Genomic DNA, 144179 nt, shown 5'->3' on the forward strand with positions numbered 1-144179 from the left:
GCCTCACTATGGACTGGACTTTCACACTATTAACTAGATCCACTCGACGTCCATTGCACCGGTCGCCCAGGGGGGATCCCCCACATCTGCGGTCCCCTCCAAGGTTTCTCATTGTCATCCCATTGGGTTGAGTTTTTTCTTGCCCCTGATGTGGGATCTGAGCCGAGGATGTTGTTGTGTTTTGTGCAGCTCTTTGAGACACTTGTGATTAAGGGCTACATAAATAAACTTTGATTGGTTAATTGATCAATAAGCCACAGATACAGACTGGTACAAAACATTTTGTAAATGTATATTTACATATACACGGCAGTAAAACACCTGATCAAACAAAACAAGTCATTGTAATGGACCCACTAGCTGTGGAAGCAAGTTCTCAAATCAGACCCAGTAAGTCTACGGTAACATTTTGGTGAATTTACAAAACTGAAACAATACAAAAAGAATACCATTTTAAGTTAATTATACTTGCACAAACGCTCGTAAACAGGTTAGCATATTTGCTCATGCTAACAATGCTAGCTTGATTACATTACGATAGCACGCACAAATATGCATAACACTCCTACAGACATCACACATGGCACAGTTTAGTAAGTACGAATTGTTTTAGTTATCCTGTAAAACTTACAAAACGTTGCTTGGAGTGATGAATGAAGAATCCTTTCGAGCAGAAACGTTATGGATGGTTATACTTCTGGTTCAAGGCATGAAACAGGAAGTACATTTTCAAGCGGCAGTGAGCGAACTCGTCCAAAGATGGCACCATTGCACAAACAATAATGCACCTTTTTAGCATCTCTGTCGGTGTAATAAGAAAACTATTTTTTGAGCATAAAACATTATGGCCATTCGCAAAGAAAAATCCATAAATTAGCTGCAGGTATAACCCGCAGGGTCAAAGCTTGGGGGAAAAGTAGCGCCTTATAGTCCTGAAAATATGGCTTCATTCTGAAACTTAAATTCCAAGTTAAACTCATTCCAATTAGTGGGATACTTACACAGAATAATGTAAGAGACATTTTACTGAATCTGTGTCGTTTGCGTTTTCAGGAAATGAAAAAGTATAAATGCACGGTAACAGTAAAATACATGTATTTTTTTAAGCAATTGATTGATTGAGACTTTTATTAGTAGGTTGCACAGTGAAGTACATATTCCGTACAATTGACCACTAAATGGTAACACCCGAATACTATCATCATAATACAGTCATCACACAAGATAATCATCAGGATATATACATTGAATTATTTACATTATTTACAATCCGGGAGGTAGGGGGGGTAGGTTTGGTTGTTATCATCACTTCAGTCATCAACAATTGAGAACAGAGAAATGGACATTGAAACAGTGTAGGTCTGACTTGGTAGGATATGTACAGCAAGTAGTGGACATAGAGAGAGAGAGAGAGATCGACAGAGATCAGAAGGCATAAGAAAAAGTATCTATATTTGATTATTAACAATCCGGGGAGGGTGTTAGTTTAGGGTTGAAGTTGCCTGGAGGTGTACTTTTATTGCGGTTTTGAAGGAAGATAGGGATGCCCTTTCTTTTACACCTGTTGGGAGCGCATATTCCACATTGATGTGGCATAGAAAGAGAATGAGTTAAGACCTTTGTTAGATCGGAATCTGTGTTTAACGTGGTTAGTGGAGCTCCCCCTGGTGTTGTGGTTATGGCGGTCATTTACATTAAGGAAGTAGTTTGACATGTACTTCGGTATCAGGGAGGTGTAGCGGATTTTATAGACTAGGCTCAGTGCAAGTTGTTTTACTATGTCCTCCACCCTGACCCAGCCCACTTTGAAAAAGTGGGTAGGAGTGAGGTGTGATCTGGGGTGGAGGTCTAGAAGTAATCTGACTAGCTTGTTCTGGGATGTTTGGAGTTTAGATTTGAGGGTTTTGGAGGTGCTAGGGTACCAGGAGATGCATGCGTAATCGAAAAAGGGTTGAACGAGAGTTCCCGCTAGAATCCTTTTGGTGCTTTTGTTGACCAGAGAGGAGATTCTATAGAGAAATCTCATTCGTTGGTTGACTTTTTTGATTACCTTGGTTGCCATTTTATCACAGGAAAGATTAGCCTCTAGAATGGAACCTAGGTATGTGACCTCATCTTTCCTGGTGATAACAATGTCACCCACTTTTATAGTGATGTCATTGACTTTCTTAAGGTTGATGTGGGACCCAAACAGGATGGATTCCGTTTTACCTAAGTGTATAGATAGCTTGTTGTCAGCGAGCCAGGTGCATGTTCTACAGAGTTCAGCACTGAGGATTTTCTCCACCTGTGACTTGTCCTTGTCTGATACCAGCAGGGCCGAGTCATCCGCAAACAAGAGCAATTCACAGTCACATGCTGATGACAAGTCGTTTATGTATATTAGGAACAGTAAAGGCCCTAATATACTGTCTTGGGGGACTCCACAGCTCACTGAGAGGGGGGGAGGACATGATGCCGTTCACCTCTACCACCTGTTCCCTCCCCTCCAAGTAAGATTGCATCCAGCTCGATGAGGTTTTGTCAAATCCGATTGCTCTGAGCTTATCCAACAGTATAGCGTGATCAACGGTGTCAAAGGCCTTCTGAAGGTCCAGCATGACCATGCCGCAGTATTTGCCCGCGTCCACCTCATGTTTGATGTGGTCGGTCAGATAGAGAAGGCATGTGTCAGTGGAGTGGTTAGTTCTGAAGCCGGATTGGAATTTGTACATGAGTTTATTGGTGGCAAGGTAACTCGACCTGTTCATAAACTATTTTTTCCATTACTTTCGAAATGGAACTGAGAATAGAAACAGGTCGGTAGTTGCCAGGTTCCAATTTGCTTCCTTTTTTAAAGAGGGGAGTTACTCTTGCTATCTTAAAATCTTTTGGTACTTGGCCTTGTGAAATTGAGAGGTTTGTTATGTGCGTGATGATTGGGGCAATGATGGAGGCAGAGTCCCTGAGAAATCTGGAGGAGATATTGTCAAAGCCGGTGGCCTTGTTTGGGTGGAGCGCACTCAATTTTTTAAGCACCTCATCAGCTGAGACCATTTCTAATTTAAAATCGTTATTGGATACTCCAAGCTTTCTGTAGAAGGCTTTAATGTGTTCTACACCAAAGCGACCAGGGTGGTGGGACAGCTTGTTGACAAGAGTTGCGGCTATGCTGGTGAAAAAGGTGTTAAGTCTGCTTGCTATACCTCCATTTTGTCTGTAATGAGGGAGTCATTCACGTTGATTAGATGGGCTTTAATATAAGTCATACAAAATATGTGATGTAAAAATGTGCGAGTAAATTAACTGATGTTACATCATTTGTCCAAAGATTTGTATTTATCCACTTTTATTTATCTATGCCAGTGACAGGAAATAAAATTGTATAAATAAGTGTAAAATACATGTATTTTTTTCTTAAATTTAGAGAAAATGTAATATTATCTGAGGGGTACACCAAAACAATTTGACTTGACCTGGGGCTGCATAATTAGTTACATAGTTACACAATTAAAGACACTATAGGATAAATGTGGCACTCAATGTTGACAATGAACCTTTTCACTTAACTCATTTTTTCTTTGTTGTTTTTATTCAGTGACATTTCTCTGTATGTTTGTGATTTTTATTTTTGCTGTTACCTTTTTTTCCCCTTCTAGTCAGTTACTGTGATTCGCTTATCTGCTTGTGGTGAAGAGGAAGGCTGTGACTGAAATGTGGGAGGGGGTGTTATTATATTACTTATATGATTTGTCTGTAATTTTATTTTATTTATTTATTATTTTTTTGGGGGGGGGGTGGGGCATAAAAAAGATGTATTATGATGCCCCTATAAAATGAATAAATAAATAAATACATGTATTTTATAAGCAAAGTGTCCTTCACATTGACCAGATGAGCTTTAATATAATTAATATCAATTTGTGATCAAATAAATATGCTAGGAAATCATATAATTTTACATATCTGGTCCAAAAAAAAATGTTTTATCTACTTTTATTTATCTAGCTATGACAGTGACGTATTGAACAGTTCAACGTTTTTCCACTAGATGGCAGAAAATAAAAAAATAACCTGGTTATCTACTGTCATAGTTTCCATTAGTTCAAAAGTCATGGCACGCTTGATGCTGTTACATTTTTCTGGTTCCAAATATGCGCCTAAGCTCAATTAAGGTAGGGAAACACTGATATAAACTCGTCGAGCTTTGCTGCGTGCACTCCAATTCGCTCCAATAACTTTGTTTTGTTAACACATCCATACAACAGGGAGCGCTTAACCTGCTATTCTACATTTATTGAAAGCGAAGAAGAAACGCGCCTGCTTCCGGTTTCATTGTGGGACGTAACTTCCTTTCTGTCCGCGCTAACCTCCTAGTGAACACGCGCTCGTCTTTCTTGCTCAAGTGAGTGGCTTTTATAAACCATTTAAAATATGTATTATGTGGTTAAATAGCGGCCTGTCACTCCGTAAATATACAATTAACTAAACTATGGTCGATTAAAACCTACACAATGCCATTTTTATTGGTATAGAAGTTTTAACGTGGCTCGCTAGCGGCTACTTGATATCACGGTACAGCAGAGTCGACACATGGTAGCATACATGATTACATCACGCAATATTAAAGTGACTATGTATTAAGTTCAATTTGTTATTGTCATTATGCGAAGATAACGTTGAAAACCATGGGCGATTTATTAAATTATGGACTATCCATTTTAATGATAGTTCAAGTTACTAGTCTGATATAGTTAATCATCATATATGGGCCGATACTGCAGATTTTAACAATTATCTAGTACAGGGGTCCTCAAGTACAAATCTTGAAGGTCCACAAATGGTTTTTTTTAAACAGGCTGGGTCCGTTTATTATCGGTCAAGCTTATATAGTAGCAGGAGGTAGGTAGTTTAACATTTTCTTAAAATGAACAAAAATAAAATAAATATCCAATAAAATACATGAAATATTTTCTTTGAAACAAAAATAAATAAGAACTTTGAAAAAAGTTGTCCTCTGCATTTGACCCATCCCTTGATCACCCCCTGGGAGGTGAGGGGAGCAGTGGGCAGCAGTGGCGCTGCGCCCGGGAATAATTTTTGGTGATTTAACCCCCAATTCCAACCCTTGATGCTGAGTGCCAAGCAGGGAAGAATGCTGGTATGAGCTTTTAAACATAACCCATTAACTGCTGCCAATCAAATGGTGAATAAGATACTCTTTAGGGTTCATATGTTTGTAAATCTGACTGTGATGAAGTCAGTGCCTCACCAGCCATGAACCTCACCGCACGTTACTGCTCTGTTGCTATTTGTTGTTGTGTCATAGATTTAACAAAAATCTTGCTTGATGTTTCATATGACTTTTTCAGCCTCGTGATTTCTTTTTTTCTTAGCTCTGAATCATGAGGAAATGTCTCTTCAAATTCGCGGTGCTCTTTCAGATAGTGATGTTTCAGATTTTCACTTTTCACCAGAGCAACAGTACTGTTGCATATTCGACACATTGGTCTGGTACTTGCAGTAGGTAGGATGAAACATATTGCTCTGTCCATTCTTCCTTGAAACGTCGGTTTTCCCTGTCCACCTTTCTTTTACCAGCCTGAGCCAACTTGGAGCATGCCATTGTGATTTGATTGACATTCAGTGACTGACGAGTGAACAGTTAGCGAAGTAGCGATACGAGACAACTGTGTGCCTGCAGCGAAAGGTTCCATGCACTGCACATGTGTATGACCCAGGTGGTAACAGCCTATCAGCGCGTCGTCGTGATAGAGATGACAACCCATACCCCGGAATCAGCCAATCAGAGTGGCGTTCTCTCGCTCTCACTCCGTCTCTCTCTCTGAGAGAGAGAGAGAGAGAGACGGAGTGAGTGAGACACGAGAAGTGTAAACGAAACGTGGAGATATTTGACTAAAAACAACGAAGAATGTTGACTTGCGCTAGCGATAACTCCCAGATGAATACAATTATATTTTTTTATAATAATTATAATTATAATAATAAAAATTTTTTACTATAATTCGTGCTGGGTCCGGACATGGACCGCGGTCCGCCTGTTGAGGATCACTGATCTAGTAAATTCAAGCTGACTTAAGACAAATAATTAGATTTTCTATATATTTGTGAACAATTTATCAACAAAGAAATTCTACATCAAAATAAACTAATCAAGCCATCAGAATCAACACATTGTGATCATTTTGTAACCCCCCTCAATTACATATTTAAGAGCCAAATAGTTATGAGTGTAAAATTGAGAATGGCATAAGATAATGTATTGACTTATGTTCAAAATTTGGCTATTTTACCCCAAAAGCCCGTTTGTATTAATGAATAATTTTGAATATATTATTGATCTCAGCACACTAGTATCGATCCAATACCTATACCGCCCTTGGTATTGATGTGTCGCTATATGGCTCGATTTGCCCCTTATTAGGAGTTAATAACTAATGACTCAAACTGCCTTTTGAAATGTCTAGTCAACAACCATATTGTAGAGCCAAATAAAGTTATTAATGTAAAATTGAAAATTGCATAAGCTATTGTATTGACTTTTGGTCAAATAATTTGGCTATTTTACCCCAAAGCCTGTGTATATTAATGAACAATATATAATAACTGGGATTTATATAGCGCTTTTCTAAGTACCGTACCCAAAGTCTTTTTAAATGTAGAACCCATCATTCATTCACACCTGGTGGTGGTAAGCTACTTTCATAGCCACAGCTGCCCTGGGGTAGACTGACGGAAACGTGGCTGCAATTTGCGCCTACGGCCCCTCCGACCACCACCTATCATTCATCATTCAATTCACCGGTGTGAGTGGCACCGGGGGCAAAGGGTGAAGTGTCCTGCCCAAGGACACAACGGCAGCGATTTTTGGATGGTAAGAGGCGGGGAGCGAACCTGCAACCCTCAGGTTTCTGGCACGGTTGCTCTACCCACTACGCCATGCCGCCCCTATATATATATACATTAAGTGTATCAAAAACACCCAGAGGACATTACTAAACAATATTGATCTCATCACATTAGTATCGATCCAATACTGATACAGCCCTTGGTATTGATACTATCGCCATATGGATCGATTTGCCCCTAATTAGCAGTTAATAACTACCGGTACATGACTCACACTGCCTTTTGAAATGTCTAGTCAACAACCATTTTGTAGAGCCAAATAAAGTTATTAGTGTGACATTGAAAATGGCATAAGCTATTGTATTGACTATTGTTCAAATAATTTGGCTATTTTATCCCACAGCCTGTTATATTAATGAACACTTTATACAGTAAGTTTATCAAAAACACCCACGGGACAGTACTAAACAATAATGATCTCATCACACTAGTATCGATCCAATACTGCTACCGCCCTTGGTATTGATACTGTCGCTATATGGCTCGATTTGCTACAAACTGCCTTTTTGAAATGTCTAGTCAACAACCATATTTGACACAGCATTAAGATGATAAAGTAGTTTTAAAGAACAATAGGTCTGATGAAAACTAACTAATATGAAATGGTTTGTGGATAAACATGTGAAATACATGCAATTGGCAAAGGTATGTCAAAAATGTATCAATATGTAAAGGGGGGCATACAAAACCCGGTATACTGCTGTATATACGCTCACTGTCCAAAAGCTCTGCCTTTAGTGTCTTATGTACATTTTGTTACTTTCAGAATGCGTTACGTTGCCGAAATGTATTAATATGAAAAGGGGGACATACAAAACCTGGTATACTGCTGTATATACGCTCACTGTCCAAAAGCTCTGCTTTTAGTGTCTTATGTACATTTTGTTACTTTCAGAATGCGTTACGTTGCCGCTTACCTGCTCGCTTCCCTTGCCGGCAATGACACACCTGACGCCAAACAGATCAAGAAGATCTTGGACAGTGTTGGCATTGAGGCTGATGATACCCGTTTGGAAAAGGTCCGTGTTCTTACGTGATGATTTGGTCCTTTCTTATTTCTTCACTCCCATTTGACTTTCACAGAACTTGACCTTCACCAATGTCATTTCTGTTCCAACAGGTCCTCTCTGAGCTCAAAGGCAAAAAAGTAAATGATGTGATCGCTGCAGGTGAGTGTGCGACCGATTTATCTAAACACTTCTTATCTTTGGAAGTTTTCGCTATCTAGAAAAGGAGATGGCATGGTCTCAGCTCACAGCAGTGTGAAGCAAGATCATTTTCAAAGAGCTCATAATGTCTGTAGCTTACAATGACTAATTTAGCCCACAAGTCTATTCAGAATTTCATAATTATGTAGATAGCTAAACAGTGTACATCAACAGGCCGCAGTGACCCACCTGTTGGAGTCCCGTTACTAACGAAAATAACGTTGACTCCAACAATGGTGCCCAAAAGTATGATTTTAACAAGGTCTTACATAGCTCGTAACTTAAAACATTCGAGTCTCAAATCAATGTTCCCCTTTGAAATTAATTTAAATTCAATGAAGACTTTGTAAGCCCTCCAAAACACAATTTTAACATGTGACATGTTTTTAATAGGAAAAACAAGCTTTTATATACATAACATTGTATCAGTAACAAAACAATAGAATGTGCTAGAAACAGCTACAAATGAATTTTAACAATTACCTTTATAAATCCGTGTTAGATTAACGCACTTTGAGAAACTCAGGGTGATACTGCTCATTTCCTGAAGTAGAAGCTAGCATAACTGCAAGCTATTTTAAACGCCCGTTTTGCCTCTGTCAATAAGAAACATTTTAAAGCCTTTACAAATTAAAATGGAAGAAGATAAACACACTAGAATTACAACAGTATGGCTCTTAAGGCTGAGCGATGAAACAATATAAATATATATCGTGATAGACACGTATTATCAATAAAAATGTGTAATAAAACGTTATAAATATTTTTTGTTCATTGTACAAAACAAAGTTGTGAATCAAAGCTGGTTGCATGAACAAGGGCACTTGCTTACCACGCAACATGATCAGTGGGAGCGACGCATTAACAGCCAATCAGGTAACAGTATCAAGTTTGGTTTGCGCCTTCTTGTAGTCTAGCTGTTGATTCCTTGCATAGAGTGAGAAGAAAAAATAAAAATTGAGTGCTGCAGAGAGCAAAAAAAAATTAGATAAAACAGAAAAATCACCTCAACGGTATGGCAGTTTTTTAGATTTTTTTAAAATGGATTGTAGTCAGGCCAAGGCGCTCGTAATCAGTAATGCCACTCCACCTTAGCTATGCTCTACCAGGCCAATCAGGGGCAAGATAGGGCGGGTCATCGAACCAGGAAGAGAAATCACAGCAGACATCCCAAATGACGACAAGAGTCGGAGAAGAGAAAAGATCATTTTCAAGCGTACCGTATTTTCCGCACTATTAGCCGCACCTAAAAACCACAAATTTACTCAAAAGCTGACAGTGCTGCTTTTAACCCGGTGCGCTTTATATATGGATAAATATTAAGATTCATTTTCATAAAGTTTCGGTCTCGCAACTTCGGTAAACAGCCGCCATCTTTTTTCCCGGTAGAACAGGAAGCGCTTCTTCTTCTACGCAAGCAACCGCCAAGGTAAGCACCCGCCCCCATAGAACAGGAAGCGCTTCTTCTTCTACTGTAAGCAACCACCCGCCCGCGTAGAAGCGCGCGGATATTACCGTACGTTTCATTTCCTGTTTACATCTGTAAAGACCACAAAATGGCTCCTACTAAGCGACAAGGATCCGGTTCATGAAAAGACGCAATCTCTCCATCCACACACGGATTACTATTTCACAGCAACTGATATTCCTGTGAACCACTGTGGATACAACGGGAGCACGTACGGTGAATATTCGCACCACAGGGAATGAGAAGTCATCCTTCACTGTGGTTCTAGCTTGCCATGCTAATGGCCAGAAACTTCCACCCATGGTGATATTCAAAAGGAAGACCTTGCCAAAAGAGACCTTTCCAGCCGGCGTCATCATAAAAGCTAACTCGAAGGGATGGATGAAGAAAAGATGAGCGAGTGGTTAAGGTAAGTTTAAGTTTACGCGAAGAGGCCGGGTGGCTTTTTTCACGCAGCTCTGTCCATGTTGATATACGTATGTTTGTGATTGCACATTTGCGTACATTTTGGGAGTGAACAGAGTTGTTAGAACGCTGGTTTTTAATATATTATTAAAGTTTGACTGACCTATCTGACTGTTTTTTTGACATTCCTGTAGCGCAGTTAGATGCGGCTTACAACACCGGGCGACTTATAGGTGGACAAAGTTTTGAAATATGCCGTTCATTGAAGGCGCGGCTTTTAACCCAGGGCGCCTTATGGCGCGGAAAATACGGTAATGTACGACAAAGTGAGGAGGATCATAGCCGCACAACTACTGTATTTTCCGCACTATAAGCCGCGCCGGGTTATAAGCCGCACCTTCAATGAATGGCATATTTCAGAACTTTGTTCACCTATAAGCCGCGCCGGGTTATAAGCCGCACCTTCAATGAATGGCATATTTCAAAACTTTGTTCACCTATAAGCCGCGCCGGGTTATAAGCCGCACCTACGCTGCGCTAAAGGGAATGTCAAAAAACAGTCAGATAGGTCAGTCGAACTTTAATAATGTATTACAAACCAGCGTTCTAACAACTCTGTTCACTCCCAAAATGTAATGTGCAAATGTGCAATCACAAAAATAGTAACACTCAAAATAGTGCAGAGCAATAGCAACATCAATAACTCAACGTTGCTCGAACGTTAATTTCACACAACACACAAATTAAACATTTAAAGCTCACTTTCTGAAGTTATTCCTCATCCATAAATCCCTCGAATTCTTCTGCTTCGGTGTCTGAATTAAAAAGTTGGGCGAATACGGCATCCAAAATGGCCAGCTCTGTCTCGTCGAAGTCATCAGAGTCAGTGTCGCTGTTGTTGTCCAGCAGTTCCGTGAATCCTGCCTTCCGGAAAGCTCGGACCACAGTTGAGACCGATATATCCGCCCAGGCATTTACAATCCACTGGCAGATGTTGGCGTATGTCGTCCGGCGCTGTCTCCCTGTCTTAGTGAAGGTGTGTTCGCCTTCGGTCATCCATTGTTCCCATGCCGTTCGCAGTCGTGCTTTGAATGCCCTGTTGACACCAATATCCAGCGGTTGGAGTTCTTTGGTTAATCCACCCGGAATGACGGCGAGTGTTGTATTAGTGTGCTTCACTTGTTTTCTGACACCATCTGTGATGTGGGCGCGCATGGAGTCGTAGATCAACAGGGATGGAGCTGCGTGAAAAAAGCCACCTGGGCTCTTCGCGTAAACTTCTCTCAACCACTTGCTCATCTTTTCTTCATCCATCCATCACTTCGAGTTAGCTTTTATGATGTACGCGTGTCTCTTAGTAGGAGCCATTTTGTGGTCTTTACAGAAACACACAAATGAAATGAAACGTAATACCCGCACGCTTCTTCTTCTACGGGGGCGGGTGCTTACCTTGGCGGTTGCTTACCGTAGAAGAAGAAGCGCTTCCTCTTCTATGCGGGCGGATGCTTACCGTGGAAGAAGCGCTTCCTCTTCTACGGGGAAAAAAGATGGCGGCTGTTTACCGTAGTTGCGAGACCTAAACTTTATGAAAATGAATATTAATATTAATCCATATATAAGGCGCACCGAGTTATAAGCCGCGCTGTCAGCTTTTGAGAAAATTTGTGGTTTTTAGGTGCGGCTTATAGTGCGGAAAATACGGTAGATAAAGTCACTTACCTGGCGCGGACCACTTCTCGTAGGACCACAGAACCGTACGTGTGTGACAGTCCATTACATCGTCGACTGGGAATTAAAAAGTGCCTGCAAATGTATTTTTTATCTGAGTTTGATACATGTTGTATTATTTGCACAGCTATGTTAATTATTTTATGTAGAAAGAATATTTTTCTCTTTTATTTATGTTATGTAATTCTGTGCTGTTAATACCCATCTTGACTAACTGGGTTAATAAAAGTGCCACTGACTGTTTACAGTACAGTTGTCATTCACTTAAATTTCAGTGAATCTCGCTCAAAAATGAATATCTTTATACCGTATTTCCCGCACTATAAGGTGCACCGGATTATAAGGCGCACCTTCAATGAATGGCCTATTTTAAAACTTTGTTCATTATAAGGCGCACAGAATAGACGCTACAGTAGAGGCTGGGGTTATGTTATGCATCCGTTAGATGGAGCTGTGCTAAAGGGAATGTCAACAAAACAGTCAGATAGGTCAGTCAAACTTTATTAATAGATTACAAACCAGCGTTCTGACAACTCCGTTCACTCCCAAAATGAAGCTGCTCTATTCCCGTGTTCTACTGCGTGACTGATCGCCTTGTTTAAACTCTGCGTCGTAAGCGTGTCTCTTAACAGGAGCCATTTTGGGGTCTTTACATAAACACACAAATGGAAATGAAACGGCACGCCTCGCACAGTCATATATCCCAGCAAGCACCACGCGCTTCTTCTTCTACGGGGGAAAATGAAGTCGGCTGCTGCTTACCGTAGTTGCGAGACCTGTTGTGGCTCAATATTGGTCCATATATAAGGCGCACCGGATTATAAGTGCACTGTCAGCTTTTGAGAAAATTTGAAGTTTTTAGGTACGCCTTATAGTGCGGAAAATACAGTACCGTATTTTCCGCACTATAAGGCGCACCGGATTATTAGCCGCACCTTCAATGAATTACATATTTCATAACTTTGTCCACCAATAAGCCGCCCCGGATTATAAGCCGCGCCTACGCTGCGCTAAAGGGAATGTCAAAAAAACAGTCAGATAGTTCAGTCAAACTTTAATAATATATTGAAAACCAGCGTTCTAACAACTCTGTCCCAAAATGTACGCAAATGTGCAATCACAAACATAGTAAAATTCAAAATGGTGTAGAGCAATAGCAACATAATGTTGCTCGAACGTTAATGTCACAACACACAAAATAAACATAGCGCTCACCTTCTGAAGTTATTCTTCATTCGTAAATCCTTCGAATTCTTCGTCTTCGGTGTCCGAATTGAAAAGTTGCGCAAGCGTGGGATCCAAAATGGCCGGTTCCGTCTCGTCGAAGTCAGTGTCGCTGTTGTTGTCCAGTAGTTCTGTGAATCCTGCCTTCCGGAAAGCTCGGACCACAGTTGTGACCGAAATATCTGCCCAGGCATTTACGATCCACTGGCAAATGTTGGCGTATGTCGTCCGGCGCTGTCTGCCCGTCTTAGTGAAGGTGTGTTCGCCTTCGGAGCTGTGTGAAAAAAGCCACCCGGCCTCTTCCCTTAACCACTCGCTCATCTTTTCTTCATCCATCCATCCCTTCGAGTTAGCTTTTATGATGACGCCGGCTGGAAAGGTCTCTTTTGGCAAGGTCTTCCTTTTGAATATCACCATGGGTGGAAGTTAGCATGGCAAGCTAGAACCACAGTGAAGGATGACTTCTCATTCCCTGTGGTGCGAATATTCACCGTACGTGCTCCCGTTCCACAGTGCGGTTCACAGGAATATCAGTTGCTGTGAAATACGGTAGTAATCCGTGTGCGGATGGAGAGATTGCGTCTTTTCATGAACCGGATCCTTGTCGCTTAGTAGGAGCCATTTTGTGGTCTTTACAGATGTAAACAGGAAATGAAACGTACGGTGATATCCGCGCGTTTTTTCTTCTTCTTCCGGGGGCGGGTGGTTGCTTACAGTAGAAGAAGAAGCGCTTCCTGTTCTATGGGGGCGGGTGCTTTCCTTGGCGGTTGCTTGCGTAGAAGAAGAAGCGCTTCCTGTTCTACCGGGAAAAAAGATGGCGGCTGTTTACCGAAGTTGCGAGATCGAAACTTTATGAAAATGAATCGTAATAAAGCGATTATATACTCGGTTATAAGGCGCACTGTCAGCTTTTGAGAAAATGTGTGGTTTTTAGGTGCGCCTTATAGTGCGGAAAATACGGTATGTATACTTTCACCGAAAAATATTACAGAGTTTAAGCAAAAAAATATCGAGATATACTTTTTCATCCATATTGCCCAGCCCTATTCCTGGTCCTTATTTTCGATAAGTCATGAAATTTCATTAGTAATCGACATTGACCAATATGGTAAATGGGTTTTACTTGTATAGCGCTTTTCTACCTTCAAGGTACTCAAAGCGCTTTGACACTATTTCCACATTCACCCATCCACACACTGATGGCGGGAGCTGCCATGCAAGGCCCTAACCACGACACATCAGGAGCAAGGGTGAAGTGTCTTGCTCAAGGACAAAACGGACGTGACGAGGTTGGTAGAAGGTGGGGATTGAACCAAGAACCCTCAGGTTGCTGGCACGGCCACTCTCCCAACTGCGCCACGCCATCCCATATATATAAAACACTTATGTATATCGTGATAGTTTCTAGCCATATCGCCACGCCCTAATGGCTCTTAAGTCAGAACAATATTGGATGTTTCTCCTGCCAAGAAAAGTAAATTTTTAGTTTTTAAATAAAACTTGGTATTAGTGTGTGTGTGTATACAAGTACTTTTTGAGCACATTTAACAATACCGTAATAATAACTGATAATTTTGGCTACAATAATGGTGATTTGAAATTTTCACAGCGTTAGTTCCCTACAACTACTGTACCGTAGTTTTATGGAGTAATGTAATAATTTTGTACAGCCTTCTTGTATAGTCGTCTTCTACGGTATCTTCTACAAGCCGCTTCTCTTTCAAACATAATCAACTATTTCTCCATAGTTTCATGGATAAATGTCCTCCGTTCAGAAAATATTTTAACCTTTGGCAACGCTTGTACGGCCACGGCTGTAAGTCGGCTATACACACTAGTCGTGTTTTTTTCGATTTTATCTTTCTGTAATTCAATGAGTATAATTTCTTTCTCAACAATGTCCTTCATACTCGCTTTCTCTGAATCCATGTTTGGTTAAACTGAGTTTTGTATGTCTATTAGCTAATGCTAGTGAGTGACACAATGAATTGTGTTCACTGGCATTTTTACGCCGTCTAGCGATGTAATCTGAAGCGTGCAACCAGCTACTATTAGGAGTAAAAATATATACTTTTGAAGAGATGGGGCAGTAATATACTTTAAAAAGTGGTTTATAGGGTTTGTCAAATGAAAGTTAAAAGGATTGTGTACCTGTACCTACATTAAAATGCTTCCCATGTGCATTCCAAATGCCATCACCAAGTCTGCCGCTATCAGTAATTGATATTACCGTATTTTCCGCACTATAAGGCGCACCTAAAAACCACAAATTTTCTCAAAAGCTAACAGTGCGCCTTATAACCCGGTGCGCTTTATTACGATTCATTTTCATAAAGTTTAGGTCTCGCAACTACGGTAAACAGCCGCCATCTTTTTTCCCCGTAGAAGAAGCGCGCGGTGCATGCTGGGATATGTGACGTTTCATTTCCATTTGTGTGTTTATGTAAAGACCCCAAAATGGCTCCTATTAAGTGTGTTGTCTGTCTAATTATAAATAATGCAGACGAGGCGTGTTAACTGAGTTCTCAACGTTTTCTCACAGCGTGCTCATAACCACATTCGAACTCCCAGCATACAACATCGCTTCTCAGGGCTACTGCGCATGCTCGTAACTATCGTTGCATGCTGGGTAGTGTAGTTGTTATATTTGCTAGCTCATAACAGCACATTGAGAGACACGCTTACGCGCTTAATTCAATACTCGCCGTCATTCCGGGTGGATTGACAAAAGACCTCCAGCCGCTAGATATTGGTGTCAACAGGGCATTCGAAGCTAGACTGCTAACTGCGTGGGAACTTCTCAGGGCTACCGCGCATGCTCGTAACTATCGTTGCATGCTGGGTAGTGTAGTTGTTATATTTGCTAGCTCATAACAGCACATTGAGAGACACGCTGACACGCTTAATTCAATACTCGCCGTCATTCCGGGTGGATTGACAAAAGACCTCCAGCCGCTAGATATTGGTGTCAACAGGGCATTCGAAGCTAGACTGCTAACTGCGTGGGAACTTCTCAGGGCTACCGCGCATGCTCGTAACTATCGTTGCATGCTGGGTAGTGTAGTTGTTATATTTGCTAGCTCATAACAGCACATTGAGAGACACGCTTACGCGCTTAATTCAATACTCGCCGTCATTCCGGGTGGATTGACAAAAGACCTCCAGCCGCTAGATATTGGTGTCAACAGGGCATTCGAAGCTAGACTGCTAACTGCGTGGGAACTTCTCAGGGCTACCGCGCATGCTCGTAACTATCGTTGCATGCTGGGTAGTGTAGTTGTTATATTTGCTAGCTCATAACAGCACATTGAGAGACACGCTGACACGCTTAATTCAATACTCGCCGTCATTCCGGGTGGATTGACAAAAGACCTCCAGCCGCTAGATATTGGTGTCAACAGGGCATTCGAAGCTAGACTGCTAACTGCGTGGGAACAATGGAAGACAGAAGGCGAACACACCTTCACTAAGACGAGGAGGCAGCGCCAGACGACGCCAACATCTGCCAGTGGATCGTAAATTTGCCCAACTTTTCACTTCGGACACCGAAGACGAAGGATTTACGAATGAAGAATAACTTCAGAAAGTAAGCGCTATGTTTATTTTGTGTGTTGTGACATTAACGTTCGAGCAACATTATGTTGCTATTGCGCTGCACTATTTTGAATTTTACTATGTTTGTGATTGCACATTTGCGTACATTTTGGGAGTGAACAGAGTTGTTAGAACGCTGGTTTTTAATATATTATTAAAGTTTGACTGACCTATCTGACTGTTTTTTTGACATTCCCTTTAGCGCAGCGTAGGCGCGGCTTATAGTCCGGGGCGGCTTATTGGTGGACAAAATTATGAAATATGTAATTCATAGAAGGTGCGGCTAATAATCCGGTGCGCCTTATAGTGCGGAAAATACGGTAACTACATACCTCACTTATGTCTGTTGTTATGACCCACATGTGTCATTATCTGTGTTAGTCAATACTTTGTCTCCTTCTGACCCCAATTGTGTGTAACTTGCGTTTGACATCTGCCAACATGTCTCCTCAGGTTTCAGTAAACTGGCCAGCATGCCAGCAGGAGGTGCTGTGACTGTTGCTGTTGCCAGCTCTGCAGCTGCTGGCTCAGGAGGAGCCGCAGCCCCTGCTGCAGCAGCAGGTATGATTTACAGCCTTGTTTGTTTACTTGGCAGTCCGAGCGTCTGTCTTTGGGTGCCAGCAGTCAGATTAGACAAGCTGCCTTTATATTGAATGCCTCTCTATGATTTTTTATTCTCTTCTAGCTGTGGAAAAGAAAGAAGAGAAGAAGGAAGAGTCTGAAGAATCCGATGACGACATGGGATTCGGTCTGTTCGACTAAGCTCTTTGTATGGAATAAAATTTGTGTACAAATTTGTCTCAGTTGATGTTTTAGTTTGTTTTGTAGGAGATGAATTGCATCTAATTTATGGCTTTAAGTCGGGAAAAAATGACCTTTGTGTTTTAAAAAAAAAATACAATTAAGAGGTTCGATGTTTTTGTCAGAGTGAACCCCATTTGCTATGTAGAATGATTACACATAGACTGTAATATTTCAAGTGCATATAAAAAAAACCAAATTCAGTTTAAGAACATTTAAATATTGTAAAAAGAAGAAAGAAGCTCAATATTGGAAAACAATGGTGTCGCACTCTAATCAACTCAAAATGCTACAAAGGTTTGCCGAGCCTCCAAATGTGCTCTATCTGTGTCCGTAAGCAGTCTACTTGCCATTTGGGGGGGGGGTGGACATTTTCAAGGGCCCTAAAAAGCAGGTGCAACAGCTGTCCACAGAGGACCCAAGTGATTACTTTCATGACATGTCCGGATGACCGTCCATATCAAAGCATATACTGCACATATAAAGCTGAGATGATTTGAGCCACTACGTCAGCTGCTGGTGTTGGTCCATTGAGTATTGTGAAGTCCATCAACCAGGACATTTGTTTTCAGAACTGCATGTTTTCTTCTAACATTTTCCTGCTGGACTTGTCCCGCGCTCAAACTGCTACCAACAGCTTGTGTCAATGGAAACCTGCATTGATGCAGTATATGCAAAAGGAGGACTTGCATTGCACATACTTAAAAAGTCTGACATGGCTGTTTATAAGTATAATTCTCTTACTGATCTTAAATAATATTCACATTATCTTAGAGACTGAATGTTGGATTTTCAGCAATTGTAGCAATCTGCGAGGGCAATTAAGGCCCTGGAAATCTGTCTGCAGTGAGGGAAAAGGCCAAAAGTAACTTCACAAACGGCATTATTGTTTTAAAAATTAGAATTAGGTCACATAATAAATCATGAAAGAAAAAACAAAGTCATGAACATTTTAAAAGCTTCTTGAAATTTAAGCTAGTAAATATATAGCAGAATATAAAAATGACCTCTACATATTCGACCCGTTAGACGGTATTTTGTTTTGGAATATTTGAGCAAGAATAGGATAGATTTATTTATTCCACAATGGAGAAATTATGTGGTTGCAGTACAAAACGTCCACAGAAAATAAGGTAAAAACACAAAACTGGAGGAAACATCAAAGGACATAAAAAACAAAGAACAGAGCTGATGCAACCAGCTGCCACTTTAGCATCGCCATTTCTACGTACAGCTACAAAAGTAAAACAACAATAAACCGAAAAAAATGCAATAAACAATACATATTGCGCACATACGATTGCACTATGCCAGTGGTTCTTAACCTGGGTTTGATCGAACCCTAGGGGTTCGGCAAAGGTCAAAACACACCCGACTCATCGTGTAAATAAAAACTTCTCCCTAGCGGCGTATTACGGATACGGCAACAGCAGAAGTCAGACTGATTTGCAGGTGTGTAATTTGTTTTGAGTTTATGCACTGTGTTGGTTTTGTTCTTTGAACAAGGTGATGTTCATGCACGGTTCATTCTGTGCACCAGTAAAAAAAACATGGTAACACTTTAGTATGGGGAACATATTCACCATTAATTAGTTGCTTATTAACATGCAAATTAGTAACATATTGGCTCTTAACTAGTCATTAAGTACTTATTAATGTCTTATTCGGCATGGCCTTATTATAACCCTAACCCTCTAACCCTGGCCCTAACCCTAACCCGCACCCTTACCCTAACCAAATAACTCTAAATTAAGTCTTTGTTACTTAGAATATGTTCCCCATACTAAAGTGTTACCAAAAACATATAATAACTTTGTCTTGAATTTGAAAAAAAAGGAGGGTTTGGTGAATGCGCATATGAAACTGGTGGGGTTCGGTACCTCCAACAAGGTTAAGAACCACTGCACTATGCATAGACAAACAATAAAACAAAAACAAAACACATCGCTGGATAAGTAATGAACATTCTTTAAAAGTATATTTTAGAAGCATTTCTTGAAATGTACACTATATATTGCTAAATACTGCAGAATGTAAAATAACCTACGGTCAACCTATAGTAGAAGACATTTTGGTTTGGAATATTTGAGTTAAGTCGTGTAATATGTCACCAAATACTCTTTAAAAATATATTTTAGAAGCTTTTTGTGAAATCTAAGCTGATAAATATAGCAGAATATAAAAATGACTTATGTATTCAACCCAGCAGTGCCAGCACATGGCATTTTAGTTTGGAATAATTGAGTTACATCACTTTTTAAGTCATGAACATTCTTTTAAAGTATATTTTAGAAGCTTTTCATGACATCTAAGCTGATCAATATAAAAATGACCTAACTATTCAACCCAGCAAACAGCATTTGTGTTTGGAATATTTGAGTTGCATCACGTAACAGGTCCTAAATGCTCTTTAAAGGTATATTTTTAGAAGCTTTTGGGGAAATCTAAGCCAGTGTTTTTCAACCTTTTTTGAGACACGGCACATTTTTTTCATAAAAAAAATACGGAGGCACACCACCAGCAGAAAAGGTTAAAAAATTAAACTCCACCAGGTTGTCGTGCCTTATTTTGAGTTTGTTGTTGTTTCCTGTGTGTATTGCTTTAGTTCCTGTCTTGCGCTGTTATTTTGGTGACTCTTCCTGTTTTGTTGGTGTTCTCCTGTAGCAGCTTCACGCCTTCCTTTGAGCGCTATTGCCCACCCCTGCTTTGTTTTCGCAATCAAGACTATTTAAGTTGTGCGTACGCTATTCTTCTTTGAGGGGACATTGTTGATTGTCATGTCATGCACGGGATGTGCTTTGTGGACTGGACGCCGTCTTTGCTCCACACGCTGTAAGTTTTTGCTGTCGTCCAGCATTCTGTTTTTTTTTACTTTGTAGCCAGTTCAGTTTTACTTTTGTTTTACATAGCCATCTCTATGCTTCAGTGCCTTTTCTTAGCGGGACTTGCCTTTTGTTGATTTTTGGTTTAAGCGTTACATACCTTTTTACCTGCACGCTGTCTCCCGCTGTGCTCTGCCTATTGGGATCACGACAAACCATCCTCGACGCGTTCCGACTTCTACAAAGCAATGAACTACCTGCTGCCACCTACTGATATGGAGTATTACATGGTTACCCTGCCAAGCTCTACACAGCACAGGCACTAGACAACGGTACATTATTATGATTATTAATTTGCAAAAAATATTTTTTGAGCCAATTAGGTAAAGTTGCATAATTTCCCACGGCACACCAGACAAAATCTCACGGCACAATAGTGTGCCGCGGCACAGTGGTTGAAAATCACTGATCTAAGCTATATATGGCAGTTCTGTAAAAATAACCGACACATTCAACGGCATTTTGCTTTGGAATATTTGTGTTATGGAGGGATTGATGTAAAAAATCACAAAAACTATTTAGAAATATATTCTAGAAGCTTTTCGTCAAATCTAAGCTGATGACCATAGCACAGGGGTCGGCAACCGAAAACACAAAAAGGAATCTGTGTGGAACCCGCAAAAAATGAAAAGCCGTATATAAGTCTCATAATGAAGGCAACACGTGACGTAAGTGTTTATATTAGCTATAATTGCCTCCTATCAAAATGACTATGTGTCGCAGGCTAAAGCAAATCTTTGTTGACAGAAATGTTGAAATTTAATATTTATTCTACACATTTGTTAGAAACCATTAGTAAATCAGAGGCTACTTAGAAGGTGAGATAACTCCTGGAAATTACTGGCTTTTAATGGCCAAAGGCATAGACGTGTGTGTCCAAGTTAAAGCTGTCTTTTTTTAAATAGATTTATTACAATCGTTGCGAGCTGGGTAACGTTTGCTGTGGTCTGGAACAACATGGCACACAAACAACCATCTGAAATGCAGCCAATATTACATACAGATAATGTGTCATGAGACATGCAAAACTAAATTATATACAAAGAGGATAAAAGTAAAGGAAATTAAATGAGCTCAAATATACAAGTGAGGCATAATGATGCAATATGTACATACAGCTAGCCTAAATAGCCTGATTAGCACTCCAACAAGTCAATAACATCAACAAAGCGCACTTTTGTGCATTTACGCACAGCATGAACCTTTTGGTGGACAAAATGAGACAAAGGAGTGGAAAGATTTTACATGTAAACAAACTGTTGCGTCACAGTCCACACTATGGTGAGTTCAAGAACTGCCGAACTCAGTCGGACAAAACAATGTTCACTAAATACTCATATTAAGCAGTGGGATTTCTAACAACTGGGAAGGATTGTGTCTTGTTTGTCCTCAAACAAAAAACATACTAAAACAAAAAAAATATTTTTCACCCATCTTTTTCCATTTTCCAATCCTTTCTTTCAAAAATGCTCCATGGAGCCACTAGGGCCGCGCTAAAGAGCCGTGCGTTGCTGACCACCGCCATAGCATAATAAAAAAAAACGACCTATGTATTCAACTCGGTGGACGACATTTTGGTTTGGAATATTGGAGTGACATCACTTGACAGGTAACAAAATCTTTTTAAAAGTATATTCTAGAAGGTTTCTGTCAAATCTAAGCTGATGGATCTAGCAAATCATAAAAATAAACCACTTATTCAATAGAGTAGACAGCATTTTGTTTTGGAATACTTTATTACAAAAACTTAATGCCCTTTTTCTTCAATGTGCAGCCTTGGCTTCCTTGACAATGACCAAAATGAGCATCAAATATATATTTTTAAAGTTCGGTGTGGACCAAATGGAGTGGAAGGGCAATTCCGAAGCAATTAGTCATGTCCTGACGGTGAGTCACAAGGCTGTTTCTAAACGCCTTATTGCATATTTTGCAACATCAGAATAAACCCGACGACAAAGTGCTGAGTCAGTGGACACCGGGTCCATGTTGTGTACTTTCCATACACGTGTTGGAAGGCCTGCTGCACAAAACGTACAGTATTTGTCAGCTCTATGCTTGATACACTGCGCACATTTTCATTTACTTGCAAAATGACAAAATGTCAATTTTACAGCAGCACCAAGTGCAACATTTCAAAAGAGGAAACATTCTGCACATGAAAGTACGACACCGAAATCTATTTTATCAGTTTGTTCCCTCTTTCCTTACGGTCTGACGTCATAACCATCAATCAATCATCAATCAAAGTTTATTTATATAGCCCTAAATCACGAGTGTCTCAAAGGGCTGCACAAGCCACAATGACATCCTCGGCTCAGATCCCACATCAGGGCAAGAAAAAACTAAACCCAATGGGATGACAATGAGAAACCTTGGAGGGGACCGCAGATGTGGGGACCCCCTTCCTGGGCGACCGGTGCAATGGACGTCGAGTGTTTTAGCATAATATTGTGAGAGTCCAGTCCATAGTGAATCTAACATAATAGTGTGAGAGTCCAGTCCATAGTGGATCTAACATAATAGTGTGAAAGTCCAGTCCATAGTGGATCTAACAATAGTGTGAGAGTCCAGTCCATAGTGGATCTAACATAATAGTGTGAAAGTCCAGTCCATAGTGGATCTAACAATAGTGTGAGAGTCCAGTCCATAGTGGGGCCATCAGGAGATCATCTTGAGTGGAGACAGGTCAGCAGCGCAGAGACGTCCCCAACTGATGCACAGATGAGTGGTCCAATGTTTTTGGACCCCGACTTAAACAAGTTGAAAAGCTTATTCGGGTGTTACCATTTAGTGGTCAATTGTACGGAATATGTACTGAACTGTGCAATCTACAAACCCCTTTTCCATATGAGTTGGGAAATTGTGTTAGATGTAAATATAAACGGAATACAATGATTTGCAAATCATTTTCAACCCATATTCAGTTGAATATACTACAAAGACAACATATTTGATGTTCAAACTGATAAACTTTTTTTTTTTTGCAAATAATCATTAACTTTAGACAAAGAAGTTGGGAAAAGTGGCAATACATACTGATAAAGTTGAGGAATGCTCATCAAACACTTATTTGGAACATCCCACAGGTGAACAGGCAAATTGGGAACAGATGGGTGCCATGATTGGGTATAAAAGTAGATTCCATGAAATGCTCAGTCATTCACAAACAAGGATGGGGCGAGGGTCACCACTTTGTCAACAAATGCGTGAGCAAGTTGTTGAACAGTTTAAGAAAAACCTTTCTCAACCAGCTATTGCAAGGAATTTAGGGATTTCACCATCTACGGTCCGTAGTATCTTCAAAGGGTTCAGAGAATCTGGAGAAATCACTGCGAGTGAGCAGCTAAGCCCGTGACCTTCGATCCCTCAGGCTGGACTGCATCAACAGGTGACATCAGTGTGTAAAGGATATCACCACATGGGCTCAGAAACATTTCAGGTACCCACTGTCAGTAACTACAGTTGGTCGCTACATCTGTAAGTGCAAGTTAAAACTCTCCTATGCAAGGCGAAAACCGTTTATCAACAACACCCAGAAACGCCGTCGACTTCGCTGGGCCTGAGCTCACCTAAGATGGACTGATACAAAGTGGAAAAGTGTTCTGTGGTCTGACGAGTCCACATTTCAAATTGTTTTTGTTTTTTCTGTCATTTTGTGTACTTTTACGTGTTTATTAAATATTTGATTAATTTATGAAGGCTCAGGTGTGATTCACTACAATAGGGCCCCACAGCACACTGGATTCCAGGGCATTGAAATACCACAATACTGGATATTTTTCAGATAAGTTAAATTTAAGAACTTGCACACAAAGCAACACTGGCGGTGACGTGGGCATTTACCACGCATGCGTATTAGGTCGTGTTGCGCCGGCTGACGGAGGAGGGAGGGGGTCTTAAACGACCATTGTGTGTGTGTGGACAAGGATAAGGTTAGGTTGGATTTACCCTGGATAACCTTAGCCGGCTTAGTGTAAACGGGGCTTGAGAACCACTGCTATTGAGAAACAATTGTGTCTCAAATACTTCCGTAGTGACACTACACTTTCCCAAATTGATTAACGTCAGGTGGGCAGTTGTGCGCTTATTGAAAATAAAAATGGCCAATTTTTATTCGCTTCTTTTTCCTTTTCTCCTTTTTAATTGTAAATTGCAACCACTCGAGTAAGTCCCGCCCCTTCTGCTATATATAACAGAAAAAAATAAGGTTTTATATAACAAACATATATAGCATTAAATTGCAATGTGCTTATCAAAAAGGCTTTGAAATATATATATATATATATATATATTTTTTTTTTAAGACACGTTGGGCGACGTCAAGGCACTTTTGTCTACCCCACCCTAAACAGGAAGCTTAGTGACGTCACTACCGGCGTGTCTTATTAAAGACGAGGGCGAAAAAAAGCTCAGTCACGGCTCGGTAAGCGGACAGTGAAGGTTACCTGCTTCAACAGTGCTTGAACGGCAACCTTTCAGCTGTCTTTTACAGTCGCCATTTAGACCGTAAGAGAAGAACATTACAGCAAAAAAACCCGTCTTCATCTTAGGTCGTCTTGCCTGCTGGCCTGAAATCCCTCTTGCTCGCAAGCTAGCCGTTTGTTTTGCTAACTACGCACGTCAATAAAACGACGTCACCCCCGTGTCGCAAGAGAGACCTGCTTCTGAATTTAGGTAAGAACACTTATATTGACTTAAATGGTTAGATTTTATTTTTGTATTCGTTGCTATTTTATAATTTTTTATATCATCTACTACAATGAGGTTGTTGATGTCGTTAAATTGGCCTGTGCGCAGTAACCTTCTGCGCAGTCTCCCGCCTACATAAAATGTAGGCGGGAGACTACATGTCATAAAAACAGTGGACTGTGCGCAGTCAGTTTCTGCGCAGTATCTCCCGCCTACATCTTTTAAAATGACATGTCATAAAAACAATATACTCATGAATATTCAGCATCCATTTGTGGAATTTATCATTTAAACAAGGTATGTCTGCGTATTTTCTTGTTGATGAATAAGTAAACGGACACAAAATGGATTTAAAAGTTGAGTATGTTGAATTGATTGTGCTTATAATGGAATGATTATTGTGTCTCAGAACCATGAGTTCCCAGGTTAGACAAAACTTCCATCAGGACTGCGAGGCTGCCATCAACAGGCAGATCAACCTGGAGTTGTATGCCTCTTACGTCTACCTGTCCATGGTGAGTCTCTCTAACACGGTGTAAGTGGGTATAAAATAGGTGGGAAAAACTTCAGGCAAGTACTTTTCACTACCATTTAAACCAGTGTTTCTCAACCATAGGGCCCCGTTGTTGGACCGAGAACGCCCTCTAGAGGGCGTTATAATTTTGTCACTACTCAATCGGGACCGGAAGACACGATCGGTCCAAGCATCCGCGAAGACTACGTCACTTCCGAGACTTGCAATATTTTACGACGGAGCTTCTGCTACGCCTTGTTTTGTGATATTTAAATGTTTTGTTTTGTATAAAAACAATAACTTGCCTAGGAGTAAAACGGAACAAGAATTTAAACATGAACAATGGGTGGATTTAAAATATGTAGGAGTATAATTGCCAAATTTGCGATCACTTTTATTTTTCTGTCATTGCAATAAATGACGCATGGGGGCGCCACTGACTCCCATCGCATACTTTCTTTTTTTAAATAAATAAATGATAAATGGGTTATACTTGTATAGCGCCTTTCTACCTTCAAGGTACTCAAAGCGCTTTGACAGCAAGGTACTCAAAGCGCTTTGACAGTATTTACACATTCACACACTGATGGCGGGAGCTGCCATGCAAGGCGCTAACCAGCATCAGGAGCAAGGGGTGAAGTGTCTTGCCCAAGGACACAACGGACGTGACTAAAATACTGATTTTTTTTTTTTAACAATGCACTTTATCTGTGGTGTAACAGAAAATATTTCTAAATGATCAGTATTGAGTTAATGTAACAACGTAATAATTTTTTATTTTTTTCCTTTGCCATTTAAGGCTGCTGAGTACATTGTTCAGGTTTCAAAATAAATGCTGTATTCTTAAGTAACATTAGTTTTGCATGTAATCTTTTTTTAAGATATTGATATTCAATTAAAGATTACAAAAGAGAAAACAATGTTAGCTGGGATGACGAAGTGACGCGTGGACAGTTGGTGTCTTATGTTACTTTTAAACTTTATAACATATATTATAAATTACCGGTAGTTAGATTTTATCTTAGCACTGCATAATTTAATATGTAGATTTATTTTGCATCAGTTTTTGAGTCCGTTCTATTGCAAATAGTATTTATTTTTGTAATCAGCCTGACTGAAACCTTGATGATAATATTTGAGTAGCACATGGTTTCATATAATTTGAAAAGGTTTATCCTATTAAACTGTAAATCGGTTAAAGATAATTATTGAATACGATTAAAGTTAAGATTACTAGTTCAGTTGTAATATTTGAGTGGGTCACTCAGTTGTGGAAAAGATGGGCTTGAGGTCAAAAATGTTAAGAGCCCCTGGTTTATACTAACTATAAGCTAATAACTGAGTAACAAGGATGGCCTCATTTAGTTTGAACAGAAAGTGTATTCTGCAGGTGGAATGGATGCAGTTTGGGGTTTTACCCTCAAGCCACCCAATGGGGGTAGTACATTATCGATTGGATCAATGACCAGTTTAAACCGAGTAATTTAACAAAGTCTGAAGTTCATTTGAGATAGGATTTACAGGTGGAGGAAGGTTGAATAGTTTATTGCCGAAGAGTTTAAACACCTGGAAGCCGTAAACCGCTTGTACAGAATTGTCATTTAATCATGGTTTGAAGTTAATTTTTGTAATACACCAGGGGTGTCTGACATTTTCCCACTTCGGGCCACGTACAGAACAATTAAAGGCTACGGTGGCCAATTTAATACATTTTCGTGATAAAAGATGCCAAAAGCAGTTAGATTTAGGTCGATATTTGCCAAGACGTCAAAACAAAACACCCTCGCTTTGTTATTCAATTTAATGTTTTTATGCAATACTCGTTTATACAATTTAATGAATCCAGCTATTGTAAAAAAATGTGATTTTGACTTACTGTATTTGTATTGTGGTTAATATATAGAGCATACTTATACAATTCCTATTTCACCTTTTTACAGGCATACTACTTTGACCGGGATGACCAAGCTTTGCACAATTTTGCTAAGTTCTTCCGTGGCCAGTCACACGAGGAGCGCGAGCACGCAGAGAAGCTCATGAAACTTCAGAACGAGCGGGGAGGCAGGATCTTTCTTCAAGACGTCAGGGTATCTGCTCTTTTTTGTTTGTGTGTGTTTGCAAAGAAATATTAGTTATTTTGGTTAAATGTGGTACATACACTTCTCCTCGGGGGTTATCATGAGGCCCAAGGTGGGAGGGCAGCAAAGAGCAAATACTGATAACAAGGGTGTGGGTGTTTTTTTCTTCTTTTTTTTGCAGCTTATCTTTTCTACACCCACAAATGTTAAACCGTTAACGTCTGATGAAATAGAATTTGATTGAATGCTTTTGTGTACATAAAATTTGAGATCCCAAAGGGGTCGCTTGTATAAAAGATCAGTCAGTTTACGTCAACGTAGGTTGTCCATGTTTCTCACATGGCTGCAGTTTGTGGTATGGTTGGTTGTCTGGGTAATTATGTAAACCTAAAATGTGCATAATTGGCTAAGGGGCACCAAAACGTGAGTAAAAAAACATGTAACTCAAAACATATGTGTAGAATGACAAACTTGTTTATTTTTCTCATAACAAAACCGCCCCCGATTGCTTTTAGATGGGAGGTTGATGTTGACAAGAGCAAAGTATGCTATCATGTCAGACACTCCAAAATATAACAAATCCAAACAAAACAAGACTATTACAAATTAATCAAAGTGCAATTCACTAGATTTGTCAGTTTTTTTTAATAAAATATTATTTTGAGCATTGTGATAATTGGCTAAATAAAGAGACAATACCCAAATAAACACCTAAAGTCTTAATCTGATAAGAGACTGATATAATACCACCCGAATGCAGCTGAGATAGGCTCCAGCACCCCCCGCAACCCCAAAAGGGACAAGCGGTAGAAAACTAGATGGATGGATAATAATTTACTAAATTCCTAACATGATTTTATCCAGCCAAATGTCGGTTTTTAAAAAAATTTTTTTTAGAAATAACATTTTCCCTGTGTGGCTACACAGTGGAAAAACATGCCTCCTAAATTACAGTGCTATGTCCATCCCATCCATCAATTTTCTACCGCTTATTCCCTTTGGGGTCGCGGGGGGCGCTGAAGCCTATCTCAGCTACAATCGGGCGGAAGGCGGGGTACACCCTGGACAAGTCGCCACCTCATCGCAGGGCCAACACAGATAGACAACATTCACACTCACATTCACACACTAGGGCCAATTTAGTGTTGCCAATCAACCTATCCCCAGGTGCATGTCTTTGGAGGTCGGAGGAAGCCGGAGTACCCGGAGGGAACCCACGCAGTCACAAACTCCACACAGAAAGATCCCGAGCCCGGGATTGAACCCAAGACTACTCAGGACCTTCGTATTGTGAGGCAGATGCACTAACCCCTCTTCCACTGTGCTGCCCAGTGCTATGTCATTCAGTCAAATATGTAGCAAAATCAACAGTGCTTTAATAACCACAAAACTGCATGCAAACATAACTAAATTAATCTGTTGATACATTTGCAAATGAGACCTTGGGTATGTCATAATGTAGTTAATAAACATTTTTACACATTAGGATGGGCACACACTGACTTTCTGTTCAATGCAAAGTAAGCTTTAAAATAAAAGCATGCTGGTATAAACCTGGTTTACCACAGCAATGAACAAAACACATCTTGTTTTGGTTGTTAGCCACCGCAAGAAAACAATGCGCATGGAGGACAGCTTTATTGCTGTAGTAAGGACATACAAGCTCAGCAGCTCTGTTAGATAAAGGTTTATCCTTAATGGAATGAAAACAATCCAGACAAACTATGTTTAAAATACTTTTAAATCACCTATTCTACTTATATCTCTGGCCAAAGTCACATGGCTGGTCTGTTTTTGTTTGTCGACATGAACGGGTTCCACTGTACTAAAACTTATGAGAAGTCTACCTCTGATCAAAGGCAGCATGTCTAATAAAAGTATGTGTTTTTGTGTTCTAGAAGCCTGAGCGGGATGAGTGGGGCAGTGGTGTTGAGGCTCTTGAATGCGCCCTGCAGCTTGAAAAAAGTGTCAACCAGTCCCTTCTGGACTTGCACAAACTCTGCTCTGAGCACACCGACCCACATGTGAGTGTCAAACACTGTCAATGCAACCATCCAACCTAAAACATCCATGAGTTTTCACTCAAGGCAATTTCTAGTTCATATTTTGAGGTGTCAACATATTCCGGATATACAGTTTAGTGCAATGAAGGTATTTTATTTTTTAAATAAAAAATAAAGCATGCTATTTCAATGTCTTTCAGTTGTGCGACTTCATTGAGACCCACTTCCTGGACGAGCAGGTGAAGTCCATTAAAGAGCTGGCGGACTGGGTGACCAACCTGCGTCGCATGGGCGCACCTCAGAATGGCATGGCAGAGTACCTATTTGACAAACATACTCTGGGCAAAGAAAGCAGCTAAATCCATCCCGATTCTCTTATTTGCATTCTGCTTTCTGTGTAGCCAAAATAGGAAGCCACCTGCATGCTACGGGCCAGTATGTTATTTTAATAACTTCTGTTGCATTACACTTCAGTCAACTTGAGCTTTGCAGTATCCTGCATCCCATACCTGTAATGTTCTTACTGCTGTTTTACACCAAATGTCAAGCAGAAAAAAATAAATGAAATTAACTTTAGTAGTTCTTGTTTTCTAAGGTTTAAAATGTGCTGAATGAAACTTCAGATGGGCACAGAAGCGAAACCTCAAGTGTTTTACTTCCTTTTATCAAATCCAAGCTTGTTCGCTTATGTAGAACTAATTTTACAGATGCAGCACTCTTATTTTTTTAAATATTTTTCATGATCAGAACAAATGATCCTTTTCACGAATATTGATATGTCTCTTAAGGAGCATTTGCCAAATTTGTCCATCCACCAGGTGTGTTATATCAAAGTGCTGATTTAGACACAGGTGTGCCTTACGCTGACCACTGCAATATGTCATTACAAAATATAGTTTTACTGTGGGGCTGGGAGGTGACCACTATATGGCAGCCGGTAATGATATCGTGTGGGTTACTGGTTTGCTGATGTCGAACATTGTGACCGTGGAATACCCTCATGGGCATATGTACTGTGGACTACTAACACAGATGCCACACCTGTGAAGTGGATTAACTCAGCAAAGGAGAAGTAGTCTACAGTATTCAGTATGTTTACATGCACTCAAATATCCAGTGATTCTTGAACTGTGATACACTGGCTCCATCTAGTGGTACACCAAAATAATCACTGTAGTGATTTAGTTTTTTATTTTCCTATTTTCAAAGTGTTACTGTTCAAACTGTGTGTAACCTTATAGTGGCCAAAAAAATGTTGTATACGGTACTTGTTAAATAAAACCTGAATATTTAGGCCTACTACGCTACTATATGTTAATGTTGGTCGTTATGGGGGTACTTGACCAAGAAGAGTTTTCCAAGGTTGTACTTGGTGAAATAAGCTTGAGAACCACTTCCTTAATCAGATCTTGACTTTTTAAAAATCAGATTAGCACATCCATATAATGCAAAAGGAAACCGATTCTCTCGCAGATTTCGATTTGTCAACAAAAGGCTATTGGAGAGAAATAGGCCTTTTGTGTACATTTGAAATTTAGCTCATAAAATGGGAGCAAAAATAATTGTTGCATTCTCATTTTTAGTCAGTGTATTGTGCTGGTCAAAATTGCCAGGATTCAGACAGATTTAAGGGAAATTATTTGTATTTATTTTGAACATGCATACAGTTAGTGTGTAGATCTCACATTTGCATTCCAACTATCCAAAAAGGAGACAAAAGAAGCAGATATTTAATTCGATCCCTGTGCTATTTCGAACACATTTGTTCACTTCATGTCTCAATCTGTAACACATCAAAAGTTACCAGGAATAGATTATCCATAAATTGTGGTTCACATAGTTTGCTTAATATATGATATATAATATCTCATTTATCAACAAGGGTCAAGATGTTTATCAGGATTCTTTTTTCTTTGTGGGTTGAAACAGTTTCTTATACTGGATCACATTGTTTGACTTATTTACTTAATTCATCCAATAACTGTACAGTCTTGGGTAGCAAGTTTTAGAGATATTGTCTTTAAGAATCAAATTTTTTGAGGGAAATTACCTTTCAAGCAACATGGGAACTTCCAAATAAACCACTTATAAACACTTGAGACTTAAGAGACTTCCAGTATTGGCGTCTTTTTCTTCTTTTTTGAACGATACAAAAGCCTCCAGCTGGGTGGCAGCACTGCTCAAGTTATTCAACAGGCTCAAACAGGAAATATGACCAAGTATATTGGTTGCGCTAAAACGGGGGTGTCAAACTCATTTTAGATCGGGGTCCACATGGAGAAAAATCTACTCCCAAGGGAGCCGGACTGGTAAAATCACGACACGATTACTTAAAAAAAACAACTTCAGATTGTTTTCTTTGTTTAAAAATAAAACAAGCACATTCTGAAAATGTACAAATCATGTTGTTGTGTTTTTTACACTTACATGTTGCGGTTAATAGTATTTCATCTTTTTTTGTCGTTAATTATATTTTCTGAATAAATTATGTGATAATGTTCATTGGTGTTGATTTTCAATCAAGATAAAAAAAATATATCAAAATCAAATTACAGGATGTTATTTATGTAGTTGAATCTTTTTCCTCGACTGATGTACTAACGTGGTTTATTTTGTACATATGTAGCATCATCTACAAAGATACAAAGAATTGCTATTGCGACATCCAGTGGACACATTTAGAACAGCTGTTTCTTTCATCGAAACATTTCAGGTTCATTTTTATACTTAGCAAACTCATCCCGCGGGCCGAATAAAACCTGTTCGCGGACCTGATCTGGCCCTTGGCTTGCATACATAAAATACACACATCCTTTAAAAAGTTAAAATCAATAGACCAGTACTTCTTATATAGTGGGAAAGGCATGAGAAGGTGTCAGACATGTATTCAGCTGGGTGGCATGTCGGTGCTGGTGCCAGCAACTGATACAGGTTGTGAATTTTATTTCAATTTAAGGGGGGCGTGAAGAAAATGATGTCCCCTAGGGCGGCGAGCATGACAAAAAATTATTAAAAAGCACTGCTCTCGTGGTTAATGGGTATTCACCACACAGGCTAAGATTCGAATCTCCAGACTGTGAGCCTGACATCCCTAACTCTAGGCCAGGGCGGACTTGATTGGCACACAAAAATGACTTAATTCATAACTCTATGGAAAACTGCCAAAACAATATATTAAAAAAGCAAGTACTTTCATCTGCTTCATGCCTCCTCCAACTCTACCAGCACGCCGTCACAGTCTTTGGGATGAAGAAACATCACCGGTTTTCCATGAGCTCCTATTCGCGGCTCTGCTGACAGAGTTCGGATGTTCCTGGCTTTCAGGTCTTTGATCGCAGCACTGATGTCGTCAACCTGCAGAAGACGTATGAAAGTTCAATAATGCATTAGCCGTTTTCCACCAGTAAATATGTTTTCAAAGGCACCAGAAGTGGTTGCATTCAGGAGGCAGATGTGTTAACCACAACTACTCCATACTACCCTTGAACAAATAATGATAATCCTCATAGAAATACTGTGTTGTTGTGTTCAACAATCTGTTATTTGTATACTGAAAACATTTCAACAAAAACGGGTACAAAAATGAAAGTTATACAGTTAGTTGGATGAGCTGGCCTTTATATTACTACAAACCGTGCATACTTACAGTGTTTCCCATACATGTTTGATGCTACCTTTTCACCCTAGCTTAGATCATAAACACATTATAATAGGACTGTCTGGAATGTAGGTTGCCGTTACAACGCCGTACAGTAGATAGCTGCCGTATTCCCCTTTTCACGGCAGAGTTGCCATGTGTCAAGACTGGCGTTAACGTGGAAATGTGCGCTGCCTCACAGAAACTCCATACAGTAGCTGCTGTACACACCAGTGATGTGCAGTCAGGGGAGGCAGGTGAGGCCCCGCCTCACCTGCCATCATGGAATGAAAAAAAAAAAAATTAAATTGCTATATGTATCCAGTGATTATACTATAAAGTTATTTTCCATTTAACTTCACCAGTTTTAGATTATTTTTATTCAAAATTGCTGAATTTTCACATTTGCCGTTCAAATAATGAGAAGAGACTTGCGGTGAGTCAGCAGCTAGTTGAGGCACGTCACTGAGTTGAGCCTCACCATGGATTGCGCAGTGACTCGGCTAACTGCTGGCCTGCTGTGCAGTGAGACCGTATTGCTATATGAATTATATTATACATTTCCATAGTTTAGTTAGCTGAGGTGTATAATGTACAGTGTATTTTGTCAACAACTGTATGTGTGTAACGTATTTCTTGTGCTGAGCAATCATAAAACGGCTGCGAAGACGCACTGGCTGAGGCTCGCAGTAATCCCGCCTCCTGGTGGTAGAGGGCGCTAGTGAGCCCAGAGATCATTCTTGCGACTACCTGGCTGCAGAAGAAGTGACAACAAGCAGCAACAATTAGCAGCGATCGTTTATTTTTCCTCTTGCCTGGACTATTAACATGGAGGATTACATATCTAAAATAAAACAGTTTTCTAAACTGGACTTTCAATCGAAGCAGGAGGTAATAATTAAAGGAAGATCTCCATCGAGACAGAGACACTTTTAAAACTGAAGAAAGATAAGGAAGACTTCTATAAACAAGTTATCGATGCTTTTATTCAAAAGGAGCTGCGCATGGACTTCATTTATAAGTAAAGGTAAGACCATAATAACGTTGTTTTTTTTAATTAAATGTGCTTTTTTGTGTGCTACAGTTTGTATGTGTAAAGTTAAAGTTAAGTTAAAGTACCAATGATTGTCACACACACTAGGTGTGGTGAAATTTGTCCTCTGCATTTGACCCATCCCCTTGATCACCCCCTGGGAGGTGAGGGGAGCAGTGGGCAGCAGCTGTGCCGCGCCCGGGAATCATTTTTGGTGATTTAACCCCCAATTCCAACCCTTGATGCTGAGTGCCAAGCAGGGAAGAATGCTGCTATGAGCTTTTAAACATAACCCGTTAACTGCTGCCAATCAAATGGTGAATAAGATACTCTTTAGGGTTCTTATGTTTGTAAATCTGACTGTGATGAAGTCAGTGCCTCACCAGCCATGAACCTCACCGCACGTCACTGGTACACACATTTCTACAGGCTGTGGTTATGTTAGCGCAGGGGTCGCAACCCAAAATGTTGAAAGAGCCATATTGGACCAAAAATACAACAACAAAAAATTTGTCTGGAGCCGCAAAAAATTAAAAGCCTTATACAGTATACGTGTTATAATGAAGACAACACATGATGTAAGTGTCTATATTAGCCTACTATCAAAGGCTGACGCAAACCTTCATTGACAGAAATGTTGTATTTTAATTTTTATTCTACACATTTTTGCAGCATTGGAATTTAGTAAAACGGAGGCTTCTCACGGGATAAGATAACTTCTGGAAATTACTGGCTCAGAATGGCCAAAGGTATAGATGTGTGTGTCCAAATTTAAGGAAGCGGCAGGCTGTCTTCTTTTAACAGATTTATTACAATCTTTGCAAGCTTGGTAACGTTTGCTGTGGTCTGGAACAACATGGCACACAAACAACTATCAGAAATGCAGCCAATATTACGTACAGATAATGTGTCATGAGACATGCAAATCTAAATTAAATACACAGAGGACATAAGTAAAGGAAATTAAGTGAGCTCAAATATACCTACAAACGAAGCTTAATGATGCAATATGTACATACAGCTAGCCTAAATGGCATGTTAGCATCGATTAGCTTGCAGTCATGGATTGACCAAATATGCCTGATAAGCACTTGAGCAAATCAAAAAAATCAACAAAGCTCACCTTTGTGCATTCATGCACAGTATAAAACGTTTGGTGGACAAAATGAGACAACGAAGGAGTGTCATAAAACACGTCTTTCTGTGGCAGCATCGGACAAAGTGGTACATGTAAACAAACTACAATGAGTTCAGGAATCGCCAAATTAGTAGGACAAAATGGTGCTTCATCAGTGAAGCCTGTATAACATAAACAGTGGAATTTCTAACCATTAGGAAGGTTTGTGTCAGGTTTGTTCTATATTATTCTTCATCTTTTTCCATTTTCACACATCTCTGAAAGAGGTCCAGGGAGCCACAAGGGCGGCGCTAAAGAGCTGCATGTGGCTTTATAGTCGCGGGTTGCTGACCCCCGCGTTAGCGACACACATATGTGAAGCTGGGTAACATTTCACATAAAAATGATGTCTACAGGTAAAGTCTCCTCAAAATAGACACAGTCGTGATTATAGGCTTGTTTTCAAACAAGTTTTAGCACATTTGGAAACGTTCATTTTTAGCTCCAAAATGTGGGCAGGCCTTCATCAGCTTGCTGACGTCACCAATAAAGACTGGAGGCAATTTAATATTGCATAGTATGTGGTTTGGTGGCATCTTTATCCCAAATTATGTTATTTCCACGCAGAATTTGAAGGAATTATCAAATATGACTGCCAGATGCATAGTTGTAGAATTACAACACTTCCAAATGATGGGAATATGTGGAAAGTATGGACCTCTTCAGGCGAATTGACTCGCACAAAATGGGACGGACCAAGCGAGAGGAGTGTACTTTGCTGCAATCATTCTAATGATTCTGACTTTGAAAAAGAAGGGTTTTGGTCTGAGTTGTGATGGAAAACAATTTAAAATACTTAAGCAAAACGTGAAAATCAGGTGTGCCCTCGAGGGGAAAAAACGGCGTCAGAGCCTGCGAAAAAAACAGAGAAAAAAGGAGTAGACCTGCCGCTCAAAAACGAGAGAGATCAATTAAATGATAAATAAATGGGTTATACTTGTATGGCGCTTTTCTACCTTCAAGGTACTTAAAGCGCTTTGACAGTATTTCCACATTTACCCATTCACACACACATTCACACACTGATGGCGGGAGCTGCCATGCAAGGCGCTAACCACCAGCCATCAGGAGCAAGGGTGAAATGTCTTGCCCAAGGACACAACGGACGTGACTAGGATGGTAGAAGGTGGGGATTGAACCCCAGTAACCAGCAACCCTCCGATTGCTGGCACAGCCACTCTACCAACTTCGCCAGGAAAATAATATTTTGATATGCCTTTATCCACAATGTACAAAACCCAAAACCAGTGAAGTTGGTACATTGTGTAAAACATAAATACAAACAGAATACAATGATTTGCAAATCCTTTTCAACCTATATTCAATTGAATATACTGCAAATACAAGATAGTTAACATTCGAACGGGTAAACTTTGTTATTTTTTGCTAATATTAGCTCATTTGGAATTTGATTCCTGCAACATGCATCAAAAAAGCTGGCACAAATGGCAAAAAAGACTGAGAAAGTTGAGGAATGCTCATCAAACACTTATTTGGAACAGCCCAATGGTGAACAGGCTTATTGGGAACAGGTGGGTGCCATGATTGGGTATAAAAGCAGCTTCCATGAAATGCTCAGTCATTCACAAACAAGGATGGGGCGAGGGTCACCACTTTGTGAACAAAGGCGTGAGCAAATTGTCCAACAGTTTAAGAACATAATTTCTCAACGAGCTATTGCAAGGATTTTAGGGATTTCACCATCTACGGTCCGTAATATCATCAAAAGCTTCAGAGAATCCAGAGTAATCACTGCATCAAAAACAGACATCAGTGTGTAAAGGATATCACCACATGGGCTCAGGAACACATCAGAAAACCACTGTCAGTAACTACAGTCTGTCGCTACATCTGTAAGTGCAAGTTAAAACTGTACTATGCAAACCGAAAGCCATTTATCAACAACACCCAAAAACGCCGCCGGCTTTGCTGCGCCCGAGCTTATCTAAGATGGACTGGAGCAAAGAGGAAAAGTGTCCACATTTCAAATTGTTTTTGGAAACTGTGGATGTTGTGTCCTACGCCAACTTTTTTGCAATGTGTTGCTGCCATTAAATTCTATGTTAATGATTTTTTGCAAAACAAAAAATTGTTTCTCAGTTCCAACATTAAATATCTTGCCTTTGCAATCTATTAAATTTAATATACGTTGAAAATGATTTTCAAATCATTGTATTCTGTTTTTATTTACAATTTACACAATGTGCCAACTTCACTGGTTTTGGGTTTTGTCTATGCAGGGAAATGGGCTCCAGTTCTGTAGATGACGTCACACCAAGAAGGGCGGCATATCGAGCTTGGCATTGGAAAGGGGCGTTCCAAGAGTATTTAGTTATCTACCGATAAAAACTATTTTATATTATGAAAAATGACTGCCAGAATAATTTTTAGGAGAAAAAAAATACATTAAGAGAACCTGTTAGTGAAATGTTAGCTGTAGAAAAACATGGTTTACCAAGACTTGATGAATTGGTGTACATAAGGGAGCTTTCACTGTACCGTGCTTGTGCTTACCTCGATGCAAATGTGGTGCATTCCACCCGCCTTGTTCTTCTGTAAAAATCCAGCAATGGGGCTCTTCTCCCCGAGAGGATGGAGAAGCTCCAGCTTGGTGTTGCCGAGCTCCACGAACACGGTGTAGACACCATGCTCGGGCAGAGGCACCCGTTCACTTACTGTGGCCCCCAGGACATCCCGATACAAAGCGGTGGCCTTGTCCATGTCTGGCACGGCAATGGCGATATGGTTGAGCTTGCCCAGGTTCCACAGCGACCTTGGGGTGTTCTGATGAAGGGATGCTGTGGTCGAATGTGCTCGCAGGAAAATGAGCGGAGCACATCTGGATAGACTGGAAACTAAAAGGAATACAGGAACATTTTATACGTGAAGCATTGTCATAAATGATAAATAGAGAGATTAAGGCAGTTATCGAGTAAGCCAATTATAAATGTATGGTTTGTGGTCCAAATACATACACTCATACTAGTACAAATACAAACCCCGTTTCCATATGAGTTGGGAAATTGTGTTAGATGTAAATAAAAACGGAATACAATGATTTTCAAATCCTTTTCAACCCATATTCAGTTGAATATGGTACAAAGACAACATATTTGATGTTCAAACTCATAAACTTTTTTTTTTTTTGCAAATAATAATTAACTTAGAATTTCATGGCTGCAACACGTGCCAAAGTAGTTGGGAAAGGGCATGCTCACCACTGTGTTACATGGCCTTTCCTTTTAACAACACTCAGTAAACGTTTGGGAACTGAAGAGACACATTTTTAAAGCTTCTCAGGTGGAATTCTTTCCCATTCTTGCTTGATGTACAGCTTAAGTTGTTCAACAGTCCGGGGGTCTCCGTTGTGGTATTTTAGGCTTGATAATGTGCCACACATTTTCAATGGGAGACAGGTCTGGACTACAGGCAGGCCAGTCTAGTACCCGCACTCTTTTACTATGAAGCCACGTTGATGTAACACGTGGCTTGGCATTGTCTTGCTGAAATAAGCAGGGGCGTCCATGGTAACGTTGCTTGGATGGCAACATATGTTGCTCCAAAACCTGTATGTACCTTTCAGCATTAATTGCGCCTTCACAGATGTGTAAATTACCCATGTCTTGGGCACTAATACACCCCCATACCATCACAGATGCTGGCTTTTCAACTTTGCGCCTATAACAATCCGGATCGTTCTTTTCCTCTTTGGTCCGCAGGACACGACGTCCACAGTTTCCAAAAACAATTTGAAATGTGGACTCGTCAGACCACAAAACACTTTTCCACTTTGTATCAGTCCATCTTAGATGAGCTCCAGCCCAGCGAAGCCGACGGCGTTTCTGGGTGTTGTTGATAAATGGTTTTCGCCTTGCATAGGAGAGTTTTAACTTGCACTTACAGATGTAGCGACCAACTGTAGTTACTGACAGTGGGTTCCTGAGCCCATGTGGTGATATCCTTTACACACTGATGTCGCTTGTTGATGCAGTCCAGCCTTAGGAATCGAATGTCACGGGCTTAGCTGCTTACTCGCAGTGATTTCTCCAGATTCTCTGAACCCTTTGATGATATTACGGACCGTAGATGGTGAAATCCCCAAATTCCTTGCAATAGCTGGTTGAGAAAGGCTTTTCTTAAACTGTTCAACACTTTGCTCACGCATTTGTTGACAAAGTGGTGACCCTCGCCCCATCCTTGTTTGTGAATGACTGAGCATTTCATGGAATCTACTTTTATACCCAATCATGGCACCCACCTGTTCCCAATTTGCCTGTTCACCTGTGGGATGTCAGTATTTATTGCCACCTTTCCCAACTTCTTTGTCACGTGTTGCTGGCATCAAATTCTAAAGTTAATGATTTTTTGCAAAAAAAAAAGTTTATCAGTTCAAACATCAAATATGTTGTCTTTGTAGAATATTCAACTGAATATGGGTTGAAAATGATTTGCTAATCATTGTATTCCGTTTATATTTACATCTAACACAATTTCCCAACTTATATGGAAACGGGGTTTGTAACATAATCATGACCAATTGAACGCATTAACTAAATGTTTGTACTTTTAACACTGCATGTATCAATTCAATAGGCTTTACAAAAATATACAAAAGAAAAGTCAGATAGTAATTTAAAAAAAGCTCATCTAGCTAAATATCCAAGCACAGTGTTCCTTATGTTTACAGTAAGCACCAAGCATGTGCATCTTACTCCATCAATAATACAACAAACACTACATATTGCTTCAACATTTTGTGCAAACAAGTTAGCGGTTTAACGTGGCTCTTATAGAATTGCGCAGAGGCTGAAAAGAAGAATAGTTTAGAAGTATTAAACAACACCAACCAGCAACCTTCAGAACCGCGGACGCCATGTTTAAGCGGAACAAAATACGCGGAAAATTTTGCGCAGGGGGGGAACCTTTTTGTGCAGCACACATTTCCCTCACATGTGTGGCTAACGATGGCTACCACAGACATGGGGGTCACGTTGGAGGAGAGTTTAAACAAACTTGACGTCACCACTCAGCATCCAGAGGACTTTTTGAGGCAAGTGTTACGTCCCCGAAATGGTTGTAGGTTCATTATAATTATTGTTTAACGTTGCGTGTGCTAATTCGTGGTCTAACTAGCTAAGCTAACTTACTATGCAGTCACTTTACACTCACAACGGCAATGCCCTGTATATCCATGCATGTCGTATTATCAATTGTAACTTTAATATATTACTGAATTCAATCAATCATCAAAGTTTATTTATATAGCCCTAAATCACGAGTGTCTCAAAGGGCTGCACAAGCCCCAACGACATCCTCGGCTCAGATCCAACGTCAGGGCAAGGAAAAACTCAACCCAATGGGATACAATGAGAAACCTTGGAGGGGACCGCAGACGTGAATTGTACCGTTACACCAAAGCTTGCAAGCCACACTAGTAATTGACGGCACAAAACCATAACAGTGTTGAACTCTTAACTGTACACAAGTTCCATCTACTGCAGTCTACTGTACTTTTGCAAATAATAATCAATCAATCAATCAATCAATGTTTATTTATATAGCCCTAAATCACAAGTGTCTCAAAGGGCTGCACAAGCCACAACGACATCCTCGGTATAGCCCACATAAGGGCAAGGAAAAACTCACCCCAGTGGGACGTCGATGTGAATGACTATGAGAAACCTTGGAGAGGACCGCATATGTGGGTAACCCCCCCCCCCCTCTAGGGAGACCGAATGCAATGGATGTCGAGTGGGTCTAACATAATATTGTGAGAGTCCAGTCCATAGTGGATCCAGCATAATAATAAGGTTCACTTTGACAATTGTAGCTAAGTAACAGTAAGTTACTGTTATTGTTACGCTAGTTTCTCTATTGCAAATTAAGTTGTTTGGCTAGATCAGTGTTTTTCAACCTTTTTTGAGCCAAGGCACATTTTTTGCGTTGAAAAAATCCGGAGGCACACCACCAGCAGAAATCATAAAAATACGGAACTCAGTAAAAAGTCGTTGTCACAATTGTTGGATATGACTCTAAATAAGGGGTCACCAACCTTTTTGAAACCAAGAGCTACTTCTTGGGTACTGATTAATGCAAAGGGCTACCAGTTTGATACACACTTACCGGTAAATAAATTGCCAAAATAGCCAATTTGCTCAATTTACCTTTAACTCTATGTTATTGTTAATAATTATGATATTTATCTTTGTGGAAACACTGATCATCTTAATGATTTCTCACAATAAATATATATAGAAACAGATAAAAATCAATATGCAACACTTTATTGTTATATTTTCTCTATGTGCACATTTTTCAAATTGAACATTTTCAAATGATCACTTCTAAGACAGTCTTGTGAAATCACAATATCCCATTTTAACTACGGTAGCTAGCCACTAGCATTTTTTAACAAATTATGAATTACTTTGCACCATGTTTGTACAAATAATAACTCATGTAAAATACAAAAGTCAACTCTCAAATGTTTAAATAAATCATGTCACACTTTGAATTGGACACAAATCTGTTATCTGTTTCTTTGTCAGTAAATGAAGACCAAGTCTTTAAAATATTTTCTTGGATTTTCAAATTCTATTTGAGTTTTGTCTCTCTTAGAATTAAAAATGTGAAGCAAAGCGAGACCAGCTTGCTAGTAAATAAATAAAGTTTAAAAAATAGAGGCAGCTCACTGGTAAGTGCTGCTATTTGAGCCATTTTTAGAACAGGCCAGCGGGCTACTCATCTGGTCCTTACGGGCTACCTGGTGCCCGCGGGCACCGAGTTGGTGACCCCTGCTCTAAACCATAACCAACCATGCATCAATGTAGCTCTAGTCTCAAAGTAGGTGTACTGTCACGACCTGTCACATCACACCTTGACTTATTTTGAGTTTTTTGCTGTTTTCCTGTGTGTAGTGTTTTAGTTCTTGTCTCGCGCTCCTATTTTAGTTGCTTTTTCTCTTTTTTTGGTATTTTCCTGTAGCAGTTTCATGTCTTCCTTTTGAACAATATTTCCCGCATCTACTTTGTTTTAGCAATCAAGAATATTTCAGTTGTTTTTATCCTTCTTTGTGGGGACATTGTTGATTGTCATGTCATGTTCGGATTTCCATTGTGGACGCCGTCTTTGCTCCACAGTAAGTCTTTGCTGTCGTCCAGCACACTGTTTTTGTTTGCTTTGTAGTAGGGCTGGGCGATGTGTCCTTTTCTTAATATCTCAATATTTTTAGGCCATGTCACGATACACGATATATATCTCGATATTTTGCCCTAGCCTTGAAATAACACTTGATGCATATAATCACAGCAGTATGATGATTCTATGTGTCTACATTAAAACATTCTTGTTCATACTGCATTCATATATGCACATTAACTTTCATGCAGAGAGGGAAACAACAACTAAGTCAATTTACCAAAACTGTATTTATTAAACAGTTACTAAGCAGTGGCACAAACATTAATGTCATTTCAAAACAGAAAGTGCAAAATTGTCAGAGACATTTTAAAACAAGCTGTGAGTGCACTTTTGTGCATGATATCACTAAGATGACATATCAAAACAACACTAAATTAAAGTGCACTTTTTGCACAGAACACCACTACAATAGTTTAAAACAAATAAAGTGCACTTTTGTGCATGATGTCACGCAAGATATTTCAATAACTGTCAAATAAAAATGAGCTGCATAATAGGAAATCAAATGGTGTATGTCCTTCGCTATGCCCGCAGCTAAAAGCAACTGCGTGAGAACGTATACTTGAATATCACGATACAGTCATTTTCTATATCGCACAGAGACAAACCCGCGATATATCGATTATATTCGATATATCGCCCAGCCCTACTTTGTAGCCAGTTCAGTTTTTGTTTTGTTCTGCATAGGCTTCCCTAAGCTTCACTGCCTTTTCTTAGGGGCACTCACCTTTTGTTTATTTTTGGTTAAAGCATTAGACACCTTTTTACCTTCACGCTGCCTCCTGCTGTTCCCGACATCTACAAAGCAATTAGCTACCGGCTGCCATCTACTGATATGGAAGAGTATTACACGGTTACTCTGCCGAGCTCTAGACAGCACCGACCACTCAACAACAACACATAATTTGCAGACTATAATTACTGGTTTGCAAAAAATATATTTAACCCAAATAGGTGAAATTAGATCATCTCCCACGGCACACCAGTCTGTATCTCACGGCACACTAGTGTGCCACGGCACAGTGGTTGAAAAACACTGGGCTAGATGACAAAAATACAACTTGAAATTGCACAAATTTGACTGATACACAGAACATTTTAATTTTATTATATGTTATTTACCACACTAACATAAGTCAGATGATCGTGTATTCCTAATCTAAAGCAGGGGTGTCAAACTCGCAATTATGGCTGCCCACAGAGGACCGCTTGTAACACTTGGATCCATCCATCCATTTTCTACCGCTTGTCCCTCTTGGGGTCGCAGGGGGTGCTGGAGCCTATCTCAGCTGCATTCGGGCGGAAGGCAGTGTACACCCTGGACAAGTCGCCACCTCATCGCAGGGCCAACACAGATAGACAGACAACATTCACACTCACATTCACACACTAGGGCCAATTTAGTGTTGCCAATCAACCTATCCCCAGGTGCATGTCTTTGGAGGTGGGAGGAATATATAAATATAAATGTATAGTAGCCTTGTTAGACAATTTGCAAAGGCAACTGTTTTTGATTATTATAGGTCCATCAGACTGATGGAAAAGTTGTTTTTGAATTGTAAGCCAATGTGACAATATATTATTTTTGATAACCAAAAGAAAAAAATGCTTAATGATGAATATCTAATTACACACGCCATAATGGTTCTGTGTTTCTATCGTAGCCTTCAAGATGCTGTGGCAACAGACTATACATCTCTCACTAAGACCCTTTATGACCTCCTCAAAGCCCAGGAGCCAAAAGTTTATAATGGCAGCCCACTAGTTCAGCTGGTGGTGAAAAACTTTGACGAAGAGCAAATCTGGCAGGAGCTTGAGCTGCAGAACTCTGCTGTGCTAAAACACTTTGGAAATGCAGTTGACGATGTTTTGTCTGATGAGACAGTTTCAGTACTACTGGAGGAGTACATTGAAGAAGAGTCAGGGGACAAGGAAGAAGGAGAGCCCGTTGAAAGTATGGATGAGGAAGCAGAAGAGGAGCCACGGAGTAGGTTAAAAAAATTGTCGGACTGTGCAGCAGAAGATTACACAGACGATGACTCCGATTTAGATTTTGATGTGGATGCCCTGGAGAAGCGGGAGAAGAAAAAGAGAGAACCTGCAGGGAAACATTCCGAAATGAAGAGCCGTCCCTCAGAAGTTGATGATATGTTCTTTAAGCTGTCAGAGATGGAGTCGTTTCTTGATGACATGGACAAGCAAGAAGGGAAGGAACACAGAGATCAAAACGAAGTAAATTACTTTCAGGACCTGCCCTCTGATGAGGATGATGATCTCGACCTTGAAAAGATTTCTCTGAAAAAGGAGACGAAAAGCACTGTATGTATTCTGCTACTTATAAAAAAAATGTTACCTCATGAAATGTGTATGTAATGTATTCAATTACTATTGACTTTAGCAGGCGAGGAGCTCCAGGGATCTGAAGTACAAGGAGTATTTTGATGCTGTCGACGGGGCTGTGGTGGAAGCAGATGAGAAGTCAGATAGTGAGGATGAAGATGGTAAAGAAGAAATGGATGAGGAAGAAATGGATGATGAAGATGACGATGGTGACCTTGACGAAGACCTCGACGAGTAAGTGATTTTTATTTTTCACTCTTTCACTCTCTCCGACAAAGAGAGTAGATCACAATATATTTGCTATTTTCCTTCTTTTTTTCTTTTTCTTTTTTAACCAGGAACAAGAACATGAACCGAGAGTCTCTTAAAAAAGTGACCTTTAACCTCTCTGGAGATGAGGGTAGTGACGGGGAGGACCTTCAGGACATTTTTGGAGGAAAAAAAACAAGTCCAGCAAAATCCGAATCCAAGTCATCATATGAGAAGTGTCAAGAAAAGGTAACTGCAAATAAAGCACAAAAAAGAGTGTTGTGTGTAAATGATGACAAGTAAAAGACAATGCTGTACTTGTGCTGTATTTTTGTTAATGCAGGGATATCACTATTGTCTTTAAACGGAGGCATGAAATGGGAGAATATGTCTTGATCAGATCAAATGCTTCGGGGGATCTAGATTAGTTTATAATGTGCTACCCCAGATTTACGGCAGGGCTGCAAAAATTTGCATGAGTAAATCAGGAGATTACAATCACAATTTTGTATACATACGCACACACACACACCATCTATAGGGCCATGGAACTTAAAATAAATCCATTTTTTTTAAATTGTTTGAGCAATTTGATAAATATTGGGGATATTAACAACTAAGACATCACACCGATAAATCCAATACGATTGGAAAAATAGCTCCAATAACTGATAATGAAAAAAGACACTCTAATGAGGTGAGATTACCCTCTAGTGTGGTGTAGGTGAGTTAGGGTGAGCAAATCAAGTGTTCCTTTTCTCCTACATAGGGTCTATTAGCCCGTCGTAAACTTCTCCTGATCTTATTGTAAACAACTCGTGTCTGACTCTTTCCAGAGGAATATTTTCCGTGTGCTATTTTCACCAATGTTCCGCAACCATTACAAAAGGAGGGAATAGACATCGGGCTTCACAACATCAAACCTTATCAGCCACCTGAAACACCGGCATCACCACAACAGTGTTTTTTTTTGTGTTAAATAAGCTGCCCCAAAGCCAGCCGCAATGCAAGACCCGTAGTCTTCATGTCTTGTGAGTCGACATAGCAAAATGTTAAAGTTATCGATCCATTATAAGTACAACCAATTATTTTACCCACCCCTAAATATAAAAAAGTTATCGGTGTTGGTCTTGAGAAGCAGGAAGTTATTGCTATCAACTTAAAAATATATTGTGCGCCCCTATAAAATATTATCATGATTGTTAGACCCCTTTAAAACATTTTTTTTTCCAATAGTCTTTGTGCCCGTCTTCATAGGATGAAAGACATTCTTGATTAGAAATAAATAAAAAGACTGAAAATAATCCATCAAGTTAGAAACATTGCTCACTCACTCACTCGATAGTATATTCATGCAAGCAATTAAGGCAAGTCAAAAGAAAAAGTCATTTGAATAAAACAATTGTGCCTTGTGACTAATGAACTGATAAAAGATAGACCGTGGCGTTAATTCAACTGCTCTGGCCACTGAGGTGCACTGGGGAACGAGAGAGTGAGGAGGGTATGTTGACTATCATGCCAAAGACGTACATCGTGAGTACTTGAGGAAAATGGCAAGCTTTGTTTGTGATGTGAGAATTTAAATTACCTGTTAGTTTATGGGAATCCCTCTAAAACGCATGCATGCGCGCCGTACCGCATACTGCATTGCAATTGCTCTTCCACAGTTTTATTTCGCAAGTGTTCATAATAGAAAGCAAAATAAATATTCCAAATGAGTCTAGTTTAATGGAAACTTCGCATTGGCCTTGGTCCCAGCCGCCAGCTGACTCAGGACTGATCATTTCATACTTTAGATATATTTTTGGACAGAAATGACTTTCCTGCTCACTTTTGCACCTGCTGTGCGCAGATGTCGCAAAAGATCGATGAGTTGGAAAAGGCCGCCCTTGGACAGAAGTCATGGCAGCTGTCTGGAGAGGTGACGGCGCGAAAGCGCCCGGAGAACAGCATGCTTGAAGAAGATTTGGACTTTGAGCATGCATCCAGAAAGGGTAGGTCATTTTGGTCAGAGGGTGTCCAAAGTGTGGCCTGTAAGCCATATTCAACGTACGTACGTATTTGCATATTCCTTTTTTTTTTTTCTTCTTCTTTTTTTTAACATTTGTTTATTGAGTTTTAAGGCAGATACAAGTTCCAGAAATACAATCACATATCAAATGTTCCCTGCATAAATTAAAATTACAATAATTAAAATACATCAGTCAAATAGTTCCAGGTGAATATTGACACAAAGCCACAGACAACTGTATTCAGGGCAAATGTATAACAATAAAAATTAAATTTAAAAAAACAAACAACAACGTATTATCTATGTACATGGCATTTTAGTTGGCGTTAAATTGAAGATCAGTTTCTTTTACATACTAAGGAAAACACCAATTTGCATATTCAAAAAAATGTTTGATATATTAGTAGACATTACACTAACTCTTACACCTACAGTATAACAAAAAGCTAAGATGTTTTGTCCACATAGTTCAGCGCATATTTACATACATTGGTGTCTGTCTGTCTATCTGTGTTGGCCCTGCGATGAGGTGGTGACTTGTCCAGGGTGTACACGCCATCTGCCCAAATGCTGCTGGGATAGGCTCCAGCACCCCGCGACCCCAAAAGGGACAAGTGGTAGACAAAGGATGGATGTTTTAACATCTTTAGTGTACAAAAAGTATCAAAGTGGGCCCTGCATCCTTTAATCTTTTTCTTTTTGGTCGCCCGTAGAAAAGGTTTGGACACCCCTGGTTTCCGTTTGTTTAAAACCCCCTGAGCAGTACAGTTGGGAACAATTTGGAACAGCAAGCTGACATGTAGTGAAATCAAGGGAAAAGCGGTAGAAAATGGATGGATGAAGGAGTTCAACTGGCTAGTTGAACAAAGAATGAACAATGACACAGTAAACATCAGGTAGATAGTTTTCCTTTTTTTGCATGTAGCTGTGTAGTGTTTCCTACATGACTGCAATCTATCCATAGGGATGATGCTCGAAACCGATTTTCCCGGTTGTTCGATAAGAAAAGAACCGAGTCCTCGGACTCGAATCCCTTTTTGAGAATCGGTACCCGTTATCGACACCACTATAGTAAAGAAAAAGAGTTGGTTCTTTATTCGAATCCCTGGGAACGAATCCCGTCCCGACAAGAAATGCCCCGTAGGACATCACAAGAAATGACGTCACGTAGCTCAGTCATTTGTCACGGTGGGGTGCAGCGGGCTGCGGTTCATTCTCCCGGGGCGCAAAACTGACGGCTCCGGACGAAAGCGTGCAGGTAGGAGATGATTTATTTCTCATAAATCATAGACATTACAACAGACAGGAACGAAACAAAAGGAAGGTGTGCCGTTCGCACGAGAAGCTAAAGCAAAAACTTACTTAGCACAGGAATACTAGAAGCTAAGGTAACTTAGCACAGGAATCATGAGCTCGAAAACCAGAATGCCAACGTAACTGATGCAAATGCAAACAATGAAGCCACGACGAGTGACCGGAAAAGGCAGGCTTAAATAGAGTCTCTGATGAGCAACAGGTGCACGTACAAGGCAGGTGAAAATCATAAGTAACCATGGTGACTAAAACAAACCCCCGAAGTGCACAAAACAACTAAGGAAGTCCAAAACTAACATAACATAACATAACTAAACAAAACATGATCTGACCACGGATCATGACATCATTAGGCATCACGAGTGCTTTCTTTATTTCTTTAGTTTATTTGGAACATGAACACACTTACAGTATAATACATCACAGTTTCATATCATTTCACTTTACAGGAGTAGGAAGAAGTAAAGCTTATTTAATCCTAACCCTTTCCCACTTCATAGCGTTTACAAATATATACATCATTTACTGACCTTTTTATAATAAAATATCTGTGAATTAGTATATACAACAGTTTTATAATATGCAATTAATTAATTCAGTCATTATTAATATAGTGATCATATCAGTACAATGTTTAACTTCTTTACTTAATCCATTCCATCATTTAATTCCACATAATTTTAGCTGTTTGCAATTTTACCAAATCATCGAACTTTTGTATTTTTGACTCAATAAATAAATTTGTATGTTCTCTATATCCAACATTATGTATCAGCCTAATTGATCTTTTTTGTAACACGGTTAACAAATGTAGCGCACATTTGTAGTTATAACCCCACATTTCTGCACAATAACTCAGATATGGTAATACTATAGTAGCGAGCAGTAGAGAATGTGAAGTGATTTGTTAAACCAACTATTGTGTGTTTTTTTTCCATATACCCTACAACAACCTATCTGGACTCGATATGAGAATCGATAAGGAATCGGTTGGATAAGAGGATTCGATAATAGGCTCGAACTCGATAATTTCTTATCAAACATCATCCCTATCTATCCATCCATCAATTTTCTACCGCTTGTCCCTTTCAGGGTCGCGGGGGGTGCTGGAGCTTATCTCAGCTGCATTCGGGCGGTAGGCGGGGTATACCCTGGAAGAGTCGCCACCTCATCATAGGGCCAACACAGATAGACAGACAACATTCACACTCACGTTCACACACTAGGGCCAATTTAGTGTTGCCAATCAACCTAGTTAAATTGAAGTGTATTTATCACACGTACAATGGGGGGAGCATAATGATGTAATAATGATTATGATATAAAGTACAAAAAAACATGGAAAAAAAAGCAACACAAAATTGTTTAGATCAGGGGTGTTCAAACTTTTTCTATGGAAGGCAGCACTGAAATTTAAAGGATGCGTGAGCCACTTTGATACATCTTGTACAATAAAGATGTTAAAACCCACCCAATGTATGTCAATACACTGGTGTATGAATGTGAATTAGTGTTTGGTGGTAGTCTGAGCAGCCAGTGGTGCAAATTGCAGCCACACTTCCGGGGCAGCTGTGGCTATTCATGAAGCTTACCGCCACCATGTGTGTATGTGGGGTGAATGAATGATGGGCTCTCAGTTCACTGTGAAGCGCTTTGAGCATCTAGAAAAGTACTATACAAATCTGATTCATCATCATCAATATAGGTGAAGCTATCTGAACAAAACAATCCACATCTTAGCTTTGTATTTCGGTAATTAAGCAAATTAGTGTACCGGTAATACATCTAATGATAAAGCTCATTAATAATGAATTAATTTCACCTTAACAATATGCAGCGGGCCGATTTGCAAAAAGAGCTGTCGGCCAAAAATGGCCCACGGGCTGGAGTTTGAACACCCCTGTTTTAGATCTACAAACTAATTTTCTTCTCAAGATTCTTTTTGTTGCTGTTTTATTTAATGTCACCACGACCCCGAACGGGACAAGCGGTAGAAAATGGATGGATGGACAAGACAAAGCCTTCTGTGATTGCTTTTATATGGCGGAGGACCCTCACAGACACTCGCAGACCGTTCTTTCATGTCAGAGTCTACAAACGTCTCCTTGGTTTGGAGCTAGTCTCTTTGAAAAACAAGTATACTCATTACTTGCTAAATATAGCAATATAATTGCTGATTTGACAACACTGATTCCTCCTCTTCCGTGGTCTTATTCTCTGGCAGACAAAGTGCCATTATAATGTGTTCTTGAGCAAATATTGTATTTTGCTCATTTCTGCTGGATATGTTTTTTTTGTTCCTAATAATTCCTTCCTAGTTGTCACGTGATGATTCTCAGTTGACCATTTGTTAAATCAATGTTTTTGCTGTCTTCCTGGTGTAATACCAGCTGCAGTGGTGTGGTTTGGATCTGATTTCAGATGAATATATGAAAACTGAATCTGTACTGCTAGGTGGAAACCATTTTACTTTTTTTTCTCTGACACAAATATTTGATATGTGCTTTTTTAGCTCCTGCAATCACAGCAGAAACTACTCTACAGCTTGAAGACATCATTAAACAACGAATTAAAGACCAGGTTTGTGTATAGGCTACAAGAATGTGTCTCATGGTATTTATACGATTGTTTGTGCTGACTACACAGTATTACCTTTTTGTCTCCAAGGCATTTGATGATGTGGTCCGCAAGGAGAAACCTAAAGAAGCAGTGTTTGAATACAAGAAGAGGCTAACGTTAGATCACGAGAAGAGCAAGCAAAGTCTAGCAGAAATTTATGAGCAGGAATATCTCAAGCAGACACAGGTTGCAACTTTGTTCTCATTTTTCATGTTTGCAAACTTGTTTGCAACTTATTTGATGATGTCTTTAATAATGATTTCAGCAAAAGGCAGAGGAGGAGGAAAACCCAGCTCATGTAGAAATACAAAAACTGATGGACACGCTCTTCTTAAAGTTGGATGCCCTCTCCAACTTCCACTTCACACCCAAACCTGTAAGTTTAATTTTAAGAGAGCAGATAAAGGTCAAGGTAAAACTAAAAGACTGGCTTTAAGCAAACCAAACATGTAAACATGTTTTTTTTACCTATTTCATTACAACTGTTGGGGCGGCGTGGCTCGGTTAGTAGAGCGGCCGTGCCAGCAACTTGAGGGTTCCAGGTTCGATCCCCGTTTCCGCCATTTTAGTCACTGCCGTTGTGTCCTTGTGCAAGACACTTTACCCACCTGCTCCCAGTGCCACCCACACTGGTTTGAATGTAGCTTAAAAATGTAGATAATGGGCTTCACTATGTAAAGTGCTTTGAGTCTCTTGAGAAAAGCACTATGTAAATATAATCACTTCACATAACTACATGCTTGTTATTTGTTTTTATTGTATTGTGCTGTTTTGTTAATCTTTTTTTATGTTGCGTGACTGCGATTGGAAATTGGTATCCTTGCTATAATCGTCATATTTTAAATATATTTACACAACACCCTATGTGTTATTGTGCTTATCCATGTGCATTGTCTCTTAAATAAATAGCAACAAAAACAAACAAAAGGTTTATTGTAGGTAAAAAATGCCACTGCAATGGTAAATACTGAGACAGAACGTTTACAGTATGTAAAACGTACATACAATTGAAGTATAGCACGGTACCTCAGTTTTTGTTAGTTATCCGTTTTAAAAGGTCTGACGAAGATCGAATCATACAAAAACCAAAACAATTTTCCCAAATGATACGCGTACAAACAACTAGTTTGTTATACTCATCAGAGAGGGAAAACAATGTCCAAGTCCGAATCCTACAAAAAGGGGGGTGACAAAAAACGATTTACCACTGTATATTAGGGCTGCACGATTAATCGACATCGACAATTTGATTAGTGCGGTATCCTAACCGTTACAGGCGGAGTTTTTGTTTTCTCTGTCGCCACCGGCATTTGAATGACAGACATGTTTGTCAATCAGAAATGTTTAGCCTCGCGTCCTTTGCTTCCTGGCCGATCAAAAGTGTTTTTCTCTTCAAATAGGGAGAAAGATTTCTCACTCTGCGCATTGCTCTCAGCACCTGAGCGCATTTTTTTAACTGTAGAATTCACTGAACGCAGTGAGCCCTCTGTTCAGTCATTGACAATCTTTTTTTTTCTGTCGTTGGAGAGGGGGGCGTCAGCTTGCAAACACACACACAGGAGGCACGTACAGAGAGCCTCATGACTTGCTGATGAGAAGTTCCGCAAAGTAACAAAAATTAGGAGGAAAAAATATGATTACGAAACCCAATATCCCTTTGTGGGAATACTTCAGCTTCAAACCGAATGGCCAACGTGAGCCCATCAACACGGAAGAACGAGCAAGAATGTCTTAATGGCAAAAAAAAAAGACAACCCGACCTATGACTTTTCTAATGGGGAAAAATAAATAACTTGAAGATGTTCAATATTTATTTAAGATACATTTTTGCTTACAGAAAGGAGAGTCTTATTTTATTGTTTTTGTTTGTTGATTTATCAGAATCAGAATCATCTTTATTGGCCAAGTATGTAACACAAAAGGAAATTGACATGGTGCTGTGCTCTTTTTTATTATTTAGGATAACAAATAGTTATTTACCTTTCAAGTACAGTACAATGGTAAAACAATTCTACAGTAATGAGAAATAAAAGCATATATCCTTTTAAATGGTTACTTGCATTATTATGATATATCACGATTACATTACATTAAACTCTGCATATTCTTTATCGGTTATTTCTTTAGTTTAAGAGCATGATGTAGGCAAAAGCTCTGAATCTGCATAAAGCAAGATATTTTTAAAAGTAGGTTATTGCATATTGTTTTAATGTGTGGCACTTTGAGACAAGAATATGTAGATTCATAGTTGAAAAGTAACATGTCTTTCTTCACTCGTTATTTTCGCAGTTTTATGCATTCTTATGTGTAGAATATAAAAGTTGCAAATCAAATCGCAATTTTGGAGATAAAAATCACAATTAGTTGTTTCTCAAAATTGTGCAGCCCTATTGTATAGGTAAAAAACAAAACACATTTCTGCTTGGTCACACGTTAAGGTTTTCTTTTGTGCCCCCAGTCTGTGCCTGAGGTGAAGGTGGTGTCTAACCTGCCAGCTGTCACAATGGAAGAAGTTGCTCCGGTCAGTGCAAGTGATGGCACACTTCTTGCACCAGAGGAAATTAAGGTTTGGAATACATATTTCTTATTTGCTACTGGCTGCATATAAAACTCTAAAAGTATGTTTTGTCCACTCAAAAGGAGAAAAACAAAGCAGGTGATGTTGTAGGGGTAACGGAGAAAACATCAACCGACAAGAAGCGCGAGAGACGACACAAGAAGAAGGTGAAACATTTCAAAATCAAGGAAAAAGAAAAGAAACTGAAGCTTAAAGAAGCCAGTGAAGCTGGAAACAACCAAAGGCTGTCAAAGGCCCAAGTCAAGGAAAACCTGAAGAAAGTCACCAAAGGAGGCAAAGCTACCATACTAAAGGTAACCTGTTTATTTACCCTAGTTAAAGCAAATTATGAACTAGCCGTGAGGATCTTAACCCCATACAGCCACATGTAATTTAGTGGTAACCATTATGGTCGATAGAGACGACTAGTTAGCCTTACAGACATGTCATCAATGGTTGTGTGAGCTTGGAAGAGGTCAGTGCAAATATTATATTGGAAAGCCACCCTTTAGCATGCCATACTTGGCCAACGGGCCCCACTTTGGGCACCGCTGCTCTAAGCCCCATAATATGATGCTCACGGTTATTGAATGCATTGGTTTGTTTTGTAGCACTTTTAAGACGTATTTAAATAAAAAGTGCGTAACAATAAAATCTATTATTAGTAGTTATAAATTATTTCTAGCAGAGGTTTTGGCGTCCTACTCTGTTCAGTGGTCCTTGAACGCAACGTAAAAACACTTGCGTCTGTTTTCCTATGACTATAGAAGGATCACACTGTTATAAGAGAGCACTGCTTGTAGGTTCATTGAATATCTTAGTCACTTAGACAACAATGTGTTTATAAAAGTTTTGATTGTAGTATGTCGTTTCTCAAAAGGGAAAGACGTTAATGTCTTGTTTTAATGTTAGCATTTAAGGTAGCGAGCTGGTGCCAGTCGGTCCGTGAGTTATCAATCACGGTTTTTCAATAATTTTAATTTAAAACAGTAAAACTAACCATTGGGAGTTTTACCGTGGTCGTTATTATTATTATTAGTGTTTATCGTTACATCCCTACATGTAATATAGACTTTCTTAAGATTATATAATCATTATACATTATATATGGGCTGAATATACAAAACCAGTGAAGTTGGCACATTGTGTAAATTGTAAAAAAAAAAAAAAAACAGAATACAATGATTTGCAAATCTGTTTCAACCTATATTCAATTGAATAGACTGCAAAGACAAGATACTTAACGTTCGAACTGGTAAACTTTATTTTTTGCAAATATTAGCTCATTTGGAATTAGATGCCTGCAACATGTTTCAAAAAAGCCGGCAGAAGTGGCAAAAAAGACTGAGAAAGTTGAGGAATGCTCATCAAACACTTATTTGGAGTGAACCAGGTGAACATGCTAATTGGTGGGTACCATGATTAGCTATAAAAGCAGCTTTCATGAAATGCTCAGTCATTCACAAACAACGATGGGTGCGAGGGTCACCACTTTGTCAACAAATGTGTGAGCAAATTGTCGAACAGTATAAGAACAACATTTCTCAACGAGCTGTTGCAAGGGATTTAGGGATTTCACCATCTACGGTCCGTAATATCATTAAAAGGTTCAGAGAATCTGGAAAAATCAGTGCACCTATGCGGCAAAGCCGAAAACCAACATTGAATGCCCGTGACTTTCGATCCCTCAGGCGGTACTGCATCAAAACCGACATCAGTGTGTAAAGGATATCACCACATGGGCTCAGGAACACTTCAGAAAACCACTATCAGTAACTACAGTTTGTCGCTACATCTGTAAGTGCAAGTTGAAACTACTATGCGAAGCGAAAGCCATTTATCAACACACAAAAACACCACTGGCTTCACTGGGCTTGAGCTCATCTAAGATGGACTGATGCAAAGTGGAAAAGTGTTCTGTGGTCTGACGAGTCCACATTTCAAATTGTTTTTGGAAACTGTGGACGTCGTGTCCTCCGGCCCAAAGAGGAAAAGAACCATCTGGACTTGTTATATGTGCAAAGTTCAAAAGCCAGCATCTGTGATGGTATGGGGGTGTATTAGTGCCCATAGCATGGATAACTTACACATCTGTGAAGGCACCATTAATGCTGAAAGGTGCATACAGGTTTTGGAGCAACATATGTTGCCATCCAAGCAACGTCTTTTTCATGGACGCCCCTGCTTATTTCAGCAAGACAATGCCAAGCCACATTCTGCACGTGTTACAACAGTGTTCTTCGTAGAAAAAGAGTGCGGGTACGAGACTGGCCTGCCTGTAGTCCAGACCTGTAAAATACGACAACGGAGACCCCAACTTAAGCTGTACATCAAGCAAGAATGCGAAATAATTCCACCTAAAAAGCTTGAAAAATTGGTCTCCTCAGTTCCCAAACGTTTACGGAGTGTTGTTAACAGGAAAGGCCATGTAACACAGTGGTAAAAATGCCCCTGTGTCAACTTTTTTGCAATGTGTTGCTGCTACTAAATTCTAAGTTAATGATTATTTGCAACAAAAAGTTAAGTTTCTCAGTTTGAACATTAAATATCTTGTCTTTGCAGTCTACTCAATTGAATATAAGTTGAAAAGGATTTGCAAATCATTGTACTCTGTTTTTATTTACGATTTACACAAAGTGCCAACTTCACTAGTTTTGGATTTTGTAAATTTATCATAACTAATAGATATTTTTGCTATATATTATTAGTTGTGAAGTTCTACAAAGATGTTATTCTTAATGGCGGTCATGTTTTTTAACAAATGTTTCTCAAATTTTGAAATTTAAAAGTGTTAAATTTGAAATCAAACTGTGGTGTTTAAAAATTGTGCTACCATGTGGTGCCAGTAAAATAAAAGCTTTCTGTGCAAGAGTTACACAATAGGTTGTCCCCAATTCTTGCTATTCTTTTGATGCACAATATTTAACATGTTTATTGTTCAATGACCGAGGCAAGTGAAAGTGAGTGTGAGAGTCCAGTTTGAGATATTGCTTGTCTGAGACTGTTGAATCATTTTGATTATTTGTTTTAGGATGAGGGAAAGGACAAGGCACTGCGGTCTTCTCAAGCCTTCTTCTCACAGCTTCAGGATCAAGTGAAAAGTCAAATTAAAAGCGCAAAAGGCCAGCCTCCAAAAAAGAAACGGAAGGAAGTTTCTGCCAGCAAACTCAAGTTATAATGACTGACTGTTATGACAGATTGTTTTGTTGTACATATTATTACTTCTTTTACAAACAGCTATCTTTGAATTATTTACTTCTGTGTAATTACTTTGAACTTACATGACATCTATTCAAATGCATTTGTCTTCCTATGGCGACATGGCGAATTTAGTATGTTTGCGCAGGGTTTTTAAGTAAGACCGTGGCATCACTGCAAGCATGATTATTACCTTTGCGTACTATCATGATGCTGTAATTTTCTAACAGAAATTACATTAAAGCAAGATTTAAATACAGATTTTGACTTTTCTTTACCTTTGATCATTTGTTGAACAGCTTGGTTGAGTTTAAATGCTGTTTTAAATTAATTGACCACTCAGTTTTTGGCGTCTTCCTCCAGTTTTCTCGTTGCTTTTTAATGCTCCATTTACAAACTGGTTACAATCCACCTGCGTAACATTTGGATGAATTATGTCTGTGATAGGCTCCATCCCCCCGTGGCTCCGAAAGGGACAGGCGGTAGAAAAATGGATGGATGTGAACATATATTAAAAACATATTTGTAAATATCTCACACAATTTGCACTGGAAGGGTAGAGAGACGTCAGTGGGTAAAATATACTACATAAAACATCCATCCATCCATTTTCTACCGCTTGTCCCTCTCGGGGTGGGTAGAGTACACAATACTTAAAAAATAAAAAAGTTAAAATTAAAGTGCCAATGATAGTCACACACACACTAGGTGCGGTGAAATTATCCTCTGCATTTGACCCATCCCCACAGGGGAGCAGTGAGCAGCACTGGGAATCATTTTGTGATTTAGCCCTCAATTCCTTAGTGCATCTGCCTCACAATACGAAGGTCCTGAGTAGTCTTGGGTTCAATCCCGGGCTCGGGATGTTTCTGTCTGGAGTTTGCATGTCCTTCCCGTGACTGCGTGGGTTCCCTCCGGGTACTCCGGCTTCCTCCCACCTCCAAAGACATGCACCTGGGGATAGGTTGATTGGCAACACTAAATTGGCCCTAGTGTGTGGATGTGAATGTTGTCTGTCTATCTGTGTTGGCCCTGCGATGAGGTGGCGACTTGTCCAGGGTGTACCCTGCCTTCCGTCCGATTGTAGCTGAGATAGGCTCCAGCGCCCCCCGCAACCCTAAAAGGGAATAAGCGGTAGAAAATGGATGGATGGAACCCTCAATTCCAACCCTTGATGCTGAGTGCCAAGCAGGGAGGTAACGGTTCCCATTTTTATAGTCTTTGGTATGACTCGGCCAGGGTTTGAACTCACAACCTACCGGTCTCAGGGCGGACACTCTTAACCACTAGGCATCAGGGATGTCAAACTCATTCTTATTGAGGGCCACATCGCAGTAATGGCTGCTTTCAGAGGGCCGCGTTTTAAAAATGTATTTACATAATGCATGCGGGTATTAACCTGTGATTAATCATGATTAATCGAAATGCGTATGCTTTTGATTATTAGATGTTTTTATGTATAACTTGCTTTAAAGTCATAAATAAAGGTGACAAGCAGATATTTAACTATTACTTTTTTATCTCACAAAAATTGTTTTGCAATACAGGATATTATTTTAATTGGCATGATCAGATATTAAAGTTTAAAATATGCATTTTTTTCTGTCAAAATTGAAAGAAAGAATGCATTTAGTACAAAAAATACAAATATTTTGTTGAAACCTATTTTTTCCAGGCTTTCGCGGGTCACATTGAATGATGTGGCGGGCAGAACTGGGCCCCAGGCCTTGAATTTGATAGCTGTGCTTTACATCATGGTGTCATGTTACATACCCCAACAGGGGGGGAAAACGCATGACGTCACATAAATAAACGCGGAAGTGGCAATTGAGTTACTGTGAAGCTACTGACAGGTAAATCGTCGAATTCTACTTATTTGTGATCAAGCAAATTGTTTGTGGGTGCTTATTAGTGTTATTTTAACCTCTTAAAATAACCAGTGGATCGCACTTCTCTAGGATCGAGCGAGCGCTATGTAGCTTGGCCATCTTAGTAGCTCGCTGTCAAGAGAAAATTAGCAACGGCAATTGTTTATTTTCGTCAAAATCGAACGCACCCTCGCGTGTTTTTACTTTACGTGCTTATAAAACGTGGGTCTATGGAGAAAATAATAACCTCGGTTTGTAATAACACCACGTAAACTCCCTGGTTAAAACGCCGTGCGGGGCTTATGTTGTTGCTAGCATAACTGAGCTAGGCTAGGCCTAGCCAACAAGCTACTGTAGTTTACCAAGGTTAGTCTTAGTGTCGGTTCAAAAGCAAGCGTTTTTTTGTACAAACCCTTCAGTTTTTTGCTGTGTTGATATATATATATATATATATATGTATATGTGTATATATATATATGTATGTGTATATGTGTGTGTGTGATTTGTAAAACACAGGTGGGCTTTAATTGGGGACAAAAGCCAACGTTTTTAAATGTCAGCCAAGAGTAGTTATTGCTGTTGTGTACTTATTATTCCCTGCTAACTTTATTTTGCGCGAACAAGTGCAAGTAATAATAGGGAATAAGGACATATTTCCCCCCCCCCCCCCCCCATACATCAATTTATGGTAAAACATAAACACATCAAAGCTGGAAATGTAGCGCGTCATTATAAACCCGTCCAGTAGATCAGTGTTTTTCAACCTTTTTTGAGCCGCGGCACATTTTTGTCATTGAAAAAATGCGGAGGCACACCACCAGCAGAAAACATAAAAACATTCAACTCAGCAGTTGATATTGACAATTAAAAAGTTGTTCTCGCGAGTTTTGGATAAGAATTCAAACCATTACCAACCATGCACGACTATAGCTCTTGTCTCAAAGTACTGTCACATCATGCTGTGACTTATTTTGGGTTTTTGGTGTCTTCCTGTGTGTAGTGTTTAGTTCTTGTCTTGCACTCTTATTTTGGTGGTTTTTCCTGTTTTGTTGGTATTTTCCTGTAGAAGTTTCATGTCTTCTGTATGTTTTCTTTTAGCAAACAAGGCTATTTAAGTTGTCGCTATCCTTCTTTGCGGGGACATTGTTGATTGTCATGTCATGTTCGGATGTACTTTGTGGACGCTGTCTTTGCTCCACAGTAAGTCTTTGCTGTCGTCCAGCATTCTGTTTTTGTTTACTTTGCAACCAGTTCAGTTTTAGTTTCGTTTTGCATAGCCTTCCCTAAGCTTCAACGCCTTTTCTTAGCGGCACTCGCATTTTGTTTATTTTTGGTTTAAGCATTAGATACCTTTTTACCTGCACGCTGTCGTCTGCATATTGTGATCACAACAAACCATGTTTCCGACATCTACAAAGCAATTAGCTACCGGCTGCCACCTACTGATATGGAAGAGTACAACATGGTTACTCTGCCGCATTCTAGATAGCACCGACACTCAACAACGGCACATTTGCAGATTATTATTATTGGTTTGCAAAAAATATTTTTAACCCAAATAGGCAAAATTACATATTCTCCCACGGCACACCAGCCTGTATCTCACGACACACTAGTGTGCCGCGGCACAGTGGTTGAAAAACACTGCAGTAGATGTATGTGAATGTTCCTATTTAGTAGACTTGTACAGTAGATGACATCATCCACAGCACCTCGTCTGAGAAAAATATAAATTCTTTAAAATACGTTATGAGTTTTGCCAATTTGGCAACAAAGATTTTTAGCAAGCGTTCAGAACCCTCTCGATCAGAGTTTTTCAACACACTAGTGTACCGTAAGATATTGTTTGGTGTGCCGTGGGAAATTATGCAATTTCATCTAATTGGTCGGAAAACTATTTTTTGCAAACCAATAATTATAATTCGCAAACAATGTGCCGTGGTAGAGTGTCTGTGCTGTCTGGAGATCAGCAGAGTAACCATTAGGGGTGTAACGGTACGTGTATTTGTATTGAACCGTTTTGGTACGGGGGTTTCGGTTCGGTTCGGAGGTGTACCGAACGAGTTCCCACACGAACATATTAAGTAGCAGCCTAAGCTAAAGTCTTAACAAGCTGCTCTGCTTCCTTCTGCCTTTGTTTCTGTCAGTACTCTACACAGCACCCAGCATTGTACCACCCACACAACCATCTGATTGGTTACACACATAGCGGTAACAGCCAATCAGCAGTGCGTATTCAGAGCGATAACAGCCAATCAGCAGTGCGTATTCTGAGCGCATGTAGTCAGTGCTTAGCGTTTAGCAGGTAAGCATCAGGCAGCAGACTCTCCCCAAATTATAATAAACACCTCCCAGTCAACTACTAGTAACATCACTATGAGCCCGTTGACCTTCGAGAAATATAAAAGGCAGCTCAGCTCGCTCGCTCGCAGTCCTGGCTTGAGGTGAAGGCTAATTCGCCTTTAGCGTAACGTTAGCTCATTGTGTGTGTGTGTGTGTGTGTGTGTGTGTTACGGACAGCAAAGCCCTGTCTGTCTGTTATTTCACTTTTATCTTTTTCGGTTGATTGAGCTGTGTTGAAGCAGCATAAAAGGATATGTTAAATGAAGAGTTTCTGTCTCTGATAGTTGATATGATAATGTAACTGCATCATTAAGCCTACATGAACTCCATGGTGTTCAGGGATGAATAGTCTCTCCTATTGCTATTGTACTATTTTTTTCAGCTATAGTTACATTAATCATTAGTAATGTAGCAGCCTAGTTTTGAATGGCAGGGTCCCTGCTATCACATGTTGATAAAAATATAACATTTACATAATAAAAATCAACTACAGGCTTCCCAAATGCTGTAATAAACTAAGCATGATGAGTTGACTTGAAACTGTTTAATGTTGCACTTTTTATATGTAGAAGAAAAGTTTTGTCATTTTATTTAATCTGAGCAACAACTTGAGGCAGTTTAATGTTAATTATCGTGGGCAGAATTATTATAGTGTTCCTAATGTTAAAAGGATAAAGCCATTGTTTACAAATTTGGTAAATAAATAACCAAAACATTTATATTTTGTTGTTTTCTTACTGTACCGAAAATGAACCGAACCGTGACCTCTAAACCGAGGTATAAATAAATATACATTTTTGTGTACCGTTACATATAGTAACCATGTAATCCTCCAGTAGGTGGCAGCTGGTAGGTCATTGCTTTGTAAGCCTACTTTGAGACGAGAGAATTAATGATGGTTATGGTTGGAACTTGGAAGTTATATCGAACAATTGCGTCAGGTATTTGATAAGAACAACTTTATATTGTCAATATAGGCTATTGAGTTTCGTTTTTTAACATTTTCTGCTGGTGGTGTCTGTCATGCATTGGTTACTTGGGTCACAGGACCATTGACATCTTATAAGTAGACGCAGCATTGGCTACAGTGACGCGAGAAATTGGGCCGCCATCTTGAAGTGGTGATGAGGAGCCGGCGAGCAGCCTAAACTGACAGTTGACAGGTAGAAAACAAAGATGCCGGGCTGGTGTTCAGCGTTTTCCTGCTCAAATGAGCGGACTGTTGAAAATGGGAATCGGGGGATTACTTTTCACAAGTAAGATTTAACATTAACGTACTATTGGTTGTATTTTGTGAAAAGAATATTACCACAGGGCAGCACGGTGGCAGAGGGGTTAGTGCGTCTGCCTCACAATATGAAGGTCCTGAGCAGTCTTGGGTTCAATCCCGGGCACAGGATCTTTCTGTGTGGAGTTTGCATGTTCATCCCCGTGACTGCGTGGGTTACCTCCGGGTACTCCGGCTTCCTCCCACCTCCAAAGACATGCACCTGGGGATAGGTTGATTGGCAACACTAAATTGGCCCTAGTGTGTGAATGTGAGTGTGAATGTTGTCTGTCTATCTGTGTTGGCCCTGCGATGAGGTGGCGACTTGTCCAGGGTGTACCCCGCCTTCCGCCTGATTGTAGCTGAGATAGGCTCCAGCACCCCCCGCGACCCCGAAGGGATTAAGCGATAGAAAATGGATGAATATTACCACAGAGTTGAGAAGGAGCAAAGATCTTCAATAGTACTGAAATCATAGCCGCTAGCAAACAAGAGTATGTTCATAATAGAATTGCTTGTCAATGAAATTAATTACATTTAAAAATGTCATACTTGAATAACATAAAATTGAAATAAATGATGAAGATAAAGATTGTAAAAGCCAACAGGGGTAATATATGTTAGCTAACTAGACAGACGCTTTTATCCAAAGCGACATACATAAAAAAATACATATAAAACAATCACTGTAAACATTATCTTTTAAGGGAAGAATGTAATAGAAAATATCAATACAAAGTGTCAAGACAGAATAAACTCTCTGCTGCTGCAGCAACAGAGATACAGTCTATAGGTCCCTAAGATATATAGATATCATTGTATCTAATGTATGTATCATACATTAGATGTATAGATATCTAATGTAGTCATACATTGTTTATGTAGGATATATGCATGTGTATATATAACCTAATCATATTGTTTCTTGAACTTGAAAATAGCTGACCGTTTTCCCCCCCCCCTTCTCTGGGTTTATATTTCCAGTTTTGATCTCGGACGTTTGGTCACTTAAAATTAAAGTTAAAGTACCAATGATTGTCACACACTCTAGGTGTGGCGAAATTATTCTCTGCATTTGACCCATCACCCTTGATCACCCCCTGGGAGGTGAGGGGAGCAGTGGGCAGCAGCGGTGGCCGCGCCCGGGAATCATTTTTGGTTATTTAACCCCCAATTCCAACCCTTAATGCTGAGTGCCAAGCAGGGAGGTAATGGGTCCCATTTTTATAGTCTTCGGTATGACTCGGCCGGGGTTTGAACTCACAACCTACCGATATCAGGGCGGACACTCTAACCACTAGGCCACTGAGTAGGTGTACACTTATAGCATATAAGAATATTCTATTACTGTTAAGCAAACTATGAATAAGAAAACACGCCAAAACATGTGTCCTTTATCATAGCTACACGTATGACAAAAAAACGTGTGAAAATGAGTGGTATTAAGTGAGGTAAGATGAATTAAATGCGCTTGACAGTTCATTGCTCCTGCCAAATGAATTGCACTGAATGGAGCGGATCACCACTCCAAGATGGCGTCTCGTCAGCGCCAGTAGGCAGTAGCGGTCGATGCTGCGTCTACTTATAAGATGTCTATGCACAGGACAATACCGGAACCATTGTAAGGGGAAGTTAAGGGCAGGGGCAGGGGACACAGGATATGATGACATGTGTTGTGTGTTGGACACCTAGAAGTGGGAAAAGTAAGAGCGGGAATAAAAGGCAGAGAAAGACAATAAGCTTTATTTTGGTGTATTATTAAGCTTAGATTGCTAATAAGTGAACTATTAAATTATAAACACTGCTATAGATCAGGGGTGTCAAACGTACGGCCCGTAGGCTGGATCAGGCCCGGGGGCCGGATCAGGTTTTGCCCGGCCCGCGGGATGAGTTTGCTCAGTATAGCATTTTTGAATGATAGAAACTACTGTTCTAAATGTGTCCACTAGATGTCGCAATAACGATTCTTTGTATCATTGTAGATGATGCTACATATGGAAAAAAATAAATAAACCACATGTTAGTACATCAGTCGAGGAAAATGATCAAACTACATAAATAACATCCTGTAATTTGATTTTAATATTTTTTTTATCTTGATGGATTGAAAATTAACACCAATGAGTTGATTGATGAACATTATCACATAATTTAATCAGAAAGTATACATAACGACAAATGAAGATAGAATACTATTAACCGCAACATGTAAGTGTAAAAAAACCCCAACAACATTATGATTTGTACATTTTCTGAATGTGCTTGTTCTATTTTTAAATAAAGAAAACAATCTGAATTTGTCTTTATTTTTAAGTTAATGTACCATGATTTTGCCAGTCCGGCCCACTCGGGAGTAGATTTTTGTCCATGTGGCCCCCGATCTAAAATGAGTTTGACACCGCTGCTCTAGATTGTCTTTATTTTAAAAAGCGACTAACAACCTTTTTCTGACCTTATTGGAGAATAATGGGGACTATAAAACATTAGCCGATATGACTAGACAAGGTTAGGTTGAATAGACTCAACACGTTTTACTCTTGTCCACAGATCAGAGCCACCAGTGATGCTCGGCGGAGGCTTCAAATCGGAGAGGTTAAGAGTCAACCTCCGGCTTGTCATCAACCGACTCAAACATCTTGAGAACAAGAAAAGTGAGTGTTGGGATAATAAGAGCAACAATACAAAAATAAAAAATGGGGTGGTTTCATGTTTCCCTGTTTTTCCTCCTATCATTTTACAATGTAGCTGAGCTTGCTCAGAAGGCTCGCAAGGAGATTGCAGATTACCTGTCATCGGGAAAAGATGAGCGGGCGCGGATCCGTGTGGAGCACATCATCAGGGAGGACTATTTGGTTGAAGCCATGGAGATTCTGGAGCTTTACTGTGACTTGCTGCTGACACGCTTTGGCCTCATTCAATCAATGAAGTAAGTGGTTGTCTTTGCGATCTTTAGTTATAAATATCCATCTGTCCAGTTAAATAATTGTGTGGTTATAATCAGGGAGCTGGATCCGGGCTTGCAGGAGGCGGTGTCCACCCTTATCTGGGCAGCTCATCGCCTCCAGTCAGAGGTAGCAGAATTAAAGATTGTAAGTAATCCTTTAAAAAAAAAAAAAAGCACATACCAACATGTTCACATGTATTTGTTTGTGCAAGCTAAATCTTCTACTCCAGAACTGCATGCACACAAAATGTTGAAAGTTACTCAATACGTGCACTAGGGCTGGACGATATGGACGAAAAAGTATATCTCGATATATTTTTACTGAAACTCAATATATAACTCGATATATTTTCCGGTGAAAGTATACATATAAAGATATTCATTTTTGAGCGAGATTCACTGAAATTGAACTGAATGACAACTGTACTGTAAACAGTCAGTGGCACTTTTATTAACCCAGTAAGTCAAGATGGGTATTAACAGCACAGAAAATAAACAGTTTAAGTAGCACAGAATTACATAACATAAATAAGATACTACGTAAAATCAATAACATGAGTGTGCATGTAATACAAAATGTATCAAACTCGGATAAAAAATAAATTTGCGGGCAGGCACTTTTTAATTACCAGTCGACAATGTAATGGACTGTCACACACGTACACGGTTGTGATCAGCGCCAAGTAAGTGGCTTTACTTAATTGTGCAGCTATGATCTTCCTCACTTCGGCATACATTTTTCGTGCGAAATATGCCCGGCCTGGCAACTCGAGAACAGTTTTGATTTGGGCTTACATGGTAAACAACTTAAATGAAGTGAAGTGAATTATATTTATATAGCGCTTTTCTCTAGTGACTCAAAGCACTTTACATCGTGAAACCCAATATCTAAGTTACATTTAAATCGGTGTGGGTGGCACTGGGAGCAGGTGGGTAAAGTGTCTTGCCCAAGGACACAACGGCAGTGACTAGGATGGCGGAAGCGGGGATCGAACCTGGAACCATCAAGTTGCTGGCACGGCTGCTCTACCAGCCGAGCTATACCGGTAGAGCTCGGTTGAATGTTTTATCCAAACGCATACATTTGTCCAAATGTAGCCAAGTAGACGCATTGTGGGTTTCCTGGACGTCGTCTACATCCCTAAAAGAAAAATCTAAGGAAGAGAATTCCTCTGCCATCTTCCACTAGTTTATTTAATATATTAATCGCCCGCTTGAATATTCCCTCTTCTCTTCTACGACTCTCGTCGTCATTTGGGATGTCTGTCGTGATTTCCCTTCCTGGTTCGATGACCCGCCCTATCTTGCCTCTAATTGGCCTGTATCTAATGTTTTGCCCTAATCTCAACCAATCGTGACTTATCATAGTAAACAACCAACCAATCAACCAATCATGTCTTGGAAGGAGGAAGGGGAGTGGTTTAATAGCCCAACGGAGTGTTGAGAGGGAGTGGGAAGCGGGGGAGAATCAAGGAACACAACAAATAAGCGGTGTTTGGTCATTTTAATGTGAAATAAATTATATCGATATTACGAAATTTTCTTAATTCATATCTTGTTTAAAAATATATCGATATATCTTACAAACTCGATATATCGCCCAGCTCTAACATGCACCAATACTGTGTTCGCGCTACTTTGTTTTAAATGTTGCAAAAAATGCATGTTAAGTTAATTGAAGAGTCGGAATTGCAGATAGGTTTGAATCTGAGTTGAATGGTTTTGTCTTTGTATGCCCTGCGATTCCCAGGACATGCATTTTTGGTAGTAATACTGATTGATATCAGTCTGTCTATTTGAATTTAGATTTTCTATTTCTTCTTGTAGGTATCAGACCAGTTATGTGCAAAATATAGCAAGGAGTATGGCAAGCTGTGCAGGTCAAACCAGATTGGAACAGTTAATGAAAGAGTAAGCATCTTTTTCCAGAGTATGTAGCCAATATAATAATAAATTCCATCTAATCTGATACAACATTTTATATGTTTTCAGCTGATGCACAAGCTGAGTGTGGAGGCCCCTCCCAAGATCTTGGTAGAGCGCTACCTGATTGAGATAGCCAAGAACTATAATGTGCCGTATGAACCCGATGCCCTGGTCCGGGTAGGCATTAAAAAATTTGCTAGTCAGGATGATGTAATTTGTTGTGTATGCTTACTGTTGTGTCACTTTTTCCCTGACAGCCTGAGGTGAATCATGGGGAAGAAGCTGACCTGATTGATGTGAACAATTACAAGAAGTCTGGAGGAGGAGGAGGAGGAGGTTTTACTGCTCCTGCCATGCCCATGCCTATGTCTGCACCTTTCAACTACCCACCTCCCAAAGGAGCAGTAAGATATATCTTAAATTGCTTTGCACTTTTAATTTAAAACCTCAATTTAATAACGTAATTTGTTCATGGACAGGTTTCATAAATAGAAAAGTTTATAAATTAAAGCAATATTCTCCATAAGAAACAATGTAAACATGAATAATGTGTTCCAGCCTTGACAAAAGTTCTCATTTTAGTAAAAGTTTGTAAACTTTAAGTATAATATAAAGTAGTTAATTACACATTTGGCTCAGCCCACAGACTGGTAACCGGGCTGTAGTTTGGTGATTTTTTTAAATTAACGTCAAATCAATTATTGCACTATTGCTGTAATACAAACAATATCCTGAATGTCCCCACTGCGTTTCATACAGCCTGAGCAAGCATGTTTGTGTTCAGGAATCAGAACAATACATTCACTGCGTTTGCGTCGTGTTTTTGTTTACCTCCAGGAACCACCCAATCCACCCATTGGATTCAGCTTAACGCAACCCATGGGAGGAGGGCAGCCCCCTCAGCTGCCCACTTCTCCCCCCACATACGAGTCTGTAAGTGAATAAATTCTTCCCATTCATGACCCCTTTCAGTGCCCGCAGAGTGACAAGACGGACAAAACATCACTCAGGGAAGAGCAGTTCACTTAGCTTGCGCCTCTGCTTCTGCATTTCTTCCGGGGCAGGCTTGCTTTCTCTTCTTTATGCACATAAATGGTCAGCATGCATCTGAAGAAGGCAGCATAAATTGTTTGTATTCTAACTACTAACAAAAAGGAGTCGAAGACCTGGGATTTTATTGGACAGTACTGGAGTTAAAATAAATTAAAAAAACAGTCTCATGCTCACTCAGGTGATGGTTTCCCAGGAGCATTTGCCTTTTGCTTATATTCTTACTTTAAGCACTAGCATAACATAACATTACCTACACTGTGTATAAGGCAATGGACACTGTCACACAAACAAACCTCTTCTGTTTTAGATTGATGACCTGACACACAGAAACGTTCTTCCTTTCCAGGCCACAGGTGAGTCCAACCAACAATTGTAGCTATGGAATATAATTTACAATAGATTATAACTTTATTGTCATTGCCACTTAACTCAACTCAACTCAACTGCCCAAGAGCAGACATACGGAACAATAAACACTTACAGGGGTATACAGGGCCGAAAGACTGATGGATCGCCACCTATGGGAAGCACCCCGTAAAATAGGTAGGAAAGGTAAACATGGTGGTGAGGGGGAGAAGCAGATCCCAAACTAGCCCCCCTGGGGGGGCTCAGTTTGAGATCATAAAGAAACCTCCTGTACTCTGGAAGCGGTGGGGTTCTTGGTTTAAGATCATAAAAAACCTGGGGAGGGTAGTGTGTGCGTGATTGTAGTAGTGGTTCATGGGTGCACGTTTTATCTATAAGCCTGCAGGTCACTCCGCTCGGTGTCCACAAACAGTGACAACATCACAGGTGTTCTTGAAGAATGGGGGAGGGTTTCAGAGCATCTTTCACTGCACTGGTCTAACTGGGATGTTTACAGCACAACCTTGCCTAGGTCATTTACAGAGGGAGCCAAATTGTAGATAAGGATTGTTATTGGTTTCGGGCGAGCAAACGCATTACAATGGACTTGTCTGATGTAATTGTCCATTCTGGTTCTCAAATTGATCATAATTTTGCGTGCAAATCTCCGAGATGTTATCCAATTTGCGATTAAATTCTGAGCTGGCCAAAGTCTGAGTGCCCACAGCTCTACCAATACCATCCATCGCGATGGGCAGCCTTTGGGCTCCTTGAACGGCTGCCATCGTCTTCTGAATTTGTTGGTACACCAGAGCGTTGCTCAATGCAATCAGCAGATGCCCTGTTATCACAGTTCCAAATAGATACAGTAGATATCTTTCACGTTCTCAACAGAAAGAACTGACAGCCACAGGACTCAACACTTCTCCCAAGAGTCCCTCATCTATCCAGCAGCAAATGTCCCATCAAGACAGGCAGATTCCCCTGAACCTGTGTTTGTCGTCAAGAAGATCTTATCAATTGAGTTGAGCCTCAAGTTAATCAAGTCCATTTTTGGATTTTCGGACAACAGTGCAAAAGAGAGGCTCTTAGAAAGTTAAGACACGACAATAAGCAAAGCAAAAGTGATAACAGAGAGATGAGGGAAATACAACCGCCTTCAATGAGAGCTAGACAGGGAAAAAAGGGTAGTAATACTATGTAAAATGCAAATTTTGGAGGTCCACAGACATTTAGTGGTCAACAATTAGTGGAAATATAGAGACACCATGGAGAGAAAGGTGTTCTAAGGGAACTCTGAATACTTGCTAAATATAGGGACAAAGTTGCTAAGTTGGCAACACTGATATGTCATTTTATTTCCAGACAGATGTTTCAAAAACATTTAAAGTTATGCTGACATTAACACCATGTAAATATTAGTAAGTAAATGCTGATTATAACTATTATCACATATGTTTGACAAAACAGTGTGTCGGGTAATGCAATGATTGAATAAGCATTTCAAAACCTAAAGTAGATAAATGTAGGACATCAGTGTTTTTCTTTGATAAATCTTTATTCACTTCCATTGCATGTAGGATCAAAATCTAGTACTTCACCGCATAACATTTGTGCCATAACTCCAGTAAGTGCGTACACCAGGTACAAAGTGTTCTCACGCTAGGTTTGTGTTTTTATTAGAAATGATCGGGATCAAATTGGGGCAGATATTTTCTTCTTTTTAACTGATCGGTGATTGGCTGATGAGCTGCTTAGCCAAGCCAATCTTTAGCACAGCTGTGTCGCAGTTAGGGCTGCAATGGTTCATCGAGTAAATTGATTAATTCAATTAGAAAAAAGCATTGATTTGTATTGTGTTGCTTCGATAATGTGTTGAATGAGTAAAATAGGAACAAGACTGCTCCAATAGAGAGCAGCACCGGTGATGTGGCCTGTGTGTGCATGTGGGGGGAGGGTACAACGAAGGGATGATAAAGAGAGATTACTCAAAGGAAAATGACGAGAGAAAAGCTGTCAAAGGTTTCACGATCATTTATTTTTCTTGTTTGTGTTACAAAATAAGTTTTGGGGTCGTTTTTGTTATTGTTTACAAACTCGGGGAGTAATTCTCTGCTGTGAAGACGTCTCTGTCTCGGGTTCTTCTGGGACCACAGGAAAGGGCACAACACTTTGGGTCAGCGTTTTACAATTCTTTTAATTATATTCTCACACAAGTCTCTGTCGGCTTTTCAGCTCTCCTCCTCCTCACAATGTCTCTCTTTTCGGGCTTTTCAGCACTCTTCCGTGGCTTTTCATCTGCTTTCCAGGTCCCTCTCCACATGCCTCCACCGCCAGATTTGAGGCCGGGCAGCCGTCCGGCCGCGCTCACTCCCCCCCACCCCTTATAGCGGGCCGAGAGAGAAAATCGGCCACGGCTATCTGCGCGCCCGGCCTGTGGACCACCCGGAAGTTATAGGGCTGTAATGCCAGTGTAATGTTGGCGGTGAGCCCTGCCCGCCTCAGGGACTCGAGCACCGCCCCCACCCGCCGCACGTGTTGTTCCCAGCTGCTACTCTGGATGATGACATCATCCAGGTAGGCAGCCGCGTATGCAGCGTGGGGGCGCAGCACTCGGTCCATGAGACGCTGGAACGTGGCGGGCGCACCGAACAAGCCAAACGGAAGTGTCACAAATTGGTACAAACCGTCCGGAGTGCAAAAGGCCGTTTTTTCTCGGGACTCTGGTGACAAGGGAATATGCCAGTAGCCCTTGGTCAAATCCAGTGTCGTGAAAAATTGAGCAGTGCCTAGCCGATCCAGGAGCTCGTCGACCCGAGGCATTGGGTACGCGTCAAACCGTGATTGTTCATTCACCCTGCGGTAATCCACACAGAACCGCACAGTCCCATCCTTCTTCCCAACCAGAACAATGGGACTGCACCACGCGCTGTGGGATTCTTCTATCACCCCTAACTCAAGCATAGTTTTTAATTCCTCCCGAACTACTTTGCGCTTGTGTTCGGGACGCCGATATGGCCGAGACCGCACCGTAACCCCCGGGCTGGTCTCAATATGATGTCGGATGAGATCCGTGCGACCGGGCCGCGAGGAGAACACATCAGAGAAGCGCCGCTGTAACTCAGCCACATCCGCCCTCTGCGCTGATGTGAGCTGGTCGTCACAGGACAGCCGGGGGGCCCGGTCAGAGCGCGGGATCTCCGGCCCCAACTCCTTCTCCTCCCCCACTACTGTCACCATGGAAACAGGCTCCGCCTCTTTCCATGCCTTCAGCAGGTTCAAATGGTAGATCTGAGTGTCTCCGCGTCGGTCCGAGCGCCGAACCTCATAATCGACATCACCCACTTGCCGTGCGACCTCAAAGGGTCCCTGCCACTTTGCAAGTAATTTGGAGTTTGAGGTTGGAAGCAATACAAGTACTTTTTCTCCCGGTGTGAATTTGTGTAGTTGGGTCCCCCTGTTATACGTGCGCCGCTGACGTTCTTGGGCACGGAGCAAATTCTCACGTGACAAGTGCCCCACCTTGTGGAGTTTTGCTCGCATGTCCATGACGTATTGAATTTAATTTTTGCTGGAGCTTGGACCCTCCTCCCAGCTTTCTTTAATGACGTCCAGCACTCCGCGAGGCCTCCGGCCGTACAACAACTCAAAAGGTGCAAAACCAACGGAGGCCTGGGGTACCTCCCGCATCGCAAACATTAGGGGGTCCAACCATTTATCCCAATTCTGTTTTTCCTCGTGCATAAACTTACGGATCATGGTTTTCAGCGTTTTATTTAATCTCTCCACCAGCCCATCCGTTTGCGGATGGTATACACTGGTGCGGATCGCTTTAATTCCCAGTAACCCGTAGAGTTCCTTTATCGTGCGCGACATAAAGGATGTGCCTTGGTCAGTCAGAATCTCTTTCGGGATTCCAACTCGGGAGATGACGTGAAACAGCGCTTGCGCAACACTCTTGGCAGAGATGGAGCGCAAAGGTACTGCTTCGGGATAACGCGTTGCGTAATCCACCAGGACTAACACAAAGCGGTATCCCTGTGTGCTCGGGTGAAATGGTCCGATGAGGTCCATCCCAATTCTTTCGAACGGGACCTCCATGAGCGGGAATGGGCGCAAGGGCGCCTTTGGGGTGGCCGCTGGGTTCACCAGCTGGCAGTCCGGGCAGTCAGCGCACCAACGGCGCACGTCTGCCCGGAGGCCTGGCCAATAGAATCGGACCATTACCCGATTAAGTGTTTTATCATACCCTAAGTGGCCAGACATAGGATTAAAATGCGCCGCCTGGAAAACCATTTCCCGGCGGTGTTTTGGCACCAACAACTGGGTGTGTTCCTCCCCGGTTTGAGTGTCACGGTCCACTCTGTATAATCTATCCCTAATAATTGAAAAATGGGAGTATACCCGCGCTTTCCCTGGGCGCACCAGCTGACCGTCAATATAATCCACCTGGTCCCAGGCCTCACGCAAGGTTTCATCACGGGACTGCTCGAGGGGAAAGTCCTCAGTAGGTTGCCATCGGGGGGTCCGGGGGGGCCTCCTGCGAAACTCCCACCGGTTCCCGCTCGGCAGCCCCGGATGAAGCCGCGTCGCCGCTGAGAACCGCGCGGATACTACCCTCGCCGACTGTCCGTGAACACAACCCCACACATTGTGTCACCAAATGGTTAAATCCCGGCCAATTCGTCCCTAGAATTACGGGGTGCGTAAGTTGCGCGCTTACGGCAACCTTAACCTTATGCTTTTGTTCCTTGTATATAATTTCCACTGGCACCATAGGGTACTCGTGCACATCCCCATGAATACACCTAATTTTCACCCGTGTCGCCTGCCTCAACGCCCCGGGCCAAACCAGGTTTTGGTGGATCATGGACTGTTTGCAGCCCGAATCCACCATCGCCCGATATGTACCCCCTTGTACCCTTACCGGGACACAATACGTCTCCCCCCGATCGGGGGCGGGTGCTGGAGGCCCGACAACCCGCAACACCTGCCCCACCTCCATCAGGGAGCACTCCCGGCGCACGTTCCCGGGCCGTCCGCACCTCCAGCACACCGGCCCTGGGGTTTGAGGTGCCCTCTGCGAGGGAAGCCCTCTCCCCGCAGCGTCGATACCCTGAAATGCACAAACCATAGACATATTATGACCCCGTGTTCCCCCCCTTGTCGTCTGTCTCTGGGTGTGTGTGGGTGCGTATTCTTTTTTCTTTATGTCCGTGTTGTGAACCTGTTCGGTGATTCCGGGGGGCTCAGGCTGGCTTGGTTGCCACTGCGGAGACTCTCCCTCCACCCCCCCCCCAGAGAGGGGCGAGTCGTCGGCGGGGTGCTGGGGTGGGTCCCTTGGTCGTTTTGGTTGTTGTCTCCCTCTGTACCGCCAGGTGTTCCTCCGCCAGTTTCACCGCAACTTTGACGTCCGGGGGGCTGTGGTACCGTACCCACGCGGAGGTCCTGGCCGGGATTGCCTCCACGAATCGCTCCAGGACGATGGCCTCCAGCATTTTTGGGTCCAGTCCGTTTGGTTGGAGCCAACGGGTTGCTGCGTCTCGAAGTTGAAATGCCAGTACGAAGGGCCGGTCCCCTGGCCCCAACATCATGGCCCGGAACTTCCGGCGATGGTCTTCGGGGCTGCTGCCGACCCGATCCAGTATGGCGCAGCGCAAGTTTGCATACTGCATGCAAGCGGACGCCGGGAGACTCACCGCCGCCCGCTGCGCCTCCCCCACCAGGAGTGGCAGCAGCTTCGCGCCCCATTCCTCCTCCGGCCACCTGCACGATGTCGCCGTGGCCTCAAAGACATCAAGGAATGTCTGGGGGTCCTCCCCCTCCACCATGCGTTTCATGGCGGACATTCCTCCCGCCGCCTCTGCTCTGTCCATTAATGCCTGCAGCACCTGTGTCTGCTGCCGGCTTGCCGTTGACACCTCGGCCAACACTTGGCCCAGCGCCTCCAGCGGGGATGTTGTCGACATTTCTGTGGTTCGCCCCACGTTGGGTGACACTGTGAAGACGTCTCTGTCTCGGGTTCTTCTGGGACCACAGGAAAGGGCACAACACTTTGGGTCGGCGTTTTACAATTCTTTTAATTATATTCTCACACAAGTCTCTGTCGGCTTTTCAGCTCTCCTCCTCCTCACAATGTCTCTCTTTTCGGGCTTTTCAGCACTCTTCCGTGGCTTTTCATCTGCTTTCCAGGTCCCTCTCCACATCTGCATACAGCGTTAATGTTGCATTTAATTAAAGTAGTGGCATTAAACGTAATTTGTGTTCAAGCATTATTGACAAACCTAAAATGTTGTAGTTGATAGTGGATTTGTATTGCTGTACTTTACTTTTTTGATAAAGTTTATTAAGTATTTAGGCAATAGGATTCAGTGTTGAGTTAGTTACTGAAAACCAGTAACTAGTTACAGTTACTAGTTACTCAGTTGCTAACTCAGTTACTTACACCAAAAAGTAATGCGTTACTGTGAAAAGTAACTATTTAGTTACTTCTTTTTTTTATTTTTTTATTTAAGGCTCCATTAATGCCCTTTTAGCCTTAATTTCAGTACTGTTATTGCACTGGAGAATAATACAATCTGTTGATCAACTTGACATGCATTTGCATCACTGAACTCTGCTAAGCAATGTGGTCTACATACAACACACAAAGACAAACATATGTTTCAAAGGGCCAATTTATTTTGGGCCAGAACAAATTGACAAAACTATTTTAAATAGCTGCAACATAACATACATAAGTAACAAACCGCATAATAACCACATGTCACAACATAGCTGTAAACCTTTCTTCACCCAAGGAAGGCACACATGACATGATTATGTCATGTCACTATATACAGCACACATACTGCTATACACACGCCTAACCATGCTTTTTTCTCTCTCAAGGAATTGTGAAATAAAATCGGGTCTTCCTGAGATCAACACTGTACTGAAGCCCAGAACACTCTACGCATTTCCCCAGTTTTAGTTTAGAGAAAAGGAAAGATTGGCCTGGCCCACTAGGACCCCTCTTTATGTTTTATAGTCTATACATTTAGAGTGATGTGATAATCAAACACTCTAGAAGTCTAGAATGAAAGAGTACATAAGATAATTGACAGAGTGTGTGTACCTTCAGTGATGAATGATGAGCAGAGGCAGAGTTTTGAGTGTTTTCTTTAGCTTGCTTTCCATGTTTATGTACTCACTGTCCACAGTGTCCAGCTGCCTGAAAGCGGGTGATTCCACTGTAGAAATAGCCTGCATGTCTTCTAGCACACATGATGCAATGGCTCTATCAATGTTGTCCTGGCTAGCAGTCCCTCTGTTAACATACAGCCGCTGTATGTCTCTCTTTACTAGCTTTGTCAAAGCATGTTGCTTTTGTAGGTGTTTCAGCAGATTTGAATTCCTGTTTTGGGCAGTAGATAGGATTTTTGATCCAAGACACAACTTACATTTAACTAAAATGTTATTTTCTTCGTGCTCGACAAAAGAAAAGTAGTGAGAATATCTCCATGTTAAGGAACTCGGCTTCGGCTCCGCTATGTCTTGTTAGTAAACACAGACACGTCCCCCCGCCCCACACACACACCCACACAGAGCGCGTGGCGCGCCTCTTCCTTGTGACACAGGAACATTCAGAAAGACGACACCGCAGCAATAAAACACACTCAGATCTTCTCAGTTTCTAGCCGACACTATATAAAAAATAACGTAAAATAACGCAGTAACGCATCATGTAGTAACGGTAACTGAGTTACTGAATATAAAAAATAACGCGTTAGAATACTAGTTACCGCCGAAAATAAAGGCGTTACAGTAACGCGTTACTTTGTAAAGCGTTAGTCCCAACACTGATAGGATTTAAGTCCCGGCGATGCTTACAGCCACTCTGTATTTTGCTGCAGGTCCTTCACCACAAATATTTGACAACAACGCTCTCCCAGAGCTTCCTTCTGTGCCCGACACGCTCCCGTCATCCTCCTTGGGCGGGAAAACCACAACTTCGGACGACATCGACTTTGATGATCTGACAAGACGCTTTGAAGAGCTGAAGAAGAAGACCTAAGAGTTATGTTTTTTATTATTGACATCAGAAGGAAAACATGCTCAAAGCTCAAAATTGACTAAATATACATACTGTATAACATGATACATTTAATCTTAGCTCATATAGAATATTTTGCTCTGAGTTTATGATAGCGCACTCAAGTTTCTAATCAGCTATTTCCTGTCAGGTAGACCAGTATACATTTTACTTCCTAGAGTTATTTACATATAATTATTCCTGTTTCATATTGCCTTGCCTCACTATTTTAACATCCACCTTTTGATGGTTTGACTTATGTATTTATGTTTCAAATAACAGACAAGCCTTGGTTATTTGCACGGGATGTTACTGTCAATGGACCACGTTTGCCTAGTTGTTCATCTCTCACCAGAGGCCTTGCCAGTCTGTAAATGGATAGCGCGTCATGCATTTGCTGGCCATCAAGACTGAATACAAGTCCAATTTTCTACAGTTTATGCGTCACTTTATTTACTGTACCCGTGAACAATTTGGTGATGTTTATGTTTGCTTGTGAGAATGTATCAATGTTGCTGTCATGTACAGTACATGCCATGTGTCCTCTAGCCCAATGTTACCCAACCTTGATGGATCCAAGGCACATAATTTGCATTAGAAATCTCATGCACACTCCCAAACAAAAATATCACAAAAAGTAATAGGTACCTTCTGCCATCTAATGGAAGAGCATAATTGTTTTGCCTGTCACTACATGTTGCTAGTATAGATAGATGGAAACAATAATTTGAGATGTTTGGACAAATGAAAGTTAATTTGGGTCATTTTTAATTTCAAGGCACACAAATGTGCCACAATACAGTGGTTGAGATTCACTTCTTGAACTAAGCCGCGCTCATTTCAGCTTGTACGGCTAAGCCTTGGAAAAAATGTCACAATGTTAATGACCCTAGCGAAAATGCTTCCCTCACTTGCTTTCTGTATTGGACTATTGAATGTTTTCCCTACTTAATTAAAGTCTATTTGGAATGGCAAAAGTATTGTGCTGTTTTTTATAGGCAATAATCTCCCCACATTATTATGATACACATATACATTGTGTTGGTAAGTTTGGTAGCTAGTTTTGTATTAAGTTGACAAATAAAAATACTCCCAAGTTCATAAACCAGTGGAAATGGTTTTATAGGCCACAGTTACAAATAGCATTAAAAATCATATTACCTGCTACAGTTTTGAAGGTTTGGAAAAATAGTTTGGTTACGTTTGGCTGGCTGGATTAAAAAGTTTTAACAGACCGTGTGTGTGGTTTATGTCAGGGGTTCTTAACCTTTCTGACCTTAGGGCCCACTCAAATGTCAACACTGAATTCGTAATCTTACTGATGATTTTAATCATATTCAATAATTACTTACAGTTTAACGGGATAAACTATCAAATTATATGAAACCATGTGTTAATTGCCAAGATTATTACCAAGACTTAGGTCAGGGTGATCACAAAATTAAATAGTAACGAAACATACTGCAAAAGAAAGGACTCAGAAAAAGGAAAAAATTAATTTGCAATTAAAATAATTACATTCTAACTAACCCGCGACCCCGAAGGGAATAAGCGGTAGAAAATGGATGGATGGACATTCTAACTAAATTATTAATGAATAATATTTTAATGATATATATGTGTTGTTAAATATAATGTCAATAAAATTTAAGTGCAAATGAAAAAAAAAATTCTAACTGAATAAATAATATTTTAATAACATTCAAACTTAGTTCTGTGAGGTGGAAGCGATTTTCAGCGGTGAGCTCATAACGAGTGTTAGATGAACCATGTGATTTTGAATCTCTGGGCATTCGATCGACTGTTTGGTTTAGACTTACAATCTAAGTCTATGAGCGCGAACTGATGAAGCCTACTTGGATGAGAGGCGAAACGTCTTTCAAGACAAACCAAACAGTCCAGTTGTGATCGATTGAATGCCCTGAGATCACAATGACCTGGATGAATGAGAACATTCATAGACATGTGATTTTGAAGCACTCCATCATCCAGCACCATCCAGTTCTGAAGAGTCGGACAGCTTTCGTGAACAAAAGACTTGTACTCAAAGAGTAGTTGGGGACAGGTGGAGTACTTTTCTTAGCTGTTTTTGAAGTGTAGGATTATATTTAACTTACTTATGAGACACAAGTGAGCAATAAAATTAGCCTGAAACAAGGGGATTACTTTTTCATAATTGATGATAGTGCACTGAAAGGAAAGAACTGATAGAAATGCTTTATTTCAACTTTTAAATTATGCGGCTTCTGCTTATTGACTTAAAGGCCTACTGAAACCCACTGCTACCTACCACGCAGTCTGATAGTTTATATATCAATGATGAAATCTTAACATTGCAACACATGCCAATACGGCCGGGTTAGCTTACTAAAGTGCAATTTTAAATTTCGTGCGAAATATCCTGCTGAAAACGTCTCGGTATGATGACGCCTGCGTGTGACGTCACGGATTGTGGAGGACATTTTGGGACAGCATGGTGGCCAGCTATTAAGTCGTCTGTTTTCATCGCAAAATTCCACAGTCTTCTGGATATCTGTGTTGGTGAATCTTTTGCAATTTTTTCAATGAACAATCGAGACAGCAAAGAAGAAAGCTGTAGGTGGGAAGCGGTGTATTGCGGCCGGAATGCAGTAACACAAACACAGCCGGTGTTTCATTGTTTACATTCCCGAAAGATGACAGTCAAGCTTTACCATTAGTCTGTGGAGAACTGGGACAACAGAGACTCTTACCAGGAGGACTTTGAGTTGGATACGCTGACGCGGTACCGTGAGTACGCATGCAGCTCCGGCTTCCAAACATTTGATCGCTTGCCCGTATGTGCGTGCCGCTATGTGCATGTCACGTACGTAACTTTGGGGAAATGTATGTGCTGTATGAACTTTGGAGAGGTGAACGGTACTTTGGGCTGTGGGATTGAGTGTGTTGTGCAGGTGTTTGAGTTGTATTGGCGGGATATATGGACGGGAGGGGGGAGGTGTTTGTTATGCGGGATTAGTTTGTGGAATATTAAATATAAGCCTGGTTGTGTTGTGGCTAATAGAGTATATATATATGTCTTGTTTTTATTTACTGTTTTAGTCATTCCCAGCTGAATATCAGGTCCCACCCGCCTCTCACAGCATCTTCCCTATCTGAATCGCTCCCACTGCCCTCTAGTCCTTCACTCTCTCTTTCCTCATCCACAAATCTTTCATCCTCGCTCAAATTAATGGGGAAATCGTCGCTTTCTCGGTCCGAATCGCTCTCGCTGCTGGTGGCCATGATGTGCGGATGTGAGGAGCTCCACAACCTGTGACGCCACGCGCACATAGTCTGCTACTTCCGGTACAGGCAAGACTTTTTTATCAGCGACCAAACGTTGCGAACTTTATCGTCGATGTTCTCTACTAAATCCTTTCAGCAAAAATATGGCAATATCGCGAAATAATCAAGTATGACACATAGAATGGACCTGCTATCCCCGTTTAAATAAGAAAATCGCATTTCAGTAGGCCTTTAAAGTGCCAGTAGAGTGGAAAAACAAGTTGCCTCTATGTGGAAATTATTATCATATGTAACGGATGTATATGACACCAAAAGACTTTCAAAGTTTGCGGATAAATGGATATGATGAAAATAGTATCAATCTCACAGAAATTTTTTAGCCATTTTGAGAGATAATGAGGAAGTCACGTGATTACGTGGCGTCGCGCTACGAACAACAGAGCCCTTCCCCATCAACAACAATGCTAATCAACTAAACTTTGTGAAAGCCAACAACGATTACTTTTGGAAAAATTATCATCCAAGACCTCATATTTTTGAGCCCGAACATAAAGAGGACGAGCAATACATTTTAGAAGCCGCGTGATGGATGCAGTTTCATTGTGACGCAATAAAATCCGCAGCATTGCTAGGTGCTAAACATAACATAACAAACCAAAATAAAACAAACACTTACTGTAATATTTCCACTCTCGCTGGGATGCCGACTGATGGGACACTCACATAATCCAGTTTAGATAAAGAATTAATCACAATCCTCATAAAGGGTTAAAAAAAAGTTTCTGCAGAAGCGTCTTTTGGGGCCATCTCAGGGACGTGAAAGTCGACCAGCCTGTCGGTCCATGGCCACATTGGTCTACTATTGGTTGAGAGATCGATTAATTATCATCTAGAATGTACTTTTAGCAAGTTTGAGACAAAGCAGAAGCATCCGTCAGCTCAGTGTGTCAACAATAACGGCGTGAACTAGCATTAGCTCACTGCTATCAATGCGCCGCTAAAATAGTCCGTCTGCATTTGCGCTTATAATAACAATATCGCTCATATTTGGTTAATTTGCAGGTGACGACATGTAAATGGAGTTATGTTAGCACTTTCTAGATGTTTTTAGAAAGAGTATAATGAGCGCAACAGAGGACCCTCCATCTGTTGACTCAATTATCAGCTATTTATTTCAAATGCAAAAAAAAGCCAAGCATATGTGTTTTTGTCTTACAAAAGGATTGTGAATGATGAACACCACATCTCTTTCCAATTTTTGCGTATTTCCAGTATGACTGATCTGAAAAGATGGTCAGAGTGCAGAAGCGTCACTATCGTGATATCAATCTCCTAAAATAGTCGAAGGTATTTGGAGCGGAATATTCAATATGGCTGTCAGGTTCAAACACTGATGACATCTATTAACAGACAAGAAGCAAGGAATCATGCAGAGACAGAGTTCAATTTGGCTCAATGAGGAGAGGCGTATTGGGCTGTACTCTTAGTTACAAATACAACCTACGCTCTAAGGTCCAGACCCACGTGCTCCTCTATTTATTTGGGAGGTCCCTGGTTACATCACTGAGGCTGCTTCTGAGGGAAAGGGGGGGGGGGGGTAATTTAAGCAGCCCCAGTTGGACACAACATATGATTATTCATGAAATGGAAGTGTGCTGACACTCGTGATATCGCCCTGTCTCTGCTTTGTCTGCGTCACGGTACTCGATGTTCTGGACACAAACACTGATACGAGACGACTCGCAATCTTGGATTTGCAAGTTGTCCCTTTGCACAGATAGAAAAGTACAACTTCAGCACAATTGATGATAACTATAGCAACGGCCTTTAAGTATAAGAGTTGTGTGATAACTTACACAAAATTATTATAACAATGACTGACTGAATTTGTGGCATTTTGAGATGTTTGAACAGTGTTTTCACATACTATTTCTGTAGAGCCCATTCCTGTTTTTCCAAAAATACTACTAATTTATGTAAAAAATAAGTGATGTTGCAAATATGTTACATTGTTCAGGACTTATTTATTGTGTAAAACTAAACTAAACTAACTCAACTTGACACTTTTTACAAATTTACTTTGAATCGGACAAAATAAAAATATGAGTTGAAAACAGTGAAATGTATTGAGTGGCTTATTAGCATTTAAGCTAATTTGACAAATATGTCACGTCAGGCTTTCCATAGCAATTAAGGGCGAAAACCCTGGCAATTTAAATAATATACAATAATAATAATAATATGTGAAATATAGTACAGTATATTAAATTGTAATAAGCTGGTTTACATGACACATTTTGGGGAATAAACCTGGGATTTTTTTTTCTTTTTTCCCCATATCGCGGTGTAGAATTTACATACAACTTGAAACAGGACAACAGTAAACAGGACAAAAAGTAAACGTATCTACATAAAAAATACAGTTTTACTATTAATTAATTATACTAATAATAAATTAAAATTTTAAGCACCATTTTATACGAGCTGTTTTATTTGTTTTTTTTAATTAATGTCTTTTTTTTATTTTCAAAAACTTTATTTATAATATTCAACATTTACATACACTCCTCTCTGAGCTGCCACCTTACCGTGGTAGAGGAGTTTGCGTGTCCCAATGATCCTAGGAGCTATGTTGTCCGGGGGTTTCTATGCCCCCTGGTAGGGTCTCCCAAGGCAAACTGGTCCTAGGTGAGGGATCAGACAAAGAGCAGCTCGAAGACCTCGATGAAGAACACAAACAAAGGACCCAGATTTCCCTCGCCCGGACGTGGGTCACCGGGGCCCCCCTCTGGAGCCAGGCCCGGAGGTGGGGCACGATGGCGAGCGCCTGTTGGCCGGGCCTGTCCCCATGGGGGACAGGCCCGAAGAGGCAACGTGGGTCCCCCCTCCAATGGGCTCACCACCCATAGCAGGGGCCATAGAGGTCGGGTGCAGTGTGAGCTGGGCGGAAGCCGAAGGCAGGGCACTTGGCGGTCCGATCCTCGGCTACATAAGCTGGCTCTTGGGACGTGGAACGTCACTTCGCTGGGGGGGAAGGAGCCTGAGCTAGTGCGTGAGGTGGAGAAGTTCCGGCTAGATATAGTCGGACTCACTTCGACGCACAGCAAGGGCTCTGGAACCACTTCTCTTGAGAGGGGCTGGACTCTCTTCCACTCTGGCGTTGCCGGCAGTGAGAGGCGACGGGCTGGGGTGGCAATTCTTGTTGCCCCTCGGCTCAAAGCCTGCACGTTGGAGTTCAACCCGGTGGACGAGAGGGTAGCTTCCCTCCGCCTTCGGGTGGGGGGACGGGTCCTGACTGTTGTTTGCGTTTACGCGCCAAACGGCAGCTCAGAGTACCCACCCTTTTTGGATTCACTTGAGGGAGTACTGGAGAGTGCTCCCCCGGGTGATTCCCTCGTTCTACTGGGGGACTTCAACGCTCATGTTGGCAGCGACAGTGAAACCTGGAGAGGTGTGATTGGGAAGAATGGCCGCCCGGATCTGAACCCGAGTGGTGTTCTGTTATTGGACTTTTGTGCTCGTCACAGATTGTCGATAACAAACACCATGTTCAAACATAAGGGTGTTCATATGTGCACTTGGCACCAGGACACCCTAGGCCGCAGTTCCATGATCGACTTTGTAGTTGTGTCATCGGATTTGCGGTCTCATGTTTTGGACACTCGGGTGAAGAGAGGGGCGGAGCTTTCTACCGATCACCACCTGGTGGTGAGTTGGCTGCGATGGTGGGGGAGGATGCCGGACAGACCTGGCAGGCCCAAACGCATTGTGAGGGTTTGCTGGGAACGCTTGGCAGAGTCTCCTGTCAGAGAGAGTTTCAATTCCCACCTCTGGAAGAACTTTGAACATGTCCCGAGGGAGGTGCTGGACATTGAGTCCGAGTGGACGATGTTCCGTACCTCTGTTGTCGAGGCGGCCGATTGGAGCTGTGGCCGCAAGGTAGTTGGTGCCTGTCGTGGCGGTAATCCTAGAACCCGTTGGTGGACGCCGGCGGTGAGGGATACCGTCAGGCTGAAGAAGGAGACCTATCGGGTTCTTTTGGCTCATGGGACTCCTGAGGCAGCAGACAGGTACCGACAGGCCAAGCGGTGTGCGGCTTCAGCGGTCGCGGAGGCAAAAACTCGGACATGGGAGGAGTTCGGGGAGGCCATGGAAAAAGACTTCCGGACGGCTTCGAAGCAATTCTGGACCACCATCCGCCGCCTCAGGAAGGGGAAGCAGTGCAGTGTCAACACCGTGTATGGTGGGGATGGTGCTCTGCTGACCTCGACTGCGGATGTTGTGGGTCGGTGGAGGGAATACTTCGAAGACCTCCTCAATCCTACCAGCACGTCTTCCTATGAGGAAGCAGGGCCTGGGGAATCTGTGGTGGGCTCTCCTATTTCTGGGGCTGAGGTTGCCGAGGTAGTTAAAAAGCTCCTCGGTGGCAAGGCCCCGGGGGTGGGTGAGAGCCGCCCGGAGTTCCTTAAGGCTCTGGATGTTGTGGGGCTGTCTTGGTTGACAAGACTCTGCAACATCGCGTGGACATCGGGGGCGGTACCTCTGGATTGGCAGACCGGGGTGGTGGTTCCTCTCTTTAAGAAGGGGAACCGGAGGGTGTGTTCCAACTATCGTGGGATCACACTCCTCAGCCTTCCCGGTAAGGTCTATTCAGGTGTACTGGAGAGGAGGCTACGCCGGATAGTCGAACCTCGGATTCAGGAGGAACAGTGTGGTTTTCGTCCTGGTCGTGGAACTGTGGACCAGCTCTATACTCTCGGCAGGGTCCTTGAGGGTGCATGGGAGTTTGCCCAACCAGTCTACATGTGCTTTGTGGACTTGGAGAAGGCATTCGACCGTGTACCCCGGGAAGTCCTGTGGGGAGTGCTCAGAGAGTATGGGGTTACGGACTGTCTTATTGTGGCAGTTCGCTCCCTGTATAATCAGTGTCAGAGCTTGGTCCGCATTGCCGGCAGTAAGTCGGACACGTTTCCAGTGAGGGTTGGACTCCGCCAAGGCTGCCCTTTGTCACCGATTCTGTTCATAACCTTTATGGACAGAATTTCTAGGCGCAGTCAGGGCGTTGAGGGGATCTGGTTTGGTGGCTGCAGGATTAGGTCTCTGCTATTTGCAGATGATGTGGTCCTGATGGCTTCCTCCGGCCAAGATCTTCAGCTCTCACTGGATCAGTTCGCAGCAGAGTGTGAAGCGACTGGGATGGGAATCAGCACCTCCAAGTCCGAGTCCATGGTTCTCTTCCGGAAAAGGGTGGAGTGCCATCTCCGGGTTGGGGAGGAGATCTTGCCCCAAGTGGAGGAGTTCAAGTACCTCGGAGTCTTGTTCACGAGTGGGGGAAGAGTGGATCGTGAGATCGACAGGCGGATCGGTGCGGCGTCTTCAGTAATGCGGACGCTGTATCGATCCGTTGTGGTGAAGAAGGAGCTGAGCCGGAAGGCAAAGCTCTCGATTTACCGGTCGATCTACGTTCCCATCCTCACCTATGGTCATGAGCTTTGGGTACGGGTACAAGCGGCCGAAATGAGTTTCCTCCGCCGAGTGGCGGGGCTCTCCCTTAGAGATAGGGTGAGAAGCTCTGTCATTCGGGGGGAGCTCAAAGTAAAGCCGCTGCTCCTCCACATCGAGAGGAGCCAGATGAGGTGGTTCGGGCATCTGGTCAGGATGCCACCCGAACGCCTCCCTAGGAAGGTGTTTCGGGCACGTCCGACCTGTAGGAGGCCACGAGGAAGACCCAGGACACGCTGGGAAGACTATCTCGCCCGGCTGGCCTGGGAACGCCTCGGGATCCCCCGGGAGGAGCTGGACGAAGTGGCTGGGGAGAGGGAAGTCTGGGCTTCCCTGCTTAAGCTGCTGCCCCCGTGACCCGACCTCGGATAAGCGGAAGAAGATGGATGGATGGAACATTTACATACAATCAAATAAATAATAATAATCAAGACAAGTACAGAAACAGTACAAGAACAGTTCGAAACCGCGTCCGGGGGCTGTAAACTCAATAAAGCAACTAAAGAAGAATACAAAATATATATGTGTAAAGCCATAGGCTCACACAAGTTCCGTAAATAATCAAAATTTGGAGCACAGCATCATAGTTTTCACAGCTTTTTGGTCGTTAGAGGTAGAAAGCGTTTTAAAGTAAATTTTCAATTATTTTTTAAAGGCACAAAAACCGGTCTGGTATTGAGAAACTTACATTTATGAATATGAAACTTAGCCAATTGTATAAGGAAGTTGCAAAGGTAAAATGTATTTTTCAATTTTTTTCTCATACTGTCCAAATAGCACATCTTTAAAATAAAGCACGCATTTGTCATGAATATTATCCAGGATGAAGCGACAGATGCCCTGCTATAGTGATGGAGTGCTTTCACAAGAGGTGGTAAACAGTCTCTGGATAGATGTTACATAAAGTGCAGGTAACATAATGTCCTTCTTGTATCCAACCATCACAGTCTTTACAGGGTAATAACCATGAATTATTTTGAAATAAATCTCTTTGACTTTGTTAGGAAGAGACCCTGTTTTGACCCAGCAGATGTCATTCACAACATTATTGCAGAGCGCAATTACATAAGAGACAGACAAACAATCATTTTGGAATAAGCTGCGGATTTTTCTGTTATTTTTCTGATTAAAACAAAGTTTCCCTACAGGAGTGTCAAGTGGATCTTTCACAATTTTTACAGCCGAAAGAGGAGATGAGTAAGCCCTGTACAACATAACAACACCTGATGGAATGGCATCAAATACAATGGCAAATTGTTTGGGAGTCACAGGGACCTTTGAATGTTTGAGAAATTATTGGTAATTAAAAAGTTTACCTTCCTTTTTGAAAAGGTGACTCACCAAAATAATACCATTCTTGAAAAGAGATTTCCTTTGTTATTGTTCCAGATGAAGTATTTCGTAGGTGAGAAATTGTGCTTGTAGAGAAGAGACCATGCCAGAAGAGCTTGTTTGTGGAAGTTTGAAAGAGCAACAGGAATCCTATCAATGTTGTAGTTGCACAATAACAAAAATTTTAGGCCTCCAAGATTAGAAAATACATGATGAGAAATGAAGTTCCACATTGAGGAAGGATCTTTCAAATAGTGTCTTATCCAATTAATCTTAAAGGTGTTGTTTAGCGTAGTGAAATCGAGAAATTTTAGACCACCCTGATTGTAATTGTTCATTATAACAGATTTCTTAATATAATGAATTTTGGTTTTCCAAATAAAGTCAACAAGTCAATAGTCTTACATATTTTTTGGTTTACATCTAAAGAAATAGCCACAGCTGGGTTGTAAATTCAAAGTAACTAAAATAGAATCCATCCATCCATCCATTTTCTACCACTTATTCCCTTTGGGATCGCGGGGGGCGCTGGATCTCAGCTACAATCAGGCGGAAGACGGGGTACACCCTGGACAAGTCGCCAACTCATCGCAGGGCCAACACAGATAGACAGACAACATTCACACTCTAAGGCCAATTTAGTGCTGCCAATCAACTTATCCCCAGGTGCATGTCTTTGGAAGTGGGAGGAAGCCGTAGTACCCGGAGGGAACCCACGCAGTCACGGGGAGGACATGCAAACTCCACACAGAAAGATAGACTACTCAGGACCTTCGTATTGTGAGGCAGATGCACTAACCCCTCTTCCACCGTGCTGCCCCTAAAATAGAATGCAATATATATATATATATATATATATATATATATATATATATATATATATATATATACCGGTATATAAAACAATCAAGACTTTGTACTGCAATGGTAATAGCTCGATAAAGTTCAAATGTGGTACATCTCCAAGGTTCGAATTAAAACGTGGGATACGGCAAGGTTGTCCTATTTCTCCATATCTATTTTTGTTAGCCATCCAATTGTTATCGGTTCATCAAAAAAATAGTCATTTAAAGGGGATCGCTATATTAGACAGAGAAATAACTATCAGCCAACTGGCTGATGACACAACACACATTTTTTAAAGGACTCTTCTCAAATTCCTCTTGCCTTGAATGTGATTCATGTATTCTCTTTGGCTTCTGGTCTTTATGTGTGTGAACTAATGGCTGTGAAGAGATGTGAAATGCTGTCTATATGTAACATTCCAATTAAGGAGAGTATTAATTACCTAGGAATACTTATTACTAAAAATCAGAGTTCTAGATTGGTCTTGAACTTTACCCCAATTGTAGAAAAAAACAAGAAAAGATTTAACCACTGTCTACAGAGAGATTTATCCTTAAAAGGCAGAACCTTATTCTCCTAAGCTGAAGGTATCTCCAGGTTTACGTATGCGTCTATTTTTTTTAGATGTAAACCAAAAAATATGTAAGACTATTGACTTGTTGACTTTATTTGGAAAACCACAATTCATTATAATAAGAAATCTGTTATAATGAACAATTACAATCAGGGTGGTCTAAAATGTCTCGATTTCACTACGCTAAACAACACCTTTAAGATTAATTGGATAAGACACTATTTGAAAGATCCTACCTCAATGTGGAACTTCATTTCTCATCATGTATTTTCTAATCTTGGAGGCCTAAAATTTTTGTTACTGTGCAACTACAACATTGATAGGATTCTTGTTGCTCTTTCAAACTTCCACAAATAAGCTCTTCTGGCATGGTCTCTTCTCTACAAGCACAATTTCTCACCTACGAAATACTTCATCTGGAACATCTTTTTTCAAGAATGGTATTATTTTGGTGAGTCACTTTTTCAAAAAGGAAGGTAAAATTTTTAACTACCAATAATTTCTCAAACATTTAAAGGTCCCTGTGACTCCCAAACAATTTGCCATTGTATTTGATGCCATTCCATCAGGTGTTATGTTGTACAGGGCTTACTCATCTCCTCTTTCTGCTGTAAAAATTGTGAATGATCCACTTGACACTCCTGTAGGGAAACTTTGTTTTAATCAGAAAAATAACAGAAAAATCCGCAGCTTATTCCAAAAATGATTGTGTGTCTGTCTCCCATGTAATTGCACTCTGCAATAATGTTGTGAATGACATCTGCTGGGTCAAAACATGGTCTCTTCCTAACAAAGTCAAAGAGATTTATTTCAAAATAATTCATGGTTATTACCCTGTAAAGACTGTGATGGTTAGCACTTTGTTTATTTTATATATATATATATATATATATATATATATATATGTATGTATGTATGTATGTATGTATGTATGTATGTATGTATGTATGTATGTATGTATATGTATGTATGTATGTATGTATGTATGTATGTATGTATGTATGTATGTATGTATGTATGTATGTATGTATGTATGTATATATATATATATATATATATATATATATATATATATATATATATATATAATAAACAAAGTGCAAAGCCATAGGCCCACTCAATCTCAGTAAATAACTTAAATTTGGAACAGAGCATCATCGTTTTCACAGCTTTTTGGTTGTTAGAGGTAGAGAGTGTTTTAATGTAGAGTTCTAAATCTTTTTTAAAGGCACAAAAAACTGGTCGGGTATTCAGAAACGTATATTTATGAATATAAAACTTAGCCAATAGTATAATGAGGTTGCAAAAGTAAAATTCCTTTTCAATTTTTTTTTCATACAGTGTAAATCCAAATATCACATCTTTAAAACAAAGCACAAATTTGTCATGAATATTGTCCAGGATGATTTTACACGAGATGCGTGTTGTACGTTTCCTGTGGTCCTACGTCACCAGATCTCGTGACAAACCCGCCCAAACAAAAAACTCCCGATGACGTCACGACAGAGGATCACGGAAGTAAACCAGACGACGAAAGACAACAGGCGCAAACACAATTCAGCTGCCGTGTTTTCGACTATTACTGACAAGTAAGTCATTTCTTCTACTTTGCGTCCAACTGTACTGTTACTACCTTTTTTTTGACCTAAGAATGTTATCGAATCATTTGAAAAGTATTGGATACAGATTGGTGAGTACTTTCTAGCGGCTTGGTGTTGGTCATGGAAGAGTGTTAATGTGTAAATACAGTGCTATAAAACTAGACAACACGTACACAAATGTGATTAATGGCCTATTATTTGCCCAAGTCCCCTCGTTAGGGCGCCTTGTGAGGCCGATATTTGAGCTCTGCTAAGCTAGGTCAGTCATGCCCACTACTGCGGTGACGTGCGGTGAACTAAACAGCAGGTGAGGCATCGATACTTTTGGATGTTTTTTTCCTTATTTAAAAAAAATTTAAATTCATATGTGCAGCTCTAATCATTGTTGATTTTTAGGTTGCACATTAGAGTAACAGGAAAAAGAAGGGAGTTATTCGCTTTCATAAAAACGTTATCATAATGATATTATGATATGATAAATGGGTCCAAAAAGTATTTGATAATGTTATTAAATACTTTTTGGTGTATATATGTATATATACTTGTCGAACATGAGCACATACGTGCCGGCCCCGACTTAAACAAGTTGAAAAACTTATTCGGGTGTTACCATTTAGTGGTCAATTGTACGGAATGTGTACTGTACTGTGCAATCTACTAATACAAGTCTCAATCAATCAATCAATCAAAAAGGCCCAACGCACTTTCAGCTGCCCTCAGATGGTTTCTTTGTGAGAACCTGAACAAAACGCGCTGTTGTGTCACAACATAGTCACTAGTAGAACTCCAGATGCAGAGACGTGAGGCAAGGTTGAACAAAAAGTGCGGTTCTTTAATAAAAGTCCAAAGAAAAGAAGATCGGGCCTTGTGGTTAGAGTGTCCGCCCTGAGATAGGTAGGTCGTGAGTTCAAACCCCGGCCGAGTCATACCAAAGACTATAAAAATGGGACCCAGTACCTCAATGCTTGGCACTCAGCATCAAGGGTTGGAATTGGGGGTTAAATCACCAACAACGGCCACGGCTGCTGCCCACTGCTCCCCTCACCTCCCAGGGGGTGATCAAGGGTGATGGGTCAAATGCAGAGAATAATTTTGCCACACCTAGTGTGTGTGTGTGACAATCATTGGTACTTTAACTTTAACTTAAGATCGGGCAAACGTGCACACCGTGAAAATATAGTCCACATTGGAGCTTCCAGTGTTGAACTATATAGAAAGTATTTCATTGGTTGACAGATTTTGGCTTTATCAAATAAAAGTATTTGATACAGTTATTAAATACTTTTTGGTCCCATTTGCTTTTAACAAAGTAAATCAAGTATTGTGCGTGTATCTTACCTTTCTGTATTTGTATCTGAAGTAGGGATGTCCTGATATAGGTTTTTGCACTTCCGATCCGATACCGATATTGTTTTTGCACTTCTGATCCGATACAGATACTGACCGATACCGATACTGACCGATACTGGCCTATCCGAGCATGTATTAAAGTTTAAAGTTATTTAGCCTACTTAGTTGTCAGAATCATGTTGAAAAGGGTTTTAGTACTCTTGATAACAACTAGCCAGCTGAATTAGGGGAGTTTGAATAATACACAATGGTTGGTAACAAGAAACTGACCTGTTTATTCAAGGATAAACACAAAATAGACACAATTATACATGACAAACAGAAATGGCATCATTGAAACTAGGGCTGGGCGATATGGCCTTTTTTTAATATTGCGATATTTTAAGGCCATATTGCGATACACGATATATATCGCAATATTTTTCCTTAGCCTTGAATGAACACTTGATGCATATAATCACAGCAGTATGATGATTCTATGTGTTTTGATTGATTGATTGAGACTTTTATTAGTAGGTTGCACAGTGAAGTACATATTCCGTACAATTGACCACTAAATGGTAACACCCCAATAAGTTTTTCAACTTGTTTAAGTCGGTTGATTTATGATACAGATATATACTATCAGATATATACTATCATCATAATACAGTCATCACACAAGATAATCACATTGAATTATTTACATTATTTATAATCCAGGGTGTGGAGGGGGGCGCCGGATGTAAGTGTCAAAAAGACAGCCAAAAGAGTTTGATATGAGAATAAATCTAAAGTTAAAATATAGGGTAGAATTGCACCCATTTGCAGGAAATGTAGTCTTGATTTTCAAAGTTTTCTTTCAAGGCTTGCATGTCTACATTAAAACATTCTTCTTCATACTGCATTAATAATATATGCTACTTTTAAACTTTCATGCAGAGAAGGAAATCACAACTAAATAGATCACTAATTTTTTCAGACGGTGTTGATCTGGAAATTTTTGCCTCAGCATTTTGATGGTGTGGGCGTGTGGCACCGAACGGAGATAAGCGTCTCGACAGACGTTATAATATTTGAACAATGATGACGAAAACGGTTTTCTCTGTCGTGTCCGTGTGTCGAAAATTGTTATGCGCTTATTTTTTTATTTGATTTTGTGCGTGGCATAGATTTGCCGTGCGCAGAGGACGTTTGAGCAGGCGCGCACCTTAGCGGCTGCGCTAGCATCACAGCTAACGTTAGCCATGCTCCTACCTCTCTGCTCGGGGAGGACGTATACGTATGTGACGTATGTCGTGACAGTATGTGATGTATGACGTGACAGTATGTGACGTGTGTAAGAAGGTGCGCTAGCTGTCTGTGAGAGGGACACACAGGAAAGAGTGAGAAGAGCCTGTCGTGTAATGCCAGCAGCTAAAAGCAACTGCCTGAGATTCCACAGACCTGTGGATGTGTTGAAGGTGTGCTGGAAAATGCGGAACGGAAATTACGGAGCATCAGAAAAGTGGAATGTACTATTTAAATCGGTGCGTTGGAAAACACGGACCGGAGTTTTTTTTAAAACTAGATCTGGATCGGCATTTTCCCATGCCTTGCCGATACGCATTTTTTGGCAAATATCGGCGGCCGATCCAATCCAAATATCGGATCGGGACATCCCTAATCTGAAGCAGCATTAGCTATCCTCCATGAAAACCTACGTTGTATGATCACATTCATTTGGTCTTAAAGTCCAGTTTAGAGAAGTATTTAATCTTGGATACAGTATATAATCCTCCATATTGGCAGACACATTCATTTAATTAAATTTCATTCCAAGCAATAAAACAATATTTTTGCATCTGACAAAAAACACCCACAAACGCTGGCTTACTCTAATAAAAATGCCATGTTTGTTATAAATACAGTAAAAAAAAAAAAAGGCTGGCTTCCGCTGGAAAGACATGTGTCTGCTAGCTTGAGCGTCCCCACTTCTCCTAGTGTGGCGAGACAGAGTACTGCTGAGGCATTGAAGTGCAAGTTGACAATATATCGCCCCCTACCTTGATGCAGAGGTACTTCTTGCCTAATGGCCTGCCTGTTCCCTGTGGCAACAAGCAGGCACCCGCTCAATACATTTTGTGTGTAGCCGTGGAGGCACCACCTGTGTCTGCCTCACTTCTTGTCTCCCGCGTTATTTTCACCAGGAAACACGGAATGGCCGCAATTTTGACCATGAAAATTATCACAATATACAGGAACCACAAAATCACAGAAAGCATAGACCAAAAGATAAATATTAAAACTTATTTTATTGTATTACTTCGTTTTTGAACATCTCATGGTCATGGTTAAGACTTTTACCTCCCTGGTGGCAACTGCCTCAATTGCCTCCCCTGACAGCGTGTCACTGTCCACGAGCTACGTCTGCTTTTTCCATTCAGTCAGTATTTTTTTACTTTGGTACTTGAAGTTGTTTGTGTTCTACTGTGATATGTTGGTCATGTTCAAGGACTGTTTTCACTGCTGGACTCTGAAAAGAGGTTCCGCAGCCTCCGTAGCAGAACCCCCAGGTTCTGTAACAGCTTCTTTTCTCAGGCCATCAGACTCTTAAATGCATCATAATAATCCCCTCAATTCCCCCCAAAAACGGATTAACTCGTTGGACTATAAAGACAATATAACAGACATCCATAAACGTGGATGCATATGCAAAAGTACAATATATTTATCTGTACAGTAATATATTTATTTATATCTGCACTTATTGCTCTTTTATCCTGCACTATAACGAGCTAATGAAACAAAATTTTGTTCTTATCTGTACTGTAAAGTTCAAATTTGAATGACAATAAAAGGAGGTTTAAGTCTAAGTCTATTAGTGACTTACTTACTAGGTGGAGAGGTTGTAATACTAAGTCGACGGCGCTCAAGATTTTCCATGTGACCTTATTGTTTAAAATGTTTTAAAAAGGTTGGTAGCATTGAAAAAGCTTGCAAAACAAAGAAACAGAAAAAAGTGGTTTCACAGTTACGGTGTATTTCTAATTGATTCAATTCATGAAATTGGCGTGGGAAGTGATGGAAAATTTGAGTGAACATGGCTGGTTGGGCTCAATTTGTCAGTCACATCACAAGCGACCAGGCAATAGGCGTGTCCAAAAAAATCAGTCTGCAAATCGATCAATTTAAAAGATATTTGACAGACTCACACATGAATGTATAAATGATATTATAAAACAGCGGTACTTAGATTGCGCAAAACTGAATGGTACAAAAACCGAAGCAATTTTTTCAATAAACCTGCTCAGTGGCCTTGTGGTTAGAGTGTCCGCCCTGAGACTAGAAGGCCGTGAGTTCAAACCCCGGCCGAGTCATACCAAAGTCTTTAAAAATGGGACCCATTGCCTCCCTGCTTGGCACTCAGCTTCAAGGGTTGAAATTGGGAGTTAAATCAACAAATGATTCCCGAGCGCGGCCACCGCTGCTGCTCACTGCTCCCCTCACTTCCCAGGGGGTGAACATGGGGATGGGTCAAATGCAGAGGATCATTTCACCACAACTAGTGTGTGTGACTATCGTTGGGACTTTAACTAACTTTAAAAATTATGTAATCCAATTGATCTGTTATAGACCATAAAATACATATGTGAAATCCATATACATTATGACTTAACATACTTTTACTGAAGCAATTGTTGATTGAGAAGGAAGGAGAGAGACACAAATACACCACCTTTGTTCTTTTTTTTTTTAATTCAATAGTTTTTTTTTCTTTCGTTTTTTTAAAATCAAAGTTTGCAAAGCACTTTGGCATCATGGGTTGTTTTGTAGCTGTTATCTGTTTGGGCACTCGTCTCAGATGGAATGACACGCAGGAAAATGGACAAGTTTGTTATGTACAATGTTCGGTCGTACAATACCTGATACGATATATAAAAACTTATACGAAAAAGGAGATTATTAAAAACTGAGGTACTATATGCTATGTTGTAAACTATCTTAAATTAAAAAATAGTTTTGGGCCGCAAATAGTCTCTGAGCCAGACTTTGTTTAGCCCTGCTTTTCAAAACTTCCAGAGGAGGAGAGGTTGCTCATTTTACGGCTTTTTGTCCACAGATTAGAGCTATCATGCTTGGAGGCTTCAAATCAGAGAAGTTAAAAGTCAACCTCCGGCTAGTCGTCCAGAGACTTAAACTCCTTGAGAAGAAGAAAAGTGAGAGCAACCAGTAATTTTTTTTTAGTTCAACCCAGTCTGAAGTCTTATGTCATGTTTCCCTGTTTTTGCTCCAATTATTTTACAATGTAGCTGAGCTTGCTCAAAAGGCTCGCAAGGAGATTGCAGATTACCTGTCATCAGGAAAGGATGAGCGGGCACGGATCCGTGTGGAGCACATCATCAGGGAGGACTACATGGTGGAAGCCATGGAGATCTTGGAGCTTTACTGTGACTTGCTGCTGACACGCTTCGGTCTCATTAAGTCTATGAAGTAAGCCTTGGTGAACTTTCGTATGTGCATTTGTCCAGTTGTTAAATAATTCAGTGTCTTTTATCAGGGAGCTAGATCCAGGCTTGCAGGAGGCGGTGTCCACTCTTATCTGGGCATCCCACCGCCTTGAGGCTCAGGTGTTGGAGTTAAAGATCGTAAGTACTTTCGGCACCAAATCTGGTTTGATTTCTGTTTGTCTAGTTTGGAAGGTTTGATCTTTGAATTACTCTTACAGGTATCAGACCAGTTATGTGCAAAGTATAGCAAGGAATACGGCAAGCTGTGCAGGTCAAACCAGATTGGAACTGTCAATGAACGAGTGAGCATACGTTTCCTGTTACTGCCCTGAAGGGGGACTGCACTTTTTGGGGAATTTTGCCTATCGTTCACAATCATCATGAAATCATCATGACGTCAGATGTATTTTTTTGTTATGCATTCAAAATATTAAATAAATGCGATCAAAAGTCTGTTTACAATGGAGCCTATGGGAGCCGCTCTATTCTGCCTGTAAAGCTCTTAAAAGACATCCAAACACCTCCATTTAAGTTTCATATACACAATGTAAGTATATATGCAATGTAGTAACAGCCACATTTATAATAACATTTATATATTAAGTATTTTGCTCATTTTAAGCATATGCGGCGCATTGATTTAAAAAACTTTCAAATTTTTAACAACCTCACTGATTATTACTCACTGCAGACTTCATGAAAGCCAACAAACATAATGAAACATCACTTATTTACAAGGTATGCTGTCATTAAGATGCCGACTGAGGGGGTGTTCATATATTCCCATTTAGATTAAAACTGATTTATAATCCTCGCGAAGAAAGAGATGGTGGAAGTAAGCATTTTATCATGTTGTTCTCGCCATTTCCGGGTCCAAATTGGCTGTCAAATTTTATCAACATGTTCGAATACGTCCTCGTCCTTCTACTTTCCAGGTGAGAGGCATGATTTAGAATCTAGAATAAAGTTTGACGAGCAGGGAAGCAACTCATCAGTCGATCATGTCAACTTTGGCACGCAAGCTCGTGATCACAGCGCCGCTATAAATTAGCGCTTATAATAACAATATCAAAAATACTTGGTTAATATTCAAGTCACAAAATGTAAATTGAGTATTGTAGGCACTTTTTGGATGTTTTTTTTATTGGGTTGTATCGGCGGAATAGAGAACCTTCCATTGGCCCTGCTGTTAGCAGACTTTTATTTACAAGTTAGAATGCATAAAAAAATACATCCGTCGTCATGTCTTTCATAATGACTGTGAACGATTGGCAAAATAAAAATTAAAAAGTGCAGTTTCCCTTTAAGAATGCATGATCATGTAGCCAAGAAAATATTCAAGTGCTTCTAATCTGATGTTTGCAGCTGATGCACAAGCTGAGTGTGGAGTCCCCTCCTAAGATCTTGGTGGAGCGCTACCTGATTGAGATAGCCAAGAACTATAATGTTCCGTATGATGCTGATGCGATCGTCAGGGTAGGCATTAAAAAATGTTGCCAGTCAGGATTATGTCATTTGTTTTGTATACTTACAGTTGTGTCACTTTTTCCTTGACAGCCCGAGGTGAGTCACGGAGAAGAAGCTGACCTGATTGATGTGAACAACTACAAGAAGCCTGGAGGAGGAAGTGGAGGTGGAGGTGGCGGTGGCGGCGGGTTCACTGCTCCAGTCATGCCAATGCACATGCCCATGCCCATGCCCATGCCCATGCCTATGCCTATGCCCATGCCTGTAGCTTTCAACTACCCACCTCCCAAAGGAGCAGTAAGACATTTCTTTTGAACAACAATTACATTGCACTTTCAAAAATGTTATACCATATATGATGTTTTAATAAATAATCATCAATATGCGTTAACACCTCAAGATACATTTAGCATCTTTTTGTATGGTAGTATTTTTTTGTAGTTGTGTACTTATGGATGAGTTTGACTTTGTTAGTTTAAGGTTTTTAATATTCTCCATGGGGTACCTTAACAATCAATGAATGCTGATTTCATTACGTTGTATTTTTCTTAACATTGCACTGCCGTGCTACATTTCGCTTCATTCATTTTGTTCTGGAAAAAAAAAGCAATTACCGTATTTTTCGGATTATAAATCGCAGTTTTTTTCATAGTTTGGCCGTGGGTGCGACATATACTCCGGAGCGACTTATGTGTGAAATTATTAACACATTACCGTAAAATATCAAATAATATTATTTATCTCATTCGCGTAAGAGACGAAGCAAATGGTAGCAATCGTCACACACACGTCAGCAATCGTCACTCACACGTCAACCAATAAGAATTCGGCGGGGAATGGTCATGGCAGAAGTGCATTGTGGGTCATGAGATGCTAACTGCTATATGCCAAATGCTACTGCCATAGCTATTAAAATGGATCACATCAACATTGGCGGTAACTTATAAAAACTGAGAAGGGCTGAACTAAAATGGCACCTAAAAGGAAATCATATGCTGCAGATTACAAGCTGGACGTAGTGAAATATGCAGCAGAGCACGGCGATCGAGCAGCAGAAAGAAAGGACATACCAGAGGCGAAACCGGGGAGGAAGATTTCGTCGGATTTAGCGATCGGGAGTGACAGATTGTTTGGTAAACGTATAGCATGTTCTATATGTTATACGGTAGTTATTTGAATGACTCTTGCCATGATGTGTTGCGTTACCAGGCACGTTCTCAGTTGGTTATTTGTGCGTCATATAACGTACACTTATTCAGCCTGTTGTTCACTATTCTTTATTTAATTTAAATTGCCTTTCAAATGTCTATTCTTGGTGTTGGATTTTATCAAATAAATTTCCCCCCAAAATGCGACTTATACTCCAGTGCGGCGTATATACCGGTATATGTTTTTTTCCTTCTTTATTTTGCATTTTCGGCCGGTGCGACGTATAGTCCGAAAAGGACGGTTCATCGGAAATAAACATATTTAAGTTATTTGTTATGTATGCTAAACGTGCAAAATAGTTTCCTCCTTAGTTACATTGATATATATTTTGTAGCTATATTTTTCCAAAATTTAATTGACGATGATGTATGTGTTATATAGGTCTCGCTTATGTCAACAACCAGTCTAAATTGCTCGAGTGTGTCATACAGTCTGAGAACAAGCATTTACGCAGTGTTGCGTTCAAGTATTCAAAACAATGCATTCATTTTGTTTGGCCTGTTTGTTGTTTACCTGCAGGAACCATTTATTCCGCCCGTCGGATCCTACAACAGCTTCCCGCACCCTGTGGGAGGAGGGCAGCCCCCTCAGCTGCCCACTTCTCCTCCCACATACGAGTCTGTAAGTGACCAAACTTCCCATTCATGAACCCTTCCTGTTACCAAAGACGGACAGATGGACAGGGCAGGGCAGGGCATCACTCAGGGAAGAACAGTTCACAAAGCTTTTGCTTCTTCTTCTGCATTTCTATATCTATCGCAGAGTAAGCTTAGTTTCTATTTTGTTGGTGCATGAGAAATAAGCAGCATGAATTGCTTGTATAACCATTAACAACACAGTGGTCAAACTGACAGACTTGGGTTTTTGTCGCACAAAGCTGAGTGCTGTAGTTAAAACTAAAAGCAATCGCATGCTCATCAAAGGTGATGGTATCCCCAGAGCATTTGCTTTTTATTTATATTCTTGAATCACTAACACGACATAACCTACACTGCAATACAACACTAAATAATAGGGCTGCACGATTTTTAGAAAAATTCTAATTACGATTTTTGTCTCTAAAAATGCGATTGCGATTTAATTTGGGATTTTTGCATTTTATACATATGAATGCGTAAGACTGCAAAAATAACAAGTGAAGGAATAAATGTTACTTTTAGACTGTCAAATAACATATTCTTGTCTCGAGGTGCCACACATTAGAACAATATACAATAACAACTAAACAATGTGATAAGACACCCATCTTACTGACTGAAAAACGTGAACAATCATATTACAGTATCTGTAAAGCCCGCATTTCATGTTTTCTTTGTACACAGGTAGCCAGACAGCATATGTAGTTGTAATAAAAAGCATGACGTGCTGCATATTATTGCTGCAATATTATTACTCGATGGACAGTTGTCCGTTGGGTCAAGTTGGCCGGGGACACTTTTTTCCAGTTGATTTTGGGTACGCACTACATTTATGTCGGCATAATTTGGCTCCAGTAATATATGGAGGATGAACTACTACTTTTAGACGCGAGCACAAAGGAAGGGTGAGAGGTTGGAGGAGACGGAAGCCGGGAGAGTGAGGTCGGCGTGACTTGAAGCTGTAAATCTAGAACTTGAAGCCAAGCTATTTTGACATGGAGTGCTTACCCAAATAAACCGGAAAAAACGTCCCCGGCCACCTGGACCAAACCGACAACTGTCCATCGAGTGAGTCACTTTAATACCGATCATGATACACGCAGCACGTCATGCGTGTTATTACAACTACATATGCTGTCTGGCTAGCTGTGTATAGACAAAACCTGAAATGTGGGCTATTACTTTACTCTAATATGATTGTTCACATTTTCAGTCAGTAAGATTGATGTCCTATCGCATTGTGTTGTGCATTACGAACTCAAACGCATTTCGTGCTGACGTAAAAGCTAGCTTATCTCTTTCCGCAGCTAACTTTTATGGCTAATGCCGAAGCATGGCAATGTGTTACTATGCTAGATAAAGAGTTCCTCAGTGTTCAGTGTTGGTTACACAGGTTCCGGAACAAAAATTAAGTATTGTTGACGGTTTTTGAATGAATTTTTAAAGTGATTTAGGGGTAGAAATGATTGCTCCCATTAGCTGCATTTTAGCCAGCAAGAACAAGCCAATTTTTTACAAATTAGAATGCAAAAAAACCAAAAACGTTTGTCTTCTTGTCTCTCATAATGTTTGTGAATAATAGGTAAAATAAAAATATAAGTGCAGCTCCCCTTTTAAGTAAATGTTGAAAATCTTAAAGTGCACTTTTTTCCAAGTTGGAAAAATTATGTTGGGTTGTCTTTTTTTGTTGTTGCCAATAAGGGCTATCTTGCTTGTTCGTCCGTGTTGATGCGCTCATATTGCCCATCCAATTTGAAGCTGAAATATTACCACAAAAAGACATTTGGCTTTGTAATTATGTGTTTTCATCTTAATTTGTATTACTTTGCGGAACTTCTTACTAGCAAGTAGCGAGTTGGGAGGCGCGTGTGCGTGCGTGAGTGCGTGTGTGTATTTGTGCGTGCGCGTGAGCTAGAAGTCCTCCTCTCCGTCCACCAAGACAAAGGTTGTGAATGACTGTACAAAGTGCTCACTGCGTTCAGTTAATTGTACTGTTAAATAAACGCACTCAAGTGCTGAGAGCGATGGACTCTTTCTCCCTGTTTGAAGTGCAAGATGAAAACAAACACACGTAGACATAGCAATTTATCCATGCCACCAAAGTATTTTAAACTTAATTTTCATTTATCGTTCAATTGATTGAACTTTGATTGGCTTAGGCCGAGTCACTATCAAAACTTTTTCCAAGGTGCACCTGGTGTTTGTTAATGGCGTCCTGACTGCCTCCACTGCAGCACACACAAACTTGCGGTTTCCTTAAACACTTTTGATTGGCCATTTTGCAAAGGACGCAAGGCTCAATAATTCTGATTGGGTAACGTGTCTGTCAATCAAATGCCGGTGACGGCAGAGAAAAAAGCCCCCCACCTCTCGCGGTTTAGAAACCGAACTAATTAAAACCTCGGTGTGGGTTTGATGTCGATTAATCGTGCAGCCCTAATGGATGACGAGGGCACTGTCACAAACACTCTTCTTCTGTTTCAGATTGATGACCTAAAAAACTCACATCCTCTTCCTTTCCAGGCTGTAGGTGAGTCCTACCGAGTATCTAAAGGCTGTAAAACTTTATACAGTTTGAATACAGTTCATTATGGGATTTGTTCACAATTTGGAACTGACAGGAAATAACAGAAACCATCATAAAACATACATATAGATCCATATATCAATGAATCTGTTGAGGCCCTGAATTCTTAAAGCTCTGGTTGACGCGTCTCTTTAATATTGCTTAAAAGTCGGCAACGGTACTTCTGAATTGGCAGACCGGGGTGGTGGTGGTGGTGCCGCCTTTTTAAAGAAGGATAACGATATGGTGTGTTCCAATCACACTCCTGAGCCTCCTTTGGACAGTTTATTCCAGAGTGCTCGGAAGAAGGTACGATTGTTAGTCAAACTTCAGATACAGGAGGTTTGATGCGGTTTCTGTCCTGCTCGAGAAATACTGGACCAGCTCTACACCCTTGCAAGGCTACTGGAGGGTGTGTGGGAGTTTGCCCAACCAATCGACATGTGCTTGGTAGGATTGGAAACACGTTTGACCTTGTCCCTCATATGCTATGTTGTATGTGCTCTGCGGGTACAGGATTTTTAGTATCTTCCTACAAGCCATTCAGTTATAGTACAATTGTAGCATGATCCTGGTTTATTATTCCAACAATAAGTCTGCACTGTAAAGGCTTCCCTTTATCGGTTCTGTTCACAATTTTCAAGGAAATCATCTGTAAGCACAGCCTAGGCAATGAGGGTTTCCAAATTGGGGGCCTTAGGATGTCATATCTGTTGTTTGCAGACGATGTGGTCCTATTGGCCTCATCAAGCTGTTGCCGGCAGCGTTTATTAGGGCATGCCTCACTTGAAAGAGTTCAAGTATCATGGGATCTTGTTCATGACTGAAGAAAGGCAAGAGGGATGGACAGGCATAGCGATCGCTGTACTGAACCTTCGTGGATGAAAAAACAACGCTCTCGATTTACTACATTCTCACTTTCACCTATGGCCACAAGCTTTAGGCAGTAACCCAAAGAGTTACAATAAATACAAGCAGCCAAAATGAGTTTCCTGCGCCAGGTGACTGGACTCACCCTAAGAAATAGAGTGAGTAGCTCGGTGTAGAGCTGCTACTCCTTAGCATCGAGAAGAGACACTTGACAGGTCCTGGGCATGTTGTTAAAAATAGTCCTGGACGCCTCCCTGGTGAGTTCTTCCAGGCATGCCCAGCCATAAGGTTGCCCCAGGATAGACCCAGGACACCCTGGAGGGATTATGCCTCGCTGTTCCTCAGGTGAAACTGGAAGAAGTCTGAGTTTCTCTACTGAGACCGCTGCCCTCACGACCCGACTAAGCGAAAGAAAATTGATCTGGGTTTTTGACTTGCAATACACAGATCATTTTTAACAGATCACAAATTTCTGCTGTATTTTATGAATTAAATGTAATTTTTGGCTTTTCCCCTAACCTCCCAAGAGCTGTGTGGGTAGAATCCCTTTTGATTAGATTAAGCAAATAGGACAAACTTGCTCAGTCACTGCATATTTTTCCGCAGGTCCTTCATCACAGATATATGACAACACCACCCTCCCAGAACTTCCCTCTGTCCCTGACACGCTTCCCACAGCCTCCTTCGGCGGAAACACCACCACTTCAGATGACCTCGACTTTGATGACTTGTCACGACGCTTTGAAGAGCTGAAGAAGAAGACTTAAGAGGTTTTTTTTTGTTCCTCGTCTTTGAAGACCAATATTTGGGCTGGTGGTTCTGTGGGAAGTAAAACTTGCTTTAGGCTCAGAATTGGCTATTTATATACAAATCTTATATTTACTTTTACCTTATATAGAATATAATGAATATACATATTACTGAGGTTATGATTGCAAACAGTCTGGTTATATATTTTACTTTATGAAGCTTCACTGTTTAAACACTTGCTTTTCCCTGGTGTGACATACTTTGCAATGCAATAGTTTTGTCTGTCAAACACAGCAGTCAGGCCGTCCTTGATTGTTTTTTGCACATTATGACGTAACGCTGTGATCTCTGTTTCATCCCAGACCTGTCCAACAAGTCCGACTCCCCCGTCTACCTTGATAGGTGTTTCTGTTAAGGTTTCTGTTGCGATAACTCTATTCAATGTGTTCACCACACATAGAAGCCATAAAGACACATGGCGTTTCTGTGTGACAACCCATAGCAGTTGTTTGGTAGAAGAACATTGTCTTATTATATATATATATATATATATATATGTGTATATTTTAACATATCTGATCACACAACCTGATTTTATATCTATATATTACCGTAAGCCCAAAGAGAGGTTCTAGTTCTCCATGTGTCTCCACACATCTTCCACTGTATGTTTACCGCTGTATTTGCCTTAAATTGTACACTCCCACCGGAGGCCTGGTTGGTCTACCAGGATAGCACATCATTTTTTTCCATCAGGACCTGATACATGTTCATTTGACCGCAAGAACAAATGGTTGGGTTTTGATTAGCTTGTGAGAAGTTGCAGTGAGAGTTGTCATGCACTTTTCACGTGTTTTCCAACCTGACCACACCTCGCTCAGCTTGTTTATTGAGAGGAGCCTCAAATGATTCGTCACTTTCTGGAAAGAAGATGAAAAAGCTAACGAGGAGAGTTAATAACACTACCAAAACTGCTCTTAGATTATTGGACGATGTTACCTTTGTACAATAAACATTTAATACAAGTATGAATTTGCCAACGTACTATCTGTATGTTTTTCAGGTTGTTTTTCAAAATGGCGCGGTTTCAAAGGACATTTATTCTCAACCCTTAAGTCTACATGACAAACGGGCATGCTCAAAAAGTGTTTTATGTCAGATATCTTTTTTTTTTTTTTTTTTAACTTTCAACGCTTTGAATTCTTCAGCAGCTGCAGACCTATCCATAGATTTCATTTTTTTTTTATATATTTGTAATGTTTTATGCCTTTTGTAAAAAAAACAACAACCAAAAAAACATTTTCTATTAAGGTTAAAGTTAAAGTATCACTGATAGTCACACACACACTAGGTGTGGTGAAATTACCCTCTGCAATTGACCTTGTTCCAAACCCTTGGGAGGTGAGGGGAGCATTGAGCTGCACTGGTGGCCGTGCTCGGGAATCATTTTGGTGATTTAACCCCCAATTCCAACCTTTGATGCTGAGTGCCAAGCAGGGAGGTAATCGGTCCCATTTTTATAGTCTTTGGTATGACTCGGCTGGGGGTTTGAACTCATTGGTACAACACAAAATATGCAATATTTCCAAAAACAAGGTTCAAAGTAGAAAACTCGAAGTAATTACAGCCTTTATCAAGTCAATAATTAATAATAACACGGATTTTAATGCCTTATTTATTTTTGGAACGGCAGGTTTTTCCAAAAACTCACCCCATCTTTTCTCAGCCAAAAAATGGACGTACCGTACTCAAAGTGTCATAAGTAAGTCTTATTTATCCATCCATTTTCTACCGCTTATTCCCTTCGGGGTCGCGGAGGGCGCTGGAGCCTATCTCAGCTACAATCGGGTGGAAGGCGGGGTACAACCTGGACAAGTCGCCACCTCATCACAGGGCCAACACAGATAGACAGACAACATTCACACTCACATTCACACACTAGGGCCAATTTAGTGTTGCCAATCAACCTAAAGTCTTATTTATTTTAATTTTAATTTTAATTTTAGCTTCCGACGGTTTAAATGTTTTAGCAGCTTCAGAACTATCCATATATATTAAGTTTTTATATATGTAATGTTTTTGTTTTTACATTTAATTGCTGTTTCCCACCAAGGCCTTCAGTGATCCGACTTCAATGATTACCTCTCAAAATACCATCATTGACGTCGCCACATGACCATTGCTGGAGAAATACTATACAGAAACACATTTACACCCTACTGGGTATTGAATCACAACGGTATACAAAACAGGTTATTGTCTGGCGCATTTAAAAATCTATTAAAACGCATCAGCAATTAAAACATATACCGTACATTTCTCTGTTTGGCTTATGCAACTTCCTGTCAATAAAGTTTGATTCAAAGTACACACTTCTCAAAGATATATTAACTTCCCTGACCACATGATGGTGACAAATACACATGTAACAATGTTGATTAAATGACAAGCATGACACACTTTAACGACAAGAGTTTACAACTTTTAGTTGTAACAGAACAGCAACTGTCAACAACTTGTGATCTGATTGGCTATCGCAACTGTCTATCAACTGTATGTGTTCTCAAATTCATCTGCTAACGATCCTGGTAAGTATCCATTCACAAGAGGTGTAAATGTCACGTTCAACGTGAGGCCAACTAGAAAACCTTACTGACAACAACTCGTGATCTGATTGGCTCTTGCAACTGTCTATCAACTGAATGTCCCTGTTCACTTAAAGTGCACAGACGCCTGCATTGTTGATTCTGAAGGCCCCGGGCAGATTTTGTACAGCATGGCAACATAAGCTAGCTGAATTCTGATTGCATACAAACTAAAACTAAATACAGCAGCACTGGAAGGAGCATAATATGAATACTTCTAGATATTTAGGGAAAGTAAATAAAAAAATAATTTTATCTTTAATTATGATGATGATTTCTGGTTATGTTAGGCCAGCAGAGAAGGCTTTGCTGGCCCTGACAGCACACCACTAGGGAAAACAATCCATGCAATATTTCCAAAAATGAGTTGCAAAGTGGAATACTTTAGATGAGGTAATTACAGCCTTTAATATGTCAATAACCAATAATACAACTGATTTTGATGCATTATTATTTTTGAAACGATGTGTTTTTGCAAAAAAACTCACTATCCTTCCTTGCTGGAAAATGGACAAACTCATAAAAGTAAGTCATAGCCTATATGATTTTTTTTTTAAAACAACTTTAAAACGCTCCAAATCTTTCTGCAGCTTCAAACCTGTCCACAGAGATTGCCTTTTTATTTTTGTATGCCTTAGATCAGGGGTGTCAAACTCAAATACAGAGTGGGCCAAAATTTAAAACTGAACAAAGCCGTGGGCCAAGGTTGAACAAATTAACCTTTTTAATAGGGACCCAAACAAGTTTTGCATTAAATATTGAACAAGCAAGGCTTATATAACTTTATAGTGACATGCAAAATCGAGTTTCAAATAACAATAATAAAAATGAAAAAATATCAATGGCATATCAAATACAATTTAAATAAAAATTGAATACCTCTTTTCTATTTGCAGCCTTCTGAGGTAAATATCAACATTAACTTTTTCCACAGGCTAATAAATTTGAAAATAAAATAATGAATAAACCAACCATTCAGGGCTTTAAACTGCTCAGTTTGCAACACACTGATCTAATCTGATGTGCCCAAGCCAGATGCCTGACATCTTTTCATGGATGCTAGTTCATTAATGTCGGGGCTCAGGCTTTGAGCTGAGGCAACCTTCATTATCGAACGAAGGTGTTCATCAGTCATTATATCTCGTATTCCACAGTCTTGGGGGCGTGCCTTACAGGCACTGCTTTTAACGTCCTCTACGAGCTGACGTCACGTCCGCTTTTCATCCCTTCTAACAACGTGCCCGCCCAGTCACAAGATATGAGCGGCTCCTGTACGCACACACACGTAAATGCAATTCATACTTGATCAACAGCGATACAGTTTACACTGAGAGTGGCCGTATAGCAACTTTAACATTGTTAGAAATATACGCCACAATGTGAATCCACACCAAACAAGAATGACAAACACATCTTGGGAGAACATCCACACCGTAACACAACATAAACACAACAGAACAAATACCCAGAACCCTTTGCAGCACTAACTCTTCAGGTGTTGATCTGGATAATGCACCCCCGGCGTAGAATGCACCCCCTGACGGGAGTGTTATATCAACTAAAGCCCACACTTAAAGTTTCCACGTGCAATATTGAATGTATTTAAAAAAGTTTTTTAATAAGAAGCTAAAAGTGCAAAAACAATAATGTTCGTGTTGGAGGAGTTTTGAATGAATGAAATATGAAATCCGTGCTGCAGTTGCTGCTGGTCCACAACATTAGGTACACCTGCAGACCGCAGCACGGATTTCATATTTCATTCATTCACAATTCCCGCGGGCCAGAGTTTGACACCCATGCCTTAGATTGTATTTTCTTTTTGAGAAAAGCATTTAAGTCATGAGTAGTCCTGGGTTCGATGCATGTTCTCCCCGTGACTGCGTGGGTTCCCTCCGGGTACTCCGGCCTCCTCCCATCTCCAAAGACATGCACCTGGGGATAGGTTGATTGGCAACACTAAATTGGCCCTAGCGTGTGAATGTTGTCTGTGAAGTGAAATTACTGCCAAAACTCCACAAACACAAAAATGTAAAACCGCTATTTTCTTATAAAAACAATTTTCTGCAAGTAAGAAATCAATACACAATTATAACAATTGCACCTGTAATTTGCGCTCGACAAACTCAGGTGGTGGTGCTGAGTCAATTTAAGGCCGTCAACGCTTCTTTTATTTGCGCATAGTGCCGTCTGCCTAAAGAACAAAGAATAACAAGCAGGGTGGGGAGTAAAATGGCGGACAGAAGATAGGGGAAACAAGCTCAACCTGTAAGTTTCACCTCTCTTCTGTCTGCCATTTTGTTCCCTACCCTGCTTATTCTTCTTTGTTATAGTTGGCGCAAATAACAGTAGCTCTGACAACCTTAAAATTAAAGCCGTGTACAGAGAGAGTATGGCCAATTCGGTATTAAAAGTCGGTAGCAAACATGGCATGGCGCCCTGTAGTCACGTGAGGGGCTTTTGACCAATCAGGGAGAATGGCCAAAGGATCTGATTCTCAAACTGTGGTACGCGGCTGCAGCTAGTGGTTGGCCAAATAATCAATAAAATATTCAAACACAGTGTTACTGTTCAAATTGGGTCATGGCCAAAAATGTTAAATAGCTGCCTTGTTGTGGATGAATATTTAGACCTACAACGCTACTCGATGTTAATGTTGGTCATTATGGTCATTATGGTGGTACTTGGAGAGCCAAGTGTTTTCTGAGATAGTACATAGTGAAAAAAAGGTTGTCCTAAACGATTGGTCAAAAGCCCCTCGTGTGACTTCAGGGCGCCATGTTTGCTACCGACTTTAAAAATCATCCATCCATCCATCCATTTTCTACCGCTTATTCCCTTCGGGGTCGCGGGGGGCGCTGGAGCCTATCTCAGCTACAAACCAAGTTTGCCATATTTTCCCTATGCACGGCTCTGCTTAAAATGACATACAGCACCACCTGTTGTTGTAGAGTGTGAATTACTGGTGCTTTGAGTGCAAGTGTGTGGATCTCACATGGTGGAACATTACTGCCAAAAGTTTTAACTTGAAAAAAAATAGTTTGTATACTTTCAAAGCATTCTTTTACTTGCAGAAAATTGTTGTTATACAGTAAAACCTCGATTTACAAACTTAATTGGTTCTTGGAGCGTGGTTCATAAACCGAAAAGTTCATATAGTGAAGCAACGTTCTCCATAAAAAACAATGTAAACGCGAATAATTGGTTCCAGCCTCGACAAAGGCCCTTATAGTGAAGGTCAGTACACTTTGGACACAATATAAAGTGCTGTACAGTACTGTATAGCACACAGACATAACAAGGAGGTGATGAATTAATTATCTTTATTTAACAAGCCAAAACAACGAGACGACAAACTCAGCGGACGAAGAGGAAGCAAACCGCAGCAACTCACCGAAGCAACAGAGAGGGCGAGAGAATAGCTCCGAAGGGGAGGGTCTGTGCGTGTCAGAGTGGTGTACTGCTGGGTTGCATATGACGTCACGTCCGGCTCATTAAATATGTGTGGTGGTCAAGCCAGCGTCTGTTCTCAATGGCGTCATTTAACCTTTCTCGAAGAAACAGGCCCTATGCTTGTGTTGTTTTCAGCAAAAATTTTTTGTGATAAATATAGGGATCTATTCCATCGCATAGTTAGATTTTTTGCTTGCAAGCATTACAGAGAGTATGGCCAACTAAACAACAGGTGCCATGTTTGCTACCAAGGACGTGTGCTGCTGTGCCTGGAAGCATGCATTGTGGTCGTTTCCCGACAAAATAAACCAAAATAGTCTAGTTTTAGACATACTCCAGCTTTTATAAACTTACAAAAAACATGCTTTTATTCCATCAAAATATTATTTTGCGGCCGTATCTGATGCACTCCGCTGCATACATTAATGCAGTGTTTAGCAACCAGCAGGCGTCTAACACGCTCTCACCGGCGCAATAAACATAAAAATATACACAGAAAGACCAACAAACGAAAACATATTACCCTCATTTTGCTGACATCGTCATTAACTCCGGACCAACAATTGCAGAGAAATTGTGACTTTTGTGTGAAGTGTGTCAACTGTGGTGGCTGCCTCCAATTCATTGTTAGTATTTACTGCGCTACTGTATATGTCTGTACTATATACTTTAGTTTTTTGGAATATTTTCTATAGGTTTTGTTGTGGTGAGTCTGCATGGCTTCCTAATTTTATAATCACAATATATTAACTTGAATATTGAAGTAATGCTGCTTCACACACACACACACACACACACACACACACACACACACACACACACACACACACACACACACACACACACACACACACACACACACACACACACACACACACACACACACACTCTTGTATTTGTTACCTTCTTGAGACCTCTGAAAAAAGCCTACCTCTTTAGGACCACCCTTTCTAGATATATAAAGATTTGTATTTACAACATTACCAATACATACATACGATGCAAAAATAAAAAAGCTTGTTGTGAAAAATGAGTTGGAATTTCACAAGAAAAACGTATAATTTTGGCAGTATTATAATAAAAGTCGTAATTGTACTCAACGCGAGTCAAAATTTTACAAGAAAAACTGAACATTTGTGCAATATTATGATAAAAGTTGGAATTTTACTCAATAACAGTCGCAATTTTACAAGAAAAGCTTAAAATGTTGGCAATTTTATGAAAAGAGTCATAATTGTACTCGACAAAAGTCACAATTTTATAAGAAAATGTAACATTTTGGCAATATTATAATAATAATTGTAATTTTGCTAGGCAAAATGATGACAAAAGTCATAATTTCACTCAAAAAATGTCACTATTTTACAAGAACAACAAAAAATAAATTGGCAATATCGTGATATAAGTCCGATTTTTATATGACAAATGTCACCATTTTGCATTAAAAGTAATAATTATACATAAAAAAAACCTAATAATTTTAAGAGAAAATATTGCAATATTAAAGAAACAGAAAGAATATGACAAATTTAGGAACTTAAAGGACAGCAGCAGTTGGATTTTAGGAGAGATAATAAAGACATTAGCAACATCTGGTAGGAAGCCCCACAGATAGGAATGGAGAATAATAATATTAAAAATAATGGATTAGATTTACTGTATATGGCGCTTTTCTAGACACTGAGAACCCATCATTCATTCACACCTGGTAGTGGTAAGCTACATTTGTAGCCACAGATGCCCTGGGGTAGACTGACGTAAGCGTGGAAGCGTGGCTGCCTGTTCGCGCCTACGCATACTTGCCAACCTTGAGACCTCCGATTTCGGGAGGGGGGTAGGCGTGGTCAGGGTGGGGCGGGGAGCGGGGGCGTGGTTAGGGGCGTGGTTAAGAGGGGAGGAGTATATTTACAGCTAGAATTCACCAAGTCAAGTATTTCATATATATATATATATATATATATATATATATATATATATATATATATATATATAATACTATATATATATATATATATATATATATACATATACACACACATAACACTCATCTACTCATTGTTGAGTTAAGGGTTGAATTGTCCATTCTTGTTCTATTCTCTGTCACTATTTTTCTAACCATGCTGAACACCCTCTCTGATGATGCATTGATGTGTGGCACGCACAAAAGTGCTTTCATCAAATGCATTAGAGTCTGGAATCTTCCATCTCTCCCTAGCATGGCCCAAAACCGGTCAATCTTTGCTTCCTGAGGAAGATCTTCACTGCCAAGCACTTGGTAGTCCACTACTTCTTCCTGGAGGCTATCCAGGTCCAATCGCAGCTGCGGCTTGGAACTTACAAGCTGTTATGAGAGTAGCATATGTGTGTGTGTGGCCCTTTAATAGGTGAGCATGTGAGGTGAGTGACGTCAGTGAGTGTGTGGGCGAGAGAAGAGAGGGAGCGGTAGCGTGAGTGCAGGCGGGGACTAGTTTGTTTTGTGTTGGATTGGCTGTGTGCAAGCAATCAATAAAGCAAGATTTGCAACTAATCGCCAGACTCAGGCAGGAAAGGTGCAACAAAGCGTATTTCTTCATCTTACTCGTTGTCGGTGTCGCCATGGCTGTATCCTCCTCGTTCTTCTGCTTCGTCTCCTTGTTGTGTGCGCAGTTGTGCACTGCACTCTCTAAAAGCCATATGTTATTGATGTTATAGATGGCAGTATTGTCCTGTTTAAGAGTGTCACAACATTGCTGTTTACGGCAGACGAACTGCTTTACGGTAGACAAAAACATGACTGCTGTTGTTGTGTGTTGGTACCGCACTGGGAGGACGTTAATGAAACTGCCTAACAATAAACCCACATAAGAAACCAAGAACTCGCCCTCGATCATTCTACAGTTATAATGTGTTTGGGCAGGCACACTGTTTATATCGTGGGAAAGCGGACTCAGGTCCGCATGGAGCTGGAGGGGGCGTGGCCTCCAGCTCAGCCTGAATTTCGGGAGAAAATTTGTCCCGGGAGTTTTTCGGGAGAGGCGCTGAATTTCGGGAGTCTACCGGAAAATCCGGGAGGGTTGGCAAGTATGCGCCTACGGCCCCTCCGACCACCACCCATCATGTCCTGCCCAAGGACACAACGGCAGTGATTTGGATGGCAAGGAGTGGGGAGCAAACCTGCAACCCTCAAGTTTCTGGCACGGCTGCTCTACCCACCATGCCATGCTGGCCCAGGCGGGGCTCACCCAACTGATCAGAGGAATAATGTCAAGGAAAGATTGATTGGCCAGACTGACCGGCACCAAGGCTAGAACCACAAAAGTTATCCAGCCTAACCTTATCCATGTCCACACACAACAATACCACCATTTAAGACCCCACCCCCTCCGTCAGACGGCCCAACGCGACCTAATACGCATGCACGGAAAATGCACACGTCATAGTCACCTCCAGTGTTGCTTTGTGTGCAACTTCTTAAATTTAACTTATCTGAACAATATCCAGTGTTGTGGTATTTCAGTTAACTGGAATCCAGTGAGCTGTGGGGCCCTATTGTAGTGAATCACACCTGAGCCATCATAAATTAACCAAATCTTTAATGGACATGTGAAAGTAAACAATGTGACAAAGAAAATTTGACATCAATCAATCTAAGGATCTAGATATCTGGTCAGGACACTCCTCACTCTTTTGCCTTCACCTTCATTGTCCATTAGTTTTTGGTGACTTTATATACTCTGGACCTAGACGTTGAGTCCGTGACATACATGGCGGACAATAACTGATGCCGTCTGCTTTGCCAGTCCAAAAGCATTCGCCGTTTTCCGTAGTCTTCCCTCGACGACCAGGTAATACAAAGCACATGCTACCTGTTTTATCACATCCACGGGAGCGCGCATTCTCGTTGTCTCTCCTTCGACAAAGGGACAAAGTTTTTTGGTAAGGACAATCACAGCTGAGCCGGACATTCGAAAGTTCTCTTGTTGTCTGAGAAGTGTTGTATCCCAAATAGATGCAATCGCTTTCTCTTAAGGTATTCATGTGTGATTTCTACAAGCGGCTGTACATGTAGAGCATGGGTGTCAAACTCTGGCCCGCGGGCCAAATTTGGCCCGCCGTGTAATTTCACTTGGCCCGTGAGGTGATATCAAATTAACACTAGAGCTGGCCCGCCAATTATAAACAGCGGCGGTGCCGCAGTACACGCTAATTCTCATACTTGCCAAACCTCCCGGGAGACTCCCAAATTTCAATGCCCTTCCCGAGAATTGCAACTTCCCCTTTTCGTCCAGTTCAATGAGTGCTGGCTCAGTTACATAATATGTGCGGCTTTGGCACGCACACAGACGTGAATGCAAGGCATACTTGATCTTCAGCGATACAGGTTACACTGAGGGTGCCAGTATGATAACCTTTAACATTGTTAGAAATATACGCCACACTGTAAATCCACACCAAACAAGAATGACAAACACATTTCGGGAGAACATCCGCAAAGTAACACAACATAACACAACAGAACAAATACCCAGAACCCTTTGCAGCACTAACTCTTCCGGTACACTAGGGGGTGTATATTGTAGCGTCCAGGAAGAGTTAGTGCTGCAAAGGGTTCTGGGTATTTGTTCTGTTGTGTTTATGTTGTGTTACTGTGCGGATGTTCTCCCGAAATGTGTTTGTCATTCTTGTTTGGTGTGGATTCACAGTGTGGCGTATATTTCTAACAATATTAAAGTTGCTTATACGGCCACTCTCAGTGTAAACTGTATTGCTGTTGATGAAGTAGGATTTGCATTTACGTGTGTGTGCGTACAGGAGATGCTCATATCTTGTGACTGGGCGGGCAGGTTGTTAGAAGGGATGAAAAGCGGACGTGACGTCAGCTCGTAGAGGACGTTAAAAGCAGTGCCTGTAAGGCACACCCCCAAGACTGTGGAATACGAGATAAAATGACTGATGAACACCTTCGTTCGATAATGAGGGTTGCCTCAGCTCAAAGCCTCAGCCCCGACATTAATGAACTAGCATCCAAGAAAAGATGTCAGGTATCTGGCTTGGGCACATCAGATTAGATCAGTGTGTTGCAAACTGAGCAGTTTAAAGTCACGAATGGTTGGTTTATTTATTATTTTGTTTTCAAATTTATTAGCCTGTTGAAAAAGATAATGTTGATATTTACCTCAGAAGGCTGCAAATAGAAAAGAGGCATTACATTTTTATTTAAATTGTATTTGATATGCCATTGATATTTTTGAATTATTATTATTATTATTATTTGAAACTCGATTTTGCATGTCACTATAACGTTATATAAGCCTTGCTTGTTCAATATTCAATGCAAAACTTGTTTGGGTCCGTATTAAAAAGGTTAATTTGTTCAACCTTGGCCCGCGGCTTTGTTCAGTTTTAAATTTTGGCCCACTCTGTATTTGAGTTTGACACCCCTGATGTATAGAAAGGAGAAACACGGGCATGTCTGGATGACTCGCCTCCATATTTCCACTGGTTAGCTCCGAGTTACGAAACAGCTTTATTATGCAGCTGGCTGTGGCGCGTTCTTTCTGACGTCACTTCCTGTGTGGGGCGTGGTCTTTCTGGCGTCACTTCCTCAGTTTGTAAACGATCAATGAGTCCATACAAAGGTAAAAGCTGGAGATTCAAGAAATACACGGCGCACTTACCCGTGTAAAAAATCATCCAAGGAGGGGGACCTTAAATGATAGTTTAGTGTGGCTGGAATGGGGTTTAGGCTAAATAATTATTCGTTTAAGGGGTTATTCGGCTTAATGTAGACATAGCCTAAGGGTCTTTGTGTAAAAAGGTATTCAAGCACAGTGTTTCGAGAGGACATCAGAAGAGAGTAATCTGGCCTACTCATTCTCCTGGAGCTGCAGCTCCAGTCGGAGGCTCGCTAAAACAAATAAAGCTTTTTGTTCGACCATTCCTCGTTGGCGTCTCCTTGGCTCATCACCCATCACACGACCATCAAATATACAACAGTGGCTTGAAGTTGTATCGTTTGTATTTGTTGTGGCTTTTGCAATCATGCTCTAATTGAAAGTTTTTGTGTTGTAATGAATGAAATTGTAATGCTTGGCAGTAGGGAAGAGGAGGCACAGTCAAAGATACACTTTAAGACGCATTATTAACAAGCAGTAGCAAACTCAGTGAGTCAAAACACGCTCACTCACACTCAGACACTCAGACAACCTTGTTCACTCTGCCACTCTCGCACATGTCATACACAAAAGAGCACTGACACTGAAAGGCGCGCACACAAATACAGATATTAGGCCACAGGCGGGCAAATAAACTTGTTGTTTGATGTGGTGAATTATACCATGTACCATTTTCTTATATGATTGTGAGCTGGCATGTGTTTGTATTTGGTCACAGAATCCTTTAGAAGATTATACTACTAAAGTCAAAAGTGCACATGTCCATCACAAGCTCTTTCCCCCAGGAAATTGGAATCTTACAGCAATGCATGTTTGGATTTTAGGAGGAAGTGTAAAGACATTAGCAACATCTTGTAGGAAGCCCTCACAAGTAGGAGTAAAGGATAGGGGTCGGAGGTCACCCGACTCAAACCGATTACAGGAAATAGGCTGACTGGCCAAGCTAAAAACTAGGTGTTGTCCAGACTGACCAGCCCCAAGGCTAGAACAACAAAGAGTAACTGTTTTTGTGTAAAAGGTATTTAAGGACAGTTGTCCAAGAAAACAGCTCCTGGAAACTGCAGTTCCAGTCTGAGGCTCGCTGAAATAAATAAAGCTTTTTGTTTGACCATTCCTCGTTGGCGTCTTCTTGGCTCACCACCCATCACACGACCATCAAATATGCAACAAGGTCTTTATTCTTAAAAGTTCTAAACTTTATATAAAATCTGGCGTTCTTAAATCCAATGTTTTCCTTTTTCCAGAATGTATGAAATCAATCAATTCCCTCTCAAAACCATTTATATATATAAATATATATATATAAAATTGTCTTTGAAGGAAGCAAACATTTGTAAACCGAAAAGTTTGCACAAAGAGGGGTTTGGAAATCAATGTTCCACTATACTTGCGAATCGATTTTTTTACATAGAGAAATGGTTTTTTTAGAGTTATAAACCTTTTCGTGTGTTTGTAGAGTTTTGGCAGTAATTTCACTCCATACTTTGTTTTGTCTATTACATTGTAATATCTTTGATTTGTGTGTGTGTGTGTGTGTGTGTGTGTGTGTGTGTGTGTGTGTGTGTGTGTGTGTGCGCGCCCTTAAGGAACGATGCTGTTGACGTGTGTGTGAAGTCCGCTCGACCTGCAGATTTGAACGGTGTTGCACGAGAGTTTGTGTGACGAGTGTCTGAGCAATCCGATTCACGTGTCCGTGTACTAATTTGTGTGTCTGTATCTCAATCTGTGTGCGTGTAATCAGATCCGCTTGCGCTTGTTTTAATTTGTGTGACCGAATTTCGATTTTGTGTGTGTGTAAGAAATGTGTGAGTTTGTGTATTCAAATTTGTGTGAAGCAGGTAAACAGGACAGGGTCCGTTTAGCCTGGATGTCACAGATCCCTTGGGCCAGTGAAGTGAATTAATGAACTCATATTACGTTTTGCATATGGTGAATGTTTATATTCATCTTGGAGAAAGCGAACCACTAGGTTTAAGTAAATAGTAGCATTTCAGTTTAGGTACATAATAACATAGGGCCCTTTAGTACTGACATTTGTGTGTGGATTGGATTAGTTCTCGCGGAAGAAAATTCAATACAATTGGACCTTGGTATGCAAAAGTGATGGCCCTATACGTGAGAAGAGACTACATGTTTAGCTTAATGACTGCTTTTAAGATACGACCGGCGTCTGTTTTCTTTTCAGTGACTTACACACATCTCCTTTATGGCCAGGATGCGCGTTCCTGACTTAGCACACACACACAGACAGGAGGTAGGAATATAAAACTGATGGTTTGGCTTCTCCAAGTAAGGAGTGCTTCATTTTTGAACTGACCTCGTCCAGGGACTGCAGTACTGTATAATGACGCTCGACTGTAATAAAGTAACTATTGATTCAGTACAACGTCTCTTTTGATCCAGCCGCACTACCGTGTTGCCCTTCTGTCCGGACGAGGATGACAAGACCAGAAATACACATCACCAGTTACTGGGAGTTGCAGCATCCGATGACGAGACTTTTTGTGACTGTGGGCTGGGCAGAGGTGGGGGACCCCTGTCATGTTCGCGGGCAGATTGGGGACGTGCCCTGCACAGCCCTGGTGGACACTGGATTTTCAGCCATGATTGTGAGACTGGACATTGTTCCAGTTGGAATGGTTCTACAAACCCCGTTTCCCTATGAGTTGGGAAATTGTGTTAGATGTAAATATAAACGGAATACAATGATTTGCAAATCATTTTCAACCCATATTCAGTTGAATATGCTACAAAGACAACATATTTGATGTTCAAACTGATAAACATTTTTTTTTTTTTGCAAATAATCATTAACTTTAGAATTTGATGCCAGCAACACGTGACAAAGAAGTTGGGAAAGGTGGCAATAAATACTGATAAAGTTGAGGAATGCTCATCAAACACTTATTTGGAACATCCCACAGGTGTGCAGGCTAATTGGGAACAGGTGGGTGCCATGGGTATATAAGTAGATTCCATGAAATGCTCAGTCATTCACAAACAAGGATGGGGCGAGGGTCACCACTTTGTCAACAAATGCGTGAGCAAATTGTTGAACAGTTTAAGAAAAACCTTTTTCAACCAGCTATTGCAAGGAATTTAGGGATTTCACCATTTACGGTCCATAATATCATCAAAAGGTTCAGAGAATCTGGAGAAATCACTGCACGTAACCAGCTAAGCCTGTGACCTTTGATCCCTCAGGCTGTACTGTATCAACAAGCGACATCAGTGTGTAAAGGATATCACCACATGAGCTCAGGAACACTTCAGAAACCCACTGTCAGTAACTACAATTGGTCGCTACATCTGTAAGTGCAAGTTAAAACTCTCCTATGCAAGGCGGAAACCGTTTATCAACAACACCCAGAAACGCGTCGGCTTCGCTGGGCCTGAGATCATCTAAGATGAACTGATACAAAGTGGAAAAGTGTTCTGTGGTCTGACGAGTCCACATTTCAAATTGTTTTTGGAAACTGTGGATGTCGAGTCCTCCGAACCAAAGAGGAAAAGAACCATCCGGATTGTTATAGGCGCAAAATTAAAAAAACAGCACCTGTGATGGTATGGGGGTGTATTAGTGCCCAAGGCATGGGTAACTTACACATCTGTGAAGGTGCCATTAATGCTGAAAGGTACATACAGGTTTTGGAGCAACATATGTTGCCATCCAAGCAACGTTACCATGGACGCCCCTGCTTATTTCAGCAAGACAATGCCAAGCCACGTGTTACATCAACGTGGCTTCATAGTAAAAGAGTGCGGGTACTAGACTGGCCTGCCTGTAGTCCAGACCTGTCTCCCATTGAAAATGTGTGGCGCATTATGAAGCCTAAAATACCACAACGGAGACCCCCGGACTGTTGAACAATTTATGCTGTACATCAAGCAAGAATGGGAAAGAATTCCACCTGAGAAGCTTAAAAATGTGTCTCCTCAGTTCCCAAACGTTTACTGAGTGTTGTTAAAAAGAAAGGCTATGTAACACAGTGGTAAACATGCCCTTTCCCAACTACTTTGGCACGTGTTGCAGCCATAAAATTCTAAGTTAATTATTATTTGCAAAAAAAAAAAAAAGTTTATGAGTTTGAACATCAAATATCTTGTCTTTGTAGTGCATTCAATTGAATATGGGTTGAAAATAATTTTCAAATCATTGTATTCCGTTTATATTTACATCTAACACAATTTCCCAACTCATATGGAAACGGGGTTTGTAGAACAAACTCTCATAAGACATAATGGCAAAACGGCCCAGATGAAGGGTAAAGCGACATTCATTTTCATCATTGGCGGCTTGTCAGCAACATTTTCCGCTTAGGTGGATGATGTGAATGACCCCTGTACACTTGGTCGAGACTTTTTGAAAGCCATAAGATGTGCGGTGGAACTGGGATCTGCGGCCAGCACCAGCCATCTGGAATTTGAGACTTTAACGACATATTTTGCCTTAATTACATCATCCAGAAATGGTACAACCAGAAGAGCTTTGCCCGAGTCCTACACTTTTAATCAGATCTAGTCCAAAGTTGACGTCAATAAGTTCCTTATTTTTCTAAATCATCGTTTGTGGGGCAGGCTGGCTCGTACATGCATGTGCATGCTAAAATCCATCCATCTTCTTCCGCTTATCCGAGGTCGGGTCGCGGGGGCAGCAGCCTAAGCAGGGAAGCCCAGACTTCCCTCTCCCCAGCCACTTCGTCCAGCTCTTCCCGGGGGATCCCGAGGCGTTCCCAGGCCAGCCGGGAGACATAGTCTTCCCAACGTGTCCTGGGTCTTCCCCATGGCCTCCTACCTTCACTATTGCCATTTCTAATACAAAGTAGCATATAGTTCTAACGTATATCTGTCAGGAGACTCGATATCAAAGCACTAAAACCTACAGCATGGCTGATGGGGTAGAGACCCAGTCAAAGAGGTTTTGGCTTGAAGGAGGACTTCGACTCATAAATAAGATTGCCAACAAAACGGCGCATAATAAAAAGATAGCCAGAAAGCGACTTTAGAGCAGTCTGTAAAACAAAATCTATGCAAAACGTTGACCAAAGAACCACCATTACATGGTGTGGTATCGTAGCTAATCTTTTATTAACCTACTTATGTATGTATACATTTATGTTGGCTCCCTTGAGAGATAATTACACTTATAAGAGATGAGCCACTAGAGGGCGCACTCGTTGTTAGGTTGGCTCCTGTCTACGTCACTTGGCATTAGAAGAAGAGTGTATCCAAGCTTTCTATGCGTGTGCTACAAGACGTTGAGTAAACAACAAATAAGAACAATTCCTGTGCAGTGCATTCCTTTTGGAGGTATAACACATGGTATGTAGACCACAAGAACATTTATTAAAGGAAAAAAAAAATGACACCTTTATATAAAAACGTTAAAGGTGCCACATGTAGTAATGTGGCCAGAAATGGTACAGCAATCACAGTCAAAATTCTGTAGTCCCCTCCCACTCTCCATTGCCAGATATGCAGCCGAATCCGAATCCTACTCCAAGGAACTTCAAATGGCAATCGAGGAGTCCTACGCTGTAGGTTTGATCTTGTTTATGCTTCTCGCAAGATGGTCAATATTTTCGTCGTTAGTCGGGACATATTGTTGGCATTACCCTGCTAAAATGTCTAGATTGACCGCACGGACCACCATCGAAATAATTATATACAATAATATATAATATATTCAGTGACGTGCAGTCAGGGGAGGCAGGTGAGGCGGGGCCTCACGTGCCATCATGGAAAGAAAAAAAAAGTAAAAAAAGAAAAGAAAAAATTAAATTGTTATATGTATCCAGTGATTATACTATAAAGTTATTTTCCATTTAACTTCACCAGTTTTAGATTATTTTTATTCAAAATCGCTGAATTTTCACATTTGCCGTTCAAATACTGAGAAGAGACTTGCGGTGAGTCAGCAGCCAGTTGAGGCACGTCACTGAGTTGAGCCTCACCATGGATTGCGCAATGACTGGGCTAACTGCTGGCCTGCTGTGCAGTGAGACCGTATTGCTATATGAATTATATTATACATTTCCATAGTTTAGTTAGCTGAGGTATATAATGTACAGTGTATTTTGTCAACAACTGTATGTGTGTAACGTATTTCTTGTGCTGAGCAATCATAAAACGGCTGCAAAAGACGCACTGGCTGAGGCTCGCAGTAATCCCGCCTCCTGGTGGTAGAGGGCGGTAGTGATCCCAGAGATAATTTTTGCGACTACTCGGCTGCGGAAGAAGTGACAACAAGCAGCAACAGTTAGCAGCGATCGTTTATTTTTTCCTCTTGCCTGGACTTTTAACATGGAGGATTACATATCTAAAATAAAACAGTTTTCTAAACTGGACTTTCAATCGAGGCAGGAGGTAATACTTAAAGGAAGATCTCCATCGAGACAGAGAGACTTTTAAAACTGAAGAAAGATAAGGAAGACTTCTATAAACAAGTTATCGATACTTTTGTTCAAAAGGAGCTGCGCATGGACTTCATTTATAAGTAAAGGTAAGACCATAATAACGTTTTTTTTTAATTAAATGTGCTTTTTTGTGTGCTACAGTTTGTATGTGTAAAGTTAAAGTTAAGTTAAAGTACCAATGATTGAAAATTTGTCCTTTGCATTTGACCCATCTCCTTGCTCACCCCCTGGGAGGTGAGAGGAGCAGTGGGCAGCAGCGGCGCCGCGCCCGGGAATCATTTTTGGTGATTTAACCCCCAATTCCAACCCTTGATGCTGAGTGCCAAGCAGGGAAGAATGCTGGTATGAGCTTTTAAACATAACCCGTTAACTGCTGCCAATCAAATGGTGAATAAGATACTCTTTAGGGTTCATATGTTTGTAAATCTGACTGTGATGAAGTCAGTGCCTCACCAGCCATGAACCTCACCGCACGTCACTGAATATATTATATATCGCATAGGCATACTTTGATGGCAAGCCAAGGCCAACAGTAAAATTACCGCCACATTTCGTTCAGCATAACCCCATGTTGTATCCAACCTGATGCACTGCATTCTCTTCCATGGACGCACATCACCATCTTTCAGTGCAGAGTGCGATTCTATGAGCCAACCCACGTTACACATAAACCACGTTACGCATAAATCATGTAGCCTACTACCATGTCAAAACACAAAGTAGAAAATCATTACTTGTAATGCATTACATTGTGCCAAGCAAATACCACCCCATATGTGCCTGATGCCCAAACAGTACCAGAAACCGCAATTAGCCGTGCTAATGTTGGAACGCATTTCCTCAGCGTATCAGCATATTGAGAACGAAATAGGCACGGACACTACACATATCCACATAGGTTTTATGTTTATATTTTACCTTGTCAGTTGGATGACACATCGACATATAGGCTAATGGGCATATATTTCCCCCGTTAGCCTATATGTCGATGTGTCATTGACCGGGCTAGCATGCTAAGTAAGCATTACACTAATGCAGTGGTTCTCAACCTGGGTTCGATCGAACCCTAGGGGTTCGGTGAGTCGGCCTCAGGGGTTCGGCGGAGCTTCCGCCACGGAGGTAAAGACACATCTGACTTATCGCGTAAATAAAAACTTCTCCCCATCGGCGTATTATGGATACCCCCAAACAATGTTCCCTCTAATTTTCCATCTGATTTGCAAGTTTTCTGAGTGATCGATTTAAACTTTTACTAGTAGATTGCAAAGGAAGAAAATACATTATATGAAACAGTACAGTTTACACAGTACAGTACATATTCCGTACAATTGACCACTAAATGGTAACACCCGAATAAGTTTTTCAACTTGTTTAAGTCGGGGTCCACGTTAATCAATTCATGGTAATGTGTGTAAGGTGTGTACTTTGTTGTGAGTTTATGCACTGTGTTGGTTTTGTTCTTTGAACAAGGTGATGTTCATGCACAGTTTTTTGCACCAGTAAAAAAACATAAATTTTTCTTGAGTTGAAAAAACATTTTATTTTTCACTAAAGAAGGGTTCAGTGAATGCGCATATAAAACTGGTGGGGTTCGGTACCTCCAACAAGGTTAAGAACCACTGCACTAGTGTGATGGTGCTTCGCTCCTAAGCATTGGTTACACGAACATACAAGCTTCGTTAGACAAGATCATAGACTGTATTGGACAATATAGTTTACATACTAAATGTCAATTTCCATTTATTACAAGTAATAAGAAAACATAAATGCCTGACTTACCTATCGAAAAGGAAATTAGAAAGTTTGGCGTCAGATGAAAAAAATCTTCTCTGCCTTCAATTGTCTCCATCTTTCAAAGGCATCCTGATACAAATCCTTGTTTTGTTCCTGACTTTGTCATGAATAAGTTGAGAATCGTAACAAGGCCTTTTAGACTTACTAAGGTCTGACATGTTTAGTAACTTTACCAGTGGCACTAGCTCGGCGAAGAGGGCGGTGCGTAACTGGCAACCTGGATGTAACACACTCACAGACTTTTTAATTGGTCAAACGGTGGAGGGCGGGGCATCGAAATGAAAACAAAAATAATATTTTGGGGCTGTAAATCTAATTTTGAAATGAGCATATCTGGCTGAACTACTGTTATTGGTCATAAAGGTAAAGAACATGATTTATTAATGCCTTTTGACATATCAGGGCCATTTAATGATGACTTGACATTAAATTATTGCATATGTCACCTTCAAATCTAAATGTTAACCTCTAAAGGCTTAGTGGCCACATGCGTGGACAGCACCTTTTAGCTCTTATTTCCAAAATTGTGTACACTACTGAATTGGGGTCTTATGCCGACATATGGACACTTATACTGCCAGCTGGTGGTGTCAGAAGAGTATAACATACAATGGAATTTGGAAAAAAAAGTGTAAAAATAAAAATTTGCATGTCACTACACATGAAGTACACGTTTGTGCACCTATGGACTAAGTACATCATATTAAACGATGATTTTTAGTTTTTATTCTAATTAGGGTCCAATAAGCCCAAATAACAAAGAGAAAAAAAAACATGTAAACAAACAGCTTGGGCCTTAAGAGGTTAAATATAAATGGTCAATATATAAAATGTAAATGCTTCAACAACACGGGCGACCAGAGATGCTGGCGTGTCTTTGCGCACTGAGAGGCATAGGAACAGTGGGATATTTACATATTTCCTAAAATATTTAGCTTTACACTTGGCAAAACATTTAGATTTGACATTTAAATCCAATATTTATATTTATATTTAAGATATACATTTAACATTTATATTTACATTCAGCTTTTATGTTCCCTCAAATGCGTAGAAAATTGCTAAATGTGAGAAAAATAAGCTAAGTATTAAAAATAAATCAGTTAGAAAAATGTGTTTTTTGTATTGCTTTGTATTGTATGTGTTTTATGGTGTTTGTACATTTTTGGTTTTGGATTATTTTTGCATTGGCCCCTTCAATCCCCCCACTAATCAGTGCAAAACAGTTTTTCTGGTTGGCATGACACAGTTTCACCCAAAATATTTAACCATCCTTGTGAATTCTATTCATTCGGCATGAGTTGGCAATAAAACAACAAAACATAACATAACATAAAATCTTACTGGCCATTTATTGAAAGTTTGTCCATTTTGAAAATATTCAGAATAAAGGCAAAAAGTTACCAATAACATAGTCAAATTAAATAATATATCAGTCTAACAGAAAACATATTAATGATGAGTATTATTAGTTATTTGAAGAATGTTCCTCAATGACACATTACAGTATGTCAAAATTAGCACAACAGTTCCTATAATGAATGTACTATACATTGTCATTCTGCTATGTTGATCCTATAAACCTAACAATGCAGTCTATTCTAAACATAAAAACAATATAACAATTATTCATGTGATTATTTATATGAAATAACAATGTATTTTGTGTAATCAGAATTGTTTCATATTTTGGTATCCTGCATGTATCATTTCACATTATTGCCTGTTTTTGTCATTTTAGTATTCTCTCCAAAAAACATAACTGTGTCAAAACGAAGCTTGTGAGTGTTTTTCAGTCTTCTCAGAGCGAATCTCTGCCAGAATAACGCCTGCACTTGTCTTGTTGTTCTGGTAAAATAAAAACACACAACAGTCACGTTAATGTTGATACAATGCAGTATGTTCAGGAAGAAAATGATCCGTCTGTATCCATGGTTACGGGAGGACACTCGGCCAAACGGAACTTGATGATTGATGAATGAGGAGTCCGGATTTCTGTGAGTGGTGAAATAGAATATATATATTTTTGCCACACACACACACACACACACACACACACACACACACACACACACACACACACACACACACACACACACACACACACACACACACACACACACACACACACACACACACACACACACACACACACACACACACACACAACCCCTCTCCCATGAGCGCATTTGCAGCGCACAAAAAAAGTGGGTTACATTGTGGATGCACTGGACTGCTTCTAAAATGCCCATAAAAAATGGTACATGTCTGCTGCCTGTTCGAAACATAGTAAAACACCACAGGTAGGAAGGAACATGATAACATGAATGTGCAGTAAATGAGTGTCTCCATGGTGAAAGCTGCGTAGACACGCAAAACTTTAATTTAAATAAGGTGGTCTGCACCAGTTAGTGTAATGGTAGTAGATCGCAAGCAACACGCCCGCTAATAGTACACGCTATTTTATAGATTGCACACGCCGTTTAGCACGTGGTATTTGGATCTTGGTTAGTCAGGCCCTAAGTGTTAGATGTCATTGAATGTATATTCTAATATAACTACAACATGACTGCAAATTGTTGCTTCTCTTTGACTGCTTTTGTATGTGTCCCTGCACGTACATGTGGACAAGACAGGGTAAGTGACTGCCGCAATTATTTTGTTCGGGATGTAAAATGTTTTTTTTACTTAAACTTGGTACCGTATTTTCCGGACTATAAGCCGCTACTTTTTTCTTACGCTTTGAAGCCCGCGGCTTATAAACCGGTGCAGTTAATTAATGGATTTTTCTTTGCTAACATCCATAATGTTTTGATTTCAACAAAAGTTCAACAGTCGTGTTATTGTTTGTGATATGGCACCATCTTTTGGACAAGTTCACTCTCTCAACATCTACAGCAGGGGTCCCCAAACTACGGCCCGCCTCCAATATCCCGCCTGTTAAAAAAAAAAAAAAAAATTACTCTCTGTGTCTCCTAGCCGCTCAGGCAAATCATATTGTCTAAAAATGCATTTTCTGACATCATCGCGCTTGGAATATATATATATATATATATATATATATATATATATATATATATATATATATATATATATATATATATATATATATATATATATAATTTTTTTAACCCAATGCAGCCCCCGAGTCAAAAGGTTTGGGGACCCCTGGTCTACAGTATTGCCTTCTGTTTAGTGCCTTAAGCAAGTGATGTGCGATACCGCTGATTGTCTTTTCCGAGTAAAATTCAGTATCGCTAGTATCGGCAATACCGAACCGATACCGATACTTTGTGCTAATTTACCTAATGTGTTTGGTAAAATTTAAAATGTAGTGTACTTCAAGTGTTGCTGCTCTTCTGGAGTCAAACATTATGTTGTTTTTCTGCACTGAATGTGTTGTCTTATTTATATTCAACTCTGTATGCAGTGTCTCCAAATGCATACATACATATATGTGCTGTTTTATGATATTAAACGACTCCTTTTAATTGCCAGTAATTGTCCTAAATAATCAAATGACACACTGAATGACTGAGCACAGCACAGTTTTCCACTGCGCTTGCGAATTACGTACTTACCTCGGTAGGAGAGAAAGTAGTTTCCACCAATTGCGTTTCGTTTTGACAAGAATCGCTTCAAGTATTGTCTCAAAGAAAAGTTTGTGCTATCATAATGTAATCAAGCTAGCATCGTTAGCATGAGCTAATATGCTAACACATTTACACGTGTCTGTGTTAGTACTATTAACTTACAATGTCATTCTTTTTGTATGGTTTCAGTTCCACAAATTCCTCAGTAAATTTACCAAAACATCAGAATGGAGTAATTGAGTCTATTTTGATGATTGGAGAGTTAGCTTCGGCAGCTAGTGGGTCCAAGACGATGACTTCTGTATTGTTTGATCAGCCATTTTCCTGCCGTGTTTGAAAACAATTAAAATATGTAAATATACATTTACAATTTTTTGCCGTGTAAATAACTTATTTCACTATGTACAGTATATATCGTAGGTTACAGTCCGTTGCGGATAATGTAGAAAAAACAAAATTTCTCAGAAAATTTAGTGGGTGCAGCTTATATACCGGTGCGCTCTAGAGTCCAGAAAGTACGGTAATTGTGGAAACTATAAACAATTGTAAAACAAATGTGTTCTATTAAACCACTGATTATCATAAGCCAGCCAACGGTGTTTATGTTTTATTTTTTGCTTTGGAAAATGTAACTGTGACAGCCCATTTAAAGGAGAACTTCACCTTTTTTGGAAATGTGCCTATTGTTCACAATCCTTAACAGTAACAGACACATTCATAACACTATGTAATATGTACAATATTTACTGTGTTTTGGTTATTTTAAGCATTGCCGGAACTTATTTCCCTGGCGCATTTGTTTCTGTTTCCATAGCAACGGACTTTCAACTTTCAGCAACAGTTGTATGTTCCTACTTCCGGAAAAAAACGTGAGTGTGTTCTAATCATGGCAGACTTGGTGACAAACAATGACTATTTTTGGACTAATCTGGATTCACAACTTTATCTTTTTGAAGCTGAATATACAGAGGATGAACTGCTCTTTCTGGAGGCGAGTTTTGAGGGAGAGTGAAACGTTGAAGCAGACAGAAGCCAAAAGAGTGAGGTCAGAGAGTGAGGTCGCCGTGACTTTGACGCTGCAAATGTGGAACTTGGAGCCAAGCAATGCAGACATAAATGAATTGCATACCCAAAATCAACTGGAAACGTCCCCAGCCAGCTGGACTAAACAAACAACTGTCCATTGAGTGAGTTACTATACTGTTGATCATGATACACGCAGCACGTCATGCATGTTAGTACAACTACAGTACATACGCTGTCGAGCTAGCTGTGTACAAACAAAACAAGAAATGTGGACAAATACTTTGCAGATACTGTAATATAATTGTTCATGTCATTCAGTCAGTACAAATTGTTGTCGTATCACATTGTGCTGTGCATTACAAACTCAAACGCAATTCGGGTGCTGACGTAGAAGCTAAGCTTATCTCTCGCTGTAGCTGGATTACGGCTAATATCGTGGGGGGGGACTGCTATCCTTTTCAAGAAGTAGCTTTTTTCCGTTTGAATGTTAGAAAAAATTGAGAAGCTGTTATGAATGTATTGGTGTGGGCTGGTCTCCTGAAGCTTCAGTAAAACTTGATAATATTCCTATTCTGTCTTGATGGCTCTTCTTACTCAGCATATATGTCATCGAAAGAACTTGGGATTGACCAGTGACTTTAATTCCCCGAGAGGGAATGCTGGGCAGACGCAACAGTTATTAGTTATTATACAGGTTATGGAACGTACATGAAGTAGTGTTGACGGTTTTTGAATGCATTTTTAAAGTAATTTAGCGGTAAAACCGATTTCTCCCATTAGTGTCATAGCTAGCCACCTAAAACAAGCTGATTTTTACAAGTTAGACTGCAAAAAACTAAAAACTAAACCTTTTGTCTTCTTGTGTCTCATAAGTATTGTGATCGATAGGCAAAATTCCCCCCCAAAAAGTGCAGTTCCCCTTTAACTATGTGAGAAAATTCGGGTCTTATACTATTTTGAAATCTGTTGTAGTTCTTACATTAAAGACTGTAATCTTTAAAGGTTTGACTGCAATTGTTCAATAACTGTGTGAAGAGGCTTTAAAGCTGCTCATCCTTGGATCTAGAACCAGAATCATTGGACATACAAAGCACTGACGAGACAATGCTGATGTCGTGTCATCACTTCAGGGACTACATATACTGAAAACATGAAAAGTGTATTTACCCAATAGTGAAAGAACATTACACGACAGCATCTTGACCCTTCTGACCGCCTTACCTAACAACACTTGTTCAATTTCTTCACTTTCCTCCACTGCCACAGGTTTGAGCAACAGGGCGAAAAAGACAGCAACTCCGATCACCTATAAATGTAGAAGAAATTACTCGCACATTTATGTTACGATTTCAGAAACAACTGCGTTATAAACAAAGCACTTAAATAGGTCTGTTCGAATATATAATAAAGAATAAAGAAACACATGATAGAAGAAACACATAACAAATAAATATTGTAGTCATGTAAGGTGCTTTTGCCACAGAGCATATCATGATTATAATTAGGGTTGCGCGATATAGAATATATACAATATAAATGATGTACCACATTTTTTGGACTATAAGGCACACTTAAAATCCTTTCATTTTCTCAAAACTCGACAGTGCGCCTTATAACCCGGTACGCCTGATGTACGGAATAATTTTGGTTGTGCTTACCGACCTCGAAGCTATTTTATTTGGTACATGGTGAAATAATAAGTGTGACCAGTCAGTCACACATAAGAGATACTCTACGTGTAGACTGCAATATGATGGCAGTCACACATAAAAGATACGTGTAGACTGCAATATGACTCACGTAAACAGCAACAAAATGTTATATGTTCCATTGAAAATTTACAAAATTACACACGACGCTCAAAAATCTATCAAAATGTTTTAGTACGACTTTGGTAAGCTATGAAGCCGCACCGCTTGATGGATTGTACTGTGCTTCAACTTACGAGTACTATTATGGTGTGTGTATAAGGTAAGATATATTATGTGTCGTTTTGTTTCGCAATATTATGCAAAAGCAATTTTTTTTACCTTCTGGTAGCTGCTGATCTGTATTTGGGATCTGCATAAGTCCTGAAAATTTTAGTCTGTGCGGACACCGTAGTCGATAAGCTTCTTCTTTTTCTCTATCTTCTTGTTATGGGACATTCATCCTCCGCTGTTGCCATTTCTAATATAAAGTAGTTTTAAGTTCTTACTTATATCTGTCAGTAAACTCGCCATGAAAGCGCTAAAACATACCGGTGTAGTGAGTTTACATTATACACTCAAGGAACTTTAGTTATTAGAGAGTTCCGGTCGGACGGTTTTTCACGGGACACATTTCTGGTGTTGTTGTTTCCGGGTGAGGAGATGCTGCTCCGTTATTGATTTAAGTAAAGTCTGAATGTCATTAAAACAGTTAGCTCCATCTTTTGACACTTCTTCCACTACCATCCTTGCACGCTACACCGCTACAACAAAGATGACGGGGAGAAGATGCTGCAGAATGTGAGCCATGTAAATAAGGCCGCCCACAAAACGCCGCATCCGGAAGCGACTATCAGAAAGCGGCTTGAAGATGATCTGTAAATCATCATCTATGCAACATTTTGACCAAAGAACCACCATTACATGTTATGTAGACCACAAGGACGTGTTTTCCATTTAGAAAAAAAGAAGAAATTGACCCCTTTAATAGACCTGACTAGACCCGCTCAATGGCAGTTTGCCTTTTAATCCTGTGTGCCCTATGGTCCGGAAAATACGATACATTTGGCCATCAATAAAGCTTTTAATACTATCGTTATATCGTCAAACTGTATGTTGTATGTTCTAGCTGTGTTCCGCAAATCTAACAGCTCCAAGCAAACAGAAGCGTCCTCAACGCAAAGTAGCATTCGTGCCAGTGGCTAATGTCCCTCCACAGTGCAAAGCCACTTCTACAGCAAGTCAGTAGTCCTTGTCTCCACGGCGGTTAATAAACTACGTTTCTTACGAATATCATGTCCTGAGGACCAGGAATAGGTAAACATGCTACACTACACATCATAGGACGATAATGCTCACCTCAAGCCGTAGCTCTCGAATGTAAACAAAGGTGGGGCGCATCCATACAAATATCGACAGTAGTGGTTAGGTCAATAATTTTCATAATCAAATAATTTTTGTTATTTTTTACGAATTCAGGAAATATGTCCTTGGACACAGGAGGGCAACAACCAAAGGATTTCAATCAGGGCCAACAGTAGGAAATGTTTAGTTGATATTGTTACGCCGCCATCCAGTGTTATGGTCAGATTATAATAACAAATATAATCATGTATCATTATCAACATTGATGTGACCCATATTGCCTCTGTAACTACTTGATATTTGATCGATACCCAAAACTGTAGTATCGCCCAAAAAGTAATGTAAAGTATCCAAACAACAGACGAATAAGTGCTTAGTACCCTTTAACAGAAGTGTTGATAGAACCATATATATTAGCTGTAAATTAGCAAGTACCTTAACAATAGTTTTGACAAAATATTACAATTGGAAAACACGCAATATGTTACAGAATACTCCAGCAGCTAAATTTGCAACCCTTATAACCCAATTTGAAATGCCTCTATTATCATTATCATACAAAATAACATATGATATATATTGTTATCGCAGGGGGCAGCAATATATATTGCAATATAGATTTTAGGCCTTATCAGACATCCACAACTATAATGTCACGCAGGTCCTTATTAATAAAAAATAAGTCCTGTACCATTACCAATGATGAACATATCAGTTTTAATTGATTAGTTTCAACCATACCAACCTTGAGAGGCTGCAATATAAAGATGCTCTGAAAGAGGGAGAGGCCCAGAGACATGATCCACTTGATGGACTTTGCTCTGCCGTAATAAAATCCATAGAGTAAGGTGAAGAAAGTAGACACGCCGCTGAGGGAAAGTAACAGGAACCACCCAAGGAACACACACCACCAGGGGAGCCAACACCCCACTGGTCTCGTCTTCTTCTTTACAGGAAGTGGGCTGGCCCACAAACAAGAATATGGAATAAGACAAAAATGTTCACATTAAATAAACTACTATATTTTCCGGACTATAAGCTGCTACCTTTTTCCTCCGCTTAGCACTCTGCGGCTTATAAACGGTGCGACTAATTCATACACTTTTCTTCGCCAATGATCATAATACACCAACAGAGACACTGAAAAGGTGTATTATTGTTTGTGCTATTGCGCCATTTTTGCACGAGTTTGCTCACTGCAGGTGCTGCGGGCTTCCTGTTTTGTTCCTTGAACAGGAAGTATTCGTCCATAGCGTTTCTGCTCGAAATGATTCTTCATTCATCACCCCAAGCAACGTTTGTAAGATTTACAACATACCTATAACAATTCATACTTATTAAACGGTCCTAGGCTAGCGTTGTTAGCATTAGTGAATATGCTAACATGTTAGCAAGTGCCTCTGTAGCATTCTTTTTGTCTGTGTTAGTATTACTACCTTATGGGTGTGTGTGTGTGTGTGTGTGGGGGGGGGGGGGAAGTCACCGCCGCTGTCCATGGTGCTGAGGGAGGGCACCATCGGGCAGGGGAGGGGCATGTGCTGACGGCGAGACACAGCTGGCAGGTGATTAGATTTCACAGGTGGTACGTGTTAATCTAATCATCTGTTGTCTTTAAAGGGGAACATTATCACAATTTCAGAATGGTTAAAACCATTAAAAATCAGTTCCCAGTGGCTTATTTTATTTTTCGAAGTTTTTTTCAAAATTTTACCCATCACGCAATATCCCTAAAAAAAGCTTCAAAGTGCCTGATTTTAACCACCCGTCCATTTTCCTGTGACGTCACATAGTGAAGCCAACACAAACAAACATGGCAGAGCAAACAGCAAGCTATAGCGACATTAGCTCGGATTCAGACTCGGATTTCAGCGGCTTAAGCGATTCAACAGATTACGAATGTATTGAAACGGATGGTTGTAGTGTGGAGGCAGGTAGCGAAAATGAAATTGAAGAAGAAACTGAAGCTATTGAGCCATATCGGTTTGAACCGTATGCAAGCGAAACCGACGAAAACGACACGACAGCCAGCGACACGGGAGAAAGCGAGGACGAATTCTGCGATCGCCTTTTAACCAACGATTGGTATGTGTTTGTTTGTCATTAAAGGAAACTAGCAAATATGAACTAGGTTTACAGCATATGAAATACATTTGGCAACAACATGCACTTTGAGAGTGCAGACAGCCCAATTTTGATCAATTAATATATTCTGTTCCGCGCTCTTTTCCTGAAAGCTGATCTGTCCAGTTTTGGAGTTGATGTCAGCAGGCCAGGGAAGCTAGGGTCGATAGGGGGTTTAGCTCGCTCGTCTGCGGGAACAAACTGCCGCCATTGCTTGCCGTGCTACCGAGGCCCTTTGTCCCTAAATTGCTCACACACTCCGGCAGATTCAAGGGGGTCTGGCGGCAGATTTCTTTGACTTTATCGTTGGAAATGCATCTGCTTTGAGTGTCGCAGGATATCCACACATTCTTGCCATCTCTGTCGTAGCATAGCTTTCGTCTGTAAAGTGTGCGGAACAAACGTCCAATTTCTTGCCACTTTCGCATCTTTGGGCCACTGGTGCAACTTGAATCCGTCCCTGTTCGTGTTGTTACACCCTCCGACAACACACCGACGAGGCATGATGTCTCCAAGGTACGGAAAACAATCGAAAAAACGGAAAATAACAGAGCTGATTTGACTCGGTGTTTGAGAAAATGGCGGATTGCTTCCCGATGTAACGCCACGTTGTGACGTCATCGCTCCGAGAGCGAATATTAGAACGGCGTTTAATTCGCCAAAATTCACCCATTTAGAGTTCGGAAATCGGTTAAAAAAATATGTGGTCTTTTTTCTGCAACATCAAGGTATATATTGACGCTTACATAGGTCTGGTGATAATGTTCCCCTTTAACGGTGAGCGGCCGGGTGCAGGAGGGAGAGGAGGATACGGACATGACTGAAAACCGATTATTGCCAAACATTATCATTAAAAACCTTGTTAAACCTGCACGCTGGACTCTTGTGCCGTGTCTTCAATGGAACTGCTAGGAAGCGACTTCCACACTTTACAATGGCATTCTTTTTATATTGTTCCAGTTTCGTAAATTCACCATAACGTCATTGTGGATTTATCGAGTCTGTTAAGCTGATCGGAGAGCTCGTTTCCGCAGCTAGTGGGTCCACGATGATGACTTCTGTTTTGTTTGATTAGCCGTTTTACTGCCGTGAGACAACCAGTTAAGGTATGTTCATAAACATTTACAAAATCTTTTGTACCGGTGTATATCTGCAACGTGTATATGTAAATATATTTATTTCTTCTAAAATGTGACGGGTGCGGCTTGAATACCGATGCGCTCTATAGCCCGGAAAGTACAATAATCATGGTGGTACGAGCTGACCAGTATGCCAAGTGACTGCTGAAGACCATGTCAGCCTTGCGAACCAGCAAGTTGGTGATGTCCAGAGTTTGTATGTGTTCCTGTGAACTCAGGAAGTTCTTTCCGTCCAAGCTCTCCAGGCACACGAGGAGGCGAGAAAGAGCAGCCAAGAGAAACTTGCTGCAGTAAACCCAGTGAAAGTCACTCTCAGCTTCCCCTTGACACACACAAAAAATTATTTCAGCACATTTCTTTGTACGTCTTTTGATTTCCACATGACTAATACCTTGCATAATATGGATTAATTCATGCACTCTGTTCAAGGCTGGGCAAAGATCAGCGAGAGACTCCAAACTGTGTATTTCTTCCATTTTGTTGCGTTGACTCCTCCTCACTAGAAAAATGACCTCCTCCGTTTCCTGGAAGGAGCGAAAACAAATCGCCAATGTCAGTGTGGCCGACAAAAACCTTGACTAAGTTGATATCCATGGCCCTTGACTGACAGGGGTCAGTCATGACAATAAAAATGTGCAATACAAAACAACACCTAATTATTTATATGTTACAAAACACACCTTGAGAATGGTTGGTATGGTAACCAACAGGAGTTTCAAGGTTTCCTCCGAGCTGATTTTATGAGGCTTGGAAATGATGCGAGGTCTGATGCTTCGGAAAATGGTAATGATGAGAATGTTTATTGGAAACATGAGAAGACCACTCTCAACACCCACCATGATGTCCTGCCAAGTGATCTGCAGTGGACCTGAGCAGGGATAGTGTAGCACCATGAATTTAAAACCAACATACCAAGGGCCGGATCAACAAAGGTCCAAATAACACACGCTAAACAGTGTGTGCAAACTATAAAATTGTGTGTACTATTAGTGGGTGTGTTGCGAGCAAAGGCGCCGATCCCGTGGGTGCTTCAGGGCCCGGGCATGCACGGACAATACCGAGCACCCACAAGGGATCGATGGCAATTTTCAATCTTTCAATTAACTTTTGAATTATCAATCTTGTTGTTGTTGTTAACTTTGTGGAAAGTTTGGTCCGATTTTACATTAAAAAAGAGTTGCACATTATATAGTCTATAATGAACAAAGCCTAACCCAGATTTCATTATGCCCTATTATGAACTTATGATACGTTCATCTTGACTTTGAACACGCTGCATATGAGCGAATGAAGGGCATGCTTATTCAACAGCAGTATGAACACCACCAACACTGTCATAAACATGTGCCATATAGTGAAACCACACTAAACAACAACGACAAACACATTTTGGAAGAATATTTGCACACAACATACACACTACAGAAAAAAATCCCAGAATTCTCTGCAGCACCAACTCTTACGGGGCACTACAATATAAACAAACACCATTGGTGGATCTACACTTAACATCCACTGTAATGATACCACGCACAATAGCGTATCTAGTCAATACTGCTATGATTACATCGATATTTTTTAACACCACAAAATCTTCATTTGCTTTTTTAAAAATGTATATTATGTTTATAAACTCAGGAAATATGTTCCTGGTTACATGAGGACTTTGAATATGACCAATGTATGATCCTGTAACTACTTAACCTCATCACAGTCAAGAACCGTTATACTCTATCCCTCATGAGCTCCTCCTTCGAGCCTCTTGCCCCTGCGACCGTCTTCACCAAGCTGGACCTCCATAATGCGTACCATCTCATCCGGATTAGGAAGGGGGACGAGTGGAAGACGGCCTTTAACACGCACCTGGGTCACTTTGAGTACCGGGTCATGCCCTTCGGCCTGACCAACGCCCCAGCCGTTTTCCAGGCATTAGTAAATGATGTTCTGAGACATGCTCGAGAGACTTGTGGTTGTGTACCTCGATGATATTCTGGTTTCGTAATATACAGGAACATCAACAGCGCGTCCGACTGGTCCTCCAGCACCTCCTGGAGAACCGATTATTCCTCAAGGCTGAGAAGTGCGAGTTCCATTCCTCTTCGGTTGACTTTCTAGGCCATATCATTGAGATGGGTAATATCAGAGCTGACCCCAAAAAAGGCAGGGCAGTGGTGGAGTGGCCACAACCAGCATCCCGTACAGAACTCAGAAGATTCCTTGGCTTTGCTGGATTCTACCGTCGCTTCATCTTGAACTTCAGCAAGGTAGCTGCACCTCTCCACGCACAAACCTCTACCCTGACAGCTTTTGTGTGGAACAAGGAGGCAAAAGAGGCATTCCAGAGTTTCAAAAAGAGCTTCAGTTCTGCTTCCATTCTGGTGCACCCTGACCCAGACAAACCCTTCACTGTGGAAGTGGATGCTTCCGACTCCGGTATTGGGGCGGTGTTGTCGGTCCGGAGAGGGTAATATGTTGCACCCATGTGCATTCTTCTCTAGACGCCTCTCATCAGCCGAGAGGAACTACGACGCTGGGAAGAAGGAGCTGTTGGCCATCCACGAGGCGCTGGTGGAATGGGGACACTGGCTGGAGGGGTTCAAGCATCCTTTTCTGGTCCTAACTGACCACCACAACCTCATCCACATTCGTTCCACTAAGAGATTAAACGACAGGCAAGCATGCTGGGCACAATTTTTTGTAGATTCAACTATACTCTCACCTACAGACCCGGTTCACGTAATGGCAGGGCGGACGCTCTTTCTTGGATATTCTTTGAAGAACCCACCGCTAAACCGACTGCAAAGACCATCCTCCCTCAGAACTGCATCATTGGGATGGTAACTTGGGAGATTGAGGGCCTAGTCAAGATGGCTCTACGTTCCGATCCTGGTCCCGAAGGCGGACCCCTAACAGATTGTTCGTTCCGCAGACCTTAAGGGCCAAGGTACTTGACTGGGCACACTCAAATCTGTTGACCTGCCGGAGTCCATAGGTCGCTAGGATTTATTCGACGCCTTTTCTGGTGGCCTTCCACGGAGGCGGATACCTTCAAGTTTGTCGCCGCCTGTAGTGTCTGCGTCCGGAACAAGGCTAGCCACAGTCCTCCTGCTGGCCTCTTACAACCTCTTCCCATTCCTAGTCGACCCTGGTGCCACGTTGCTCTGGACTTCATCACGAGACTGCCCCTCTCAAAAGGCAATACCACAATCCTCACCATCGTCGACAGGTTTTCCAAGGCTGCCCACTTCATACCCTTGCCCAAACTCCCATCCTTGGCTGAGACCACAGACCTGCTGGTCCAACATGTGGTCAGAATCCACGGGATCCCACCGACATTGTGTCTGATCGTGGCCCCCAATTCATTTCTCGGGTCTGGCAAGATTTCTGCAAGGGTATTGGGGCCACGGTCAGCCTGACTTCCGGCTACCACACCCAAACCACGGTCAAGCGGAGAGGGCCAACCAGCGGGTGGAGACTATGCTGCGCTGTATGGCTGCCCAACAGTCCAACTCCTGGAGTAGATTAAATCCAAGGGTGGAGTACTCTTTTAACTCCATGACCTGCGCAGCTACCAGTATGTCTCCGTTTTAATGCTGGCTAGGGTTTGAACCTCCTTTGTTTCCCTCCCAGGAGATCAGGTGGCAGTTCCTTCTACCAGAACCCACCTGACACGATGCCGCAGAATTTGGAGGGCCAACGCTTCCTCCATTTTCACCATTTACCTTACAGGCGTGCTACGTTCACAACAATGGGAATTCTGAATATCACTCACTCAAGAACACATCAACTTCAGCAGGTCGTTACACTATATTCTTTAAACACAGCAACCTGTGTACCACAAATTAAGCACATGGCTTTACCTTTAATTTCTGTAAAGAAATACTTGGCAGTCCATGTCTTGTTGAAAACACGCCATTCGTCATCAACTTTTCTCTTTTTAGTGTCTCGGGGATAACCGGGCATCACTTGTCGCTGTGCACCTTCACTCACAGGTTACACACGGACATCCGCTGATAAATAACACTTTTCAAAATAAAAGCAGCACAGTTGTATTGCACACACGACATAGATGTTTTTTTTAATAAAATTTTGTAATTTGTGATTGCCGCTGTTCACATTCACTCACAATCGCGCACGAGCATACGTCCACACGGAAGTAATACAAATAACGCTTTTCAAAACAAAAGCAGCACCGTTGTATTGCACACTCGACATAGATACTTTTTAAAATGTATTTTGTACTTTATGATTGGCCTCACGCGGGCCGGACAGGGACAAAGAGCCGCCGAATGCCCAGGTCTGCCTTATACAGTCAAATCCAAGATTAACCCTGCCGCAGTATTGGACCTTCCACATTCGATGAGATAATCACCCTGTCTTTCACGTCTCCCAGATCAAGCCAGTAGCTAGCAGCTCCCTGTCCCCCTCCACCCCGGCTCCTCCTTCTCCTAGGGTCCTCGAGGATGGGGACCAAGTTTTGACCGTTAAAGAGATCCTCAGGGTCTGACGACAAGGAAGAGGGTGGATCTACCTTGTGGACTGGGATGGCTATGGACCTGAGGATAGGTCCTGGGTACCGTCGTCTTACATCGCCGACCCCTCCCTTATTGAAGATTTTTACCGAGCTCACCCTGAGGCAACCCAAAGAGAGTCTCGCATAAGGGGGGGGGGGGGGTCCTGTTATTGGTCACACTCCTGCTGCTTCTCCTCCTGCTGTTCGCCCTGACAAGCGCACCGCGAACCACGCCCACGGGCGTTCCCTCTCTGCTACGTGTGTGCCTCCGCGCAGCTGCTATCGATCGGCAATCAACACACCTGCCCGTGATGAGCGACCAGCCTTCGCAGCCAGCCAGCCAGCGCAGCCTGAGATCCGCTGTCCCGTCACACAATACATTGTAGGCAGACGCCAGAGTTGACATACATCACACAAAAGTCATAATTTCTACAATATTGTTGGTCCAAAGGATGAGGATTATGGCAAAATGAGGGTAATACGTTTATTTTTGGCCGTTGTTAATTTTCTGACGTATATTTTGCTGGCGGGAGCGTGTTAGAGAGCCGCTGGTCACTAAACACTGCATGGATATAGCGGTGGAGTGCATCAAAACCAGCAGTAAAATTGCCTCAAAATTATTATTATATATTTTACTTTTAGGAAATAAAAGCATGTTTTAATGTGAGTTTATGAGCTGGAGTATATTTAGAAGTATATTTGGACATATTTTGGTTTGTTTCATCAGGAAAACTAATGTCAGAACAAATTAGGTACCAAACAATGTTGCCTCTTGTTTAGTCGTCTATACCAGCGTTTTTCAACCTTTTTTGAGCCAAGGCACATTTTTTTGCGTTGAAAAAATCCGGAGGCACACCACCAGCTGAAATCACTAAAAAAACGAAACTCAGTTGACAGTAAAAAGTCGTTGTCGCAATTGTTGGATATGACTTTAAACCATAACTAAGCATGCATCAATATAGCTCTTGTTTCAAAGTAGGTGTACTGTCACCACTTGTCACATCACGCCCTGACTTATTTTGTATTTTTAGCTGTTTTCCTGTGTGTAGTGTTTTAGTTCTTGTCTTGTGCTCCTATTTTTTTTGGTATTTTCCTGTAGCAGTTTCATGTCTTCCTTTCAGCGATATTTCCCGCATCTACTTTGTTTTAGCAATCAAGAATATTTCAGTTGTTTTTATCCTTCTTTGTGGGGACATTGTTGACTGTCATGTCATGTTCGGATGTACGTTGTGGACACCGTCTTTGCTCCACCGTAAGTCTTTGCTGTCGTCCAGCATTCTGTTTTTGTCTACTTTGAAGCCAGTTCAGTTTTAGTTTCGTTTCCTTTTGTTTATTTTTGGTTTAAGCATTAAATGCCTTTTTACCTGCACGCTGCCTCCCACTGTTCCCGACATCTACAAAGCAATTAGCTACAGGCTGCCACCTACTGATATGGAAGAGTATTACATGGTTACTCAGCCAAGCTCTAGACAGCACCGACACTCAACAACAACACATCATTTGCAGTCTATAATTACTGGTTTGCAAAAAATATTTTTAACCCAAATAGGTGAAATTAGATAATCTCCCACGGCACACCAGACTGCATCTCACGGCACTAGTGTGCCGCGGCACAGTGGTTATAAAACACTGGTCTATACCATCTACTATCTATATCAAGTTGTATTCACATGACGTCACGTCCGGCTCATTAACCCTTGTGTGGTGTTCGGGTCTGTGGGACCCGTTTTCGATTTTTATTAAAAGAAAAATGATACAATTGATTAATTTTTCAAACTGAGACTCACTGGCTTTGGCTCATTTTCTGTGAAGAACATATATCAGAATACATATTTAATGAACACACACCATACACCCCTCCTACACATTTCTATTAAATATAAGATACACACACACACACACACACACACACACACACACACACACACACACACACACACACACACACACACACACACACACACACACACACACACACACACACACACACACACAGCAGGCCTAGACAGGAGGAGGACAGAGTGTAGGTACACAGAACATCAGAGGGTCAAATGTGCGAGAAAATGAGAGCAGACAGTGTTGACAAACAATGTTGCAACCTTGTGTGGGAACCGCAGGTGCAGAAACACAAAAGAAGAATCCCTGTGGGATGCAGAAACTGGCAGAGAAATTTCCATGCAATGTTCATATTGTTGTTACTCAGCCGTTGTTTGTGGGTCTGATGGACCCGTTGCATTTTGTGGCTTTTAATGCCTCACAATCAAACACTTTTATGTTAAAATACTGAACAGATGCTTACCTTATTCCAATAAGCATCTGTTCAGTATTTTAACATAAAAGTCACAGATGCTTACCTTATTCCAATAAGCATCTGTTCAGTATTTTAACATAAAAGTGTTTGATTGTGAGGCATTAAAAGCCACAAAATGCAACGGGTCCATCAGACCCACAAACACCGGCTGAGTAATAACAATATGAACGTTGCACAGAAAATTTATCTGCCAGTTTCTGCATCCCACAGGGATTCTTCTGCAAGTTTCCTGGGGGTTATTTGGAATAATTATGTTTATGTAAATTGCTCAAGTTGAATTGAAACCCAGCATTGGTTTCAACCCCTCAGTCTTGTTATGTTCACCTCAGTTTAAATAGTCTTCAACAAATCCTTTTTAAACTGCGCTGAATGAAACCGCCAAGGTCATAAATAAAAAGAAAAAGACTCACCGATGGAGAAGACGACTGAACAGATGCTTACCTTATTCCAATAAGCATCTGTTCAGTATTTTAACATAAAAGTGTTTGATTGTGAGGCATTAAAAGCCACAAAATGCAACGGGTCCATCAGACCCACAAACACCGGCTGAGTAACAACAATATGAACATTACACAAGGGTTAAATAAGTGAGACTCAAAGTGATTGGCCAGCTAGGGTCCGTTGTCATAGCGTTCTGGGCGCCATTTTGCCTTTTTCGAAGAAACATGCGCTACGCTTGCCAGCAACTGCTCAGCACGTGCTACCGGTCAATAATATCAAAACAAGTTCAGATAGAAGACAAAGAAGACCATTTGTAAGTACATAGGTCAAAATATTCTTTAGTAAAACAAGACTACACAATAAACTGAAGTACCGTATTTTTCGGAGTATAAGTCGCACCGGAATATAAGTTGCACCAGCCGAAAATGCATAATAAAGAAGGAGAAAAACATATATAAGTCGCACTGGAGTATAAGTCGCATTTTTTTGGGAAATTTATTTGATAAAACCCAACACCAAGAATAGACATTTGAAAGGCAATTTAAAATAAATAAAGAATAGTGAACAACAGTCTGAATAAGTGTACGTTATATGAGGCATAAATAACCAACTGAGAACGTGCCTGGTATGTTAACGTAACATATTATGGTAAGAGTCATTCAAATAACTATAACATATAGAACATGCTATACCTTTACCAAACAATCTGTCACTCCTAAACGCTAAATCCCATGAAATCTTATACGTCTAGTCTCTTACGTGAATGAGCTAAATAATATTATTTGATATTTTACGCGAATGTGTTAATAATTTCACACATAAGTCGCTCCTGAGTATAAGTCGCACCCCCGGCCAAACTATGAAAAAAACTGCGACTTATAGTCCGAAAAATACGGTATATCATTAGGCGTTCCCTTAAGTCTTTCTGATAATTTTCTACAGGCCGGTTTACAACAACAGTAGAATACAATTCTGAAATCGTGGCTTATAGTTTTGGTGTGACACCCCAAGATTCAAAGTGGCCCCATATGGCCACCTCCTATGGAAAAATTCTGGAGGCACCAATGTAGGCCCTAAATCTGCATCACATTATAATAAGTCTGTAATGCATCAAATCTGACTTTGCTAATGTATAGTACACTCAATAGCTCTTCTTATATTCCAGAATTAATATACCTCAAATATGGAGCAAGGCTTAAATATGAATTGAAAGTTGTCCATCCCATAGCTTATTTGCTTTTTTGATATCAGAAAACGCTAGAAGACACTAGAACTTGCATATGTGCCTGCCCTATACGCCCACACACTAAGTGTTATCCAATAATGTAGTTCTAATACTCTACTCTGAATAAACTGTGGAAGCTGTTTATGTTGACAAGCCTCAGAATGACTCATGTCGACATTCAGTATCTAGTGGAACAACCATTTGCAGTTACACTAGAGTAGATACTGGTCCACTCCTCTTCGAAGGCTGTGCAAAGTGAATATTGGTAGAAACTGGGGCACTCTGTCATACACGGCAGTCCAAATATGTTGACACACACATACGTAGGACAAAGGATTCTCCATCCAGCTATTTTTGCAATGCGATCCTCTACTTTTTCACAGCCGTGTGCATAACTGTGTCAGTTTGCACATACTTTTCAGATGTACTAGATAAAGACACAAAATAGCGATGGCAGAACAGTTTTAGTATTGATAAATATTATTGAGCGTGCTAAGTTATTATATTCTCCTCCCAGTATTGTGGGCATTCTGATGTTAAGCATATATCCTGCATATTCATGAAAACTATGGATGGGAATCGAAAACAGGTTCTGAATAAGAACCGGTTCCCAGTGTATCGATTCGTTGGAACTGCTTGCCCTTTTTTCAAACGATTCCCTTTACGGTTCTTCCGGGTGAGGATGCTGTCATCACGCAGCGTGCGTAGTGACATCAGACTGCAACAAAACGGCGCCCGGGCGGAAGAAGTGCTCTGAAGTTTTCCGCCATTTTACAAGAAAAGATTGCAATAACGCTGCTTGTAATAATAATAATAATAATCATCAGAGCAGGATATACAAGCAATATGCTGAAGCATTTGAAAATACAGCATGCAATAACTATGACTGAATGTCGCGTTTTTGAACCGCACCGATCTCATCCCAGGCAGCAGCAGTCATCTGAGGTAAATACTACAGGTATTTATACTGCCTATAATGTTAGCGTTATTACCTGTTAAATTGAAATTAATGCCTTCTCGTTCAGATGACCATGGAAGGTGGAACTCAAACTAAAATACAGTGTAAAAGTCCATTCATGTCAGCAACTCAACTTCAAATACGAAACTAATATGTGATATAAAGTCATTACATGCAAAGTGAGATAAGTCAAGCCTTTGTTATCATTTTGATGATCATGATTTAAAGTTTTTGAAAACCCCACATTTTCGGAGATTTCCAATTCAAGGTTTTCATAAACTGTAAGCAATAATTATCAACATTATATCAAACGAAGGCTTGAAATACATTATCATGTGTTGCACGGTATGAGCCTATGTCATTTTTTCACCTTGTAAATCCAAACAAACCTTTGCATTGTACATTGCACAGTATATTTTCCATGCGGACGACAAAGATTCTTAAAAGTTTTAAAACCTTACAAAATGTTACTTTTTTGTATGATTTCCACATATGTTTTATTTTGTTAAATTCTACAGAATGTTTTTGAATATCTACTTTCAAAATAGTTTTTCTATGCTATGTGCCTCTTAAGATCTCACTGTTTGCTTTGTAAGGTCATGTTAGCTCTAAACGAAACAAAATTGATGCTAATCCATGTTTTTGTTAACTTTTTTTCCAAATAAGAATCAATAAAAAAAGATAAAGAACCGAATCATTGAGCAGAATCGAAAGTGGAATTGGAACCGGAAAAATCTTCTC

General features: G+C 40.8%; 6 protein-coding genes across 9 annotated transcripts; 5 read left to right on the plus strand and 1 right to left on the minus strand.

Annotated features, from left to right (window-relative positions):
- Positions 1-4282: 4282 nt before the first annotated feature.
- On the plus strand, positions 4283-17334 carry LOC133616140 (large ribosomal subunit protein P2-like). The gene is made up of 5 exons (XM_061975263.1): positions 4283-4384; positions 7805-7928; positions 8030-8078; positions 16990-17097; positions 17222-17334. Exons 2-5 carry the CDS (start codon positions 7806-7808, stop codon positions 17296-17298), a joined length of 357 nt encoding a protein of 118 aa, XP_061831247.1. The 5' UTR covers positions 4283-4384; position 7805; the 3' UTR covers positions 17299-17334.
- Positions 17335-24624: 7290 nt separating this feature from the next.
- Positions 24625-30079, plus strand: LOC133616141 (ferritin, heavy subunit). Its single transcript, XM_061975264.2, has 5 exons — positions 24625-24893; positions 25318-25423; positions 27363-27509; positions 29399-29524; positions 29704-30079. The coding sequence occupies exons 2-5, from the start codon at positions 25322-25324 to the stop codon at positions 29860-29862; spliced, it is 534 nt and encodes a 177-aa protein (XP_061831248.1). The 5' UTR covers positions 24625-24893; positions 25318-25321; the 3' UTR covers positions 29863-30079.
- Positions 30080-30305: 226 nt separating this feature from the next.
- On the minus strand, positions 30306-40238 carry LOC133616142 (methylmalonyl-CoA epimerase, mitochondrial-like). Its single transcript, XM_061975265.1, has 3 exons — positions 40198-40238; positions 37865-38205; positions 30306-32857 (listed from the first exon to the last, which is right to left on the minus strand). Exons 1-3 carry the CDS (start codon positions 40223-40225, stop codon positions 32705-32707), a joined length of 522 nt encoding a protein of 173 aa, XP_061831249.1. The 5' UTR covers positions 40226-40238; the 3' UTR covers positions 30306-32704.
- A 29-nt stretch (positions 40239-40267) lies between these two features.
- LOC133616143 (U3 small nucleolar ribonucleoprotein protein MPP10-like) lies at positions 40268-57032 on the plus strand. 2 transcript variants are annotated; one of them, XM_061975266.2, is made up of 11 exons: positions 40268-40400; positions 44215-44869; positions 44949-45124; positions 45229-45388; positions 46992-47133; positions 50977-51044; positions 51132-51269; positions 51349-51459; positions 53542-53649; positions 53724-53954; positions 56672-57032. In XM_061975266.2, the coding sequence occupies exons 1-11, from the start codon at positions 40315-40317 to the stop codon at positions 56816-56818; spliced, it is 2022 nt and encodes a 673-aa protein (XP_061831250.1). In that variant the 5' UTR covers positions 40268-40314; the 3' UTR covers positions 56819-57032. The 2 variants fall into 2 exon arrangements, with proteins under 2 accessions (XP_061831250.1, XP_061831251.1); XM_061975267.2 differs by having other exon boundaries at positions 44952-45124.
- A 1593-nt stretch (positions 57033-58625) lies between these two features.
- Positions 58626-77635, plus strand: LOC133616145 (IST1 homolog). Of its 3 annotated transcripts, none has more exons than XM_061975268.1 (10): positions 58626-58691; positions 64864-64967; positions 65062-65242; positions 65318-65405; positions 67088-67171; positions 67253-67363; positions 67444-67590; positions 68024-68119; positions 68547-68592; positions 76480-77635. In XM_061975268.1, the coding sequence occupies exons 2-10, from the start codon at positions 64880-64882 to the stop codon at positions 76638-76640; spliced, it is 1002 nt and encodes a 333-aa protein (XP_061831252.1). In that variant the 5' UTR covers positions 58626-58691; positions 64864-64879; the 3' UTR covers positions 76641-77635. The 3 variants fall into 3 exon arrangements, with proteins under 3 accessions (XP_061831252.1, XP_061831254.1, XP_061831253.1); XM_061975269.2 differs by lacking the exon at positions 58626-58691 and adding an exon at positions 58911-59072; XM_061975270.1 differs by lacking the exon at positions 68547-68592.
- An 11991-nt stretch (positions 77636-89626) lies between these two features.
- On the plus strand, positions 89627-104308 carry LOC133616146 (IST1 homolog). The gene is made up of 10 exons (XM_061975271.2): positions 89627-89768; positions 95212-95308; positions 95402-95582; positions 95650-95737; positions 95818-95901; positions 96965-97075; positions 97157-97363; positions 98795-98896; positions 101398-101443; positions 102956-104308. Exons 2-10 carry the CDS (start codon positions 95224-95226, stop codon positions 103114-103116), a joined length of 1065 nt encoding a protein of 354 aa, XP_061831255.1. The 5' UTR covers positions 89627-89768; positions 95212-95223; the 3' UTR covers positions 103117-104308.
- Positions 104309-144179: the final 39871 nt, after the last annotated feature.

The sequence above is a fragment of the Nerophis lumbriciformis genome, linkage group LG15, assembly GCF_033978685.3.
Source record: "Nerophis lumbriciformis linkage group LG15, RoL_Nlum_v2.1, whole genome shotgun sequence".
Lineage (NCBI taxonomy): Eukaryota > Metazoa > Chordata > Actinopteri > Syngnathiformes > Syngnathidae > Nerophis > Nerophis lumbriciformis.

Bases quoted from the DNA above. Each gene is read 5' to 3' on its own strand.
- LOC133616142 (XM_061975265.1), bottom strand. From the start codon at position 40,225: ATGGCGTCCGCGGTTCTGAAGGTTGCTG. The intron at 38,206-40,197 runs GTTGGTGTTGTT...TATTCCTTTTAG, and splicing joins CGCGGTTCTGAAGGTTGCTG to TTTCCAGTCTATCCAGATGT. The intron at 32,858-37,864 runs GTAAGCACAAGC...CGTCTTCTGCAG, and splicing joins TGCACCACATTTGCATCGAG to GTTGACGACATCAGTGCTGC.
- LOC133616140 (XM_061975263.1), top strand. From the start codon at position 7,806: ATGCGTTACGTTGCCGCTTACCTGCTCGCTTCCCTTGCCGGCAATGAC. The intron at 7,929-8,029 runs GTCCGTGTTCTT...CTGTTCCAACAG, and splicing joins ATGATACCCGTTTGGAAAAG to GTCCTCTCTGAGCTCAAAGG. The intron at 8,079-16,989 runs GTGAGTGTGCGA...ATGTCTCCTCAG, and splicing joins AAATGATGTGATCGCTGCAG to GTTTCAGTAAACTGGCCAGC.
- LOC133616141 (XM_061975264.2), top strand. From the start codon at position 25,322: ATGAGTTCCCAGGTTAGACAAAACTTCCATCAGGACTGCGAGGCTGCC. The intron at 27,510-29,398 runs GTATCTGCTCTT...TTTGTGTTCTAG, and splicing joins TCTTTCTTCAAGACGTCAGG to AAGCCTGAGCGGGATGAGTG. The intron at 29,525-29,703 runs GTGAGTGTCAAA...AATGTCTTTCAG, and splicing joins CTGAGCACACCGACCCACAT to TTGTGCGACTTCATTGAGAC.
- LOC133616143 (XM_061975266.2), top strand. From the start codon at position 40,315: ATGGCTACCACAGACATGGGGGTCACGTTGGAGGAGAGTTTAAACAAA. The intron at 45,389-46,991 runs GTAACTGCAAAT...TGCTGTGCGCAG, and splicing joins ATGAGAAGTGTCAAGAAAAG to ATGTCGCAAAAGATCGATGA. The intron at 47,134-50,976 runs GTAGGTCATTTT...GTGCTTTTTTAG, and splicing joins TGAGCATGCATCCAGAAAGG to CTCCTGCAATCACAGCAGAA.
- LOC133616146 (XM_061975271.2), top strand. From the start codon at position 95,224: ATGCTTGGAGGCTTCAAATCAGAGAAGTTAAAAGTCAACCTCCGGCTA. The intron at 95,902-96,964 runs GTGAGCATACGT...TGATGTTTGCAG, and splicing joins TTGGAACTGTCAATGAACGA to CTGATGCACAAGCTGAGTGT. The intron at 97,364-98,794 runs GTAAGACATTTC...GTTTACCTGCAG, and splicing joins ACCCACCTCCCAAAGGAGCA to GAACCATTTATTCCGCCCGT.
- LOC133616145 (XM_061975268.1), top strand. From the start codon at position 64,880: ATGCTCGGCGGAGGCTTCAAATCGGAGAGGTTAAGAGTCAACCTCCGG. The intron at 64,968-65,061 runs GTGAGTGTTGGG...TTTACAATGTAG, and splicing joins ACATCTTGAGAACAAGAAAA to CTGAGCTTGCTCAGAAGGCT. The intron at 67,172-67,252 runs GTAAGCATCTTT...ATATGTTTTCAG, and splicing joins TTGGAACAGTTAATGAAAGA to CTGATGCACAAGCTGAGTGT.